This window comes from Lactuca virosa, chromosome 3 (assembly GCF_052849685.1).
Source record: "Lactuca virosa cultivar CGN04683 chromosome 3, Lactuca_virosa_CGN04683_v6, whole genome shotgun sequence".
Lineage (NCBI taxonomy): Eukaryota > Viridiplantae > Streptophyta > Magnoliopsida > Asterales > Asteraceae > Lactuca > Lactuca virosa.
The window spans coordinates 85,977,653-86,121,831 of record NC_136428.1 but is presented as its reverse complement, the minus strand read 5'-3'; the positions used below and the strand labels follow the sequence as shown (position 1 = coordinate 86,121,831).

Sequence of the window (144,179 nt, the reverse complement as noted above, 5' to 3'; positions counted from 1 at the left end):
ATCATGGGAGATGTTGGAACGATTATTTGTCATGTAATCGATAGTTGAAAATCGGGGTGTTACATGCACAGGTGTTGACCATGTTCTTCCTTGGTTTTTGAGTATATCAACATATCATTGATGAGTACAATCACGAATTTGTCCAGGTAAGGTTTACAAACATGGTTCATTAGATCTATGAAGATCGTTAGAGCGTTATTTAGACCGAAAGGCATAACTAGAAACTCATAGTGGCCGTATAGAGTCCTGAATGCTGTCTTTGGGATGTCTTCCTCTTGTAGTCGAAGTTGATGGCACCCCGACCTTAAATCAATCTTTAAATAAAATATGGATCCTTGAAGCTGGTCGGATAGGTCATCAATCCTTGGGAGTGGATACCTATTCTTGATTGTTCAACTCTCGATAATCGATGCACATCCTGAAGGTTCCGTCCTTCTTCTTAACAAATAACATCGGGGATCCCTAAGGTGAGAATCTTGGTCTTATGAAGCCCTTATCAAGAAGATATTGAAGCTATCCAGATAGTTCTTGCATTTCCTAAGGGGCTAATCGGTAAGGAAATTTTGCCACTAGCGATGCTCCTGGAACTAGTTCAATTCAGAATTCAACCTCGCGAATTGGCGGTAGTCCGGTTAAATCCTCCAAAAATACATTGGGAAAATCACATACTTGGGGTATGTCTTTGATTTCCTTTATCTCGCCCCTGTTATCTATGATGTGGGCTAAGAAAGTGTAATATTTCTTGTGAAGGTATTTATGTGCCTTCACGCAAGAGATGATTCTATGGTTCTTGCTCGACTTATCTTCGTAGATCACTAATGATTCTCCGTCAGGTAAGGATAATCATACTGCTTTGTCGTAGTATAGGATTTCAGCTTGATGCGGTGATAACCAATCCATGCCGATTAGGACATCGAAACTTCCGATGATAATAGGCATGAGGTCGACTTGGAAGCTGTGGTTGTTTAAAGTTAGACGACAATTTTATAATATTTCTTGAGTACTACCAGATTATCCATTAGCCATTTCCATTATGTAAGGCCCATCTAGGATCTTAGACTTATGGCTTAAAAGTGCTCTAAACTTATGTAAAGTGAATCTTTTTCTCAACACCAGAATCAAAAAGTACATTTGTGTATAAACCGTTAAAAGGAAACTTACCTGTTACTTCGGTCGGATCTTGGATGGCGTCCCTTACGCCAATCATAAATGCTCTACCTCGAGCATTCCATCCATCATTCCTCAGTCTTCAACAATTTCTTTTGAGGTGTCCGATTATTCCACATTCAAAACAAGCTTGACTCTCAGGCGCCGCAACAATTGGTGGATTGGTGGTGGCGGCAGGCGCAACTCCAGGCTATTTGCAGTATTTGATGGTATGCCCTTTCTTATTTAACTTGTTCATGAATAGGCAGTTGCCTGAGTGGTGATAGTGGAACAGGTTGCATCTCGTGTGTTTACCCGCGTACTGTCCTTGAGGGGTAGAGGCTGGCGCTGCAGTGATTGCATACGCCTTGGCAGTCTCTTGTTTCTTACTCGGAGTGTAATGTCCTAAAGATAGTGATAAAAATTTTCATTTGGAAGTTTATCAATTCATTCATCAATTGTTCAAAATCAAACACCAAGTTCTAATATTCAAAACATCAGAGTACAATTATTCACAATGCGGAAATCATGAGGGGAGGATGTTGTGCCATCACGTCAGGCCCTCTCCTTTCGAACCAGAAGTACGTGAAACCATAAACAAAACTGTAAGCACAAAGCTTAGTGAGTTCCCCAAAGTACAACATACCATACATAAGAAAGTGAATGTTATAGGCCAAATCGTAGTCTTACAATCATTTCATGTCATGGGCCAAATCATGGTCTTTCCTTACAATGTCGAGGGCCTAATCCCAGTTTTTCCTTGCAATGCCGAGGGCCAAATCCCGGTCTTTCATACAAGTGCCAAGGGCCAGATCCTGGTTTTTCATACACTGTCCAGGAACTAGATCCTGGTCTTTCATGCAAGCATTACAAACACAACTAGCATTCTACACAACAAAGTACTGAGTCGACATTGGTGCCTTCGACCAATGGATCTAGTAAGGAGACTCACCTTACAGACAGATGAGAAACCATAATAGCATGTCGCTCTGAGATCAACTCTACCGGTAACCTTAATGAATTCAGTGACAATAATCTCATCATACATATCAAAATACCTAAAATACCCCTAGGTCAAACCCTAGTCAAAATCCAAGTCAAAGTCAACTGAGTTACCCGAGTCGACTCAGTGAGTACGATGGGCGTACTCAATAGGTATGCAGGGCGTACAATGTGTTTGACCAAAAATGAGGGCTGACTACATATGTGCAGCATACCCTTTGGTACGCCCAACATACGCGGCTGCCATCCAACCCAACCCATTAAGTGCTTAATCCTTAAGCACCTTCGCCCAAAATCCAGATCCAGACCCAACAAGGTGATCTTAACCATAAAGTTTCCAACTTTAGGGGTTTGCATGGCTATTAAGACCTTAATAACAAAAAACCTAGCTTCTTGACCCATTAAGACAACCTAGACCATGCATGGGAAGAAACCAATGTCCAAGATCACATTTTTATGACTTCACACACCCCTAGACATCTGAAACGACAGCTCAAACGTCTTGGAGCATTCCATGCTCACAAAGGTCAAGATATGGGACAAAAGGGACCAACTTTAAGCTAAAAGTAGATATAAAGAAATGCTCATCAAGGTTGGAGATTTATACCTCCATAAGATGCACAAAGGAATGTAGATGTTGGATCCAAGGCCTTGAGTGAAACATTACAACCTCAAGGTTCTTCCTTCTTCTTCAAAAGTTCCAAAATGTCACCAAAAGGATCTTTAAGCTTCACAAATTAGGGTTTTCACCCTGGCTACGTACGCCCAACATACTCAGAGTACTCCCAGCGTAATCATGCATGGCCAATAATTACGAAAATGCCATTGGGGACCAATTTTGAAAACAAATCACAATACAAGGGCCAAAAGAGAACACCTGAAAAAAATTAAGATGTTACACGGAGCTTGCTTGCAAGTATCCTTAAATCCATTTTTGAAAGTTGCGCTGGTTTTCTCCTGACTTTGGGAGGTCAGCTCTTTGGACCAAGGTGCCTCATCTTATCTATTGGTTGGTTAGGCTGAATGCCAATCTCTTGGCACTATCATACGTCATTGGTCGAGATGCTGTGATCAACCCTTGTATAGGCTGAAATAAACCCCATATGTATCTTTTGATCTTCTTGTATTCTGGCTCTACGAAACTAGGACAAAGGTTTACGAGATCATTGAACCTATTCGTGTAGGTTGAGATGTCGACGTTGGTCATGGTCAAGTTTCACAACTCTTTCTCTAATTGTTGCATTTCCTCCCGAGGATAATATTCCTCGATAAGCATTTGTTTGAGTTGCTCCTAAGATATGGCATTTGCATTTGCGAGTCCCATTGTGTTGACGTGGTTGTTCCACCAAGACATAGTTGCATCCGCGAAGGTGAAAGCAACAAACTTCACCATGTATTCCTCAGGACAAGAGTTGATCTCGAACATTGATTAAGTCTTTTCGATCCACCTTGTGAGTCCTACAACTCCTTCATTACCAAATAAAGTCCTAGGTTTGCAGTTAATAAAGTCCTTGTAGGTACAAGTCCTCGGTGCACCTTGATTATTTACTTGCAAGCTTTCATCTCCCGCTCCAAACCCAAAGCCTGTATGGCGGTTATTTCATAACGTTAGCAATTTGCTATTCTACCAGGGCCTCAATGGCCGCTATATCCAAAGGTGGGTTGCTCTGAGCAGATTGGGCATCCTGATCTTGGGGATCTTAATTGGATCTGGTCATTCTTGGGGGTGTCATTTCTTGATTCCTAAAGTTAGTGTCGTGACGTGAGTTAGTTGATCGTATACGTATAGTTAGCATCAATGTGGGAGTGATTATGACGTGGAGTGTTACTGTTAGCATTAGTGTTAGTCAAAGAGTAGAGTGATAACACAGCAAACGCATTTCATACAACCACATTATATTATATGCATCATAATATTTTACAGAGAGACCACCAAAAGGGGTGGTTAGTGTAAGAAAAGCCTTAGAGTTTACAAAATAAGCAAGTATGCCATACTTGTGAACATTTATAAATATACTAACCCAATAAGTATCGATATGTCTATCCCGGTCATCATGCTAGGAAAAAAATTCTAACATCCACAATACACAATCAAAAGTGGCATAAGCTGCACTAGATATCTGTAAAGAAAATATATCTAACCATCAAAAAACAAGATCCTCGAATCGGCTCTATCCACCTACTACTCCAAACTCTCAATATTACTGACAACCTCCTCCAATAACTGTTGATGAAACTGCGTCTCATCTCAGGCATCCTACATTTATCTTGCAATATGAGGATCCTCATCTCTTCCACGTCCTTCTCCTCCTCTAAGTACTATAACCGCTTTGCTAACTGCAATAGGGTCACCCTCAACTGAAAAATCCCAGTGTACATGGCTCCTAAACGGTCAGAATATTGGGCAGTCCGTGACACAAAGAAGGAGATAGTCTTCTCCTTCGTCTGAGATTGGAGTTGGTGCGGTAGAGTATTCCCCTACCTCATGGTGAAAACCACTATCCTCCTCCTGTCTCCATGATTTCACCTGAGATATCCATGTGTAGTCGCTACAATGCTTCTTCGCTGGAGGTGGGGGTACTGGTCTTTTTCAATTGGGGATTGTCGTAGGCTTCCTCGGAGTATTTTTAACCCGAGTACCAGTAACACGAGATCTGTATGATCGGTGTGAGGGTGTGGGAAGTGGTGGTGAGATCTCTAGAGAGGTGGAGGTATCCTCCTCGTCCTTATTCGACTCATAGTATGAGCTGGGGTGTCCATGCTCAGCTGGAGTGTAGCCAGGCTCGGAAGGGCCCGAACCAATAGTGCCGTCAACCTAGATCTCATCACTGGTCTCCACCAGCTCCTCCTCATAATCTGTGAGCATCGCTGGAGTATGTGCAGTGTAACATCCTGAGATTTACAGGTATTTATGAATCCTCTCTTTATTATTACTTTGTCATTTGTAGTCCCTGGGGTTGGAAGATTCGAGCCATGAGAAGCCAAAGGGCTAAAAGTTGCAACTTAAGAACAGATGAGTACGGTAAGCGTACATAAGGTACGCTAAGCGTACTAGGCACGCCCTAGTATGCTGGGCGTACACTTATGTATGCTAGGCGTACTCACGACAGATGGAAACCCTAATATTTAGGGTTTGGGTGCTATATAAATGTCCTTATGAGCTCAAAACCCTCCATCATCTCAGCCTCCATAACTTTGAGCCCTTGTCCCCAAACCCTAACCCCTTTCTTGAGTGTGTGAGCTAAAAGAGTGTGTTTTGAGTAGTTGGAGAAGAAGGTGTTGCATCAAGAAGTTGGAGAAGGAGTTCAAGCTTGTAGATATGAGGTTTCTTTGTGCTCTAGAAGCTCCAGTAGGTAAAAAGCTCCAACGTTTATGCTTGTATGATATAGATCTTGCCATATTAGTCTTATGAGACCACTTCTTGTCCCAAAAGTCCCAAGTTGGTGCATCTTATGTTTTGAACGAAATAAGATGTCCTTTCAGATCCTGGAAAGGGTCCTAAGTGATAAAAATGATGTCCCAATGGCTAAAAGTGTCCCATGTATGTAGTAGAAAGGTCTTAATGGGTTAAGACCATGTATTAAGAACTTTCTGGACGTCCAAAGTCTTAAAGTTCGAGACTTTATGGTTCTAAGGCATATTTGGTCGATGGATCTAGAGTTTGGGCTTAAGTATTTAAGCCATTAAGCACTTATTAGAGTTTTGGTAAAAACTCGTGTACGCCACGCGTAATTTCTGTACGCCCAGCATACTGAGTCAACCACCCCGATGGTGGTCAACGCAAAACAGAGTACGCCCAGCGTACCAGAGGAGTACGCCCCGAGTACGCTCTCTGTTGGGCTTTCACAAGTTGGGCTTCATAATTGGGCCCCTTTTTGGGCCGGTTTGACATGGGCTTTGTTGGGCTTTCTGAATAAATGTATTTTTGGGCCTAATTTGGAAATGGACCTTAGGGTGAGGCCCAATTATAGAATTAGGCCAATTGGGAAAATTGGACAAATGATGGGCCTTGTATATGTGGACTTGGGATTATGTATTTGGTATTGGGCCTTGGCCCAAATTAGAGAAAAGGGCAATATGGACAATTACCCTCGGTGGGACCGTTGGTCAAGATTGATATCCCGATTGTTGACTTAGTAGTCATTATTTTGGATAGTTCGAGATTTTTGGTGAGACAGTGGTCGAAGATTTTCAGCTCAGTTCAGCACTACTTGTGAGGTGAGCTTTCCTCACTATACTCATAGGGTCGAAGGCACCAATGCTGGCCCTTCTTTTTGGATTTGTATCCGGGTTTATTGCATGATGATATGCTTAGTGACCTGTTAGGTCGGTATCCTGGTATATAGGATAATGCTATGTTAGTGACCGATTATGTCGGCATCCTGGTATATAGAATAATGTTATGTTAGTGATCTGTTAGATCGGTATCCTGATTATAGGATGATGTTATGTTGGTGATCTGTTAGATATGTATGGCTACCTGTACATGCTAGCTAGCGTATGATATTTATGTGCACATGATTGTTTGATTGGGGGTTGGGTTTAGGCGGTCATGCTTTGTGCTTGTGCCAACATACCTAGGGCGGACCAGATAGACTGCAGACCCGGTTAGGGCGTAATAGTTAGGCCGAAGGCCCGGCGAGCGGTCCGGATAGGCTGAAGGCCCTGAGAGGCGGTCCAGACGTGCCGATGGCTCGGAGAGCGGTCCAGATAGACTGATGGCCCTGCGAGGCAATCCAGTCAGGCTGATGGCTCATTATGCATGTTGTTCATTATGATATGGTTATGTTTGTATGGCGTTGGTATTTTGGGGGAACTCACTAAGCTTCGGGCTTACAGTTGTTGATTTTGTTTGAGGTACTTCTGATGATCGCGGGAAGGCGAAGGCATGATCATGCACCTCCTTATATTTTATGATTTGATTTTGGGATAGTATGACATGAAACTATTTTGAAAACAAACTTGTAATAATTATTGGTTTTTAGATTTTTTAAAAAGTTTAAATTTGACATGCTTTTTATGGATGTTGCAAGTTGGTATCAGAGCCTTGGTTTGAGTGAATTAGAGGAAACACTCGTGTGTATCCAGTCTCAAACTGAGGACAAGATTTAAAAAAAATGATTTTCAAATGGTTTTCAAAATACTAAAGGAGGATGCAAGTGTACGATCAACCGGAGCCAGTAAGTAGACCCCAAAATACCTTACGGATTATTTGATTTTGTGATATGTTAGAATAGCATGCTAGTACTAGGCTAGGGATCTTCAGGAATTGCATGATAGAATTTCATGATTATATGATGCCTGATAGCCTAGGGATTTCCGATATGAAATTGACATCATTACTGTAGTTGCTTAGTGTATGCATCACGACTGTACATAATTAAGATCTTATAACCTTAGAATGTTTGGTTTGGCCTTATTTCCTTTTCTTGTTTGATGAAGGGCTTAGGGTAGGATCAAGTATGTTGGAGATAGTGTCTAAGTCCATAACTATATTTGGTATGTACTTGACCCGACCCGGCATGGTCCATTTGGGTTGCACTTCACCCGAACAATTTACGGATAATCTTTTGAGAATAGTATAAGTTATGATTTATTAATATATTATAAGTTCTAATATATTAATATAAAATCATATTATTTAATTCGTGTTGATCTATAATTAATTTAGAATTAATTTAGAGATCAAAAGTATGACTAATTAAATATGGGCTCTTGTATTTATATAGTGTGGGCTAATGCTTATTTGGAATGGGCTAGGCTTGCATGGAAAGTCCATGGATACTCCATGGAGCTTTAACCCATGGATCTCATGGAAATGAAAAGACATGGGTATTAGGGTTTACATGGATGTAACCCTAATCCACCACACTATATAAAGGAGGCTTTGGTTCTTGAAATTGCACTAGTTAATGTGTGTAAACTAAGAGGGCCGATTTCAAGAAGTTTGTGACTATTCTCTCAAGTTTCCAAGTTTGTGGTGATTTGTGACTTCCATTTGAGGCATCCACATTATTGGTGCTAAGCTCTCAAACTCCAAGCAATCAACTACTACTACAAGGTAAGTAATTCTACTAGTTTTATTTGATTCAAGTACCCCATGCCATGCTAGTTAGGATAAGAACCTTGGAAAAATAATTATTTGCATGTATCTTAGTCAAACATAGATCCAAGGTTTCTAGGGTTGCATGTACACCATAGGAGTGTTAGAATGCTGAAAACCCATCAGTGGTATCAGAGCCTGGTTTGTTTATTTGATACTTGATGCAAAAAAAAAAAAAAAACTTGAAAATCGAAGTTTTGTTCAAAAGCTCGTATCAAAATTTCAAGTTTTGTATATGTACTTACGATTCTTGAAATTTTTGATATGACCATTCATAAACATATGAGTTTAGAAGATCATAGAAATTATGTGCTAATAATTGATTAGAATAATTCTTGATCTTTATGTGTTTTAATGAAGTCCATAACTAGTTCTTAAGTTATGGATAACCAAAAGTCACATTTATAAATAACCATTAAAAGAACACATAGGTTACAAAAAATGAAGAGTCTTCATTTTTAATAACCATTAACTCATAAGTTATGAGAAATGAAAAGTCTTGAAAATTTACAAAACTTGCCCTCAAGTTTTGGAACATGTAAAGTCATATTAAAAACTTTAGTTCCAACCCCTAGAATTTTAAAAGTTAAAATTCAACCCTTATACTTTATAATATTATAAGTTTAATAATATTTATATATGTATAAGATCAAGTCGTCTTACCGCTAATACGCCTCATTCACGAAGCCGGTCTATAAGGGGGTATAAGGTTGTTGCCTATAAAATGGCAACTTAATGGGTGTCCACTCTCACCCACCGCTTCCTTGATCGGTGGAGGGTCGTTAGCCGAACGGGTAGGACAAGGACTTATAAATTCTCATTAAAAGTATAATGATAATACTAAAGTAACTAAAATTTATTGAATTCCCAATCTTAGTTATTTTAGGAAAATGTGAATAAGGTGCTAATCCATGAAATTACACTTTACACTTTGTTTAAGTCGTTAGTGGAGCGTGTGTGGTTAACCGGCACACTAACTTGAACTTAACAAGGTAGGTAAAGGGTGACTTAATGTTTATCATAGTATCGATGGAGCGTGTGTGGTTAACCGGCACATCGATTGAGGGGTAATACATTAAGGGTACCAAGTAATTTGCATGGTTACTTCACACCTTGTTTTGTGATCCTCGGCATCCCAGTCACAAAACTTGAAGGGCACACTCGAGATTGAAACATGCCATTGAAGAAAGTTCAATGAATCTCAAAGAATCTAGGAGTTTCTAAACCAATTAAAACCTAATTAAATATTTCGTTTTTCATGGTGGAAATTGGTGAATCGTCATTCACCTACCTTCAAATATCTTATAGCTTAGATTACGGCATCCCTCTTCTAAGTTATAAAATATTGTGTTGGGTCCTAGCCTTAATATTACATTTGGGTGTTTTATTAAGGACTATCTCTATATCTAATCTAATCTATTCCCTCTTCTTTTCAGATGTCTTCCAATAACAATGCTTCTGGCTCAAACCCTACTAGCTCCTTCTCTCTCATGAATCTTTGTGGGAGAGTCATCTTTGATGGGTCCAACTTTACAGATTGGATCAGAAACATCAGGATGGTCAATCGGTATGAGAACAAAGAATATGTTCTCGACAAGGAGCTGAAGGTACCCGAGCCAACTGCTACTCCTGAAGAGCTTGCTGAATATGAGGTACATGAAAGAGATGCTACAAAAGTGGCATGCATCATGATGGCCACCATGACAGCCGAGCTCCAAAAGTCCTATGAGGACTATTATCCTTTTGAGATGCACCAGGACTTGATGGACCGCTACCATCAAAGTGCTCGTCAAGAGCGATATGAAATAATCTCCTCCATGATAACAACCCGAATGAAGGATGGTGAACCCATCACGGGCCACATGCAGAAAATGCAAAGGTATGTGGACCGTTTACTGAAGCTGGATGTGAACTTCCCTGAGGAGTTAGCAATAGACATCATTTTGCACTCCTTGCCATCGTGCTATGATCAATTCCGCATGACGTATCACATGAACAAGGAAGAAGTCACCCTCAGCAAACTTCAAGGACTCTTGAAGACCGCCGAAAGTGGTCTAAAGGGTAAGTCGGTTGTTACTACTCCTACTCCTACTCCAACTGCGGCCAATGTCTTGGCAATCAGGCATGGCAAAGGGAAGAAGAGAAAGAACCCTTCTAAGGGTACCAAGGGTAAGACACTTGAAGGCTCCTCTTCAAGCAAAACCAAGAAAGGTTTTGTCACTCCTTCTGCTAACCCTAATGAGGCTGAATGCTTCTATTGCCATGAAAAGTCGCACTGGAAGCGAAACTGCCCAAAGTACCAGCAAGATTTGAAGGATGGGAAAGTAAAACCCAACCATGCAGGTATATACACTATATTGTCTAATAACTCACCTCATTCTAAGTCTTGGGTCCTTGATACAGGTTGTGGTATTCACATATGTTGTGATTTGCAGGGACTAAAAAGAAGTGAGAATGTGGAGCAGGGAAAGATAAACTTGATCATGGGAAACAGGAAAGCTTCACCTGTCACCAAGATAGGAGTTTATTCCTTAGTGCTAAATAGTGGGTTTACATTAGATTTGAATAAATGTTATTATTCGCCAGAAATGGCAAGAAATGTTATTTCCTTTCATGCATTGTATAAACAAGGTTTTACCTTTTATTTTGATAATAATAATGGTAGTATTGATGCTTTCTTTAATAATGTTCTTTATTTTAAAGCATTACCTTGTGATGGCGTGTATGAAACTGTATCTGTTGTAGATAATCTAGGAAATAATGTATTGTGTATTAACTCTTCCACTAGCTTAGATAAAGCATCCTTATGGCATTGTCGTCTTGGACATGTAAGCAAGAAACGCATAGGCCAACTCCAAAAGGATGGAGTCTTGGAGTCATTTGACCTAAAGTCAGATGATAGTTGTGAATCTTGTTTGCTTGGTAAAATGACAAAGTCACCTTTTACTGGAACTTGTGCTAGGGGTGAAGGTTTGTTGGACCTCATACACACGGATGTGTGTGGACCCTTCAGAACCGCCACAAGAGATGCTAATCGGTTCTATGTGACTTTTACTAATGATTTTAGTAGATATGGATATGTCTACCTAATCAAGCATAAGTCAGAAACCTTTGAGAAATTCAAAGAGTTTAAGCAAGAAGTGGAGAATCAGTTGGGCAGGAACATTAAGATGCTTCGATCTGATCGTGGTGGTGAGTATCTTAGTACTGAGTTCCTTGACTATCTTAAGGAATGTGGGATTGTCTCACAATTGACACCTCCTAGGACACCACAGTTGAATGGTGTAGCTGAGAGGCGCAATCGGACCTTGTTGGACATGGTTCGTTCCATGATGATTCGAGCTTCGCTACCAATCTCATTTTGGGGGTATGCCTTAGAGACTGTCGCCCATATCCTTAATCTAGTCCCTACAAAGAAGGTTGCCAAAACACCTCACGAGGTGTGGACTGGAAAAGTTCCCAATCTAGACCACATCAAGATTTGGGGTTGCGAGGCTTTCGTGAGACGCGAGACTCACGATAAGCTCGAACCCCGAAGCGAAAGGTGTATTTTCATCGGCTACCCACAGAAATCCTTTGGTTACATCTTCTACAGACCCAGTGATAATGTGGTCTTTGTAGCAAGAAGACGATTCTTTCGAGAGAGAGAATTCATGAGCCAAGGAGACAGTGGGAGGCAAATTGACCTTGACGAAATTCAAGAGTCAAGTGGTGAAGGAACCTCAAACCCTAGCCCTCAACCTGAGGAGGAAACTCCTGTTGAGCTGACTGAAGAATCTATACCTCTGAGGCGTTCCACCAGAGTTAGGAATGCACCTGAGCATTATTATGGTTTTCATATTACTGCAGAAGGTGAGACACTTATCAGTGATAACACACTGGTAAATCTGGATGAGCCTAACAGCTACACGGAAGCCATGGCAGGCCCTGAGGCTGCTAAATGGAAAGAGGCTATGGATAGCGAGATACAGTCCATGTATGACAATCAAGTTTGGAACTTGGTTGACAATGTACCTGATCGTAAGATAGTTGGGTGCAAATGGATCTTCAAGAAGAAGACCGACATGGATGGTAATGTACACACTTATAAGGCACGACTGGTTGCAAAGGGTTATTCTCAAACTCCGGGAGTTGATTATGATGACACCTTTTCACCAGTGGCCAAGATTAAGTCTATTAGGGTTCTGTTAGCCATTGCTGCATTTCATGATTATGAAATATGGCAAATGGATATCAAAACCGCTTTCCTTAATGGAAAGTTGGCTGAAGATGTTTACATGGTTCAGCCAGAGGGTTTTGTCAGTACAGAGTACCCCAGTAGAGTGTATAAGCTCGAGAAATCCATTTATTGATTAAAACAGGCACCTCGCAGATGGAATCTTTGCTTTGATGAGAAAATCAAAGAATTTGGCTTTTCAAGGAGTGAAGATGAATCTTGTGTCTATATCAAGGCTAGTGGGAGTATAGTCAGCTTTTTGGTACTGTATGTGGATGACATACTACTCATAGGAAATGACATCCCAACCCTGCAGGAAGTAAAGTCCTGGCTTGGGAAGTGTTTCGCTATGAAGGACCTTAGAGAAGCTGCCTATATCCTAGGGATAAGGATTTTGAGAAACAGGAGTAAAAGACTAATTGGACTTAGTCAAAGCACCTATGTGGACAAAGTGTTGAAAAGGTTCAACATGCATAACTCCAAGAAAGGAGAGTTACCCATCCAGAGTAACGCCAGATTGAGTAAGACACAAAGCCATAGTACTCAGGCTGAGATAGCGGAAATGAGTCGAATACCTTATGCTTCAGCTGTAGGATCGATCATGTATGCTATGACGTGTACTCGACCTGATGTAGCCTTTGCTTTGAGCATGGTTAGCAGGTATCAGGGGAACCCTGGCAAGGCACACTGGACTGCGGTAAAGAATATCCTCAAGTACCTACGGAGGACTAAGGACTGGGTCCTTACCCTCGGTGGCAGTGAGGACTTGAGAGTTGTAGGGTACAGTGATGCTAGCTTTCAGACTGACAGGGATAATTTCCGCTCTCAGTCGGGCTGGGTCTTTACTCTAAACGGAGGGGCAATTACTTGGAAAAGTTCCAAGCAGGAGACAGTGGCTGATTCCACTTGTGAATCATAGTATATAGCAGCAAGTGAGGCAACAAAGGAGGCTATATGGCCAAAGAACTTCATCGGAGACCTTGGAGTTGTACCAGCTATAAAGGAGCCAATGGAGATTTTCTGTGACAGCAATAGTGCGGTTGCCTTAACCAAGGAACCAAGAGATCATGGGAGATCCAGACACATTGACAGAAAATATCACTTCATCAGACATCGAATAGAAGAAGGAATCCTCGTGGCAAAGAGGGTATCATCGGATGAGAACCCAGCAGATCCCCTCACGAAGGGACTGACTCGGGCTAAGCATCTCCAGCATGCTCGGAGCATAGGGCTGAAGGATGATATTAGTTTTAGTAGTTAGATAATCTTGAAATATGTAAAATGTAATTGACATTTGATGATAAATAAAAGCTGTTATTTATGAGTAAAGTGTTGCTATCTCTTCTCAATCGTTTACTATTATTTCTTTTTGCATGTTTTGACTTCCAGAATAATTATGTTATGGTTTATATCATATTATTCAAACTCTCCACAGTCGGTCATATTTTGGAAGTAGATATGAATTAAGACTGTCATGGGTTGGCTTGTAGAGGTCTAAGATGTTAGACAAAGTGGGGCTACAACACTCATGAGTGCTCATAAGTTCTGAGTATTGGATTCAACCCACGCTCACTTGTATCACTTCATGGAATTTATCTCGAGTGATCGTGAGACGGTAATATCATATAAGTCTTCAAACCTAGAGATATGATTTGTTGCCTATGAGTTGGTTATGCATTGATTGCACGAAAACGCATTGGTAACTCGATGTTATAAACCGTGCTTTTGTGTGTAATTCAACAAGTAGTAGAGCAAACATATGAGTCGAAGTTTATCTGTTCCTTCTAGGATTAGAAGCGATATCTGGGCCCCTCGATGATTTTGTTTTGAGCTATGTACCGGGCCCGGTCAGAACTAAATTGATGTGTTCAGTTAAGTTCTATGTCAAACAAATCAGAAATCAGGAAACAAATGCTGGACAATAAGCAAGACCATGTTCCATGTATTTGTCCGGCTGATATCTAGAACAGAGGATTATATGATCACTTATCTAAAATGGCGCTTCATAGTTCAACAGAGTTTTAAGAGCTACGATTGCTGATCGGTTCCTGAAGTCATACTTGCAACTATAGTTATTAGACTTATCCAAGTGGGAGACTGTTGGAGATAGTGTCTAAGTCCATAACTATATTTGGTATGTACTTGACCCGACCCGGCATGGTCCATTTGGGTTGCACTTCACCCGAACAATTTACGGATAATCTTTTGAGAATAGTATAAGTTATGATTTATTAATATATTATAAGTTCTAATATATTAATATAAAATCATATTATTTAATTAGTGTTGATCTATAATTAATTTAGAATTAATTTAGAGATCAAAAGTATGACTAATTAAATATGGGCTCTTGTATTTATATAGTGTGGGCTAATGCTTATTTGGAATGGGCTAGGCTTGCATGGAAAGTCCATGGATACTCCATGGAGCTTTAACCCATGGATCTCATGGAAATGAAAAGACATGGGTATTAGGGTTTACATGGATGTAACCCTAATCCACCACACTATATAAAGGAGGCTTTGGTTCTTGAAATTGCACTAGTTAATGTGTGTAAACTAAGAGGGCCGATTTCAAGAAGTTTGTGACTATTCTCTCAAGTTTCCAAGTTTGTGGTGATTTGTGACTTCCATTTGAGGCATCCACATTATTGGTGCTAGGCTCTCAAACTCCAAGCAATCAACTACTACTACAAGGTAAGTAATTCTACTAGTTTTATTTGATTCAAGTACCCCATGTCATGCTAGTTAGGATAAGAACCTTGGAAAAATAATTATTTGCATGTATCTTAGTCAAACATAGATCCAAGGTTTCTAGGGTTGCATATACACCATAGGAGTGTTAGAATGCTGAAAACCCATCAAAGTATTCAAAAGTCTATAGGGTCCAGCGTTATGTATGGCTAACATACACTAGTGCTGCAGGGTTGCTGGAAGTTTCATGGGTGAGTTGTGTGGGATTAGTCCGCCAGTTATGAGATATTTAGCCTTCCTCTAGGAGTGAGGATTGAGCGCATGCCATGCTTATGTATATTGTTAGGGCGTTGTGACGATACTTGAGACAAATATGGGTAGGTGTGGAAGGTAGTATGGGCCCGTACTACTTAAAGCACAGGACCCATACCCGTAGCAAGGAAGTCACAACCCCTAGGGTTTGGTTGGGAGTTGGTTCCCGAATTATTATATGGAATGACTGATATCTTCCTGGTATATTTCAGCATGGTGGTTACTAGACAATTTGTGACTAGATTAGGATCAGGAGATGGCGGTCAGGAGGGACCAGTAGTGCCCGATGTCATTGGTCAAATGTGGTCGGATGAGTTGGATGCCAAGATTCGAGAGATCCTGCATGATGAGGTTGCTAATATGTTCTGGGCATAGTTGCCGGAGATGTTTGGGTCTATCAAGACCGCTATGGTGGAGTACTTTGACGAGCGCTATGCAGCTCTTGCTGAGACGGCTGCCGCTGCAGCCGTTGGTGGTGGGACCATCCGGGCTTTTCAGTACCGATTGTAGCCATGAGGTGGCTGTCTGATGTGCAGGGATGTTTCTTCACATGTTCATGTCCTACTGACCAGAAGGTCAGATGTGCCCTGAACCTGCTGAGGTCCGGGGCAAAGGACTGGTGGAGGTTGATGACGAGGTCGTATACAGATGATTAGAGAGTTGCGGTTACTTGAGAGCAGTTTAGGGATATGTTCCCCGCTTGCTACATTCCATGGGTCGAGCGGGAGCGGTTAGCTCAGGAGTTCTTAGAGGTGAGACAGGATGTTGAGACGGTTTGTAACATTCTGTTTATTTAATGAATAAATAGATAAAATTTGATGAACAAATAGTCGAAATAAATTCATATTATCTAGTGTGGTGTTGGCTTTGGGAAGCCAAATGTTATAAATCAGATTATTCGGGGTTTAAAAAGTAACTTTGGGATTTATTTTGAAAAGATTTTGGAGGCTAAGGGGCTATTTGGTAAGTTCAGGAGGCTGGGTTAAAAAGGTAAAATTCGGGCTTAAAATGAAAAGAATTGGAGGAGCAGGGGTATAAAGAGTAAATTTTGGAGTTGGTTTGCAAAGATATTGATGGGGGAGGGACCAATCCTGCCATTATGGCAACATGTTTACGGGATCAGGGTATATAAACCTGTAAGCACCGATCAAACCCTAACCCTAGCAAACCCTCTACAGCCGTCACCCCCTTATACCTCCCTCTTCATTTCCGGTAGCCGCGCACCACCATTGGAGCCTCCTCGGCCGCCGATCACCAAGACCGACGACCACTGTCCCGCTTGCTGCCTGGTCAATGAAACACCACCCATGCTCTCTCCAATCGTAGCCATGGAGCTTCTCAGCCACCGAAGCCAACCACCATTGCTAGCGCCGACGAAGCTTGTCGCCGCTGCTGTTCCTGTGCTGCTACCGCCGCCACCTACGGTGTTGGGTTTATTTTACGGGCATGACGCGTGTACCGCTGTTGTACTCGGTGGTTCGAACCACCTTCTCCTCTCCTCTCCGTTCTGTTTGTGATACGACGCCACCACCGCTCGAGCGGCTTCCCTCCGCCACTTGTTCCTTCGCTGATTGGATTGACGTGGCCGTCGCCGCCACGCGGCTGTTTTACCGTAGCCGACATTCTTCGCCACTGCTCACCGCCGCTGTTAAGTGCATGTGTGTGTATTGGGTGTGTGTGTGTTCAGCCGTGTCTCACAAGATTGTGGGTGTGTAACGCCCGGGTTTCGGGGCTAAGCATTTTTAGACGATGTAATAGTCTAGGTCAACTATTGTAACTCTTTTGATGTAATAAAGATGAAATATTTGAGTATTTTGTGAATTATGTGAATTTTTATGCTTATTATTTAATTATAAAGATATAATTAATAAAGAATAAAAATAAGCGTCAAAATTAAAGTGTGAGATAAGCCTGATATATTTACATAAAGTTGTAGAGTACGTTCCCGCCTACGCGTGGATATAAAGAACGTCGAAAACGGAGTTCGTATGCATAAGATACGACAGTTTTAAAAAAATCAGACAGTAAAACACTGCTTTTCTTTAATCGCGTAAAACCGAATCGATCATTTGAGGTACTTATGCTTTGACGACGGGATTTCCGAGAGCGTTTTTGGACTCAAGATATGGTCTAGTATTTGATTTCATACTCGAAATATTTTTAACGAAAATATTTACAAAAGTTGCGAAAACGGACATCGCGTGCCGTTTAGACGCAAAACTTTAAGTGCGATTTCCCGGAGTTCCGTAACTCCAAGAATTAATCCGTTTGGGTTTCTGGAATCCTTGAATTACCCTCTTTCATAAGAAATTTTCGAAAACGCAATCCGATGTCGGGATCTCGATTCATCAATCTATGAGCGTTTTGGACAAGTTAAGTAATTAAACTACTTTGTGGGACCCACTAGGCTTATAGAACAACATGTCCAGCTCATTTCCATCTTTTTCCCATGTTTTTCTTTATTCTTTCTTTCTTCTCACCCTTCCTAGTTGTGTGCACTCTTACCCAAAGGTACCAAGTATGGAGGTGAAGCATGACCATTCTAAGCTTGTGAGTATGCATGCTTACTATAAATAAGGAGCTTCTCATCCTTAATTGACACACCAAAAAAATCTCAGTTCTTCTCTCTACCTTTCCCTCATCGTAATCAGCAAGAGAAACGAAGAAGAAAAGCAAGGCAGCCAACGTTGGCCACCTTGCTACCTCACCAGAAAAATAGCTGCTGCCACCGCGATACACCACCTCCAGCTACCCTGTTTGTTCCTAGGTACTCCCAAGTCAGTGCTTAACATTTTTCATTCTTTGTGTTTTCCATTTCAACGAACGGTTTGAGCTCCACAAATCCATTTGTGCATGTGTGTGTTTTTGCGTCCAATTTTGACGTGATCAGGGGGTGATGCCTCCTGATCAAATTTAATGCACATATCTTGGCCAAACTTTGTTTCCAAATTAATTCCCCATACCCTATTTCGAAATTCTTAACATTTTTGGTCCTAATTCATTTAAACCTTCATTTATTTATTCACAAATGGTCCTTCCTTGGAAACCTCTTACAAATCAGATCCTAAACTCTAAACTATGATGTATATGTTCCATATTGGTCCCTCATTTGGAAATTATATTTATAATTTAGTCCAACTAAGTTATTTAATTAACATAACGGACCCTATACCTTGGTTAATTACCAAACTACCCTCCAAATATTAATTATATTAATATTTCCTTAGGAAACTAAATTTTCTCGGAGATTCGTATTCACAGAAATACTACTCGACCTTCTCGCATCCATTCCAGAACACTAATCGTCTATCAAACGTTAAGGTGAGTGCATAGTTACTTTCATCTTACACATAGATATGAAGTATTTTATATAAATTACGTGCTACGTGTGCATATTATCTGTATACTTGCTATCTATGCTAGATGAATGATTTTATACATGTTTTAAATGATTTAAACTGTATATGTATTTTATAACTACAAAATGTGTTGGGTAAAACATGGGTAGATGTAATAGTTGCCGTGTGAAAAAAATAAAATAATGAGAGGCCTCGTTATAGATGTTATTGATGATCCAGTCATCTAGCGGAGTATAGATGACGACCATGGACTATTCTAGATAGTCCAGTGGAACGCTAGCAGGCTCGCAACCTGTAGGTGTTTATTTGAACTGTGTGCTCACCAGCAGTACTCCATCCCCCACATGGTTGCCTTATTTGACATGAATTGCTGAGGAACCCCCAAAGCATGTGTTGTCACCCCGATGAAAGTCCTTAGACTAGATCCCTTGTGTTAGATGTTTTAGGGATGTAAAGTGAGGATAACGGGAAGGGGTAATCAGGTTGTTTGGTTGATGAAAATAATAAATTTATTTATTGTGGGTTGAAAACCCTATGTGCTCACCAGGCTCCCAAGCATGACCCACTCAGTTTCTTGTATTACAGGTAGTGGCGCATGAGCATAGATGTTTGGATGAGAGATAAGGGATTATAGGCCTGTAAATACGAAATAATGTAGTAAGGCTTATGTTGTACTGTTTATGCTTTTGATCTGTATCGAACATGACATCCCGAGTCTTTTAATGAAATACATTTCTTTGGAAATGCTTTTGATAAATCTTTATCATATTTTGTTTTGAGACAAATTCCGCAACACTTTTATTTAAAATGTTACTCTGATTTTCAAACAAGCATAAACAAAAATCGTTTTTTTCTGGCCGTGAAAATGGGGATGTCACTGGGTATCTCGGGTTGCTACTGCCGGAGAAAGATCAAGGAGAAACCACGATGGTCGCCGGCCATGGTGGCTGCCGCCTCAAGGACCGCCATGGAGGGTGTGTATACTGCTGTAGGGTGTTATTTCTTAGTATATGTGTGTGTGTTATTTTGAGATTTCATTGTAAAGCTGTAATAGTGTAGGAATAATGAAAAAGAAAAAAAAGTCAAACCACCACCGTGATGTGGTGGTTGCCGCCTCCTCCCGCCACCGACCGCCGTGTCGGGTGGCGGTGTGCTTTGATTTCGTTTGGACCTCGTTTGGGGGATGTTTGGACAATGTTGGATCAAAGAAACCCTAATGGGCCCAAAGAAACCCTAGTGGGCCCAATGAGGCCCAAAGTGACCTAAAAGCCCAACCAATTGATTAATGGGCCAAGATTGGGTAGGAAACCTTAATTAGGGTTTGGAAAACCCTAATGGCATAAAACCCTAATTTTGAGAATTAATCGGGACACACACGAGATTATTTAATAACTTGGAATATTAAATAATAATCATTGGCAAAATTAACCTAAAAGCAATATTGGACTTAATGGATTAAGTCCTTAGTAGATTAAGTCCTTAATGGGTTAAGTAGGAACACTTAACCCTAATCATCATTTCATGTGAAAAACCCTAATTTTGGGATTATGGGCTTGGACTTATCGGGACCCACATTTGGGCTAATGGAATGGAATTAGGTATTAAGCCCAATCACATCATAAGACTTATTTAGTAAAGTGAGGGACTTAATGGATTAAGTCCTTAATGGGTTAAGTGAGAAAACTTAACCCTAAATGTCATTTAATGTGAAAACCCTATGTTTCACTTGGGCCTTGAGTTGGGCCTTCCTATAGGGTTTCGGTGGTTGGACTATAGATGGGCTATCCAAGAACAAGTTAATGGACCAAAATAATTAGATGGGCTGTAGGATAAGGCCCATGTGAGAGTCTTGGGCCCAATTTGGAAAATTGGGCCATAGATGGGCCATAATTGAGCCTTTATGACTATGTGATAATGGGCCATGGGAATTGGATTGGAATAATCGAATGGGCCTTAAGGAAAGACCATTAGAGGTCTGGGCCCAATTTGGAAAATTGGGCCATATGTTGGGTTTTGGCCCATTATTTTACTTTTGGGCTTTTGTAGTGTGAGTTGGACCTTGGGCTTGGAACCCAATTATTAATTGTGTATTGTTTGATGTTGACAGTTCGGGAATCTGTCAACCAGCAGCTGGAGTTTTATCTGCGGGACTTCAGCAATGTCAGGTGAGTTATCCTCACTATACTAAGGGGTCTAAGGCACCAAGGTCGGCCCATTGGATATGATATCCTAGTAGTTGTATTATGTTGAGTATGAGTTGGTTACGCATGCTAGTTTGATATGCTAGAGGGTAGGTCTGTAGGACTACCAGTGATACTGATTGATTACCTGTATGTGCATTTATCTGTTACATGTCGACATGTTATGTGGGATGGGTTGAGGTTGTACTGCTCTGTGCGGTAGCCAACAAATCCCCATAGTATTCCATATATGAGCTGAGGGCCCGGTAGGCATTCCAGACTCATACTGAGGACTCGGGAGCATTCCAGATACGAGTTGAGGGCCCGGTAGGCATTCCAGACTCGTACTGAGGGCTCGGTAGCATTCCAGATACGAGCTGAGGGCCCGGTAGGCATTCCAGACTCATACTGAGGGCTCGGTGGCAATCCAGATGTGAGCTGAGGGCCCGGTAGGCATTCCAGACTCACACTGTGGGCCCAGGGGTATTCCAGTCTGTAAAGCTGTGGACCCGTTACGTGCTGTTCTGTTCAGTTTGTTATGTTATGATGTTGTTGACATGGTTATGTGGACTGTATGTGTATCGGTATTTTGGGGGTAACTCACTAAGCTTTCGGGCTTATAGTTTCAGTTTATTGTTTCAGGTGCATCAGTGGATCGTGGCAAGGCAAAGGCGTGATCGTACAGCTCCTCACTTTTTGTGACTATGTTTCTGGGATACTCTGATATTAAACTAATTTGAAAACATTTTGTAATGACTAATGGGTTTTGAACTGTTTAAAAAGTTTTAAATTGGCTTGAATTTTACGGGTGTTACACGGTGACAGAGATCACCCCTATGTTCACTGAGAGGGAGATGTTTTGCTCGGAGTTTGCTTCAGAGCAGGCTCAGATGACACGTTATCTGAGCATGATCAAGACTAACATCCGTCAGTTTGTTGCCACCCAGCGTCGCGATACACTGTTGGAGTTACAGGAGGCCACTAGGCGGCGTAAGCTGAAGATCGAGTTACAGTTACGGGAGCAGAGGCAGGCCCCGACGCAGTCACATCCGGCGCCAAAGTGGTCTAAGACCGCTGATTCTAGGTCGGGAAGCCAACATGGCCTCACTTGTGGCAAGTGCGGGAAGGGTCACTTGGGGGTTTGTAGATATGGTAGTGCGTGCCGCAAATGCGGCAAGGTGGGGCACTTTGCGAGGGATTGCCGCCAGCCAACCCTGGTTCAGGATATGAGGATCTGCTACCACTGTCATCAAATTGGTCACGTGAAGACCAACTGTCCACAGCTCGCTGCCAGGCCGGCGTAGGCTCCAACACCGGCTACACTGAGGATTACTGAAGGGGGTCAGGGTAGAGTAGAGCCTCCGAAGGCTCAGGGTAGAGCAGAGCCTCCGAAGGCTTAGGGACGCGCCTTCCATCTTACAGCCGAGGAGGCCAGGACAGCACCGTACGTGGTTGTTGGTATGTTTCTACCCTTTATCTTATTTATTATATCTGTTTTATTCTTATATGTTGTACATATCATTAGGTACGTTCTTAGTGAACTACTTACCTGCTTTAGTATTATTTGATTCGAGGGCGAATCGGTCATTTGTCTCTCAGTCATTCGGTAGGGAGTTTGGTTTTCCAGTAGGAGAGATAGAGTGTCCGTTGCGAGTCTCTATCGCCAACGAACACGGGATTTCCGCTTCTTCAGTCTATCGGGGCTGCGTGTTGGAGATCTTCGGGGTATCTTTCCCGATAGACTTGATTCTGATTCCCATGGGGGATGTATGTGTGATTGTGGGTATGGATTGACTTAGTCATTTTGGTGCCATGATCGACTGCGAGGGTCAACGGGTGGTAGTTCGAACCCCAAGTGGGGGAGAACTGATTATCTACGGCGAGGGCACCAGATTGGGATCAGGGTTTTGCTCAGCTGCCAGGGCTCGACAGTACATTCAACATGGTTGTGTCGGTTATTTAGAGTATGTGGTGGATACGCGGGTCAGCGATCAAGTTTCGGTGATGGATGTTCCGGTTATCAGAAAGTTCGCTGATGTGATTCCGGAGGAGTTACCCGGAGTGCCTCCGGAGATGCAGATCGAGTTTAGGATCGACCTAGTGCCAGGTGCGGCCCCTATCGCCAAGGCGTCGTATCGATTGGCATCACCAGAGATGCAGGAGCTGTCATCACAGCTGCAGGAACTGCTGGGCAAGCAGCTCATACGTCCGAGCAGTTCTCCGTGGGGGCGCCGATTCTCTTTGTGTAAAAGAAGGATGGTTCACACCGGATATGCATTGACTACTGAGAGTTGAAAAAGTTGACGGTGAAGAACCGTTATCCACTACCACGGATCGATGACCTCTTTGATCAGCTACAGGGTTCATCTTGGCTCTTCAAGATAGATTTGAGGTCCGGGTACCATCAGGTCAGGGTACAGGAGGAGTACGTGGAGAAGACCGCGTTCCGGACTCGTTATGGACACTACGAGTTTGTGGTGATGTCGTTTGGGCTCACCAATGCACCAACTATATTTATGGACCTGATGAATCGGGTATGCAGACCGATTCTCGATCGCTCAGTCTTTGTGTTTATAGATGACATCTTGGTGTATTCCAAGACCATAGAGCAGCACAAGGAGCATCTTCGGGAGCTATTGGGAGTCTTGAGACGAGAAAGGCTTTCTGCCAAGTTCTTAAAGTGTGAGTTTTGGTTACGAGAGGTTCAGTTCCTTAGACATCTCATTAACCAGGAGGGGATTTTGGTCGATCCGGCCAAGATCAACGCCGTTATGCAGTGGGAGGTTCCGAAATCTCCCTCGGATATCAGGAGCTTCTTAGGATTGGCAGGGTACTACCGGAGATTCATACAAGATTTCTCCAAGATTGCAGTACCCCTCACTCATCTGACGAGGAAGGGGGTGGATTTCCGGTGGGGCCCTGAGCAACAGAGGGCATTTGAGACCCTCAGACAATGACTTTGTGAGGCTCCAGTCTTGACTCTCCCGGAGGGAGTTGAGGATTTTGTAGTGTTCTGTGATGCATCCATCATGAGACTGGGAGCGGTCCTCATGCAGAGAGGACAGGTGATAGCCTACGCTTCGCGACAGTTGAAGCCGTATGAGATGAGATACCCTACGCATGATTTGGAGTTGGGAGCGGTGGTATTCGCTCTCAAGATTTGGAGACATTATCTCTACGGGGTCCGTTATACCATTTACACGGACCACAAGAGTTTGAGACACATCATGGATCAGCCGAACCTAAACATGAGGCAACGCAGGTGGTTTGACGTAGTCAAGGATTATGACTAGGAGATCCTTTACCATCTGGGTAAAGCGAACGTGATTACAGATGCTCTGAGCAGCAAGTCGGCTGGATCTTCTACTCCAGTGACATGTATGAAGATATCAGTGGATTCTCCACTTGTGAGCTTGATCAGGGAAGCTCAGGCCAAGGGTGTACGACAGTAGAAGTGGAAGCTTGAGAATATTAGAGGCGAGATCACCCGATTTGTACAAGACAGTCGGGGGTTATTGACCCGTTGCGGTCGGCTCTAGGTTCCGATGTCTGGTGGGGTCAGACAGATTGTACTGGAGGAGGCTCACAAGTCTCACTTCTCTATTCACCCGGGGCCACCAAGATGTAACAGTATCTGAGCTTGAGTTACCTGTGGCCGTGCATGAAGCGAGAGATCGCTTGGTACGTTGAGAGGTGCTTGACCTGCACGATGGTCAAGGCCGAGCACCAGAGGCCGCATGGCAAGCTGCAGCCTCTAGAGATTCCCATGTGGAAATGGGAGTAGATCACGATGGACTTCATCACCAAATTGCCGAGAATGGCAAAGGGTTTTGACGCTATATGGGTCATCGTGGATCGATTCACCAAGAGTGCCCATTTTCTGGCCATTCAAGAGAGCTCATCGGCCGAGAAGCTGGCCGATATGTATATCCACGAGATCGTTGCTCGCCATGGGGTTCCGGTCTCTATCGTTTCAGACCGTGATGTTCGGTTCTGTGACAACCTGAAATTTTTTGCCTTGGAAGTCCAACCATTCAATTCAACCGTATGTCAGAATCGTTTCTGCTATCAATTAGCATTGTTTAGAGTCTGTTTAAGGATTCTAAGCTCAGTACATTCAAGCATTGGGTATAGGATTGAGTTGCTAAAGTTCTTCGCGTTGAAATCGAGCCAAACACTCCATCAAAGGGAGTGTATGGTCGTACACATGGGTGTACGGCCGTACACCCATGTTGGCCTTGAACTCTCCCCCATATGAAGGGTATCCCTTCATTTCTAGCCATTTCTTCAACTTCCAAGTCTAGAAATCGGATTTCTCTCTCAACTATCATCAAGTTCTTCATCCTAATCCTCCAAAATCGTAAGTGGTTCTTCTATCCTTCTTGATATCTTCCTTAGTGTTTTAAACACCTCTTGATTCATCCATGAAAACATCTTTTTATGTTAGATCTTCATCTTTCACCAAGAACACCAAGAACACACACTTGTTGTTGGTGGCTGTGAACCCCCTTCAAGCCTCAAAACGTAAGTATCCTTTCCTTATGCTTAGTATACATTAGGAACTCTTCTTAAACACCCTAAAAACGACCATAACTCAAAAACAAAAGGAGTGTACGGCCGTACACCTTTGTATGGTCGTACACACCTCAAAACACCCCAAAAGGCCCTCCAAAATGAGAACGTAGTTCACAGTCTTGATGAGCAATAGACCCACAAGCTTCCCCATGGTTCAAACACCCTCTTGTGCATGTTTTACCATGAGTGTACGGTCGTACACTCCATGGCCGTACACCCATGGCCATACACTCCATGTTGTGGCCTTAAACCCCCTTTTGATGAATCTCATGTGATTCTAACACTTAGTCCGAGTGTTTCCTAGTCCCTAAGGGTATTTCATTGCATGTTAGTTGCTTATAAACACTAAATTCATGCCAATATATGCCATTATATGTCATTTAGGACTTGTTGTGTCTCGGGACTTCATTCGTGGAACTTCTCATCCTTACACGAATCTGCAATTGAATCACCCACATAAGGTGAGTTCATACCCCTATAATCAATCTTTTAACTATTTTAAATGTTTTTAAGGGGGGGATACAAGTTGAACACAATGATAATTGTGTAAATGTTTTGCTATAAACATCATTTTAATAGATTGCTTATGTATTTATAAGTGATCAAAACATTTCAAACTCTTTTAAAGTTATGTTACTTTATAGTTTAGAAAACTCCGTTTTTAAAGTACAATCATAACTTAGTAGATAAATGAGCCTTTTCTTCATGTCAATAACAGTTCAAAGTAAACATACTAGTAAACTATAATAGGTATAGTTTAGGGGTTCAGTTTACACTAGAACAGAGAGAACATACTAGACACTAGAACAGAGAGAACATACTATAAAGAGAAACAGGGAGGTAGATACAATACACGATAACATAGAGAACATACTATAAAGAGAAACAGGGAGGAAGATACAATACACGATAACAGAAAGAACATACTATATACTATAACAGAAGAACAAATCATGATTAACATAATTATACTAATGATTCCCAGTAACCTAGGAAGGGAACATATCACTAACTCATTGTTCTAAACAAAAGGTGATAATAAAAGTAGTATAAAGGATATATATATATATATATATATATATATATATATATATATATATATATGGTGCATCTACAATATGCCATGATTTATATATATATATATATATATATATATATATATATATATATATATATATATATATATATATATATATATATATATGGGGTACATCTACAAAGTACCGGAGTTATATATGGGGTACATCTACAAAGTACCAGATTTATTTATAAAGCGGTACATCTACAAAGTACCGGATATTAATAAATAAAACACATAAATATATCTAAAACTCACAACAGTATCGATAAAGGCGTTATGAGTATAGGATTCATTACTCCTAGTAATTGTCTAAACAATAGAACAACGCTAGATAACATACTAGTAACATGAACAAGTACTTCAGTAAGTCAATTTAAAAGACTACTGCATACTTTCATTTTTCCATTTACTTTCATATTGTGACATTTCCACTTGAAAGTTAATGCAAACTATTTTCGAGTTAAGATAGTTATAAACTAGGGAAAACTTACATCTTTGCAAGCGACAAACAGAAGAGTCGAGTCTGGTACATTTAGTAGGAAGGGGCCTATAATGCTAACTTTATGATTCTTTAGTTTATACATCAGGAATATATATTAATCGGATCCGACAGATAGTAGGATGTGTGCTTCAGCTTCATTTCTTGTTCCTTGTTTGGTTATGGGCTTAGAGCAGATTCACCCAGCCTACTACCTATCCGATCTTAGCTATATATATATATATATATATATATATATATATATATATATATATATATATATATATATATATATATATTTCGTATACACTAAGTAATCATAAGGAGTACCAGGTATGGGCCAGGTCATAGTATACTAATTCAATACATCGTTTTCTAGTACAAAACATACTTTTCAAATAGAACATTTGGTAAACAAAACTAGAAACTTACCAGTAAAAGGTTTAATCCATTTTATTAAACCAGTATAACTTAAAGGACCTTAGGCGGTTAATTCTATAATACCTTAGTTTATACATCAAAGTTATATATAATTAATACCCAATAGGTAGTTGGATGTGTGCTTTCCACCTTACTTCTTGTTCCTTGTTTGGTTGTGGGCTTAGGGCAGATTCACACAACTAACTATATGTTCGATATTGGATTATATATAGCTAGTATAAACTAATTGATTATAGAAGGAACTATTGTGGTTACCATTTTTACTAAAAGAAATAAGGGTTTTCTAAAAGAATCTTTTCATCAAATATAAAGGAACTATTACAGTTAACTCCGTGAGTACCAAGTGAATACGTCAGGGTTATATACAACGATGATCTAACAAACAATGGGATGTGTGCCTTCCACCTCATTCCCTGTTCTTTTTTTGGTTGTGGGCTTAGGGCAGATACACACAATCGGTTGTTTGTTTCCTCTGGGTTTTATATAACTTGTATCCATTTTAGTACTCATAGAAAGGATTGTAGAGTCATTTTTACTTATCTTTCATCAAAGCATGAAATATAGGATTTTCTAGAGGAACAGGCGAACTTTTCTAAAAGAACTTACAACTTACTTACATCACTAAAATCTTATGAACTCACCAGCTTAAATGCTGATCTACTCTTTCAAAATAACTTGTATTCTCAGGAGACCAGTAGACAGGTACACGCACTGGGATTCAGAAGATGGAGCATAATAGCTTCATGTCTTGTTTTGTTATTTACTTTGTAGTCTATGTTATGTGAACCACATTATTTGTAAACACTTTCTTTCTAATGAAATGGTTGTTTATTACTTTGATTACTATGATGCATGTCTTGTGATACTAAACATGACGTCCTCCGCCCCCGAACGTTTCCGCCGTTCCGGTTTTGGGGTGTGACAGATTGGTATCAGAGCATTGTTTATAGTGAACTAAGTATATCAACTGATAAAAGATATACAACTATAAATACAATGGGGCCGAAGTGCTCTGGATAATAATATATTTTATATATATAACGATACCCTATAAAAGTATACATACATGCTTATACATATATATACATACTAGAACAAGTATCACAAGAAGAACAGAACATAAGTATTTAAAGGTTGAACACTGCGGTCAAACCTGGACAATTATGTAATCATAGCTAGGATCAATATAGCCTGATCAATTATATTCATTCGAGATGTGACCGACATGTGTTTGGGAGTGATGTGGTGTTGCAACAGTCTTAAAACTTACCTAACTCTATTCAAGGGATTTCTAGATCAGTACATAAAGTTAGAATACTATAGGAGTATTTTATGATACTATAACACGATAACAAGTTTAAAACATACCAAGTTCATTACATTAAAATACTATAAGAGTATTTTAGGCACTATATAAATAACTTATGTGATAATTGAAAAGACCCTTACGGATAGGTCTATGATTTTGGAGTGTATACTTCCAAGGTTTTATATAATTGAGATTTTATAGACTTAGAATTTGTGATCTATGCTTCACTACCTGTTCCTTGTTTTGTTGTGGTTTTGGAGTAGGATCACTTATTCGAAGGTCTATTTAATCTTAAATTATATACAACTTGTATACATTGTGCAATTATAGGAGGACTCTGTAAGGATCACCCCATAATGTTTCACTTAAACTCATAGATTCTTTAGACACTTCCATTCTCGCACGACAAACCCAGATAGATGTAACCACTTCCTCATAGCAGTCAACAGAAGAGTCAAGGGGGAACAAGAGCAGGTTCATGAGAAGTTTTCAAAGAAGGATCAGCCGAAGTAACCAAAACGTCTTATGCGTCACACTAATAAATAATAATCTTGTCTAACTTAATGAGCTAGTGGAGACACTGCTCACATTATGTGTTAGGATTATTTTCTTTCGTGCAACTGGTAACAGTTATTCAATTCATAGATATTCATTCGAGGATAGCCACTTCTGATTCATAAAGTTTATTTTACATAGACTCTTTTATGAATTGTTTCCAGAACCCTATGAAAGTCAGAACCAGATACACACAAAACTAGGATAACCTTGTCTTCCAGCTTTTGGCTTATAAACCACTGCTATAGACTTATTCCGTCTCATCTGTGTATTCTTTTAGCAAAGATGCCTCCTCGCAGATCAAACAGGCGCACTACTCCGATAACTCCAACTCAACCGTCACTACCTCCTCCACAGTTCAATCCTGCTGCTCTCCAAGCAGCGATATCAGCCGCAGTGGCAACTGCTCTAGCTCACATCGGCGAAAGTGGTACCCTCAGATCTAGTAGCGGTACCCACTTAACCAACCCCGGAGCTACTCACGGACACCCAAGGGAGTGTTCGTATAAGGACTTCATGAACTGCAAACCCAAATCCTTTAATGGAAATGGTGGAGTCATCGCTCTGATGCGATGGTTCGAGAAAACAGATTCGGTCTTCGCAATCTATTCGTGCCCAGAAGGGAGCAAAGTGAAGTTTGCTGCCTGCACCTTCTTAGACAGAGCCCTAACATGGTGGAATAGCCATGTTAAGTCACCGACCTTATCAGTGGCTAACTCAATATGTTGGGAGAACCTAAAAGAGATGATGTTGGAAGAATACTGCCCGATGGGCGAAGTTCAAAAGCTGGAACAAGAACTATGGGAGCACACTATGGTCGGCTCAGACATAGTGGCCTACACTGACAGGTTTAGCGACCTGGCAGCACTATGCCCTGGGATGGTTACCCCAGAGAGAAAGAAGATAGAAAGATATATCCGGGGTTTATCTACCCCTATTCAAGGAGATGTACTGTCTTCTAACCCAACTACATTCGATAGTGCCAAACGCCTAGCCCAGCGGCTCATTGACCATGGAGTCTGCCATGGCGTGGTAGTCCCCGTTCCCGAGCCATCAAGGGGGGAGGACTATAAACGAAAGTCGGGGAACAAGAGGAAGAAGAAGCGAACAACACAGGAAACCTAGCAGGAGCAACAAACAGGTACTATATACGCCGCCACAACACATGCTACTCCAGCACCTGCGAGTTGATATGTTGGAACTCTCCCGAAGTGTGATGGTTGTAACTACCACCACACCGGAGTATGTCGGGAAATGCAGTGCCTGAACTGCCACAGAAAGGGACATACAGTCCGTTTCTACAGGGCACCGACTCAACCGATCACCCAAGTCCCCGGAGTTGAAGAAAACCAAGCCTGCTATGGCTGTGGTGAGAATGGACACTATAGGAGGGACTGCCCGATAACAAAGAACTCAAAAGCGGATGGACGAATTCTGATGATCACCGCAGGAGAATCTACCCCGGAGTCGCCAACGAGCAGCAGTACGTCCTCGAAATAATAATTACTTTAAAAATTAATTTATACTTATATAAGATTAAAACTTGGGGAAAACACTTAAAAGTAATTATAATAACTCACTTATCGGAACAAGTCACAATATTCAAGAGAACTAAAAGATCCTTTCAGAGAAGCTATGATGGCTTAGTGTGTACATCAGGGTTGTGCATAGCTAAGATTTTGCAGACTTAGAGTGAGTGATTCCTCCTTAATTCCTGTTCATCGTTCGATTGTGGATTTGGGGCAGAGTTACTCAGTCGACTGTCTAATTCATCTTAATTATTCATAACTTGTATATTCCAGGCGATCGTAGTGGTACCGAGGAGGATCGTAGTATAAAGTATCGACACTAGTTATCAAAGCACTTTCACAGTATGTACTCGCTCATCGCGGTACGATACGTATAAGTGTTAACAACAAAGAGAAAACAGAAAGCACTAGAAAGTATAGACAGAGTACATTGTCGAGCACACTAGGGGTACACCATCGTATAACAGACGTTTCTTTCAAATCGGCCAAACTTTTGTTCAGTAAAGAGTCCATTGATATCATTCGTCATGAATTGGAGTGGTCCTCACCATACTAAGTTCATATGTTTCCATCGACTTGACCGTCAAATTCACGAAACCTTCGTCATTCGTAATGACAGTCCGACCCAGACTTCAGAATCGTCTACCTCGTATTCTAAACCCCGAAGTACTCGTGCGAAGAGTACTTTGCCCTCCGAAGCCTTGCCGCCGTATGTTCAGCAGACCTTCCCGAAATACCACTCGTTCAGCAGATCAAGTTCAAGCACAGAGGCTAAGGACAAATACAGCCCACCTATCACTTATAAGTGTATACGCGATGGTGGTATATCATTATGATTATGCAGATTTAGTATGTGTGTTTCCACCCTATCTCCTCTTCCTTGTTTGGTTGTGGAGCTGGGGCAGAGTCGCACATCCGACCGTCTTACTAATCTTAATTATATACGACTTGTATACACGAAGTAGTGATGGATGGACCACATATGAATCCTATCATGGACAGTAGGGCAAAGTTGCCCAGGTCTATGAGTGGGTATTCTGCCAATCAGAGGAGCGCAACCCCAATAGTACTGCTAAAAAAGCTAATTTCGGGACGAAATTCCATCTAACGGGGGGATGATGTGACAACCCGAAATTTTTTGCCTTGGAAGTCCAGCCATTCAATTCAACCATGTGTCAGACTCATTTCTGATATCAATTAGCATTGTTTAGAGTCTGTTTAAGGATTCTAAGCTCAGTACATTCAAGCATTGGGTATAAGATTGAGTTGCTAAAGTTCTTCGCGTTGAAAAATCGAGCCGAACACGCCATCAAAGGGAGTGTACGGCCGTACACATGGGTGTATGGCCGTACACCCATGCTGGCCATGAACTCTCCCCCATATGAAGGGTATCCCTTCATTTCTATCCATTTCTTCAACTTCCAAGTCTAGAAATCGGATTTCTCTCTCAACTATCATCAAGTTCTTCATCCTAATCCTCCAAAATCGTAAGTGATTCTTCAATCCTTCTTGATATCTTCCTTAGTGTTGTAAACACCTCTTGATTCATCCATGAAAACATCTTTTTATGTTAGATCTTCATCTTTCACCAAGAACACACACTTGTTCTTGGTGGTTGTGAACCCCCTTCAAGCCTCAAAACGTAAGTATCATTTCCTTATGCTTAGTATATGTTAGGAACTCGTGTTAAACACCCTAAAAACGACCATAACTCAAGAACAAAAGGAGTGTATGGTCGTACACACCTCAAAACACCCCAAAAGGCCCTCCAAAATGAGAACCTATTTCATAGTCTTGATGAGCAATAGACCAACAAGCTTCCTCATGGTTCAAACACCCTCTTTGTAACATCCGGATTCCCAGGTATCTTATTTTAAGTATTTATCTTGAGTTTTAGGGAGGGACTCGGCGAGTAGGCGCTCAGACTCGCCGAGTAGGATCGCGCATTTCTTGTCTGATTTAATGAAGGACTCGACGAGTCGATGCGTGGACTCGACGAGTCGATGCTGTTAAGTGAAACCCTAAATCCCCGGGCATGTGCCCTATTTAAAGGCCTTTATGGCCTCCATTTGCGGCCACTTCATCCCAGAGAAACCCTAGAGAGAGCAGTAGGAGAGTTGAGAGCAAGAAGATGTTAATACATCACTTTTGGTGTACTTTTGCTAGAAGGAAGAAGTAAACACCCATCTAGAGCGTGAAGGGGGCTTGGATTTCGGCTAATCATCTTGAGAGTTCATCTCTGGAGGTATAATCCTTTCTATTTCATGTTGATATGATAGATTTCATGATTTTAGGGTTTTTACCTCCATCTTATGTAAGATCTAGTGATTATGAGGTCCCCTTTGTGTTAATAGCATCAGATCTGGACCATGAGAGGTCCACAGAGTCACTATCCCTCAGCTTTATGCAAGCAAATGAGAGATTGGGGACTAGGTTGCCATTTTTAGAGTTATTTCTCCATTTGTGACTTGATGTGGGTTGCATGCACGTAAAGGTTGCGCCTTTACGTGACATTTGAACACTTGAAGGGTAGATCTGATAGTTAGGGAAGCAGATCTGACCTTAGAAGGTCATTTGAGTAAGATCATGGAAGCAACTCGCCGAGTCCATAAGTGGACTCGACGAGTCGAGTCGGGGTTGCCCCGCGATTCGTGACAGGTGTAACCCGTCGAGTGGAAGGATGACTCGACGAGCCAAGAGAGGCTGAAAGGATTCAGAGGACCCGCATGGACTCGCCGAGTCGCCCTTGTGCACTCGACGAGTCGGGTAAAAGTTTGACCGTTGACTTTCGTTGACCTTAGGGTTCTGGTCAAGACTAATTCAAGAGAGTTCAGGGGAGGGTAGAATGGTCTTCTACCCAATCTTTAGAGATGAGGCTATGAGAGAATATTGATCGGGAATGTTACTTGAATAATAGGAGGAGGCTAGGTCGGGACGTTGAGCACGAGAGTTTATCCGACTTTATTGAGGTGAGTCTTCTCACTATACTGTACCTGGAAGGGTACATATGTGTGACCGGAAGGTCTTGTATGCTATGATGTATGTGCTATATGCGGTTATGTGATATGTATGTGCTATGTATGTTATGTATGGTAAGGACCGGAAGGTCAGGATGATATGGACCGGAAGGTCAGGAGGTTACGGACCGGAAGGTCGATACGGGTAGGACCGGAAGGTCTACCAGGATTCGGGACGGAAGTCCCCTGAGACACATGGATCGGAAGATCCTACAGAGTTATGGCCTGGAAAGGCGTATGTGTGGTATGTGGTATTTTGGGGAACTTACTAAGCATTTATGCTTACAGTTGTTGTGTTATGTGTTTCAGGTACTAGCAAGGATCGCGGGAAGGCGCAGGCATGATCCGTACACACTTATGGAGTTTATGTTATTGAGATTCTGGGACATGTTTTGTTATGACACAGTGGATACATTATGTTTGTGATTATCGTGTGATTGAAAGTATGATTTAAAAATGAAAAATTTGTTTTGAAAATTTATGTCGTTACAAGTTGGTATCAGAGCCTTGGTTTGAGGGATTCGGGTGCATCTTCGGATGAATCTAAACTCAACCCGAGGATTTGAGAATTTTTTCATAAAATAAACAATTTTTCTAAGAGAGTAAAAGATTTTGAGAAAGGCAGAAGGAAGCAGTGTGTACGATCAGCCAGCGCCTGAACGGTGATTTCCCAAAATACCCTTACATTATGTGTTATGAGATATGTTATGATATGATATGCATGCTAGAGTTGGCTAGGTATTCATATTAGGACTAGAGTGGCCTGATTTTGTGATGCCTTAGCCTAGGAAGGATTTTGCTGCTATATGATGCTTGAGAGCGAGTAGGTAGCAGTGAGGAGCTGATGAGAGGTCTACCGAAGGGTAGCCTATGCCAGTGAGATATAGAGTACTTGTGATCTGGGATCCAAGGAGGAGGACTTAGGGTGAATACTGATGCGGTGTGGACGGTAGTATAGGGCCCGTACTACTGAAGACACTGGAGCAGTGCGCACTCTAAGTAAGAGTCCTTAGGGTACTAAGGAACAAGTAGGGTTGAATTATCGAGTGCGAGTATGCTCGAGCAAGTCTCTGATATTATTATGTTGTATTTCAGAGACATCATGGTTGGGACACGCCATAGACCTGAGCCGAGCAGCGTGAGTGACGAGGAGCTTCGTCAGATGATCCACGATGAGGTGGCAGCGGCGATTCGAGCCGAGATTCCGGAGATGTTTGGGTCTATCAAGACCACATTGATTGAGACTTTTGATGAGCGGTACGCAGCGGTGACTGAGGCTGCGGCTGCTGCAGCTACTGCAGCAGTAGCTGCTGCCAGGCCTCAGGGAGGTGACTCGTTGTTGCTTCGAGAGTTCAGCAACACGAAGCCACCAGAGTTTGACGGGACGCAGGATCCGATCGCTGCGATGAGATGGATTTCTGATATTGAGGGATGCTTCTACACGTGTTCATGTCCGGAGCATCTGAGGGTATGGTTCGCGCTGAAACAGCTTCGCTTGGGGGCGAAGGACTGGTGGAAGTTCGTAACGGCGAGCTTCACTTTTGCAGAGATTTTAGCGGTGACCTGGGAGAGGTTCACCACCATGTTCAGAGACGAGTATGTTCCCCCAGTGGAGAGAGAACGGTTGGTTCAGGAGTTCTTGACCCTCAAGCAGGGTACTGATTCTGTTACTGTGGTTACCAGGAAGTTTCATGAGAGGGCGATGTTCTGCCCTGAGCAGGTGTCTACCGAGCAGGCACGTATGAGCCGGTATTTGGGCGTTTTGAGGAGGGATATTCGGGAGTTCGTGTCGAACTCGACTTACCGGACGTTTGCAGAGCTCCAGGAAAATGCTCGGAAGAGGGAGATTGAGTTGGAGACTCAGGCCAGGGAGGAGGCCGAGTCTCAGAGGATGGATCGGCGACCGGCACAGTCTCAGCCGGCAGCCAAGCGGGCCAAGTCCGCTGATACGAGATCTGGAGGCCAGAAGGGCCACACTTGTGGGAAGTACGGCAAGGGACATGATGGGGTTTGTCCATCGGGTGCTTGCTACAAATGTGGCAAGGAGGGGCATATCGCCAAGGATTGCCCCAAGGGATTTACGATTTGCTTTCATTGCAACCAGAATGGCCATCGGAAGGCCGAGTGCCCGCAGCTACATCAGGGATCAGCACATGGATGTGCACCTGTTGCTAGGGCTACCGAGGTTCGGCCAGCGCAGGCCGAGGCACCGAAGGCTCGTGGGAGAGCTTTCCAGTTGACAGCGGAGGAGGTCCGCGCAGCGCCCGATGTTGTGGCTGGTATGTATTATGTATTTATTTATGCTGAGTTGAGAAATTGTGCTTATATTATGATATGCGTAGGTACTTTTCTTGTGAGTTATGTACCTGCCTTAGTGTTATTTGACTCGGGTGCGAGTCGATCATTTGTGTCGACAGCGTTTAGTCGGCACATCAGTAGCCGACGAGAGGCGTTGAGTCGACCTCTACGAGTTTCCATAGCTGACGAGCGAGCGGTGTATGCTACGGATGTGATTCGAGGATGTGCACTCGAGATCTTCGGTGTTGAGTTCCCGATAGATCTAGTCCCGATTGCAATGGGGGACGTATGTGTCATAGTGGGCACGGATTGGTTGAGCCGATTTGGGGCTGTCATAGACTGCGAGCGACAGTTGGTGACGATACGAGACCCTAGTGGGGGAGTACTTACGGTGTACGGCGAGGGTACCCGATGTGGGTCAGCGTTTTGTTCAGCCGCCAGAGCGAGACAGAGTTTACAGCAGGGCTGCAGCGGGTTTGTAGCCTATGTGATGGACACACGAGAGGCCGCTGGGAGGCCAAGTTCGATGGATGACGTTCCGATAGTTCGTGAGTTCCCGGATGTTTTTCCCGAGGAGTTCCCGGATGTTTTTCCATTTACTTTCATATTGTGACATTTCCACTTGAAAGTTAATGCAAACTATTTTCGAGTTAAGATAGTTATAAACTAGGGAAAACTTACATCTTTACAAGCGACAAACAGAACAGTCGAGTCTAGTACATTCAGTAGGAAGGGGTCTATAATGCTAACTTTATGATTCCTTAGTTTATACATCAGGAATATATATTAATCGGATCCGACAGATAGTAGGATGTGTGCTTCCGCTTCATTTCTTGTTCCTTGTTTGGTTGTGGGCTTAGAGCAGATTCACCCAGCCTACTACCTATATGATCTTAGCTATATATATATATATATATATATATATATATATATATATATATATATATATATATATATATTCCGTATACACTAAGTAATCATAAGGAGTACCAGGTATGGGCCAGGTCATAGTATACTGATTCAATACACCGTTTTCTAGTACAAAACATACTTTTCAAATAGAACATTTGGTAAACAAAACTAGAAAGTTACGAGTAAAAGGTTTAATCCATTTTATTAAACTAGTATAACTTAAAGGACCTTAGATGGTTAATTCTATAATACCTTAGTTTATACATCAGGGTTATATATAATTAATACCTGATAGGTAGTTGGATGTGTGCTTTCCGCCTTAGTTCCTGTTCCTTGTTTGGTTGTGGGCTTAGGGCAGATTCACACAACTAACTATCTGTTCGATATTAGATTATATATAGCTAGTATAAACTAACTGATTATAGAAGGAACTATTGTGGTTACCATTTTTACTAAAAGAAATAAGGGTTTTCTAAAAGAATCTTTTCATCAAATATAAAGGAACTATTACAGTTAACTTCGTGAGTACCAAGTGAATACGCCAGGGTTATATACAACGATGATCTAACAAACAATGGGATGTGTGCTTTCCGCCTCATTCTCTGTTCCTTGTTTGGTTGTGGGCTTAGGGCAGATACACACAATCGATTGTTTGTTTACTCTGGGTTTTATATAACTTGTATCCATTTAGTACTCATAGAAAGGATTGTAGAGTCATTTTTACTTATCTTTCATCAAAGCAGAAAAATATAGGATTTTCTAGAGGAACAGGCGAACTTTTCTAAAAGAACTTACAACTTACTTACATCACTAAAATCTTATGAACTCACTAGCTTAAATGCTGATCTACTCTTTCAAAATAACTTGTATTCTCAGGAGACCAGTAGACAGGTACGCGCACTGGGATTCAAAAGATGGAGCATAATAGCTTCATGTCTTGTTTTTGTTATTTACTTTGTAGTCTATGTTATGTGAACCACATTCTTTGTAAACACTTTCTTTCTAATGAAATGGTTGTTTATTACTTTGATTACTATGATGCATGTCTTGTGATACTAAACATGACGTCCTCCACCCCCGAACATTTCCTCCGTTCCGGTTTTGGGGTGTGACAGGTTCTCCTCCCGTTTTTGGCAGAAGTTCCACGAGGAACTGGGCACGCGGCTGCATTTCAGTACTACATACCATCCGCATACAGATGGACAGAGCCAACGGACCATTCAGACCCTTGAGGATATGTTGAGGGCCTGCGTCATTGACTTCGGTGGGAGTTAGGAATCCTACCTACCCCTTGCAGAGTTTTCCTACAACAATAGCTATCACTCCAGCATTGGTGCTCCACCTTATGAGTTTTTGTATGGACGGAGATTCCGCACCCCAGTCTTTTGGGGTGAGGTTGGTCATAGGGTGATAGGTCGGACTGAGGTAGTCCTGCAGACTACTGAGATGATTCAGCAGATAAGACAGCGGTTTCAGACCGCATGGAATCGGCAGAAGAGTTACGCCGACCGGCACCAATCTGAGTTGGAGTTTCAGGTCGGTGACATGGTACTCCTGAAGGTCTCACCCTGGAAGGGTGTGATTCGCTTCAGGAAGAGGGGGCAATTGGGTCCCCAATACATCGGGCCATTCAGCATCATTGCCAGGGTTGGCAAGGTGGCGTATAGACTAGATCTCTCAGAGGAGCTTAGTCAGATCCACAACAATTTCCATGTTTCATAGTTGCGGAACTGCATATTAGATGAGGAGGCAGTGGTGTCATTGGATGATATACAGGTCAAAGAGCGTCTGAATTACGTGGAGAGGATGTGGCCGTTTTGGAGAGGAAAGTGAAGGTTCTACGGAACAAGGAAGTACCTTCGGTAAAGGTACAATGGGAGCATCGGAGGGGATCCGAGTGGACTTGGGAGCCGGAGGCAGAGATGCGGGAGCATTATCCGGAGTTGTTCACCGCAGCAGATTTCGAGGACGAAGTCTAGGTCAATTGGGGGAGATTTGTAACATCCCAAGATTTAGAGGTATTTCCGAATCCTCTCTTTATTATTACTTTGTCATTTGTAGTCCCTGGGGTTGCAAGAGTCGAGCCATTAGAATCCTAAGGGCTAAAAGTTGCAACTTGAGAACAAGACGAGTACGTTGGGCGTACACTTGTGTACGCTAGGCGTACTCACGACAGATGGAAACCATAATATTTAGGGTTTGGGTGCTATACAAACGTCCTTATGAGCTCAAAACCCTCCACCATCTCAGCCTCCATAACTTTGAGTCGTTTTCCCTAAACCCTAACCCCTTTCTTGAGTGTGTGAGCTAAAAGAGTGTGTTTTGAGTAGTTGGAGAAGAAGGTGTTGCATCAAGAAGTTAGAGAAGTAAGTCAAACTTGTAGATCTGAGGTTTCTTTGTGCTCTAGAAGCTCCAGGAGGTAAAAAGCTCCAACCTTTATGCTTGTATGATATAGATCTTGCCATATTAGTCTTATGAGACCATTTCTTGTCCCAAAAGTCCCAAGTTGGTGCATGTTATGTTTTGAATGAAATAAGCTGTCCTTTCAGACCCTAGAAAGGGTCCTAAGTGATAAAAATGATGTCCCAATGGCTAAAAGTGTCCCATGCATGTAGTAGAAAGGTCTTAATGGGTTAATACCATGTATTAAGAACTTTCTGGACGTCCAAAGTCTTAAAGTTCGAGACTTTATGGTTCTAAGGCATATTTGGTCGATGGATCTGGAGTTTGGGCTTAAGTGTTTAAGCCATTAAGCACTTATTAGAGTTTTGGTAAAACTCGCATACGCCTCGCGTAATTTCTGTACGCCCAGCGTACTGAGTCAACCACCTCGATGGTGGTCAATGCAAAACGGAGTACGCCCAGCGTACCAGAGGAGTACGCCCCGAGTACGCTCTCTGTTGGGATTTTCACGAGTTGGGCTTCAGAATTGGGCCCCTTTTTGGGCCGGTTTGACATGGGCTTTGCTGGGCTTTCTGAATAAATGTATTTTAGGCCTAATTTGGAAATGGACCTTAGGGTGAGGCCCAATTATAGAATTAAGCCCAATTGGGAAAATTAGACCAATGATGGGCCTTGTATATGTGGACTTGGGATTATGGATTTGGTATTGGGCCTTGGCCCAAATTAGAGAAAAGGGCAATATGGACTATTACCCTAGGTAGGACCATTGGTCAAGATTGATATCCCGATTGTTGACTTAGTATTCATTATTTTGGATAGTTCGGGATTTTTGGTGAGACAGTGGTCGAAGATTTTCAGCTCAGTTCAGCACTACTTGTGAGGTGAGTTTTCCTCACTATACTAACAGGGTCGAAGGCACCAATGTCGGCCCTTCTTTTTGGATTTGTATCTGGGTTTATTGCATGATGATATGCTTAGTGACCTTTAGGTCGGTATCCTGGGATATAGGATAATTCTATGTTAGTGACCGATTATGCCAGCATCCTGGTATATAGGATAATGTTATGTTAGTGATCTGTTAGATCGGTATCCTGATTATAGGATAATGTTATGTTAGTGATCTATTAGATCTGTATGGCTACCTGTACATGCTAGCTAGCGTATGATATTTATGTGCACATGATTGTTTGATTGGGGGTTGGGTTGAGGCGGTCATGCTTTGTGCTTGTGCCAACATACCTAGGGCGGGCCAGATAGACTACAGACCTGGTTAGGGCATACTAGTTAGGCCGAAGGCCCGGCGAGCGGTCCGAATACGCTGTAGGCCCTGAGAGACGGTCCAGACGTGCCGATGGCTCAGAGAGCGGTCCAGATAGACTGATGGCCCTGCGAGGCGGTCCAGTCAGGCTGATGGCTCATTATGCATGTTGTTCGTTATGATATGGTTATGTTTGTATTTCATTGGTATTTTGTGGGAACTCACTAAGCTTCGGGCTTACAGTTGTTGATTTTGTTTCAGGTACTTATGCTGATCGCAGGAAGGTGAAAGTGTGATCGTGCACCTCCTTATATTTTATGATTTGATTCTGGTATACTCTGACATGAAACTATTTTGAAAACAAATTTGTAATAATTATTGGTTTTTAAATGTTTTAAAAAGTTTAAATGTGGCATGATTTTTATGGACGTTGCATGTAGGGTCGGTAATGCCAGGTACTGATTCATCCTCTACTGGAAGGGTAGCTGCCCTTTGCGATCCAACGCCCGTCATGACTCTCCGGAAAACCTACACAAGACATCAAACATGAAAAATGTTTTATGAGAGATGAGAAGATCAATTATATACAATATAATATCCAATTGTAAGTATGTAATAGATACTACCCATAATTCCTGAGTCTACCTACTATGTCGTAAGTCATAAATAGTGGTTTCTAAGCCAACAATCATCAAGTGTAGATATCTCTAATCCATAAATCCTCAGACGTAGAAATCCTCTAAAAGCAATCTTCGAGTGTAGAACCCTTGAAATTAAGCATCCAATCCAGAAGTCCTCAAGCATTTAGATTGCCATCCACCGTATCCGAGTTCGGTCGTGCGTCGGTCGGAACCTAATAATACTTAGTTTCGTATTCTAGGTCTAGTTGTGGTACAATTGATGTACTATACCAACTCTAAATATTTTTTTTTATCTAAAATCTTGAGTTGTGATTTTGTGGATTCATGTTGTGGGTAGTAGATATATTTATTCGAGCATATTTATATTGCTCTATATCTTTAAATCTTTGTTTGGTTGAGTGTATTTTATTAATTTTTGGGGTTTTGTACTCAATGACTATCAAATAAGGATCATCCAGGTGATAAGTACCGGAGGGTAGGACCATTTTAGCGTATAGCCGTTCTGAAATCCAGCAACCCAAGCGATATTTCAAACTGGTCACATCTCCCGTAAGTAGTCGAGAAGAAGTGTAATTAATAATAATATTTTTTTAATGTAATAGGCTTCTGGATTAAACCTAATTAGAGTGTAGCCCACTAGCCCTATATTATAGTTGTATTTCGTAAGGAATTACTAGTTCGCTATAATATGAAGTTCTGATACCAATCTGCACACCCCCGGCCAAGCGGCGGAATCACCAGGTTGTGTGATGTAGTGATGTTGGCTCGTAGGCCATATACATACATTGGATAATATACCAGAATATCATACAATGTTTTTTCTTATTCATTAAATAAAATATATTACATAGTTATTCGAGATACAGATAAGTCACAAAAGCAAAGTAGAATAACAGAACGCATAAATTTCTAGCTGCAACACCGAGGTTACTTCTTTCGTCTTCCGGGCTTATTCTCCTAAGAATATATGTGGTTTTGAAAGTTAACATAATGTTAGTGAGTTCACAGGTTTTATTATTATAAAACGTGTTGTAGTTATTTAGTTATCTTAAACATGTTTCCTCGAGTTAAGTATACTATCACTACTTGTTTTAGGTGGTTTCCTAATCGTAACCTATGAGAGTTAGTTTTAGTTTATCTTAGTTATTCTAAGCTTGCTTCTTCGAGTTAAGGGTACTATCACTACTTATTAAGTTATCCCCTAGTAGTAGTATAAGATAGTTTGTTTTAGTTTAACAAGGTTATGATGAGTTCCTATAATCGAGCTATGACTGTTGAGAGTTCCCCAAAAACCAAGACGCTTCATCGAATGTCGCAAATGTGTTTACAAAGTTATGTCAGATTCGAGTTGTGGTCAGTTTGTAGCTAGCAACTACAGGTAGGAGTGTCGATCACGTATATATCTATACATATCTTTCCCACTCACTTAAGATTTAACGATTATAGCTCGGGGGCTAGCTGAAGGTCATTCAACGTGTTGATGAATCATGTCTCATCTAACCACTTGTTGTGTGAAGCCTCCACTGTTCGGCCATGTTGTTCATCTTTGTTGTATTATACCAGATACTTATTATATATATTATTCATCTTATACATATATCTAATCAAATTAGTGTGTTTTGCATAGCCGATAATTTAGGCAGAGTAACCGCTAGGTACTAAGATTTATCCAAAGGGTGGCTATATGTTGGCTAGCATATCTGCTAGGTGTCGGCGTTTCCTAATAATTGGCCAGTGTAATAACTAGGTATGATATTTTCTATCAATTTGAGTCAGTATAACAACTAGGCATAATATTATCTTTAAAAAGTTGGGCATAATATCTACCGGGCATAATATCATCCTGATGTTATGAGCATAATTCTCTAACTAATATTATACATTTAGTATTAATTTTGAATAAGTTGTGTTTTAATATGTATTCCCCCCGAAAAGGTTTAGAAAATGGGGCCGTGAACTTACTTGTAAATATGAAACCGTTGTAGTAGGGTAGAAATCGGGAATCCGAAACTTCGAGAGACGTTCGGGTGTAGTGGCACGCAGATCGAGAAAGTTGAGAGAGTGTTTGTAGGGTGAGAAAATGGGACTACTGAATCCTTCTATTTATAGCAATTATTGTGGTGCACGTTGCGTAGTGTGTGTCGCGCAATGCGCGCCACACAATTGTTCATGAGCCACATGAGGCTGCCAAATGTCGTCCTCCCCTTGTGCCACGTCATCCCGTATCCCGACTTTGAAATTCCATAACACTCGCATACAAACTCCTTTTTCAACGACTCTTATATATTCGTGTAGGTCTCGACGTACCCTACTGAAGGTTTTAAGCATTCTAACACTCCTAAGGTGTACATGCAACCCTAGAAACCTTGGATCTATGTTTTACTATGATACATGCAAATTTGATTTCCAAGGTTCTTAACCTATCTAGCATAGCATGGGAAAATTTTAAACATAAATGCTAGAAGAATAACATACCTTTTTTTGTTTGGATTCCTTGAGAACCGTGTGAGCCTAGCACCTCAAGTGTGATGCCTCAAATGTCTCACACAACACGACAATACTTGGAATAACCTTGAGAGAAGTTCACTAACACCTCAAAATCGGCTAGCCCTCTTTACTTGTTTGTAATAGTGCCAATTTTGCTAGACAAGGGGTCTTTATATAGTTGTGACACAAGTAGGGTTACACCATGTAAACCCTAATTGTCATGGCTTTCCATATTCCATGATCCATGGGTTTGTAACCTCCATGGACTATCCATGGAGCACCTTATGGGTTTTAGCCCAATCCATACAAACCATGGATCATTAGCCCACTATACAAGAATAGATGATTTACACAATCAACCCCATATATTTAATTAGTCTCTTTTTGATCACTTAATTGATTCCAAATTAATTCTTTGATCAATACTAACTAAATAATATTATTAGTATATTAGAACTTATAATATATTAATAATCCTTAAGTGTCCTTTCTCTCATTTAGTCTATCCAAGTGTTGCAATGCCATGCAACCCAAATGGACCATGCAACCGGGTCAAGTACATACCAGAAATAGTTATGGACTTAGACACCTTATCCAACAGTCTCCCCCTTGGATAAGTCTAATAACTATAACTGCAAGTATGACTTCAGGAACCGATCATCAATCGTAGCTCTTTTAAGGTCTCGCAGAGCTGAGATGATGAGATATGTCATTTAAGATAAGTGATCATATAATCCTCTGTTCTAGATATCAGCCGGACAAATACATGGAACAATGTCTTACTTATTGTCCAGCAGTTTGTTTCCCGATTTTCGATTTGTTTGACATAGAACTTAATCGAACACATCAATTTAGTTCTGACCGGGCCCGATACATGGGTCAACACAAAATCATCGAGGGGCCCAGATATCGCTTTTAATCCAAGAAGTAACAGATAAACTTCGACTCATATGCTTGTTCTACTACTTGTTGAATTATACACAAAGGCACGTTTTATAACATCGCAATGCATTTTCATACAATCAATGTATAACCAACTCATAGGCAACAACTCATATCTCTAGGTTTGAAGACTTATATGATATTACCGTCTCACGATCACTCGAGATAAATTCCATGAAGTGATACCAGTGAGCATGGGTTAAATCCAATACTCAGAACTTATGAGCACTCATGAGTGTTGTTGCAACACTTTGCTATGTCCAACATCTTAGACATCTACAACCAACTACATGACAGTCTTGATTCATATCTACTTCCAACATATGACCGACTATGGAGAATTTGAATAATATGAAATACCATAACATAATTATTCTGGAAGTCAAAACATGCAAAATGAAACGATAGTAAACGATTAACAAAGGATAACAACACTTTACTCATAAATAAACAACAACTTTTATTCATCATCAAATGTCAATTACACTTTATACATTTCAAAGCTATCTAACTACTAAAACTAATATCATCCTTCAGCCCTATGCGCCTCGCATGCTGGAGATGCTTAACCCTGCCCAGTCCCTTCGTGAGGGGATCTGCCGGGTTCTCATCCAATGATACCCTCTTTGCCATGAGGAGTCATTCTTCTATTCGATGTCTGATGAAATGGTATTTTCTGTCGATGTGTCTGGATCTCCTGTGATCCCTTGGTTCCTTAGCTAAGGCAACCGCACTTTCACTATCACAGAAAATCTCTATAGGCTCCTTTACAGCTGGTACAACTCCAAGGTCTCCAATGAAGTTCTTTAGTCATATAGCCTCCTTTGCTGCCTCGCTTGCCGCTATATACTCTGATTCGCAAGTTGAATCAGCCACTGTCTCCTGCTTGGAACTTTTCCAAGAAATTGCTCCTCCGTCTAAGGTAAAGACCCAGCCTGACTGAGAGCGGAAATTATCCCTATCAGTCTGAAAGCTAGCATCACTATACCCTAATACTCTCAAGTCATTACTCCCACCGAGGGTAAGGACCCAATCCTTAGTCCTCCGCAGGTACTTGAGAATGTTCTTTACAGTAGTCCAGTGAGCCTTGCCAGGTTTCCCCTGATATCAGCTGACCATGCTTAATGCAAAGCCCACATCAGGACGAGTACAAGTCATAGCATACATGATCGAGCCTACAGCGGAAGCATACGGTACTCGACTCATGTCATCTATTTCAGCCTCTGTACCCGGACTCTGAGTCTTACTCAGTTTGGCGTTACTCTGGATCGGTAACTCTCCTTTCTTGGAATTCTGCATGCTGAACCTATTCAGCACCTTATCCAAGTAGGTACTCTGACTAAGTCCAATTAGTCTTTTACTCCTGTCTCTCAAAATCCTTATCCCTAGGATATAAGTAGCTTCTCCAAGGTCTTCATAGCGAAACACTTCCCAAGCCAGGACTTTACTTCCTGTAGAGTTGGGATGTCATTTCCTATGAGTAGTATGTCATCCACATACAGTATCAAAAAGCTAACTATACTCCCACTAGCCTTGACATATACACAAGATTCATCTTCACTCCTCGAAAAGCCAAACTCTTTGACTTTCTTATCGAAACAAAGATTCCATCTGCGAGGTGCTTACTTTAATCCATAGATGGATTTCTCAAGCTTACACACTCTATTAGGGTACTCTGTACTGACAAAACCCTCTGGCTGACTCATGTAAACATCCTCAACCAACTTCCCATTAAGGAAAGCGGTTTTGACATCCATTTTGCCATATTTCATAGTCATGAAATGCAGCAATGGCTAACATAACCCTAATAGACTTAATCTTCACTACTGGTGAAAAGGTCTCATCATAATCAACTCCCAGAGTTTGAGAAAAGCCTTTTGCAACCAGTCGCGCCTTATAAGTGTGTACATTACCATCCATGTCGGTCTTCTTCTTGAAGATCCATTTGCACCCGACTGTCTTACGACCTGGTACATTGACAACCAAGTTCCAAACTTGATTGTCATACATGGACTGTATCTCGTTGTCCATAGCCTCTTTCCATTTAGCAGCCTCAGGGCCTGCCATGGCTTCCGTGTAGCTGTTAGGTTCATCCAGACTTACCAGTGTGCTATCACTGATAAGTGTATCACCTTCCGCAGTAATATGGGAACCATAGTAATGCTCAGGTGCATTCCTAACTCTCGTGGAACGCCTCAGAGGTACAGACTCATCTGTCGGATCAACAGGAGTTTCCTCCTCAGGTTGATTGCTAGGGTTTGAGGTTCCTTCACCAATGGACTCTTGAATTTCTTCAAGGTCAATTTACCTCCCACTATTTCTTTGGTTTATGAACTCTCTCTCTCTCTCTCTCTCTCGCGCGAAAGACTCATCTCCTTGTTACAAAGACCACATTATCATTGGGTCTATAGAAGAGGTAACCAAAGGATTTCTATGGGTAGCCGATGAAAATACACCTCTCACTTCGAGGTTCGAGCTTATCGTGAGTCTCGCGCCTCACGAAAGCCTCGCAACCCCAAATCTTGATGTGGTCCAAATTGGGAACTTTTCCAGTCCACATCTCGTGAGGTGTTTTGACAACCTTTTTGGTAGGGACTAGATTAAGGATATGGGCAGCAGTCTCTAAGGCATACCCCCAAAATGAGATTGGTAGTGAAGCTCGACTCATCATGGAACGAACCATATCCAACAAGGTTCGATTGCGCCTCTCAGCCACACCATTAAGTTGTGGTGTCCTGGGAGGTGTCAATTGTGAGACAATCCCACATTCCTTAAGATAGTCAAGGAACTCTATACTAAGATACTCACCACATCGATCGGATCGAAGCATCTTAATGTTCCTGCCCAACTGATTCTCCACTTCCTTTTTAAACTCCTTGAATTTTTCAAAGGTTTCTGACTTATGCTTGATTAAGTAGACATATCCATATCTACTAAAATCATCAGTAAAAGTCACATAGAAGCGGTTAGCATCCCTTGTGGTGGTTCTGAAGGGTCCACACACATCTGTGTGTATAAGATCCAACAAACCTTCACCCCTAGCACATGAACCAGTGAAGGGTGACTTTGTTATTTTCCCAAGCAAACAAGATTCACAACTATCATCCGACTTTAGGTCAAATGACTCCAAGACTCCATCCTTTTGGAGTTGGCCTATGCGTTTCTTGCTTACATGTCCAAGACGACAGTGCCATAATGATGCTTTATCCAAGCTAGTGGAAGAGACAATACACAACACATTATTTCCTAGGTTATCTACAACCGACACAGTTTCATACACACCATCACAAGGTAATGCTTTAAAATAAAGAACATTATTAAAGAAAGCATTAATACCACCACATTCATTATCAAACGAAAAGGTAAAACCTTGTTTGTACAAACCATGAAAGGAAATAATATTTCTTGTCATTTCAGGCGAGTAACAACATTTATTCAAATCTAATGTTAACCCACTACTTAGCAACAAAGAATAAACTCCAATCTTGGTGACAGGTGTAACTTTCCTATTTCCCATGATCAAGTTTATCTTCCCATGCTCCACATTCTCACTTCTTCTTAGTCCCTGCAAATCACAACATATGTAAATACCACAACCTGTATCAAGGACCCAAGAATTAGAATAGGGTGAGTTATTAGACAATATAGTGTAAATACCTGCATGGTTGGGTTTCACTTTTCCATCCTTAACATCTTGCAAGTACTTTGGGCAGTTTCGCTTCCAGTGCGACTTTTCATGGCAATAGAAGCATTCAACCTCTTTAGGGTTAGCAGAAGGAGTGACGAAACCTTTCTTGGTTCCACTTGAAGAGGAACCATCAAGGGAATTTCCCTTGGTACCCTTCGAAGGGCTCTTCCTCTCTTTCCTTTGCCCTGCCCGATTGCCAATATAGGGGCCGCGGTAGGAGTAGGAGTGGTAACAACCGATTTACTCTTAAGACCAGTTTCTGCGGTCTTCAAGAGTCCGTGAAATTTGCTAAGTGTAACTTCCTCCTTGTTCATTTGGTATGTTGTTCGGAATTGATCATAACACGAAGGTAAGGAGTGAAAAATGATGTCAATTGCCAACTCCTCGGGGAAGTTCACATTCAGTTTCAGCAAACGGTCCACATACCTTTGCATTTTCTGCATGTGGCCCGTGATGGGTTCACCATCCTTCATCCGGGTTGTTATCATGGAGGAGATGATTTCATACCGCTCTTGACGAGCACTCTGATGGTAGCGGCCCATCAAGTCTTGGTGCATCTCAAAAGGGTAGTAGTCCTCATAGGACTTTTGGAGTTCGGCTGTCATTGTAGCCAACATGATACATGCCACTTTGGTAGCATCTTTCTCATATGCCTGGTATTCAGCGATCTCCTCAGGAGTAGCAGACGACTCAAGTTCCGTAAGCTCCTTGTCGAGGACATATTCCTTGTCCTCATACCGAGTGACCATCCTGATGTTCCTGATCCAATCCATAAAGTTGGATCCATCGAAGATGACTCTCCCACAAAGGTTCATGAGAGAGAAGGAGCCGGTAGGGTTTGAGCCAGAAGCAGCATTGTTGGAAGACATCTGAAAAGAAGAAAGACAAGTTTAGATTATATATAAAGATAGTCCTTAATAAGACACCCAAATGTAATATTAAGGCTAGGACCCAACACAATATTTTATAACTTAGAAGAGGGATGTCGTAATCCAAGCTATAAAATATTTGAAGGTAGGTGAATGACGATTCACCAATTTCCACCATGAAAAACGAAATAAATTATTAGGTTTTAATTGGTTTTGAAACTCCTAGATTCTTTGAGATTCATTGAACTTTTCAATGACATGTTTCAATCTCGAGTGTGCCCTTCAGGTTTTGTGACTGGGATGCCGAGGATCACAAACAAGGTGTGAAGTAACCATGCAAATTACTTGGTACCCTTAATGTTTATCACTCAATCGATGTGCCTTTTAACCATACACGCTCCACCGACCTATGATAAACCTTAAGTCACCCTTTGCCTACCTTGTTAAGTCCAGTTTAGTGTGCCGGTTAACCACACACGCTCCACCAACGACTTAAGCAAAGTGCAAAGTGTAATTTCATGGGTTAGCACCTTATTCACATTTTCCTAAAATAACTAAGATTGGGAATTTATAAAACATTTAGTTACTTTACAACATCATACTTTTAATGAGGATTTAATGTCCTTGTCCTACCCGTTCGACTAACAACCCTCCACCGATCAAGGAAGCGGTGGGTGAGAGTGGACACCCATTAAGCTGCCATTTTATAGGCAACAACCTTATACCCCCCTTATAGACCGGCTTCGTGAATGAGGCCTACTAACGGCAAAGCGACTTGTTGTTATACATATATATATATATATATATATATATATATATATATATATATATATATATATATATATATATATATTAAACTTATAATAGTATAAAGTATAAGCGTTGAATTTTAACTTTTAAAATTCTAGGGATTTGAGCAAAAGTTTTTAAAGTGACTTTACATGTTCCAAAACTTGAGGGCAAGTTTTGTAACTTTCAAAACTTTTCATCTTTCATAACTTATGAGTTAATGGTTTATTAAAATGAGAGACTTTTCATTTTATGTAACCTATGTGTTTCTTTAATGGACTTTAAAAGAGTGACTTTTGGTAATCCATAACCTGAGGACAAATTATGGATTCCATTAAAACACATAATGATCAAGAATTAAACTAACAAGCAAGTTACAAATAATTCCTATGATCTTCTAAACTCATAAATTCATGAACATGCATATCAACAATTTCAAGAATCATAAATAAACCATATAAAACTTGAAATTTTGATAATAGCCATTGAAAATGGATTAGCATAACCATTACACCATCTAAAACAAGTTTTATAAGACCAAAACAGTTTAGGGTAATGTTTCTAGTCCATTTCCAGCAGCACAACACGAAAAACTGCTCACTGGATGAAAAACTCGTCGAGTTCTCAAAGGAACTCGTCGAGTTCATGTATTAACTCATTAACTCATCGAGTTTTTGGCCAGAACTCGTCGAGTTTTCATGTCTGGGCAGTTTTTGGCTTTTAAAAAACAAGTTTGCATCAAGTATCAAGTAAACAAGCCTAGGCTCTGATACCACTAAAGGTTTTAAGCATTCTAACAGTCCTAAGGTGTACATACAGCCCTAGAAACCTTGGATCTATGTTTTACTATGATACATGAAAATTTGATTTCCAAAGTTCTTAACCTATCTAGCATAGCATGGGAAACTTTTAAACATAAATGCTAGAAGAATAACATACCTTTTGTTGTTTGAATTCCTTGAGAACCTTGTGAGCCTAGCACTCCAAGTGTGATGCCTCAAATGTCTCACACAACACCACAATACTTGGAATAACCTTGAGAGAAGTTCACTAACACCTCAAAATCGGCTAGCCCTCTTTACTTGTTTGTAATAGTGCCAATTTTTCTAGACAGGGGGTCTTTATATAGTTATGACACAAGTAGGGTTACACCATGTAAACCCTAATTGTCATGGCTTTCCATATTCCATGATCCATGGGTTTGTAACCTCCATGAACTATCCATGGAGCACCTTATGGGTTTTAGCCCAATCCATACAAACCATGGATCATTAGCCCACTATACAAGAATAGATGATTTACACAATCAACCTCATATATTTAATTAGTCTCTTTTTGATCACTTAATTAATTCCAAATTAATTCTTTGATCAATACTAACTAAATAATATTATTAATATATTAGAACTTAAAATATATTAATAATCCTTAAGTGTCCTTTCTCTCATTTAGTCTATCCAAGTGTTGCAATGTCATGCAACACAAATGGACCATGCCAACCGGGTCAAGTACATACCAGAAATAGTTATGGACTTAGACACCTTATCCAACACCTACAACTTTCCTTTTGGTTATTTTGGCTAGTTTTAACTTTCGTTTTTCGACTATATTTTTACAATCGTTATAATTTTATAAAAATCATAACTCTCTCATACGGGTTCCGTTTTAGGTGTTCTTTGTCTCAAAACTCCTATTTTGAGTAGCACTACATTTCTCATTTTCGTGTCTTTTGCTAAAGATCAACCGTTATCCATGTAGTTTTTGACGTCGTAATTTATTATGTGCGGTAGATTTTTATTTACTATGAAAATCATAACTCTTTCATACTAAGTTGGATTTTTACGAAGTTTATATTTTTGGAGTCACGGTAACACGTAAATTCTAAAAATGTAAACCAACTCTCAAGGTGAAACGATTTTCCACGCATTATATTTTGAGCCTAAAAGTTGACGTAATTAAACATGAAATGAATATATTTACTTATATATGCCAAATGGTTACATGGTTGTCCTATTACTTTTTTGTGTTTGTCGTTAAATTCTAACAGGGGTTGATGTCGTGTTTTTCGAATGTCACAAACTGGTCTTTCCCTTACCTCCTGTTGCACATGCATCTCACCACATCCTTGTTGACTAGGTTCTCCATTTCCTGATGCATCAAACCCCATTGGAGTGACTTCTACCTCATCATGCTATTGTCCTTCATTTTGACCTCCTTCATCACCACCCTCATGCACTTCATCACCATCCTCATTCACCTCATTCATGATACAATATTAGCAAATAAAAAAACGCAAATTAACATGCTAATTAATTATTAACATGTCTTCTTTTTCTTCTGACATTAATTTTAGGAGGCCTTCCAATAATAAAAGCTCTTTTGTTGTGTCCTTCAAGCTAACAAATACAACAATTTTCTTTCTTTCCAGCTTTGGATACTTTATGGTTATCATTGTTTTGTGTTTGGGTACTCTTCTTTGGTTTGTTCCTTGACTGGTTTTCTATTGCATCCCTTTTCCTTTTAGTTGCAGGTCTCCCAGGCATAATTCTATGAACATGAGGTAAAAGTGGCGTGTACAAACTTGTTGGGCACAAGTTACTTCCATTCATAGGTGCTAACCTAAACTTATATGCCTTCATGTACATGATGATACTAAACATTTTGTCCACATATGACTCTACATCCCTATTAAGATAACTAATAGCTGCAACAAAATTGACACAACCAATTCCATTAAGTTGTCATAACCTGCATGAGCACGTTTTCTTTTCAAGATCTACCTCATAAGCATCTCTAGTTCCTCTAACTTCAAACTAATTTGACCCACTAGGTAATACTTGGTAAAAATTTTGTTGTTTCTTAACCTCATTCAATAACTCTCTAATTGTTTGACAAATTTGATTGCCCTATCCTTGGCCCTTGGCTTTTATGTTGAATACCATCTCCATCATATACAACCTCACTCCTCCAACATAGTGATAATTGGCTTCTTCCTAGTATCAACTGTAACAACATTGAAGCTTTCTGACATTCTATTCTTCACATCATCGCAACATCTTTCTGGTTGGAAAAAGGCTATTGACCATGTTTTGGGGTCTTTATCATTCAGATACTTATGAGCACTTGGGTCTAGAACTCCAAGTTCTTTCATGACAACCTTAAAATCTACCTCAGTTGTTGCTTTAGAAGTCTTCCAGAATATGCTTTCATATGGTTTAATTAGACGGTCAATCCTAACATTAAAGACTAATTGTGCAATAAAAAAATAAATAAATAAAATAAAATAAAACTTGAGTGACTATATGTGTAAATTCGTCAAATTTTTTTATGCTACAATAGCAATTAACATACAAATAAAATGCATATGTATATCATGACATTTTATTGCATTAACGGAAAATTATGTTAATGTTGAATGTTATTTACTTGCAAACCATGTCACTATGACTTGTGTAAATATGATGTGTATTGGGTGATATGACATATGGGTTTTGGACGGGTATGCTTACCCTAAAAGATCAGGTACACTAATGTTAAAAGTGAAATTAAATGTTTTGGTTATTTTTCATCCCCAAAACATCACCAATCACATAGATAATCAATTTATGTGATTATACATTATTAAGATTCACTTTAAACACTAGAATTTGTGTTCTAACACTCTTAGATCTAAATTCCATTAAACATTTAGAACCAATTTTTTTCACATTTTTTTTGTCAAAAGCCATGAAACCAAATAGAGGGAAGATCCTTTAACCTTTTGTGGTTTTAACAAAGTGTTGAACAACATCTATTGATCTTATCCTCTTGACTTCACATTTTTGATTTTATTTTTTCTTTCATTGAAAATGAAATAGAGCTTAAAGTCTTAAACCCTAACAAAAATTTATTCTCCTAACAAACTTTCATTCCTTTTAATTTGGCCACTAAACCTTGTAAAATTAAAAAATGAGCCTAATTTCTAAATGACAATCAAGCCGTTTTGTAAACCTGAAGGTGATAAAACGTCATTGTAATGGGCCGGCCCAAGACAGCAACCGGTTCCATTAGAAAAACGAACGTTATACATCTAACCAGTTTCAGGGTTTCAGAGTTCAAAATACATCAGTTTTATCTATATATAATCAAATGATCTGCTCGACTATTAGAATAACAGCCTCACAGTACAGATACATCTTAAATCCTAAGCTTTTCATATCAGAGTTTTTGTTTGATTTTAGAGTTTTAACCTGCATGTAGCACCCCGGGCTTCTCTGAAAATACAAATTGGATGAAGAAGAAAGCCCCAATGCTCGTGCTAAATCAGATATACAGCCGTCAAGTGTTGCAGTTCAGCCTTTTTGTACCTTTTTCCATGGCCGTTTCTGTGTCAAATCGACGGCTACAGATCATCAAATCTAGGTCTTTCTTTATCCCTTTCATATGTTCTGCCTCACGACACCTTAAGCCTTCTTCCTTAATTTCTATTTCTATTGGAAAGAGGTCTAGTCATGGAGGCATATAGTTAACCCTAGGCGTCGGCGTTAACGTGGAGGTTTAAATTATATTACTGTTTTTTCCTCTAAAAATTTCCGCTATATTTATGCATTTATTCCGCTCTATGTTGATTTATTTTTCTCGGCGATGACTTGATAATTTATCCGCGCTTCTGAGAGAGATCAGTGAAGTAAAGGATTTAAAATGGTTGAATTTCTTAATATGAGCCGATTCTGCATAAATTTAAATAATTTTACATGATTTTTTAGGTTTGATGACTTTGATAAACTCTTGCAGTGATGATTAAATATACAGCTTTAAGCCAGTTCTGCTTCTGAGAATTCATGATAGATAGAGCTGTTTTTTACTCTGAACTCTGATTCATATTTTTTTAGTTTCCGAATGTAAAAGAACTTATTTTTATGGTATTTTGTAGATTTTAAATAAGCCGATGATGATATAATCCAAATGTCCGAGGTATAGTGGATCCAAGACCTTGTTTTACAGGGAGAACCACTTGGTGAAGCTGTATTTCAGATGATATTACCGGATTTAACTGAGGTGCTATGTATTTTTTTATGACTAATCTTAATAACATTTGATTCATTTAATTCGATATGATTTATTGAGTTTTAACTATCCTCTTTGCCTTGAGATACACAACGGTTTGGAGTCTGAAAAAACTCATAGAGTATTGTGTTGTCATCAGCTTCTTCTTTCGTAACATTAACGAGACTGGAGTTAAATAACAGCGCTAGATATTTAGAAAAAAAAATGTTTACTGCGATACTATCCACATCGTGGGTTTTGTTTTTAATCGTTACATGGGATTTTTGTGCATTTTTGTTATTTTGTTGAATCAGCAGTCTGTTTATTTTTAAATATGACTCTTGTTGATCATTAGTGGAATTTGTTTTTATAACAAAAAAATGTAGCAAAATTTGATAAGTAGAGAACGTGAATCAAAATCAGTCTGCATGACAGCGGTCTGAGAACATTTGATGTAGGATACTGGAACAGGAATACATGCTGCGATGTGAATGGATGAAAGAAATAACGTTATTGCCAATTGTTGATAAATGTTCTGCTGACAAGTTTATGTCGCCTAGTTGATAAGGTCATGTGAGATGCAAAAGTTCCAACAATTTGACATGTATATTGTGAAGTAGGTTGATGAATGATGATACAAACAGGTAGTATGTAACGAAAGAAAAAATTCCTTATCACGTAATGTGTCATCTAAAATGATTAAACTTGTGTTTGTTGAATATTTATAAAATGTCTATGTCAAAACTTAAGTTTTATTGAAATTGTTTGTTCGTATAATGTTATAAATGTTACTATTATTTTATGTTATAGGTGGACCAACCCGTAAGTTTAGTGGGGTGCATGTTGACCATTTACTGTGTTGACAGTTGACCGTACAACCTAATGAAAAAAATTCAAGTAATAACATTAAAAACATACACATCAATGAAAAAAAGAATAAAAAAATAAAGAATCAAGTAATAAAAAGCTGAATAAAATTATAATGAAAAAATTCAAGTAATTCAAGTAATAACATTAAAAACGTACACATTAATAAAAAAAAAGAATCAAGTAATAAAAAGCTGAAAAACATTATAATGAAAAAAATTCAAGTAATAACATTAAAAACGTACACATTAATATCAAGTAATTAAAAGCTGAATAACATTAAAACCTTACTGAAAAGATGGTTGATGAATGCTAACAACTTGAAGATGAAATCGGATATGAACTTTTGAATTTAAACAAACCTAATTTGAGATAGGTAATCTCCAATACAAGTTCAAACTGTAAAAATAATCAGTCAAGAAGCAAATGGAAATTGAACATAGCCTATTAAGCGTAAGAGTCTGTAGCACAACAAAGTTACGTATAATGGTTTAAATGGTCCCTCGTGACTATTTTTTGCATTTTAAGGGCATAAACTTGTAATTTCTGGTTTTAAAAGGGCACTCTTGGAAAAATGAAGGGGTCACCCGGTGACCCCATCCTACGTAGCAATTTTCTATTTCCACCTAATATCCAAATAGTTTAATTTAGTCCATGTCATTGCCACGTGTATATAGGAGTTAATGAGAGATACTATACGTTTAAACCCCTCAACTGTCCATTTCCAACACTTTCTTCTTTAACTTCCGCATCGAAATTTGTTGTTGATCTGTTCTTCGGTCCTATCCTTTTCTTCAAGTGTTCGTCACTCAAATCGGGGAACTTTGTTGTTGTTATGGCCGTTTTCATGAAGATTGATCTACATTTTGCTGGAATTTTTATCACGTACCCCTCTATTACTTACACAGATGGAGCAGAGCAAAGGTTTGATGATGTTGATTTTGCTGGAATGGACAAGAAGGAATTTGTCGAGTTCCTTGAAAGATTCGCATCTGAGATATGTATGAATGTGTACTTTTGCATGCCCGATATTGTTTTTCCTGATGGATTAAGGTTAATCACGATGGATTACATGGAACTAATCGAAGTAGGGTATGCTTCTGATTGTGTAATCGATGTATATATGGACCATCTTTGTGTTAATGTACATCAATGGATTCTTGAAGAGCAAGCAGAAGTTTGCAGTTCTTTACACCAATTATCTGGTGCGAATGAAGATCATGAAGAAGTGCACAGTCGTATGGATATGGATGATGGATTCGGCATGCAAGATTTACATGGTGGTAGGGATGATATCCTAGGTCCAAAGGAGGATTTGCAAGGTGAGCAAGATGATGACATTCACATGGAAGTGGATAGTGAACCTGATTAGTGCATTCCTATGAACAAGACAAAGGATGATGAGTTTCTCAGTAAGTTGTGCCCAAAGGAGCAAGTCACCCCCCACAGTCCACCTCGTGAAGATACATATGATCCACCACAAACCCCATTACTGACCAGGTTATTTACAATGAGAATGTTCATTGGAAAAAGCAAAAACCTATATTAGGTATGAGAATTGTGATCCTAAACAACTGAAACATATGATGTGTAACTATGCTGTAGCAAATGGTTATCAGTTATGTTACAAAAAAAATGATAGTAGAAGACTATTCGTGAAATGTTGTTCTGGGCAGTGCAAGTTTAGGATATGGGCTTCTTGGATGAGTGGGGAAAAGTCTTTCGAGATAAAGATCATGAAGAAGTGCACACCCCCGAACCAGACGGCGGAAACGTCCGAGGGCTCGCATGACTTAAATTGAAATATCATCACAATGAATATACATGAAACATAACACATTCATCACCAATCATTACATAGTACAACTGACATTGTTTACATCAAGTACATGGTTTACATCTCATGATCCCAAAATATAAAGTGTTTGATGATTAGCAACTACAAAAGAAACTTTCAACCCACTGGATGCTTCCTCGTTCTAACGGTTACCTGAGAATACAAGTTATTTTGAAAACGGTCAACATATATAATGTTGGTGAGTTCATAAGTATGTTTGATGTAAAATAGTTTATGTCGTTTGTAAAACCCAGAAAATCCGATATTTCCTGTAATAAGACTTTTCACGAAAATGTTGTGATGATCCTGTAAGTATATGCATGAATGATTTCAAAACGTGTATAAATGAGAAGTTTTGCATTATAGTTATTGAAAGTACAAGTGAATAAGACTGGTTTCCCCGGAAAACCCGATGTTCTCCGATAAAATAGTATGATTGTTTTGTATTATTGTATCGTCACAGCGAATGAATATGATTTCCCATGATTACTTAGATGGTATTGGATCTCTATGTGAGTCGTTATAACCATGCATGATAATGACTAGTTCGTCTGTCTTGGCATTCTAGTGAACGCCGGAATTTGATCTTAAGATTTTGTCACCCTAGACTGACCGAGTCTAACTGTAGCGAACAACTTAGGTGTGGGGGAGTCACCCCTGTATAGATCTATACACAAACTCTCGCTCTCCCTCCAGGAGACTTTGATTATAACTACAGACTACGACCGACACTTATTGGTGTCGCCCGTTATTACTCACTTAATCTAAATGAATTTGATTAACCTTGATTAACGACCTGATTTTGTTTACTTGAATAGAAGGTAAGCCTAACAGACGAGGAGAAGATGACTACTAGGCCCTACTAATTACGTATGTTATTTAAGGCTGTCGAGTATACGAAAGACGTGTTGGCCCATTTCGCATATGATTTATTTGGACCTTACTAGCAAGGCTAATGGGCCACCGAGGCCCAATAGCATGTAAAAGCCATTGAGGGTCCCTTAAGCATGTAATCGGGTCACAGGAGGCCCAATAACATGTATTATTTATGTTAGGCCCAAAAGTCATGTTAATGGGTCACGAATGCCCAATAAGCATGATTAGAATCTTTCAAGCCCAACAGTTAGAATGTTTACTTGTTTTGTATAACATTAGTGTTGCGAAGTTGTTTAATCAATATGTCGTAATAATCACCAAATTGTTTTATAACGATTCATAGATTTATAAAAATAGATATTTTTCTATTTAAACCCATAAGTTATTAAGTTTTGTATATTTTGACCCAATTATTTTATTATTAACATAATTGACCAAAAATATTAGTTTGACCTATTCAGCCCCCTTATTTTGGTAAAGTTGGCAATTTTTAGCCCTTTTTATGAAAAATGACATATTAGGTCCTTGAACTATTTTTCTTGTGATTTTTGGCCTAAACACTTAATTAAATAATGTTTAAAGCCCAAAATTTTATTTTGGACAGTTTTAGCCCCTTAGTTAAAAGATTTGCATTTAAATCAACACTTTTCGCAATTTTTACAATTTTTACCCAAAATCCAAAATCTTTGCATTTTTAGTCCCTTTTGATAAATAAGGCCATTTTAACCCCTGAAATAGGTTTATTTACGTTTATAGCCCCTTTTTTGAGAAAATTTTCCAATTCAGACCCCTTAAATTTGATTTTTCGCATTTTTGGGCCTAAATAGCCGAAAAGCCCAAATTTTAGCCCATTAGGCTAAAATTTACATTTTTAGTCCTTTAAAAAGCTTAATATTTATAAAAACTCTTATTTTAGCTGTTTTGACCTTTTGATCCTTGTAGAAACCGTGAATGACATCTTTTCCCCATCTTTTGTTTATTTATCAAAAATAGTCCAATAACAAATTTTATGTTGTAGTATGTTTATTATAAACTTTGTATGGTAGTTTATCTTGACATGCTAAGTGAAATATATCCTAGATCACATATTTTTCCTTCTTGAACTATAGATCTCGAAATATCTTTCATTTTTAGCACATATTTACCACATAAACACAAGAAATCACACATAACATACAAATACACATGGATCTTCACATTTTACTTGTATTCTCCCCCATAAATCATATGAAAACCGAAAATAGAGGGGTATGAACTCACCTTGGGTTTGTGGGTTTGGTTTTGAAGAGAGAGATGGAAAGATGAAGTGATTTTTGGCCCTAGCAACTTCCTTGAGTAGATCTCAAACTCAAGAAGATTTCTAAGAGTATAAACACCAAAAACTTTGTTTAAAGGAATGATCTAACAAGAGAGTGAAGTTATGAAGCTTGGATGTGTAAAGACTTACCAAAGATTGACAACACTTGATGAAGACTCTTGAATCCAAGCCAAATTTTCGAGAATTCCTTGAAGGAAGGAAGGAGATGGACTTAGAGAGAAATGGAGAGAATTTTTTTGTGTATTGTGTGTGTGTGTGGTGTGTCTTCGGCCGAAACAAGAAGAGAGGAAGGAGAAGAGGGAGTGTGAGGTGATAGGTGCATGGATGTATGTGATATTTGCATGGTTACATGGGGGATAATGTGGAGGTGGCACTCCAAGTCAACTCTCCCCTTAATCTCTTCTTTTTTTATTGTTTTTTTTTGTTTTATGCTTGGGCCGAAAAGGGCTAAGGAAGGAGAAAGGAATCACTTTGGCCCATTCTTGCCTTGGCTCGAGTTCATGAGGCCCATAAGGAAAAGTTACGGCCCATTGGGCCCTTAGGGTAGCTCACGGCACAATTTTTGTATAAAAGAATTGATTTATGGCCCATTAGGCTCATTGGATTTGTTATGGCCCAATAAGGCCCATTAAAGATAAACTAGTCTATTTTAGGCTTATAAGGCCCAAAAAGGTTAAGTCTCATGAGAGTGGGTCCAATGAGAGCCCATTTAAGAGTTCTAAACCCAAAATAGTCAAGTTGGAAGCTTATTGGTCCATTAGGCCTAATAAGAAAATTCTAGTCCATAATGAGCTTAAACCGAGATTTTTAGGGTTTTCAACTTTGTTTGATAAATCTAGGTTTGAATTTGTTTCCATAGGTTGAACTTCAAGCATAACATGAATTAGGGTTACGATTTTACAGTAGATAATGTTTACAAGAGTACAGAATTTCCTAGCTAGAATGCTAGTTGTGACATTATCCCCCCGTTAGAGGGAATTTCGTCCCGAAATTATTTTTGAAGCTAGAGTTTAAGAATGCGAGAATAAGTGAGGGTACTTCTGTTTCATCCAGTCTTCGCGTTCCCAAGTGAATTCCGGTCCACGCTTTGCGTTCCATCGAACCTTCACTATTGGAATACGACTTTGCTTAGTACGCTTCACCTTCCTGTCCATGATCTCAACGGGTTCTTCCACGAACAGGAGATTCTCGTTGATTTCGATTTCTTCCAACGGGATGACGAGAGTCTCGTCGGATAAGCACTTTTTCAAATTTGAAAAATGGAACACGGGGTATACATTGCTAAGCTCGGTAGGTAGCTGCAGTCTATAAGCCACTGGACCGATTCGGGCAAGAATCTCGAATGGTCCAATGTATCGTGGGTTTAGTTTTCCCCGTTTCCCAAAACGAATCACCCCTTTCCAGGGAGAGACTTTTAACAACACTCGATCCCCGACTCGGAATTCCAAGGGCCTTCGTCGTTTATCAGCGTAGCTCTTCTGTCAGTCTCGTGATGCTTGAAGTCGAGCTTTGATTTGAACTATCCTCTCTGTCGTTTCGCGTATGATTTCTGGTCCTGTTAATGCATTGCTTGGTGTCTGTTCTCTTGCTAGCTGAGTGTCACCTACCTCAGCCCAACACAATGGTGATCCACATTTACGTCCATATAAGGCTTCAAAAGGAGCAACTTTGATGCTTGAGTGATAGCTGTTGTTGTACGAAAACTCAATTAAAGGCAAGTGGGTATCCCACGACCTTCCAAAGTCTATCACGCATACGCGAAGCATATCTTCAAGCGTTTGAATGGTTCGCTCACTTTGACCATCGGTTTGTGGGTGGTAGGCAGTGCTCATGTCGAGTTGTGTTCCCATAGCTTTCTGAAGCGATTGCCAAAAGCGTGAAGTAAATCTATTATCTCGATTTGAGATTATAGATATTGGTATTCCATGGAGTCTCACAATTTCCTTGATGTATATTCTCGTCAATCGCTCCATCTTGTATGACTCCTTTATTGGCAGGAAATGAGCGGATTTTGTCAACCTGTCGACTATTACCCATATGGTATCCAATATATCTGTTGTCTTGGGTAATTTGGTCACAAAGTCCATAGTAATCCTTTCCCATTTCCATTCGGGTATTACCGGTTGTTGTAATAGTCCCGAGGGCTTCTGATATTCTACCTTCACTTTAGCACAAGTGAGGCACTTGCTAACGTAAGTGGCAATTTCTGCCTTCATGTTAGGCCACCAATACTGCTGCTTGATATCCAAGTACATTTTATCTGAACCCGGATGGATGGAGTATCGTGTCTTATGGGCTTCATTCATGACTAATTCTCTGAATCCCCCAAGTTTAGGGATCCAAATTCGGTTCATGAAGTAATATGCTCCGTCCTTCTTGACTTCAAAGTTCTTTTCCATTCCACGTAACGCTTCGCTTGTTCTGTTTTCTATCTTCATGGCATCGAACTGGGCTGCTTTGATTTACGAGGACAGATGGGATTGAACAGTTATCGAAAGAGTCTTCACACGACGATTTGGGTACTCCTTTCGACTCAAGGCATCAGCTACCACGTTAGCCTTGCCTGGGTGGTACTTGATTTCGCACTCATAATCGTTTAGTAGCTCAACCCATCTTCGCTGCCTCATGTTTAACTCCTTTTGATTTAAAATGTGTTGGAGACTCTTGTGGTCGGTGAAAATGGTGCACTTGGTACCATAAAGGTAGTGCCTCCAAATTTTCAAGGCGAAGACCACAGCTCCCAATTCGAGATCATGGGTGGTATAATTCACCTCATGTGTCTTTAGTTGTCGGGATGCATAAGCTATCACCTTTCCACGTTGCATGAGTACACAACCTAAACCCTGATTCGAAGCATCGCAGTAAACTACAAAGTCCTTTGTTCCCTCTGGTAGTGATAGTACTGGTGCACTACAGAGAGCTCGCTTCAGAGTTCGGAAAGCAACCTCCTGCTTTTCTGTCCATTCAAATGGCACGCCCTTTTATGTAAGCATGGTAAGTAGCTTGGATGTTTTGGAGAAGTTCTGAATGAATCTCCTGTAATAGCCTGCGAGACCTAAAAATTGACGAATTTCTGTGGGTGTCGTTGGGACCGCCCATCCTTCTATGGCTTTGACCTTAGAAGGGTCCACATGTATCCCTTCTTGACTGACAACGTGACCCAAAAAGTTCACACTACGGAGCCAGAACTCGCACTTAGAGAGTTTTGCGTATAACTTTTCGGTTCGTAGGGTTTTCAAGATTTGCCGGAGATGTCGGCCATGCTCCTCTTCGCTTCGAGAATAGACTAGGAGATCGTCGATGAAAACAATGACAAAATTGTCGAGGAATGGTCGGCAGATTCGATTCATCAGGTCCATGAATGCGGCAGGGGCATTCGTTAGACCGAAGGGCATTACAACAAATTCATAATGTCCATAGCGAGTTCGGAAAGCGGTTTTGGGGATATCCTCTTCCCGGACTTTGAGTTGGTGGTATCCGGATCGCATATCTATATTAGAGAAGTAACTTGCTCCTTGGAGCTGGTCGAATAGATCGTCGATTCGCGGAAGTGGGTAGCGATTTTTGATAGTGAGCTTATTTAGTTCTCTGTAATCGATACACATCCTAAAGGATCCGTCCTTTGTCTTAACAAAGAGGACAGGAGCTCCCCATGGTGAGAAGCTAGGTCGGATGAATCCTTTGCTCAAGAGTTCGCTAAGTTGGCTTGACAGTTCTTGCATCTCTGCAGGAGCCAACCTATAGGGTGATTTGGCAATGGGCGTAGCTCCCGGCACCAGGTCAATTCGGAACTCGACTTGTCTTTCTGGGGGTATCCCCGGAAGTTCTTCAGGAAAGATTGTTGGGTTATGAGCATTCTAACACTCCTAAGTGTACATGCAACCCTAAATACCTTGGATCTATGTTTTCTCTATTATCCATACAATTATGAACATCCAAGGTATTATCCTAATCTAGCATACAAAATAATAAATATAACAAGATAGAATACATACCTCTTTGATGTAGAATGTCTTCATGAAGCTTGAGTGCCTAGTGCCCCAAGTGTGACACCTCAAATGGTTCACACAACACCAAATACACTTGGAATAACTTGAGAGAAACTTGAACACTCCTTGAAATCGTCTAGCCCTCACACTCACACATTAGTGTACGATTTCTTGAGCCATGAGATTCTTTTATATGGTGGCTATTAGGGTTACACCATGTAACTCATAACTTTACCCATTCCTTATGCTCCATGGATTTTAACCTCCATGGAGTATCCATGGGTCACCCCATGGACTTAGTCCAACATAAGGAATCTTGGATCACAAGCCCACATATATAAGAATGAATGATTTACACAATCAACCCATATATTTAATTAGTCTCCTTTTGATCACTTAATTAATTCCAAATTAATTCTTGATCAATACTAATTAAACAACCTTATTAATATATTAGAACTTATAATATATTAACCAACCTTAAGTGTTATTTCTCTCATTATAGTCTATCCAAATGCATGATGCCATGCAACCCAAATGGACCATGCCGGGTCGGGTCAAGTCTTACCAATTATAGTAACAACTCATATCTCTAGGTTTGAAGAATATAAGATATTATCGTCTCATGATCACTCGTGATAAAATCCATGAATTGATTCAAATGAGCGCGGGTTGAATCCAATACTCAGAACTTATGAGCACTCATGAGTGTTGTAGCACCACTTTGTCCACCAACTTGGACCTCTACAAACCAACCCATGACAGTCTTGATTCATATCTACTTCCAACATATGACCGACTGTGGATGGTTTGAATAACTTAATCATTCAGGAAGAGCGACTTAGTTATTCTGGAAGTTAAAACATGCAAAGTGAAACACAAGAATAAATGAATCAAATATGGTATCAAACCCTATGAATATAAATAAACACTTTTATTTATCACCATATTGATTACTCATTATTCATTGTTTCGGTTTTATCAACTTTATACTTGAATTTAAAACAATAGTTGTCCCATGCTCCAAGCATGTACACTATGTTTTCTAAACACTAGTCATGCCATACACCAAGTATGCATACTATGTTTGTCTATGATCTTTACTTTGTAAAATAGATCAATTGAACATCACTCTAATGATCCTCTTTTCACAGTCCCAAATCCTTACTGCAAATGCAAGAATTCCAAATTCATGCCATTTACTGAAATCTGTTAGATTCTAAACTTATATGCATTGATCCTCTTAATGATTATGCACGAAGTCAGAAAGACTTGACAACAATCATTACAGAGCATTCCAAAGGAGATCAGCTCCTTGGAAACATCCTTCTTTCATTAAGTTTCCTAATCTTACACAGATTGAATAATTTCTAACTTTGAAACATTTCCATATTCCATTTTGACTATCACTTCTGAACAAGAGTTGCCTCCTTACAGATTATGTCAATATGGTCCTTCCAGAATTAACATTATACTTCCAACTGTCCTTGAGCAACCAATCTTTGGTAAACCTTAGATTGTCCTCGACAATTGCTTAATCATTTTAGTCATATCCAATTCTAGACCTTTTCCCTTCATAATGCCCCAGGCATTTGGAAACTTTTAGAAAGGATGAATATAGCACATGTAATCGATCCTATATCCGAAGCATATGGGACACGATTCATGATGTCTCACATAAAGACTAAACCAGTCTTTTGCTATAATATTTCCATTTCAATTTGCCAAGTTCTCAAAATTCAGATTATGAAAAGGGATGCCGTAATCATAATCGAATTTTAGAACGCAAATAATGGACCCATATATAGAATTTCCTTATGTTGAGTCATTCCAACATGAAATTCATATATATATCCTTGATTAAATACGATTAAAATCTCAATCTAAGCTTTTAGAATTGAAATGAAGTATAATTTCATCTCCCTTAATTATAGCAAAACAACTTTTTCAACCCCTGCAACCTCACGAATTGAAACTTTTGTTTTCTATAATTAACATTGCTAACTTGCAACCTTTGTCATAATTATCATGCTCCCACTAACATGATGATTATTAGCATAACACTTATGCTCCCACTAGCTTTGACATGTACTCAGAAATCAGCTGACTTTCTTACCAAAGTTCAGATTTCTGATACTAGATTGTTTTGATAAAACTTTATCAAAATCATACACCTCTCTTAGATAGCTCACATGTGTGTCTAAACAATTTTAGAACTATGAAAAGGGATGCCGTAATCATAGTCTCAATTGTTTAGACCTTTGCCACTTCTCACAAGTCCATGTTAGTGTGTCGGTAAACCACACATGCTCCACTAACGACTTTGAGAATGCAAATATCACAATTGCTATCTAGCTAAAATCTACTTAGTGAAAGTGTTTCCTCACCATCATTTTCATGAATCGGAGAGAAACCTTATGACACTTAGATTTAATAGTGTATGTGTTCTTATCCATGTGAATTTGTCAAAACCATAATCACAAGACAAGGTTAGTGACAAATCCAAACTCATATTGATTAAACTTGTGCAATCTTAAATTCTTGCCATTTGGCAGCTCAGGTGCCTGCCATTGCTTCCAAGTAGTTGTGCAACCAATTGAGAACTCTCAGAACTCCTATGCAAAGCCAACTTGAATAGGCACAAAAATTTCAACACGATAGGTTATAAACCTCAAGTCGTGTGCTAGTGAAGGACTTTAGGTTTTATTCTTGATTAAGTCTTGAAACTTTCAAGAGCTTTAAGACTCCCACTGTCCTCTTGACATATAAGACTCCCTTGTCAAATATTCAAGAGATAGTGCGGATTCTTTATCAAGACTAACACTTTACACAATTGGCCTAAGTTGGTCTCTGTTTTTATCCAAAACTTCACAACTTACCAATTTCAAATATACAAGAGTAGATAACCTTTTACTCTTACATTTGACTAGTGTTAACAAACCCTCTTTAAGATATGTCACTCAAGTTACAATCTTGGAGTATGACTCTAAGAATTGTTTTGGAACGAAGTATGACTCATCTTTTTTATTTAACCATTTCAACAATTCATGACTCCTCTTCTTAGTCATAAGAATGCACTAAGATGACTTTAGAGGACTAATTGTGATATGGTATCTTAATCATTAAGATGATCATAAACATGATACTAAAGTACTCTCCCATCTTTTCAGATTTGAGAAACTTTTATCTTTCTGCCATACTTTGATTCTTCTTATTCGTTCTGTCTCACATTGAAACTTCTCCAATGCTACAGACTTATACTTAAACTTATAAGTATAACCATATTTACTGAACTTAAGTAAATCATGACGAATAGTCTTCTTGATCTTTTGTGGTGCACTTGACCAGTGCACAAGAATGTGTACTCGATCCCTTAGTCATTTCCTTATTCACATAAGGAATTAGTCTTAATTTTCCAAGCTGAAAGTTCTCATTCATCATACTATACAACTTGCATGATTCCAAGTTTCGGTCCAATTGAACCTTGGGTGATGAGAATCTTTCCTTATTTGGTAATATTAGACACTACCACAACCGAAAGAATCAAATCCATTTTCCAATATTGCTATCAATGGAATCTTATAAGCAACAACTTTTCACAAATGCCATTGTAAGGATACTTAAAATAAATAAAATCAAAACCTTTTTCTTTTATTTTAAAACTTTGCGGAAAAACTTATCCTTACAATCCATATGAAAACCTTGTTGTTATCTATTCCTAAGCAATATAAATATCATAACTCTTAAGTAATAGCCCAAAATTCTGATCACCGAACCATGTGATTGAAATCCATCTTCGCGATCAGAATCAGCATGTACTTAATAGAGTTAGACAATGGACTTTACCTGAAGTAGAGCCAAACTTATTGACTTTAACATCCTTAGGTAAATTTGGCAGCTTCGTAACCAATGCCCCTTCCTTTGGCAATAGTTACCTATGGACCCTTGATAATGGGACTATCTCAGACTTCGCCTCTCTCTTTACCACTGGGTCAACCGACTTGACTATGGCCGATCCCTTTCCATTGGGAAGAGAGAGCTTTACTGGATATCCAATGTCATCATTGTCAATGTCCATAGCGTTTTAGGAAGTTGATCTTAGCAAATAGATAAGATCATTAAGGGTCTTGTCTTAGTCTGTTTCATAGGATTCCCAAAAGAACTCACTATGTGACTTAGAAAGTAGTTGAGCCACCAACTTTCTCAAGACTTTGACACCTAACTCTCCCGGCTTGTCAATATGTGACTACATCTCCAAGATGTGATCACATATAGACCTTGCCTTGCCAATAGGGCTTGAGTGACCTTAAACTTTTTAGGAACTTGTGGGTTAGGGAGAATAATTGGAGGATGTGAAAGAAGTATGATATCCATGGGACATCATCTTCATTTTGGAAAGCTTGTTTCAAGAGATTTGGGAAGATCATAAATGTCTAGACCAGACATCTTTTTGGGAGATATTCAAGATAGTTGATTTAAAGTCCTTAATATGACACCCAATTTGAAATATTAAGGCTAGGACCCAACAAACTATTTTATAACTTAGAAGAGGGATGTCGTAATCCAAGCTATAAAATATTTGAAGGTAGGTGAATGACGATTCACCAATTTCCACCATGAAAAAGGAAATAATTTATTAGGTTTTAATTGGATTTGAAAGTCCTAGATCTTTGAGATTCATTGAACTGTTCAAAGGCATGTTTCAATCTCGAGTGTGCCCTTCAGGTTTTGTGACTGGGATGCCGAGGATCACAAAACAAGGTGTGAATAACCATGCAAATATACTTGGTACCCTTAATATTTACCCCTTAATCAGTGTGCCGGTTAACCACACACGCTCCACCGATACTATGATAAATATTAAGTTACCCTTTGCCTACCTTGTTAAGTCCAGGTTAGTGTGCCGGTTAACCACACACGCTCCACTAACGACTTAAGCAAAGTGCAAAGTGTAATTTCATGGGTTAGCACCAAATTCACATTTTCCTAAGTAACTAACATTGGGTATTAATAAGAGTTTAGTTACTTAGTATTTATCATTAATACTTTTAATGAAAGGAGAATTATAGTCCTTGTCCTACCCGTTCGGCTAACGACCCTCCACCAGTCAAGGAAGCGGTGGGTGAGAGTGGACACCCATTAAACTGCCATTTTATAGGCAGTAACCTTATACCCCCCTTATAGACCGGCTTCGTGAATGAGGCCTACTAACGGTAAGACTGACTTTACTCTTATACATATATATAAATATTATTAACTTATAATATTATAAAGTATAAGGGTTGAATTTTAACTTTTAAAATTCTAAGGGCTAACTTGGAATTAAAGTATTCATAAGTGAAAACTTTTCAAATTCCAAAACTTGAGGGCAAGTTTTGAAACTATTCAAAACTAATTAATTCCATAACTTATGAGTTTAAAGTAGTTTTAATTAAAAAAAAAACTCTTCAAGTTCCATAACTTGAGGACAAGTTATGGAAGACTTTAAACTAATTAAAAAAAATTTTTATTGTAACTTATGGAACTAATTAAGGTTACACTTTTTTTTTAATTTAATGAAGAGACTCTTGAACCTCCATAACTTGAGGACAAGTTATGAAGTCATAAAACCATTTAATTAGAACTAGACTCTTCATTTTGTAACCTTTGCCAACTTTTATGAGTTTTATGATTCTTAAATGTGACTTTTCATATAACTTGAGGACAAGTTACAAAAACACACTTTGGAATCAACTCTTAGATTAAAATGGATTGAAAACAACTATTTCACACAACTTTTCTATTAATCTAAGAACCTCATAAGAACAAGATAATTCAAATCATCAATCTTCAAGAAATTAGCATGAACATACAAACTAATACAAATCTTGAAATTATGACAATTATCTTAGAAATTGGATTAGCATGAACATTACCACATCAAAACAAGTTTATAAGTCCAAAAACATCTTAGGGTAATGTTCTTAGTCCAATTCCAGCCAAAACAATCGAATATATGCATCCAACTCGATTTTTCAGCTACTTTTGCAAGTATAACAAGAAAACAAACTCGGCTCTGATACCACTGTTGGGTTATGAGCATTCTAACACTCCTAAGTGTACATGCAACCCTAAATACCTTGGATCTATGTTTTCTCTATTATACATACAATTATGAACATCCAAGGTATTATCCTAATCTAGCATACAAAATAATAAATATAACAAGATAGAATACATACCTCTTTGATGTAGAATGTCTTCATGAAGCTTGAGTGCCTAGTGCCCCAAGTGTGACACCTCAAATGGTTCACACAACACCAAATACACTTGGAATAACTTGAGAGAAACTTGAACACTCCTTGAAATCGTCTAGCCCTCACACTCACACATTAGTGTACGATTTCTTGAGCCATGGGATTCTTTTATATGGTGGCTATTAGGGTTACACCATGTAACTCATAACTTTACCCATTCCTTATGCTCCATGGATTTTAACCTCCATGGAGTATCCATGGGTCACCCCATGGACTTAGTCCAACATAAGGAATCTTGGATCACAAGCCCACATATATAAGAATGAATGATTTACACAATCAACCTATATATTTAATTAGTCTCCTTTTGATCACTTAATTAATTCCAAATTAATTCTTGATCAATACTAATTAAATAACCTTATTAATATATTAGAACTTATAATATATTAACCAACCTTAAGTGTTATTTCTCTCATTATAGTCTATCCAAATGCATGATGCCATGCAACCCAAATGGACCATGCCGAGTCGGGTCAAGTCTTACCAATTATAGTTATGGACTTAGACATTAATCCAACAAAGACATCCGGGAAGTCGCAAGCCACTGGGATGTCTCGAATATTGACCTCTTCCTTGGACTTATCCACTATGTGAGCCAGAAACACCAAGTCCTTCTTTTGTAGATACTTCTGTGCCTTAATGCACGAGATAAGACGAAGGTTCGTACTGGGTTTGTCCTCGTATATAATTAGGGTTTCGTGGTTAGGGAGATGAAGGCGAACGGCCTTCTCGCAACACATAATTTCGGCATGATGGGGGCTCAACCAGTCCATGCCGACAATCACATCAAAACTCCTAATAGTTACAGGCATCAAATTTATTTGAAAGACGTGATGATTTAAGGTTAGGGTACATCCTACATAGATTTCCCCAGTTGATTCTGTTTTCCCATTAGCCATTTCCACCGTAAAGGTTTCATTAAGCTTTTGGGGTTGTTGTTTTAGCAAGTGTTTGAATTTATTACTCACAAAGCTTCACTCTGCCCCGGTATCAAACAGGATGCATGCATATGAGTGGTTAAGGAGAAACGTACCGGTGACAACAGCGGGATCCTAAACCGCTTCTCCTTGACCCATAGTCAGCACTCTTCCTGCTGCTCCTGTCGCCTGGTTGTTTGCATCGGGACAATTTTGCCTGAAATGTCCGGTCTTCCCACACCCATAACAGGTATAACTGGCTCCATCTTTTGTGTTGTTGTTGTTGTTGTTGTTATTGCTGATGTTGTTGGGCATCTGGTTTTGTGGAAGCTGGGTCCTACAATACTTTGTTGTATGGCCCTTCCGGTTGCATCTCGTGCACATCATCTCTCTGCATTCCCCGTGGTGATGGTAGTTACATTTGTTACACTTGGGAAGATTCCCTGTGTACTGTTTCGGAGCATTCGGCGTGGATGAGGCTGGAGCATGTGGTGCTGTGGTAGCTTGGGTTGCTGCATGGACAGTCATTGTCTGTTGCTTCTTAGATGATTCAGAGTTCTGTTTTCCTCTTCTCTTGTTGTTCTTCCCTTTCTTATTCTCTTCTTCCTTCTTAACATCCACTTCCACAATCTTAACACTCTTCTTGCTGCCATGATCATATAGTTTCTTGGCCAATCTTTTGGCGCTATCAAACGTCTCAGGGTTTGCCGCAATGACATTCCCTTGGATAGGTGTAGTCAATCCCCAGATGAACCTCTCAATCTTTTTCCCTTCTGAGGTGATCATACTCGGACACAGAAGGGATAGCTCGCTAAACCTGGATATGTATGCGTCGATATTGGAGTTCTGAACTGTCAAGTTCCACAATTCTTGTTCCATCTTTTGTATCTCGCCTCTAGGGCAGTACTCTGCCAACATCATTTCCTTCAGTTCTTCCCAGGGAATCGCGTTTGCCACTGGAAGGGTCATGGCTTCGATGTGACCGTTCCACCATGAAAGAGCTTGATCAACAAAGGTACATGCTGCGAACTTGACCTTGCACCCATCTAGACACCCGCAAATTTCGAAGACGGATTCAATTTTCTCAATCCACCTCTTTAAGGCTATGACACCTCTCGTTCCATTAAAGGTTCGTGGCTTGGCGTTGGTAAAGTCTTTGTAAGAGCATGTCTTGGTAGGTTCTTGATTTATTCCGTTGTTTGAACTTCCAGCCCCCTGCCCGTTTCCTCCGCCATTGTTCCCTTTGTGGATTTGCACCATGGCTGCTGTGACTGCAGCAGATACAGCTGCTTGAAACGCAGCTGAGTCGACTTCCGGTGGTGTCGGTGGTTGGTTATTTCCGCGGTTTGGTCTCTGCGGCATCTTGCTGTTACGGAACAGAAAGATGTTGAGTATGTATTGTTTTTAAGTTGGGAATTTCGTGAATCGGTTTGCGCATCTAAGTGTTTCCATAATTTACACTAAGCAATAAGAACATAAAACACATAACAGATAACAACATCACAAATAAACACATAATATTTTCCACTAATATTATCCGCACTTTGATACATGAAAATTTGATCGAAAGAGCATACATAGAGGTACAAAGTTTGACAGCATAACGTCTCTATGAGTAGTGTAATCACTTAAACATGGAGTCGGTAGTACATAGCAAACATAAGGGAACATAGCACTAGTAGGGTAAAGCTGGTCCTAACACACTAGGAAGCGCCCAACGGTGGCAGCGAGATCATATACCGAAGTGTTGTGCCAACAACTGGGCCATCTCAGTCATCTCTCTAATGACTTCATATCTTTCCTGTTCAGCCTGCACCGCTCGTGCTTCCATGGCGAATAGTTGTTGTCGTAGTGCGGCAGCCTCAGCTTCCGGAAAATGATTCTCTCTCACGGGATCTCCTGGTGGGGCAGGGTGGTTCTGCTGTGTCTCGCCGGTAGGTGGTGTGACGGAGGCTTCGTCTGTGCCTCTTTCTTCCTCCATATTGTCATCGGTCCCATCAAACTCGTAGTCTGTGTCCGTGTACTCGTCGGGTCCAACGCCGTGTGCTCCCCCTTGTTCTTCCTCGGGGTCGTCCTCAATCATTCCGTGGGCCACTAAGACCTGATGAAACTGAATGCCCTGATGCTCCTCTTCCATGGTGACTGTGAGGGGGAACACGTAAGGAGGTATATAAATAAACTATTATTACTCGTAAGATTTGTTATTTATATATAAAAAGTTGGGTTGATGCGTTCTCCTTGTTTAACAATAGGGTATGCCTTAGGTTTACTGACCATCGCGATCATCCCAGGGCATGTGATAGTTGTATTACGAAGAAATGTAGTTGATCAGGCTACATTCATCCCTAATACGACTGTGAATAGTCCTGGCATAACCGGGATGTCAGGTTCTCCCAATCATCTTATTTGATTTGTTATTATGTTCATTTTTCTAAGTCGCACAAGTAAGAGTGTATATTAGCACATTTTATTTGTTTTGTTCAGAGTTATTTAGTCCCTTGCTGGGTTTATAGTTGCATATCAATGTGTGGTTAGATATGCCAATTCACTATAAACAGAGCTCTGATACCAACCTGTCACACCCCCGAACCAGACGGCGGAAACGTCCGAGGGCTCGCATGACTTAAATTGAAATATCATCACAATGAATATACATGAAACATAACACATTCATCACCAATCATTACATAGTACAACTGGCATTGTTTACATCAAGTACATGGTTTACATCTCATGATCCCAAAATATAAAGTGTTTGATGATTAGCAACTACAAAAGAAACTTTCAACACACTGGATGCTTCCTCGTTCTAACGGTTACCTGAGAATACAAGTTATTTTGAAAACGGTCAACATATATAATGTTGGTGAGTTCATAAGTATGTTTGATGTAAAATAGTTTATGTCGTTTGTAAAACCCAGAAAATCCGATATTTCATGTAATAAGACTTTTCACGAAAATGTTGTGATGATCCTGTAAGTATATGCATGAATGATTTCAAAACGTGTATAAATGAGAAGTTTTGCATTATAGTTATTAAAAGTACAAGTGAATAAGACTGGTTTCCCCGGAAAACCCGATGTTCTCCGATAAAATAGTATGATTGTTTTGTATTATTGTATCGTCACAGCGAATGAATATGATTTCCCATGATTACTTAGATGGTATTGGATCTCTATGTGAGTCGTTATAACCATGCATGATAATGACTAGTTCGTCTGTCTTGGCATTCTAGTGAACGCCGGAATTTGATCTTAAGATTTTGTCACCCTAGACTGGCCGAGTCTAACTGTAGCGAACAGCTTAGGTGTGGGGGAGTCACCCCCGTATAGATCTATACACAAACTCTCGCTCTCCCTCCAGGAGACTTTGATTATAACTACAGACTACGACCGACACTTATTGGTGTCGCCCGTTATTACTCACTTAATCCAAATGAATTTGATTAACCTTGATTAACGACCTGATTTTGTTTACTTGAATAGAAGGTAAGCCTAACAGACGATGAGAAGAGGACTACTAGGCCCTACTAATTACGTATGTTATTTAAGGCTGTCGAGTATACGAAAGACGTGTTGGCCCATTTCGCATATGATTTATTTGGACCTTACTAGCAAGGCTAATGGGCCACCGATGCCCAATAGCATGTAAAAGCCATTGAGGGTCCCTTAAGCATGTAATCGGGTCACAGGAGGCCCAATAACATGTATTATTTATGTTAGGCCCAAAAGTCATGTTAATGGGTCACGAATGCCCAATAAGCATGATTAGAATCTTTCAAGCCCAACAGTTAGAATGTTTACTTGTTTTGTATAACATTAGTGTTGCGAAGTTGTTTAATCAATATGTCGTAATAATCACCAAATTGTTTTATAACGATTCATAGATTTATAAAAATAGATATTTTTCTATTTAAACCCATAAGTTATAAAGTTTTGTATATTTTGACCCAATTATTTTATTATTAACATAATTGACCAAAAATATTAGTTTGACCTATTCAGCCCCCTTATTTTGGCAAAGTTGGCAATTTTTAGCCCTTTTTATGAAAAATGACATATTAGGTCCTTGAACTATTTTTCTTGCGATTTTTGGCCTAAACACTTAATTAAATAATGTTTAAAGCCCAAAATTTTATTTTGGACAGTTTTAGCCCCTTAGTTAAAAGATTTGCATTTAAATCAACACTTTTCGCAATTTTTACAATTTTTACCCAAAATCCAAAATCTTTGCATTTTTAGTCCCTTTTGATAAATAAGGCCATTTTAACCCCTGAAATAGGTTTATTTACGTTTATAGCCCCTGTTTTGAGAAAAGTTTCCAATTCAGCCCCCTTAAATTTGATTTTTCGCATTTTTGGGCCTAAATAGCCAAAAAGCCCAAATTTTAGCCTATTAGGCTAAAATTTACATTTTTAGTCCTTTAAAAAGCTTAATATTTAAAAAATCTATTATTTTAGCTGTTTTGACCTTTTGATCCTTGTAGAAACCGTGAATGACATCTTTTTCCCCATCTTTTGTTTATTTATCAAAAATAGTCCAATAACAAATTTTATGTTGTAGTATGTTTATTATAAACTTTGTATGGTAGTTTATCTTGACATGTTAAGTGAAATATATCCTAGATCACATATTTTTCCTTCTTGAACTATAGATCTCGAAATATCTTTCATTTTTAGCACATATTTACCACATAAACACAAGAAATCACACATAACATACAAATACACATGGATCTTCACATTTTACTTGTATTCTCCCCCATAAATCATATGAAAACCGAAAATAGAGGGGTATGAACTCACCTTGGGTTTGTGGGTTTGGTTTTGAAGAGAGAGATGGAAAGATGAAGTGATTTTTGGCCCTAGCAACTTCCTTGAGTAGATCTCGAACTCAAGAAGATTTCTAAGAGTATAAACACCAAAAACTTTGTTTAAAGGAATGATCTAACAAGAGAGTGAAGTTATGAAGCTTGGATGTGTAAAGACTTACCAAAGATTGACAACACTTGATGAAGACTCTTGAATCCAAGCCAAATTTTCGAGAATTCCTTGAAGGAAGGAAGGAGATGGACTTAGAGAGAAATGGAGATAATTTTTTTGTGTATTGTGTGTGTGTGGTGTGTCTTCGGCCGAAACAAGAAGAGAGGAGGGAGAAGAGGGAGTGTGAGGTGATAGGTGCATGGATGTATGTGATATTTGCATGGTTACATGGGGGATAATGTGGAGGTGGCACTCCAAGTCAACTCTCCCCTTAATCTCTTCTTTTTTTATTGTTTTTTTTTTGTTTTATGCTTGGGCCGAAAAGGGCTAAGGAAGGAGAAAGGAATCACTTTGGCCCATTCTTGCCTTGGCTCGAGTTCATGAGGCCTATAAGGAAAAGTTACGGCCCATTGGTCCCTTAGGGTAGCTCACGGCCCAATTTTTGTATAAAAGAATTGATTTATGGCCCATTAGGCTCATTGGATTTGTTATGGCCCAATAAGGCCCATTAAAGATAAACTAGTCTATTTTAGGCTTATAAGGCCCATAAAGGTTAAGTCTCATGAGAGTGGGTCCAATGAGAGCCCATTTAAGAGTTCTAAACCCAAAATAGTCAAGTTGGAAGCTTATTGGCCCATTAGGCCTAATAAGAAAATTCTAGTCCATAATGAGCTTAAACCGAGATTTTTAGGGTTTTCAACTTTATTTGATAAATCTAGGTTTGAATTTGTTTCCATAGGTTGAACTTCAAGCATAACATGAATTAGGGTTATGAGTTTACAGTAGATAATGTTTACAAGAGTACATAATTTCCTAGCTAGAAAGCTAGTTGTGAAAAGTTAGGTTCAATTGTGAATTATTCATGGATAGGTACCCATTACACAACACAATTCTTACAGAAACAAAAAGTTAGTGTCAGGCTACTTAGGGATGAGGTTAAAGAGAAATTTGGTATAGATGTGAGTATGGGACATTGTAGAAGAGAAAAGAAGTTTGCAATTGAACTGATTGAAGGAACACTAGTGGAGCACTATACAAAGTTGTGGTCATATGGTGAGGAGATTAGAAGATCAAATCCAAGATCAACAGTCAAAATTGATGTCAATTCTATGCCAGATGGTAAGAATTATTTTAGCAAGTTTTACTTGTGTTTTGATGGGCTTAAGCAAGGGTGGAGAGGGAGTTGCAGAAGGGTTATAAATTTAGATGGATGTTTCTTAAAAGGGCTTATGTACTAGAGAGCTAATATGTGCTCTAGGAAGAGATGCCAATAATCACATATTTCCAATTGCATGAGCAGTTGTCTGTGTAGAGAACAAAGAAAATTGGAAATGTTTTTGGAAAACCTTAGAGATGACCTTCATCTGGATACTGGTTTTGGTATAACATTAATGTCAGATCAGCATAAGGTAAGTTGTTTTACTTCCTAATTTTTAAAATTCTATTCTCATTTTATCTAACATGTTACCATTGTTGCACAGGGGCTGTTAGAGGATGTGAAGGAAATATTGCCTACTGTTGAACATAGGCAGTGTGCAAGGCATATTGTTGCCAACTTTAGGAAAAGATTCAGTGGTGTGCATTATGAAACCATGTTTTGGAAGGCAAGCAAGGCATCCACTGACCCTTTATTCAATGCTGCCATGAAGGAGATTAAAGTGCTTAACCCTGCAGCCTTTGCTTATCTTATGGAAACAAACCCCAAATCTTGGAGTAGAGCATTTTTTCAAGAGGGGAGGATGTGTGATGCAGTGGAGAATAGATTATCTGAGAGCTTCAACAGTGTCATAAGGGATGCAAGGAAAAAGCCGATCATCACCATGTTAGAGGAGATTAGATTGTATGTTACGGAGAGAATATACAATTTAAAGATTAAAGGTAGTTCATGGCCTGATTACAAGCCTTGCCTAGCAATTAAACTCCTACTGAATCAATTAAAAAAAGCTCAAAGGTACTTTCTAATCTTTAAACTCATAATTGTATGTAATTACTTATGTTATGTCTACAATAGGTATTGACAGGTTTTACCAAGTGGTCTAAACCAATTTGAAACAAGAAACATGGCTGAGTCCTATGTTGTTGACCTGAACAAGAAGACTTGTACTTGTAGAGTGTGGCAACTTAATGGGTATGGATGTGTGCATTCAGTTGCAACTATATCATTTCTCAATAGAGATGTTGGTGGTTATGTGGATACAATGTTCTATGGAGCAGTCTACAAGAACACCTATAAGTATCTAATTCAGGGGATGAATGGTAGCAATATGTGGCCACCTATTGACTTCATACGACCTCTTCCACCAATGAAGAGAAGAATTCCAGGTACACCAAAGGTTAACAGAAGAAGAGATGCATCAGAGAAGCTCCCAAGGCACACTATGTCTAAGGCAGGGAAAAAAATATCATGCAGTGTGTGTAAAAATGTGGGGCATAACATGGTCACATGTCCTCAAGCTGAAAGACCTCAAGTGAAAAAACCTGAAGTTGGTAGGAGGCCAAAACTAAATGTTAAAAAAAGGAAAACAGGTGTCAATGAAAATGGTGAAGGAGCAGGAGGTGTCAATGAAAATGGTGTTGATGCAGGAAGTTGTGGAACAAAATCAGTGCATGAAGGGCAAAAGGGTGAAGGAGCAGGAGGTGTCAATGAAAAAGGTGTTGATGCAGGAAATTGTGGAACAAAATCAGTGCATGAAGGGAAAAAGGGTGAAGGAGCAGAAGGCGTTGGTGCGGGAATGAGATGTAAAAGAAAGAAATCAGAGAGAATCATAAAGATGAAACTTGCTAAGAGGGTGAAGGGCAAATATGGGAAAGGAGATACCAGTGAAAACCCATTGGAGCTTAATGATTAGGATCTTATTTCATTTAAGTTGTTATCTTTTAACTTGTTTGTGTTTGGTTGGATTTAATTGTTAAGTTTGGAATTGGGTTGTAGTAGGTTATTAAGTTTGGAATTGGACAAGTTGTTATGTTTTAACTTGGTTGTGTTTTAACTGACTTTGTTTATTAGAGGAACATATGTACTTGTTTATTTGTTTCTACTACTTATGTTGTTTGAGAAATTTGGTGTGTTTAAGAAGTGGTCCAATAATTAGCTTGTTCATAATTCGTTCATACAAAACACATCAAAGTACATTACAAGTTACATAACAAGTGGTCCAATAATTTGCTTGTTCATAATTCGTTCATACAAAACACATCAAAGTACATTACAAGTTAAACATACAAACCAAAAGAAAGTACAATACAAGTTAAACCCAATTGACCTTCATCACAACTTGTACATGATTAAACAGAAAAAAAATACCCAACTACATATTAGGTAAACCTTCAACTTAAAGACCTCAGCTTGAAGCTTTTTGCACGACTTAAACAACCCAGTTATGATCACACCTTCATTGTTGCACTACATTTCATCAACCCATGCTATAAAACCTAAACGAGCATCCTGATTCCAACTATTTGCTTGAATTAATACATCTTAAAAAAAAGTAGGGTTAACATCAGAAATTGAATAAATGGTAAATTACCTTTTTAGGGAATGCATAAAAGGGCCTTCCTGGGTTATTGGTAGTACGTGATGTTCTTATTATAGCCTCAGCTCCACATCCACATTCCATGTTCTTCATTATGTATCTTCACAGTGGAGAGTATTTGAAGAAGAAAACAATGTGCTAGAATGAAACAACTTGGTATATATGAAAGGGTAGTACGTGTAAAAGACTATATTACCCCCACCGTGCAAGGCACGTGGGGTCCCTAACATCCCCACTTTTTTCTTTTTCCCATTACTATTGCACTATCAACGGATTATTCAATGAAAATTAACAAGTAAATAAGAACATAAACAATGAACAAAGAACATCATCCAAGTTTACAAAATGCCTATCATTTAGACAGGTCTTTCATTAATCATTAGATTTCACTTACAAAATGCCTATCATTTAGAGAGGTCTTTACATATTTTGCCAAAAAAAAAAAAAACAGAAACACTACATACTAATAACCTTCTTAACCACGAACCACCTTAGCTGCAAATCAACCCATCACCCAAGCTTAACAACGAAATGGAGCACAACCACCAGCAACAAGAGCATCCCCACCATCATGCCACCCACAGCAACACCAACGACTTTAAACTTCTGATCATGGTCATCCAGCTTGTGCTGGAGACTGATGTGGTCGATCCTGCAAACGATATACTCCTATCCAAGCTGCTCCTTCAACGTTTCATTTCAGTTAGGTTTTCTATAATCTTCGGACCACAATCACAAAAGATTGATTGGAGCACATTGTAGTTGATGTCTTCACCAGAATTTAAAGAGTCGGGTGAAGGTGGTGGAGCCGACATTGTTGCTTTTTAAGGGTTCTTCCAGATGATTGTTTGCCCAAATATGGTAAACAAGTTTGAGAGTTGTTTTACTTCAAACCCCACATGCGTATGTCCCCTTATAATTCGAGACTTGTGCCTGGGACTCAATCGAATCGACAGTGTAAGGTTGTTGGGGTGTTGGTGGAAATTAAAGACGGTAATTACTCTTTGCATTTGTCAGCTTCTGTGTCATCGAGTCAACTCGGTATTGACTCAATGGGTTAACTCATATGTATACATGGCAAGTGACGAGGCAGGTTAACCTTCTAAAATGGGTAAGATGACTTTCCCAATCGGTAAAACACAAGTTTATACCCTTAAAATGCAAAAAATAGTCACGAGGGACCATTTAAACCATTATACGTAACTTTGTTGGGCTACAGTAACAATAACCCTAAACGTAAAGCAATTGTGAAGTAGGTAACAAACATATATTGTGTAATGAAAGATCAAATTTTGATTACGTAATATGTCATCTAAAATGATTAAACTTGTGTTTGTTAAATGTTTATAAAGCGTCTATGTCAAAACATATGTTTAAATGAAAATTGAACATAGCCTATTAAACGTAAAGCAATTGTGAAATAGGTTGATACAAACAGGTATTATGTAATGAAAGATCAAATTTTGATTACGTAATGTGTCATCTAAAATGATTAAACTTGTGTTTGTTAAATGTTTATAAAGTTTTTATGTCAAAACATAAGTTTTATTGAAATTGTTTGTATGTATAATGTTATAAATGTTACTATTCTTTCGTGTTATAACCGGTGGCAGATCTAGCCCGTAAGTTAAGTTAAGTGGGGTGCACGTTGACCATTGACCGTGTTGACAGTTGATCGTACAAGCTAATGAAAAAAATTCAAGTAATAACATTAAAAATGTACAAATTAATGAAAAAAGAATCAAGTAATGAAAAGCTAATAACATTAAAAGCTTACTGAAAAGATGGTTGTGGTGAAGATAGTTGATGAATGCCAAAATTCAAGTAATAACATTAAAAGCATACAAATTAATGAAAAAAGAATCAAGTAATAAAAAGCTAAATAACATTAAAACCTTACTGAAAAGATGGTTGATGAATGCCAAGAACTAGAAGATGAAATCGGATATGAACTTTTGAATTTAAACAAACCTAATTCGAGATAGGCAATTATTCCCCCCCCCCCCCCTTTAAACACCACTAACCCATTTAAACCACCACCATCATGATTATGATTAAATGGGTCAATCATATATCCGAAAAGGGTGTTAAACTGCTCCATGGATATTCCATTTGTTGAATCATCTCCTAAAGATTTTGTGTACCCTCACAGGTACTTGGGATGCATCGATGGTCCTTCCGTTCCGTTGATATTCATCCTTTTAAATATCTTTCCATAACATTTTTAATTAGTTCATACAAAAACCATTATACAAAGTAGACAAATCTGATTTCAAAGTACAACATTTTGTATAAAGTTCATACCACCAAAAATCATAAAAATTATATTTCATAGTATCAAATAACATTGTGAATCAGTTTATACACATTATGATTTCCGAATTAGTTCACAACATTCTGAATCAGTTCATAGTTCATAAAGATAAAAAAAACCATTTCATTGGAACACATTCTAAAAATGGAACACAAAATCAAAAGCAATCGGTGGAATTAACTTACAAACTTTCCAGCAACGGTGGTGTCCGGCGTCAAACAGTACCAGTTAGAAGGTGGTGAGCGGCATCAAGACTTAGGTGGTGGTTGTGGTTATTACGCCAGTAGGCCAACATCGGTATTGTGATGTGCGTTTTTGCTAAATTTCCGACAACGGTGGTTGTGCTAGATTCCGACGATTTCACATTATCAAATAACATTTTGAATCAGTTCATACATATTATGATTTCCGAATTAGTTCACAACATTCTGAATCAGTTCATAGTTCATAAACATAAAAAAAAAACCAGTTCATTGGAACACATTATGAAAATGGAACACAAAATCAAAAGCAATCGGTGGAATTAACTTACAAACTTTCCAGAGATGGTGGTGTCCGACTTCAAATAGTACCGGTTAGAAGGTGGTGAGCGGCCTCACGACTTAGGCGGTGGCTAGCGTTACTGCACCGGTAGGCCGAAATCGGTATTGTGATGTGCGTTTTTGCTAAATTTTCGACGACGGTGGTTGTGCTAGATTCCGACGATTTGTTCGGTTGTTTAGTTATTTGTGTTAATGGTTTATATTCTTGGCTTCTTAAGTTCTTGTAATTGGTTTGAGAGAGAAATAAATTTTGAATGATAGGGGACCAGGTACTTTGAAGTGGAGACCAACTATTAAAAAAATATAAAAAAATTAAATATTATATATATTACCAGTAGGATTTTTCTTTAAGTTGGGGCCATTCAATTGGATCATCCACTAGTTATAACTAAGGGTTTATAATGTTTTCTTTCTAAATATTTATATATTACTGAAGTAGAAAAATATGCACCATACCTTGCCAATCAAACATTCCAGAGTAAACAAAAAAAGATGGAGTTTATGATCTGCTTTTTTCTAGAACAGTTACCCTATGAGGCCGCATGAGCCAAGAAATTTGTCACGTTATTCAACTGTTTAAGACTTATTCTAATCCATTTGAATATCCATTCTCGCGCTACCTTGGTGATCTCACAATTCACAAGTAAATGATCGACTATTTCAGTTTCTTTCTCACAAAGGGACGCATAGGATTATGGACCATAATACCCTTGACACGAAGTGTGTCCGCCACTAGGGTTCTCCTCATTGATGCCCACCAAACCCAACAACGAACTTTTAATGGGATAATGTTTGACCAACAAATCTCCTTGCCCCTGAACTGTATAATTTTGGAGTCAAAAAAACCACGCCTTTTCATAACTGAGTAACGACCATTTGTGGATAGACTGAATCGAAAATTTAGATCTTGAAACACGCTCCAAATCTGTAATACTCATGTATAGCTCTAACAGTTCATGTAATGATTCTGCATCACTAGGCTCGTGTCTCCATTTTTTTTCAAGTGAAGCCATTTTGAGATACACGATCAAGCACATAACATCTTTTGACTGCTTCCATTGAGTACAATATGGGGAACCTGATTTGGAAAGGGACTTCCCCGCACTGAGTGTCCTTCCAGAACATAATAAGTGTGATGGTACCAGGAACTATCGTGAATACCTGATTCTGTTCAATATGGAAGTCCCCCATACTTTTGATCGCTTTAGCTACATTATTCCAAGCTCCTGATGATATTCTCCTAGCAATGTAAGTGGCTGGTTTGCGCTTAAGGTTATGGATGTTGACAATCACCTTATTCCATAAACTGGTTCTATCGTTGAGGAGTTTCCACCACTATTTGGTAAAGAGGGCTAAATTTTGATCTTTGAGAGTTCTGATGCCTAGTCCACCTTCTTTTATTGGAGTTACGACTTTAGCCCAATCAACCCAATGAATCTTTGATTTATCATTACCTCCCCCCTACAGAAATTTCCATCTTATATTTTCAAGAGTGTCAATCATGCCTTGAGAGGCCTTGAAAATTGACATTTAATATGTAGGAAGGTTGTTTAACACAGACTTGACTAAAGTAAGTCGCCTCCCAAATGATAATACCTTGGATTTCCATGAGGATAATCTAGAGCGAAATTTATCAATGATCGGATCCCAATGTTTTTTGAGAGCCATGTTAGCCCCCATAGGAAGCCCTAAGTACATGAATGGGAAGGATCCAATCCGACAACGAATGACTCTAGCCATTCGTTGTAGTTCCTGGTTCGATGTCCCAATGCCAAATAATCTTGATTTGGAGAAGTTGAGTTTGAGCCCGAAGGATATCTGAAAACATTTAAGAATTTGGGATAAATTCTTAATGCTAGTAGTATCCCAAACACCCAAGAATATTGCATCATCGATATATAATATGTGTGAGATTGTGGATCCATTGTGTGTGTATGTGGGGGGGGGGGGGTTGATGTCTTTGAATAACGTGTTTTCACAAGCAGTCTGTCTTTACAACAACGTTTAGGCATTCCATTTCTAGGATAAACAGGTTAGGAGAGAGGGGGTCCCCCTGTCGAACCCCTTTCGATATGGAGAAATCATATGTGGGAGCACCGTTGACTAGTACCGAAGCGTTTGAAGAATTGAGACACCTCTGAATCCATCTTCTCCATGTTGAACCGAATCAAGTTTGTTCCAAGATAGAGTCTAAATAAATCCAATTGATGGAGTCAAAAGCCTTCTCAAAATCGTCTTTGAGAAGAAATGACTTCAGTTTATTCTTTTTTGCCCGGGAATGAATCTCAACTAAAATTAAGGGCCCATCCAGAATGTGACTCCCTTCGATATATGCTGACTGAACCTCATCGATGACAGTATCAATCACAGACTTCAGACGGATGGCGAGAATCTTAGCCACCACTTTGTACATGTTACCGATATGACTAATGGGGCGATAGTCACCTAGAACCAACGAGTCATTAACTTTAGGCACCCATGTAATGAATGAGGAGTTACATCCATCAACAAACAACCCATGATGTTGGAAGTGCTTGACAAAACTGGAGATTTCATCCTTCATAATTTCCCATTTAGCCTTCATCATTTTGAAAGTGAAGCCGTCAGGACCGGGGGCTTTATCCCCACCACAACACCAAACTGCATTCTTTATTTCATCCATGGTGATGGTAGATTCAAGGTAGGCTTGTTGGGAAGGCGAGAGTTTCTTGAACCGAGGGTTGATCAATAAGGGCTTGTTGTTCCAATTTTCTTGAAACTTCAATGAATAGAACTTGTGAATTTCCCGCTTAATCTCAATTGGATTGGTAGACCATGCTCCATTTATCAAGATCCCATGGATTCTGTTATTCCGAGACTTTTTCTTTATTGAACCATGGAAGAAACGAGTATTTTCGTCCCCATCTGCTATCCATTTTACTTTTTCCTTCTATTGGAGGTCCATCTTCTCAATCCGCTCCAACTCTATTAATTTAATTTTACAGTCTTTCATGAATCCCTTTCCATATATGTTAACATTCGAGTTTCAACGGTCCTTTCCAGCTCAGCTAGCTTGTTTTTTGTTTCATCCAGTAGCCCTCCAACCTTCTTTGAGTGTTCTGCTTTCCATTTTCGAATTTCATTACAAAATATTTTAAATATAAAAAATAAATGGGAGAGGTATTATAGTCTTTTTTTTTTAACTTTTATAAGGACTAACACCACAACCAAACTAGCTAAAAAGTATCATATCCGTTAATTTTTAAACGTTTGGACCTTAGCCACATAAAATATTATCATATTAATTTTAAACTTTTTGAATTATCAATATAGTATATTTAATTTGGTAATTTATATATGATGTTAAATTCAAAACCCAAATCAAAATATCAAGTAAAAATAAAAAATAGTCGAAGATTAATTTTTAAAATAGCTAAAAAAGATTTAAATATTTATATATAAATCTGAATCGACATTTATTTGGAACTCTACAACTTTACAAACAGTTGTTAATATTTCAAATAATCACCATGATGATTTTTTTTATCAAATAAGTAATTTTTGAATTTATTTCTCTTAAGAACAGTTTAAAATAACACAAAATCAAGAAAGTTTTTTCATATTGAATCCTTTCTATATGATTATACCCCTTGGCAACAAGCACCTTCTACCTTATCTCAATTATTTAACTTGGTAGCAAAACTCAAACACCCAAAATTCTAAGATAATTATATTTTGGTTAAAACTTGTATTATCATTTCAGAAGAGAGAAACCATTCAACATTTGAGGATTTGAGACACCTTCTTGATGATTGTTTTTCCGTTTGCAACACACGAATCAACCATTGAAGATCTTGGTTCTTTGGTTGGAACAAGAAAATCTCCAATCTTCACATTGTACCACCCACAATGCGTGTTGTACAAACTGTTCTTCGTGTTCTTCAACGATCTAGCATCATCTTCATAAGAACCATCAACATTTTTGGGGTTTGAATTCAAATTCATTGCAACATTTGATGATTGTTGCTTTGGAACCCAAATTTGTTTCATAGATTTTGGCTTCACAACAACATTTGAAGATTTTTGTGAAGAAACCCATTTGTTCTCGCTTTTGATCTTCTTCTTCTTTTTCTTCCTTTTCATCTTTTTGGATCTTGAAGATTTGAATTCAAGAACAACTTCATTTTTGACAACTTCAAATTTTCAAGTTTGAATCAAATCTTTTGGAGTTCGATACATTTGAACTTCTTGGATTGAAGGCTTTCGATAAGGCACCATTCCTTCAAACAAATCACAAGAACTCAAGCAATCATCAGTTTGAACTCCAATTAAATGAAGAACTTTCACATCTTCGTCAAAATCACATTGAATTCCCATTTCTTGCAATTCAACAAACTTAAGAACCATGAAGATCATTTGGGTCTTCAATAAGAGAAACATATTCCTTCTTGAATAATTCTATTTTATTTCCTTCCTTTTGATTTTTACACCAAGATAACATAATCATGGTGATTTCAATCAAACTTCTAATCTTCGAAAGTGGTTGAAATATCAATCTTCCATGATCATATTTCAAGGCTCCATAGGAAATCAAAGTTTCCCATGTAATCAACTCACTTTTTAACAATAACCCATAAAATTGTTTCTCGTTCACTTTGTAATTGGCATCTCCAATCATCACAACCCAAGAATCATAAGCCAAATACACCATGATCACGAGAACTTGAAAAGTTTCTAGAGAGAGAAAGTGAATATGAACAAGTATTCTAGAGAGAGAAACTCGAAGTTTGGATCAAATCAATGAATAAATTTGATTTCTAGAACAACAACACTCTCAATCACGAAGAACTCAAAACAATGAATATTCACTCAAATCATGTAGTCATCATGGATCAATTCTTGAGAGCTTCAAGAACACCCGCTCTGATACCAATTGTAGTGATCCTAATTATGATGACATGTGCGGAATTGAAAAGATCTAGTGAGTCATTCAAGAAACATGAACACAAGGAGTAAATAATCCAGTTAAGCTCCCATTAAATCAATTAATATTACAAAGTGGGTAATGTAAAAATGCTCTCACTAATTTAATCTCTCTAAAGTTCATTACATAAATGAGTGTCACTCACTTCGTATTTATAGGAAAGACAACTCATTACACAATACAAGAGGGTAAGCCTACACTCCACATCCAAGGAGAACTTTGAACCCTAACAACAAGGAAAGGCCAAGGTTTCGTGGGGAGTCTTTAGAAGGAAGGAGGCTGATGAGGGGGCAATGCCAAGTTCCATAATGGAATTTAAATAGAGGCCAAACCATAAAAATTAGGGTTTGTGGTCTGTTTGCGTACATCCAACGTACGCATGGGTACGCCCAGCGTACACATCAACATCCGCGACCCGCTTAAGGGAGTACGCCCAACGCACGCCATGTTACGTGCATCATACTCAAGGACCAAAATGTAAATTTTTCTAAAACCAATTCCAAAATTGAAGAGTACCTGAAACTCGATCGTTACATTTGGGCAGAGTAACCACTAGGTACTAAGCTTTATATAAAGGGTGGCGATATGTTGGTTAAGAGTATCTTCTAGGTGTCGACGTTTCCTGGAAACTGGCCAACATAACAACTAGGTATGATATTTTCTATCAATGTGAGTCAGTATAACAACTAGGCATAATATTATCTTCAAAAAGTTGGACAGAATATCTACCGGGCATAATATCATCCTAATGTTATGATCACAATTCTCTAACTAATATTATACAGTTAGTAATAAATATGAAATAGTTGTGTTTTAACATGTATTCCCCCGATAAGGTTTCGAAAAATAAAGTCTTGAACTCACTTGTAAATATGAAACCGTTGTAGTAGGGTAGAAACCGGGAGTCCAAAACTTTAAGAAACGTTCGTGGGTAGTGGCATGCAAATCGAGAGAGTTGAGAGAGTGTTTGAGGGGTGAGGAAATGGGACTGTCGAGTGTCGAAGACTACTATTTATAGCAATTTGTGGTGCACGTCGTGCAGTATACACCATATAATTATGTGTGAGCCACAGGAGGGTGACACTTGTCGTCCTTCCCCTCGTGCCACGTCATCCCGTATCCCGATGGATCGAGTGTAAGGTATGTGCGGTGCACCGTGTGCGTGTGTGCGCCTTGGTAAAAGTTAAACTTTAAAATTCTGTAACTCTCACATTCGAACTCTGTTTTCAACGACTCTTATATATATGTGTAGGTCTCGACGTACCCTACAACTTTCCTTTTGGTTGTTTTGGCTAGTTCTAACTTTCATTTTTCTAACACCTTGTTTCAAATCGTTTCGTAATTCAGGGCCGTGATCCAAAGACCAATTATCATAAGGCTTAGGGCCTTTGGGAAAGAGAGACTTAGACCCCTTCGAGTGTGGATAATGTAGATTAGATGATCCGGGAGTTCGGTTTGTGTTTTGGAGTCCAAGGGTATATCGGTAAAGTGGCAGTTCGGGCCTTTTATGATTTTTGGATTTTAGTTCGAAAAGTTTTATGGCACGGGGAAGTTGATAGAAGTGTAGAGCTTCTCATTACCTTTCTGTGGATATAAGTATCGTCGGAATCGGATTTAGAACGAAGAAGTTATGGCTTTCGGAAGTTTGGTGACTTTAAGACTAAGCGCCTAGTACACAGGGCATACATTGGGAGTACATTGGGCGTACTAGGCAAGAGGATTGCGGGCACCCTATGGAGTACGCTTGGCGTACTGGGAATACGCCCTACGTACTCCAGCCTCATGCAAACCCTAATTTAGGGTCTTAGACCCTATTTAATGATCTTAACTCAACTCCAATCCCTCTTATCTTCAACCTCCATCCCGTTAAACCCTAGATTCGAAACCCTAGCTTTCATTTGAGCATTTGTTAGGTTTTTGGTGTGCCTTGGAGAAGAAGGAGTTCTTGTTGGAAGCATTGTTTGGCTTGGAGCTTGTGGATCCAAGCTCTAATCATCTTCATCAACATCCAGGAGGTATAAAGTTTCTGACTTGATGACTCTATGTGTTAGATCTAGTATAGGGTATGTTTTGGGTTTATTTTGGTCCTTAGAGTCGTCCTTGTGAGTATGAGCTACTCCAAGAGCTTAAAATGTTGGATCTTAGCACTTCTGAGGTTGTGGGTGCATAAAGATGACATCTTGATGAGTTTGGGTGAGTCATGATTAAGTTGGTGTTCATATTATGGGTTTAGAAGGATGAAAATGGGTTTTGGGTCCCATTAAGGCATGCAAGGGAGTAAAGTTGGCAACTTTATGGTTTAAGACCTTATGTAGGGAGCAGATCTGTGTTTGGACGACTTGACTTAACCCAGTAAGAGCTTAATATGGGTTTTTGGGCCTCTGATGAGTACATTGGGCGTACATAGGAGTACGCTCAGCGTAATGCTTGTATCATGCATAGACTGCTTGTACGTGGTGCTTCAGAGGTAAGTATGTGGGGCGTACATTTCTGGTACGCAGAGTGTACTACCCAGGGTGTCTATTTTGGGCCTTTTGGGGGTTGGGATATGAGATGTTGGACCAATTATGGAAGGGGTAAAATGGTCTTTTACCCTTTAGGAAGATAGATTATTGTTTGGCCCTTATGACTCTTTAATTGGTTTAGGCCATTAGTAGGCCTAGTGTGGGCTTGGACCAGTATTGGGCCTCATGTCTTATGGGTTTGACCATAATAATGTAATAAGGATTGGTATTGATTATGTTCATTGTGAGGAGTCGTTGTGCAACAAGTTCGGGCATGGATTTGCTATCTTCTGATTAAGGTGGGTTTCCTCACTGTGTTTAGCGGGTCGAAAGCACCAATGTCGGCCCATGGTTTATTATGATTAGGATGCTAGAAGAGATGTCTTTATATGCCTACTGTATGAGCTTGTAGACTTGCATGCTAGTACTGATCTGTCAGTGATAGGATGACTTATTTAGGTTACAATACTTACATGAATACCAAACTTCTGTGATATTACTATTCTTATATTTCTAACACTCATCTTTTGTCTAAGTAAGAACTCTCTTGCATAATGACTCCCTATCCAAGCATAAGTGACCATTGACCCTAACTTGTAGTTCCTTGCATAGTTGTGATCTGGATTTAAAGACTTGATTAGGAAGCTTTCTTCATCACTCATCCAAGATACCCATAACCTGAATGTGCACTCACCCTTACAAAACTTAACCAACAATCGTTTTCTATCATTTTTCTCAAATCAAAACTGGTACCCATTGGCAACAACATAATTGTATAACATAGATTTTAATTGAGTTGGATGTTGGAATCTCATACCGAGTATTGGGTACTATTTTTTCCATGAAATTTCTTCATTTTGCTCCCTCTTCACCCCCATCATCATCATCGTCTCTCTTGTTATTATTTTCCTCCTTATCTTTACCATATAATTTACTCAAAAACTCATCACCCTTTGTTCTGTTCATAATGACTATATCCTCATTAAAGTCCACCTCCACATCTCTAAGGTTATCAATTTCGTCATTATTTTCCCCACCATCAATGCATGAATCATCACCGTCTTCTTCTTCTATGTCAGAACCAAACTAATCATCTATTCCTCGATCATCATGGTCCATATAGATGGAAATTATACCATCGGTTCCATACACATAAAAAATGTAACCATCATACTCTCCATCATTACCAATAACAGTTATCAGAGATAATAAGGGCTTACCTGGCTCAAATTGTATAACTTCTTTATACTTTCTTGCATGAACCGTTCGAGAAAGGCGATACACTCAGAGTATGTCACTCCAGAAAAATTGTGATAATTGAATATGAATTTCATACCATGGTTATACAAGAAATGATTTCACAGAAAAACACTCTTGTAGTTAAGCTCCAGAAGAGGACACAGTCCATCAGAGTTTGCCCTCGAGGTGGACATTGTCGGATGGTTGACTCATCACTGACTTTGATCGAAGAAAAAGAGTTTGAACCCTAGCTTTTTTTTCCCGTTCTTGGTTACTGAGAGATGAGAAAGAACGAACAAACGAGTGTAGTGGTGTGTGATTTAATGTGATGTTTTTGACTTCGTTTTCTTATATGGAGTAAATAAGGTTAATATCTAATTTAATGTAATGCCACGTTAGGATTATAACCGGTTGTTACTGTCAACACGCTGTCACATGCGTATTAAGAAAATAAATTATCACTGCTAGTTGCACTAAAAATATAGCACAGGGAAGCATGGTCGAATCCTCAGGGACACAGCCTAAAAGTCAATGCCTTTTTGCATCAGGCACAATCTAGTCAAAACAGAAATTATTAAAAGGGGGATTTGAATTAAACTAAAAACTAAAATTGCAGTGATATTAAATTAAACGAAAATGAATATAAAAAAACGATTTCAGCTCTGCTATGACTTTCCTAATCATGCAATCAACCCAGATCCGGTTATTTGAGATGCGTTCTATCTAAGTTGGTACTGAGAAAAACTAACAAGCTCTAATAATTTATCTTTTACCTTATTTAGTTAACCAAAACAAGCTCTTCAATTAACCCTAAATTTTTACTGTCTAATCAAACAAGCTCTTAATTAAGATCAGAAAAGTTGTATTATAATCTATGTAAAATTCCCAGCAATATCCAATACTTCTCACAGGCTCGGAAGCGTAAAGATATGATTTTTACAGTTTATAATAAAGTCAAATCCCAAACACGGAACCGATTTATTACTTGTTACTTTTACCAGTTGACAAGAACAATTACGGATTCTATTAACTGATTAACTGGAATGATAAAACCCTAGCTAGGTGATCAGACTAACAAGAATCAAAATCAAACATTCATTAAGAACAAAACTGAAGAATCTAGATAGAAACACACAACAAAAACCAGATCTAATGATCAATCACATGAAAAGTAATTGTCTTTGCATAACTGAAAACTAGGGTTTTAGCCAGACATGACTAAAATCTGATAAAAATAAATGAAAAGAGACATCAAACAATTAATCTTACTAATCTACTTGAAGGAGATGATCCACAGTCTTCAGATCATCAGAAATCGTTGAAATCGGAGAAGAAACGCCTCCAAAATCGTATTTTCGTCGTCTGGTACCTCTGGAATCGCCAACTTAGGTTACATGAATGCTATCAGGGTCTATTTATATGTCCAGCAGCAAAAACGGCGTGCATACGATCGCATGTAGACAACCTGCGATCGCAGGTTTTGAAGAAAACGTGTCTCGTGCCTTTTTAATGAAGTAGGATTTTATTTTGGCACTTTTTGGCCAACCTGCGATCGCATGTATACAACCTGCGATCGTAGGTTTTGAGTTTTCACTCCCGGATGAATTTTTGGCACAAAAAAACCTCGAAGACAAGTTGTGACCAAACATACGATCGCATAAAGGCCCCATGCGATCGCATAAAGGCAACCTGCGATCGCATGTTATGCCTAAGACGTCCGAAATTTCGTCTACTTTTCAGATCATTTTGAATCGCCTCAATCAGAGTTACGATTCATGAGATATTGTCAAAATACTGACAGGGGGTCAAAGCTGCCAGCAACATCCTTTAACTTTAGATTGCATATTCTATCCTCGTGTGATCAATTTGATTGAATGTTTCTTCACCAAATCATCTTCTAATCATTCCACAACATACTCCATAAGTTCCAAGCTCCATTTTAAGCTCCAAACGTGCATCCAACTGCTCCCAAAGCACTACTCCACTCAAACTATCTGAAATTGACTTAAAAACATGAGCAGTACGGGAATTCTTACGAATTACATGAGCTGAACATTATTTAAATAAATGAAATGCAAATGTACAAAATATGATACTAAATAATAATAAAAACTACCCTAAAAGATGCATAAAATGACATATAACAGTTACGTTTACTAGGTGTGTAATGGTTCAATTAGAAAGTCAATCCTAACATTAAAGACTAATTACGCAAAAAAAAAGACTAAATGTGTAAATTCGCCAAAACCTTTTTTATGCTACAGTAGCAATTAAGGTACAAATAAAGTGCATATGTATATCATGACATTTTATTGCATTAACGAAAAATTATGTTAATGTTAAATGTTATTTACTTGCAAACCATGTCACTATGACTTATGTAGATATCTCATATATAGGGAAATATGATGTATATCAGGTGATATGACATTGACATACATGTTTTTGACGGGTATGCTTACCCCAAAAGAACTATCTCAAATAGGCATAGTGTTAAAAGTGAATATCAAATGTTTTGGTCATTTTTCATCCCAAAACATCACCAATCACATAGTTAATCAATTTATGTGATTATATATTATTAAGATTCACTTTAAACACTAGAATTTGTGTTCTAACATTCTTAGATCCAAATTCCATTAAACATTTAAAACCAATCTTTCTCACATTTTTTTTTGTCAAAAGCCATGAAACCAAATAGAGAGGGAAGATCCTTTAACCTTTTGTGGTTTTAACAAAGTCTTGAACAACATATATTGATCTTATCCTCTTGACTTCACACACTCTTTTGATTTTATTTTTTCTTTCATTGAAAATAAAATGGAGCTTAAAGTATTAAACCCTAACACAAATTTATTCTCCTAACAAACTTTCATTCCTTTTACTTTGGCCACTAAACCTTGTAGCATTTAAAAGTGAGCCTAATTCCTGATTGACAATCAAGCCGTTTTGTAAACCTGAGGCGATAAAACGTCATTGTAATGGGCCGGCCCAAGACAGCAACCAGTCCCATTAAAAAACGAACGTTATACTTCCAGCCAGTTCCAGGGTTTCAGTGTTCAAAATACATCAGTTTTATCTATATATAATCAAATGATCTTCTCGACTTTTAGAATCACAGCCTCACAGAATACAGATACATCTTCTACACTTGGATTGTAAGTTTTTCATATCAGAGTTTTTGTTTGATTTTAGAGATTAATCTGCATGTAGCACCCCGGGCTTCTCTGAAAATACAAATTGGATGAAGAAGAAAGCCCCAATGCTCGTGCTAAATCAGATATACAGCCGTCAAGTGTTGCAGTTCAGCCTTTTTGTACCTTTTTCCATGGCCGTTTCTGTGTCAAATCGGCGGCTACAGATAATCAAATCAAGTTTATAGCTTTATCAATTTCATATGTTCTGCCTCACCACACCTTAAGCCTTTTTCCTTAATTTCTGTTGGAAAGAGGTCTAGTCATGGAGGCATATAGTTAACCCTAGGCGGCGTTAACGTGGAGGTTTAAATTTTGTTACTGTTTTTTCCTCTAAAAATTTCTGCTATATTTATTCATTCATTTATTGCCTTTAATGTTGATTAATCTGTTTCTCGGCAATGACTTGATGATTTATCCGCGCTTCTGAGAGTGATCAATGAAGTAAAGGATATAAAATGGTTGAATTTATTAATATGAGCCGATTCTGTATAAATCTAAATAATTTAATTTGATTTTTTGATGGTTGATTTTTTTATTCTTCAAGCTTTTTGTAATCTCTGGCAGTGATGATTAAATATACAGCTTTAAGCCAGTTCTGCTTCTGAGAATTCATGATAGATAGAGCTGTTTTCTACTCTGAGCTCTGATTCCTATTTTTATTAGTTTCCGAATGTAAAAGAACTTATTTTTATAGATTTTTTTTAGATTTTAAATAAGCTGATGATGATATAATCCAAATGTTCGAGGTTTAGTTGATCCAAGACCTTGTTTTACAGGGAGGTGCTATGTATTTTATTATGACTAATCTTAATATCATTTGATATATTTTATTCGATATGATTTATTGAGTTTTAACTATACTCTTTGCCTTGAAATACACAACGGTTTGGAGTCTGAAAAAAAACTCATAGAGTATTGTGTTGTCATCAGCTTCTTCTTTCGTAACATTAACGAGACTGGAGTTAAATAACAGCACTAGATATTTAGAAAAAAAAATGTTTACTGCGATACTATCCACATCGTGGGTTTTGTTTTTAATCGTTACATGGGATTTTTGTGCATTTTTGTTATTTTGTTGAATCAGCAGTCTGTTTATTTTTAAATATGACTCTTGTTGATCATTAGTGGAATTTGTTTTTATAACAAAAAAATGTAGCAAAATTTGATAAGTAGAGAACGTGAATCAAAATCAGTCTGCATGACAGCGGTCTGAGAACATTTGATGTAGGATACTGGAACAGGAATACATGCTGCGATGTGAATGGAGAAAGAAATAACGTTATTCATAAATGTTCTGCTGACAAGTATATGTGGCCTAGTTGTGTTACGCTACGTGGTATCGTGTATGTGTAAAGGATATAAGGTCATGTGAGATGCAAAAGTTCCAACAATTTGACATGTATATTGTGAAGTAGGATGATGAATGATGTTACAAACAGGTAATATGTAACGAAAGAAAAAATTTCCTGATTAAGTAATGTGTCATCTAAAATTAAGTAATGTGTCATCTAAAATGATTAAACTTGTGTTTGTTGAATGTTTATAATATGTCTGTCAAGATATAAGTTTTATTGAAATTTGTTGTTCGTATAATGTTATAAATGTAACTACTCTTTCGTGGCGGATTCACGTAAGTTAAGTTAAGTGGGGTGCATGTTGACCATTGACCATTGACCGTACAAGCTAATGAAAAAATTCAAGTAATAATATTAAAAACGTACAAATTAATGAAAAAAGAATCAAGTAATGAAAAGCTAAATAACATTAAAACCTTACCGAAAAGATGGTTGTGGTGAAGATGGTTGATGAATACCAGAATTCAAGTAATAACATTAAAAACATACAAATTAATGAAAAAAGAATCAAGTAATAAAAAGATGATTGATGAATGCCAAGAACTAAAAGATGAAATCGGATATGAACTTTTGAATTTAAACAAACCTAATTCGAGATAGACAATCTCCAATACAAGTTCAAACTGTAAAAATAATCAGACAAGATGCAAATGAAAATTGAACATAGCCTATTAAACTTAAAGCAATTGTGAAGTAGGTTGATACAAACAGATATTGTGTAATGAAAGATCAAATTCTGATTACGTAATATGTCATCTAAAATGATTAAACTTGTGTTTGTTAAATGTTTATAAAATGTTTATGTCAAAACATAAGTTTAAATGAAAATTGAACATAGCCTATTAAACATAAAGCAATTGTGAAATAGGTTGATACAAATAGGTATTGTGTATAATGAAAGATCAAATTCTAATTACGTAATGTGTCATCTAAAATGATTAAACTTGTGTTTGTTAAATGTTTATAAAGTGTCTATGTCAAACATAAGTTTTATTGAAATTGTTTGTTCGTATAATGTTATAAATATTACTATTATTTCGTGTTATAACCGGTGGCGGATCCAGCCCGTAAGTTAAGTGGGGTGCACGTTGACCATTGACCGTGTTGACAGTTGACATACAAGTTAATGAAAAAATTCAAGTAATACATAAAAAACGTACAAATTAATGAAAAAAGAATCAAGTAATGAAAAGTTGAATAACATTAAAACCTTACTGAAAAGATGGTTGTGGTGAAGATGGTTGATGAATGCCAAAATTCAAGTAATAACATTAAAAACATACAAATTAATGAAAAAAGAATGAAGTAATAAAAAACTGAATAACATTAAAACCTTATTGAAAAGATGGTTGATGAATGCCAAGAACTAGAAGATGAAATCGGATATGAAGTTTTGAATTTAAACAAACCTAATTTGAGATAGACAATCTCTAATACAAGTTCAAACTGTAAAAATAATCAGACAATAAGCAAATGAAAGTTGAACATAGCCTATTAAATGTAAAGCAATTATCCCCCCTAGATTCCGACGATTTGTTCAGTTGTTTAGTTATTTGTGTTAATGGTTTATATTCTTGGCTTCTTGAGTTCTTGTAATTGGTTTGAGAGAGAAAGAAATATTGGATGATAGGGGACCAGATACTTTGAAGTGGAGACCAAAAATTCTTGACTTTTTGAAAAAAAAAACCATTTTTTTACCTATAAAGTTAGTGTTTGCCAAATATTTTTTTAACTTATTAGCTTTTTGAAAAACCAATAAGCTAATAAGTCATTTTAAAAAGCACTTCCAGACATCCACTTAGACATCATCATTTATTGTCATCACAAGTATGTCTATTATAGTTGGCTTTTTTGGTCTCACTCTTCCGTCTGGTTTGTATTGCATATGATGAGCTACTCGGATTCCCCTTTAGGATATCTTGTATGATGCAAAAACCGAGTTTTTGATGCCACTTTTGACATTTGATTCAGTTCAATATTCGATTTTTTGTATTGTTTTCTAAAATGGTTACACGGTTATCTTTAATTTGTCAAAATTTTATATCTATTGAATATATTCGTTTGCTTTTGTTAGCTACCATTGTACTTGATGGTTTTAGTTCCTTTTTCGGGCTAGAATTTTAGAACTCAGTGCATCTTATTTCTTGAAACCGGGAGGCTATTTTGTTATATCAATCAAGGTCAGTTCTTGATCTTTACTCATTCATACGTTCAATCTTTATTTGGTTTATTCAATCTTTCATAAAGTTTATATCTAATTTATTTTAAAAATTCAATAGGCAAACTGCATAGATTCTACAGTTAACAGTTCCAAGTTCCAGCAGAGGCTGTATTTGCTTCTGAAATGAAGCAGCTGCAAGCAGAGCAGTTTAAACCAATGGAACAAGTCAACCCTTGAACCCTTTGAAAGAGACCATGCTTGTGGCGTGGCAAAAACCTGCTTCTTAATATGTATTGTGTTTAAAACATGTTCACATTTCTTTTAGAAGCATTCTATTGGTTTTACTAAAAATTGGTAGTTATGGGGAAAATTGGTAGTTGCTAAAAAACTAATAGCATAAGATATATTGAACGGCATAAGATTTCGATTTTCATAGTCTTTATTTTATTAACATTTGTATACCTTGTTGGAAATTTATGATTTATGATTATCTTTTGTGTTATTTTTGAATACTATTGCTTTATTACTTAAAAATACTTATTTATTCTTCATTTCAGTTATATTGTATTCAAATTTATATTGCACATATAGCACATTTATTAGATATTCAAGATATTCATAATATTATATGTATTAATTTTAACTAATTATTATAAAATTGCTACAAAACTTCTATCTTTGTAAATAAATAGTTTTTTTTTGCAAATATTTAATTAGTCACTACAATTTAGAATTATCACTGATGTTTTTTTTTCAACCGTGGTTTCCATGGGTTTAAACCTAGTTATATATATTACCGGTAGGATTTTTTTTAAGTGGGCGCCATTCAATTGGATCTGCCACTGGTTATAACGAAGGGTTTATAATGTTTTCTTTCTAAATATTTATTTATTCAACTGTTTAAGACTTATTCTAATCCATTTGAATATCCATTCTCGCGCTACCTTGGTGATCTCACAATTCACAAATAAATGATCGACTATTTTAGTTTATTTTTCACAAAGGGACGCATAGGATTATGGATCGTAATACCTCTGACACGAAGTGTGTCCGCAACTAGGATTCTCCCCATTGGTGCCCACCAAACCCAACAACGAACTTTTAATGGGATAATGTTTGACCAACAAATCTCCTTGCCCCTGAACTGTATTATTTTGGAGTCAAACAAACCACGCCTTTTCTTAACTGAGTAACTACCATTCGTGGATAGACTGAATCGAAAATTTAAATCTTGAAACACGCTCCAAATCTGCAATACTCGTGTATAACTGTAACAATTCATGTAATTATTCTGCATCACTAGGCTTGTGTCTCCATTCTCAAGTGAATCCATTTTGAGATACACGATCAAAAACATAACATCTTTTGACTGCTTCCATTGAGTACAATATGGGGAACCTGAGTTGGAAAGGGACTTCCCCGCAACGAGTGTCCTTCCAGAACATAATAGGTGTGATGGTACCAAGAACTATCATGAATACCTGATTGTGTTCAATATGGAAGTCCCCCATACTTTTGATCGCTTTAGCTACATTGTTCCAAGCTCCTGGTGATATTCTCCTAGCAATGTAAATGGTTGGTTTGCGCTTAAGGTTATGGATGTTGACAATCACCTTATTCCATAAACTGGCTCTATCGTTGAGGAGTTTCCACCACCATTTGGTAAGGAGGGCTAAATTTTGATCTTTAAGAGTTCCGACGTCTAGACCACCTTCTTTTATTGGAGTTGTGACTTTAGCCCAATCAACCCAATGAATCTTTGATTTATCATCACCTCCCCCCTACATAAATTTCCATCTTATATTTTCAAGAGTGTCAATCATGCCTTGAGGGGCCTTAAAAATTGACATTTAATATATAGGAAGGTTGTTTAACACAGACTTGACTAAAGTAAGTCGTCCCCCAAATGATAATACCTTGGATTTCCATGAGGATAATCTAGAGCGAAATTTATCAATGATCGGATCCCAATGTTTTTTGAGAGCCATGTTAGCCCCCATAGGAAGCCCTAAGTACATGAATGGGAAGGATCCAATTCGACAGCCAAGGACTCTATCCATCTGTAGCAGTTCCTGGTTCGATGTCCCAATGCCAAATAATCTTGATTTGGAGAAGTTGACTTTGAGCCCGAAGGAGATTTGAAAACATTTAAGAATTTGGGACAAATTCTTAATGCTAGTAGGATCCCAAACACCCGAGAATATTGCATCATTGATATAACATATGTGTGAGATTGTGGATCCATTGTGTGTGTGTGTGTATGGCGGGGGGCTTTATGCCTTTGAATAACGAGTTTTCACAAGCAGTCTGTCTTTACAACAACGTTTAGGCATTCCATTGATAGGATGAACAGGTTGGGGGAGAGGGGGTCCCCCTGTCAAACCCCTTTCGATATAGAGAACTCATATGTGGGAGCAACGTTGACTAGTACCGAAGCTTTTGAAGAATGGAGACACCCTCGAATCCATCTTCTCCATGTTGAATCGAATCCGGTTTGGTCTAAGATAGAGTCTAAATAAATCCAATTGATGGAGTCAAAAACCTTCTCAAAATCGAATTTGAGAAGGGATGACTTCAGTTTATTCTTTTTTGCCCGGGAATGAATCTCAATTAAAATTAAGGGCCCATCCAGAATGTGACTCCCTTCGATATATGCTGACTGAACCTCATCGACGACAGTATCAATCACAGACTTCAGACGGATGGCGAGAATCTTAGCCACCACTTTGTACATGTTATCGATATGACTAATGGGGCGATAGTCACCTAGAACCAACGAGTCATTAACTTTAGGCACCCATGCAATGAATGAGGAGTTACATCCATCGGCAAACAACCCATGATGCTGGAAGTGCTTGACAGAACTGAAGATGTCGTCCTTCATAATTTCCCATTTAGCCTTCATCATTTTGAAAGTGAAGTCGTCGGGACCGGGGGCTTTATCCCCACCACAACACCAAATTGCATTCTTTATTTCATCCATGGTGATGGTAGATTTAAGGGATATCTCCAGAAAAGTCCCAATATTTTTGGCAAATTTTTAATAAAGTCATAAATTTTATTTTTTGAATAAAAAAGTCTTGACTTTTTCACCTTTTGAATAAAAAAGCCCAAGAAACCGACTAATTTATTCACTTTAGCCCTTTTTGACCTGTTCAGTAGGTCATGGGACCAAATTGTTAATTTTTCGAAAATAATGGGACTTTTTTGCAGATTTTGTCAAAAATTTTATATAATGTATAAACATATTTTTTACATATCTATATCTATTTTTACGTATTTGTGTATTTTTTATGTTTTTATATGTATATATTTACGTATTTTTATGTATTTTAAATGTATAAACGTATTTTTTTTACTTATTTATATGTATTTTAACCATTTTACATATTTTTTATGTATTTTTATGTTATTTTTTATGTATTATGTATTTATATGTATTTTTATATATTTTTACATATTTATGTATTTTTAAAGCTTTTTATATAGATGTTTATGTATTTTAAGTGTATAAACGTATTTTTCACATATTTATATCTATTTTTAAGTATTTTACATATTTTTTATGTATTACGTATTTATGTATTTTTTAAAAGTTTTTTATATAGATGTTTTTGTATATTTATGTATTTTAAATGTATAAACGTATTGTTTTACGTATTTATATGTATTTTTAAGTATTTTACATATTTTTTGTGTGTTTTTATGTGTTTTTTTATGTATTATGTATTTATATATATTTTTGCGTATTTATATATTTTTTTAGTTTTCTTATATAGATGTTTATGTATTTTTATGTGTACTAAATGTTTAATTGTATTATTTTTACGTAAAAAATATTTTACAAAGATTTCACGTATTTATATCTATTTTTAAGTATTTTACATATTTTTTATGTATTACGTATTTATGTATTTTTTTAAAGTTTTTTATATAGATGTTTTTGTATATTTATATATTTTAAATGTATAAACATATTGTTTTACGTATTTATATGTATTTTTAAGTAATTTACATATTTTTTGTGTGTTTTTATGTGTTTTTTTATGTATTATGTATTTATATATATTTTTGCGTATTTATGTATTTTTTTTTTAGTTTTCTTATATAGATGTTTATGTATTTTTATGTGTACTAAATGTTTAATTGTATTATTTTTACGTAAAAAATATTTTTATGTGTACTAAAACGCCAAGATAGGCGAATTAGTCATTATCAAGCATGGTTGTAACGGCTCACTTAGAGACTAACTTCATCAAAGATTTTGGTATATTTATACAAATCTAGACGATACTAAAAACATACATACATCGATACTCGGTCTTGGAAATTTTATGATTACGATACTTTTATAAGCAGAAAATATCGGATTTTCTGGGAGAAAAACATTTATACATTACCTTCTACTTACATCAGAAAATATAGGGTTTTTATCTGGATTACATTGTTGTTATTTATACATTCCAAAAGCAGCAAACACACATGCATTAATACTTGATTTTGACAAATTACCTGCAAACTACTTTACAGAAAATATTGGATTTTCTGGTGTTTTACGAACCATACAAAACTTTTCAATCAAACGTGCTTATGAACTCACCAACATTATATATGTTGACCGTTTTCAAAATAACTTGTATTCTCAGGTAACCGTTAAGCAGAAGAACCTTCAACTGTGTGGATTTATTTTGTGTAATGTCACTCATCGTACTATTAATATTTTGGAATTTGTAACCTAAGATAATGTACTTGATGTGAACAATACCAGTTGTAATATGTAATGTTTGGTGATTATTGTGTTATGTTTCATGTATATTCGTTGTGATGATATTTCAATTGATAGTCACACAAGCCCTCAGACGTTTCCAGCCGTCTGGTTTGGGGGTGTGACATGTTCCCGCTGCTGTTGAGGCCGAGGATGAAAACGGACGTTGGGACGCCGGGTATGAAGAAGAACGAGCCACCAGGTATTGCCAACGTTGATTGTAGCGCTGCTGCTCCGCCACTGTCCATTTCCATTGACCGTATTCTCTCCGGACGCCGCATACCACCATGGGAAGGGCTGTGTTGTGCATGTTTCAGAAGTTATTGCAGGCGTGTGTGGGTGAAAGGTTGGCTGGAAAACGCAAGTAGACCACCTTGGCAGCCAGCCATGGTGTTTGTCGCCGGGAATGCTTGTCTGCCACCACTAACCACCGTGAAAGGTAGTTGTGGGTGTGTTGTGGTGTTTGTGCCCGTATGTTGTGATGGTTTGAGGCTACAGGAGTGTTACTTGGTCGGAGATCCGAAGAAAGACCTCATTGCCACCACCGTGAGGTGGTGGTTGCCGCTCTCTACCGCCGTCTGCCGCCACAAGGTAGTTGTATGTGTGTGTGTTAGATTAGTGTGTGTGTGTGTGTGTTAATTGAGAGTAGCATTGTAATTGTATTTAGCAAAAGATTAATGAAAAGAAACTCAAAACCACCACCGTGAGGTGGTGGCCGCCGCCGTGAGCCGCCGTTGACCACCACTACCCGAGGTGGTAGTGGGTGGTGCCCGACTAGCGAAACCCTAATGGGCCTAGTGAAACCCTAATGGGCCTAATGAACCCTAATTGATTAAAAGACCTAGCTATTGGGCCTATTGGTCTATGATTGGGTTGGAAACCCTAATTAGGGTTTAGAAAACCCTAATTTTGGGATTATTGGTTTGGACTTATCGGGACCCGCATTTTGGACCATTGGAGTGAAGTGATGACTCAAGCCCGATTTCATTGTATGTTTGGACTGAATGGATTAAGTCCTTAATGGGTTAAGTAGGAACACTTAACCCTAATCGTCATTTTATGTGAAAAACCCTAATTGGGTTTGGATGCTTGTGTTGGATAAGATGTCTAAGTCCATAACTTATTTGGTATATACTTTACCCGACCCGGCATGGTCCATTTGGGTTGCACTTCACCCAAACTAGTTATGGATAATTTTATGAGAGTTGTATACTTACGATTTATTAATATATTATAAGTTATAATATATTAATATAAAGTCATGTTACTTAATTAGTTTTAATCTTGAATTAATTATGAATTAATTTAGTGATTAAAAGGAAGACTAATTAAATCATGGGCTATTATATTTATATGGTGTGGGCTAACACTCATTTGGGAATGGGCTAAGCTTATATGGAAGTCCATGGATGATCCATTGAGCTTTTACCCATGGATCCTTGGAAGAGGAAAAGACATGGGTTATTAGGTTTTCACCCTAACCATGTACACTATATAAACAAGCTTATGTTGCATGAAAAACACCCAAAAATGTGTGTGTAAGTGTGGTGGCCAAAATCAAGAGTTAATATACTCTCTCATACATTTTCCAAGTTTGTGGTGATTTGTGATTTCCATTTGAGGCATTCACATTATTGGTGCTTGGCTCTCAAACTCCAAGGAATCAACAATCAACAAAAGGTATGTAATTCATCTAGTTCTTTTATGGTTAAAAGTACCCCATGCCATGCTAGATAGGTTATAAACCTTGGAAAATAATATTTTGCATGTATCTTAGACAAACATAGATCCAAGGTTTAATAGGGTTGCATGTACACTTAGGAAGTGTTAGAATGCTCAAAACCCAACAGTGGTATCAGAGCCTAGGCTTGTTTGTTTGATACTTGATGCAAAATAGTGAAAAAAATCGAATTTTTTGCTGTCTGCCTGATGAACTCGCCGAGTCCATGGGGGGACTCACCGAGTTCATGAGTAAACTCATCCTACTCGGCGAGTAGGTTCGTGCACTCGGCGAGTAGGAGCCTCAGAATGCAGATTTTCGACTTTTGCTGCTGGAAATGGACTAGAAACATTACCCTAAACTGTTTTGGTGTTTTAAAACTTGTTTTAGTTGGTGTAATGGTTGTTCTAATCCATTTACAATAGCTTATATCAAAATTTCATGCTTTGTATGTGTTCATATAATTCTTGAAACTTTGATGATCATGTTCATGTTCTTATGAATTTAGAAGATGATAGGAATTATTTGCTGAATTGTTTAGGATTAATTCTTGATCATTTATGTGTTTTAATGGAGTCCATAATTTGTCCTCAAGTTATGGATATCCAAAGGTCACTTCTTTTAAACACACACTTAAAACACATAAGTTACATGGAAATGAAGAGTCTTCATTTTTATGAACCTTTAATTCATAAGTTATGAAATGAAAGGTTTTGAATAGTTTCAAAACTTGTCCTCAAGTTTTGGAATTTGTAAAGTTACACACACTTTAATATACTTTAATTCCAAACCCTTAGAGTTTTAAAAGTTAAAATTCAACCCTTATACTATTTATAACATTAATGGTTAATTATTATATATATGTATAAGATCAAAGTCGTCTTACCACTAGTACGCCTCATTCACGAAGCCAGTCTATAAGGTGGGTATAAGGTTGTTGCCTATAAAATGGCAACTTAATGGGTGTCCACTCTCACTCACCGCTTGCTTGACTAGTGGATGGTCGTTAGCCGAACGGGTAGGACAAGGACTTATAAATTCTCATTAAAAGTATGATGAATATTATAAAGTAACTAAACCTTTTATAAATTCCCAATCTTAGTTACTTTAGGAAAATGTGAATATGGTGCTAACCCATGAAATTCACACTTTGTACCTTACCAAGTCGTTGGTGGAGCGTGTGTGGTTAACCGGCACACTAACTTGGACTAGTAAGGATCACGAAGGGTGACTTAATGTTTATCATAGATCGGTGGAGCGTGTATGGTTAACCGGCACATTGATTAGGTGATAATATTAAGGGTACCAAGTGAATTTGCATGGTTATTCACACCTTGTTTTGTGATCCTCGGCATCCCAGTCACAAAACTTGAAGGGCACAATCGAGATTGAAACATGCCATTGAAAAGTTCAATGAATCTCAAAAGAATCTAGGAATTTCAAAAACCAATTAAACCTAATAATTCATTTCGTTTTCATGGTGGAAATTGGTGAATCGTCATTCACCTACCTTCAAATATATTATAGCTTAGATTACGGCATCCCTCTTCTAAGTTATAATATATTGTGTTGGATCCTAGCCTTAATATTACATTTGGGTGTATTATTAAGGATTCGATATATCTAATCTAAACTTGTTTTCTTCTTTTCAGATGTCTTCCAACAACAAAGCTTCGGGCTCTAACCCTACTGGCTCCTTTTCCCTCATGAACCTTTGTGGGAGGGTCATCTTTGATGGTTCCAACTTCATGGATTGGATCCGGAACATCAGGATGGTTACTCGTTACGAGGACAAGGAATATGTCCTCGATAAGGAGCTAAAGGAGCTTGATGAGTCCACTGCTACTTCTGAGGAGGTCGCTGAGTATCAGGCACATGAAAGAGATGCCACCAAGGTGGCATGCATCATGATGGCCACCATGAAAGCTGAACTCCAAAAGTCCTATGAGGACTATTACCCTTTTGAGATGCATCAGGATCTGATGGAAAGGTACCATCAGAGTGCTCGTCAAGAGCGGTATGAAATAATCTCCTCCATGATCACTACCCGTATGAAGGATAGCGAACCAATCACGAGCCATATGCAGAAAATGCAAAGGTATGTGGACCGTCTAATGAAACTGAATGTGAACTTCCCTGAGGAGTTGGCAATTGATATCATTTTGCACTCCTTGCCATCGTGTTATGATCAATTTCGTATGACATACCACATGAACAAGGAGGAAGTCACACTCAGTAAGCTTCAAGGACTTCTGAAGACTGCCGAAAGTGGTCTTAAGAGTAAGTCGGTTGCTACTCCTACTCCTACTACTACCCCTGTTTTGGCTATCGGACAAGGCAAAGGGAAGAAGAGGAAGCACCCTTCGAAGGGTACCAAGGGAAAGTCCCTTGAAGGATCCTCATCTGGAACCAAAGGTGGTTCTATCACTCCTTCTGCCATCCCTAAGAATGTTGAATGCTTCTACTGTCAAAATAAGGGGCACTGGAAGCGAAACTGCCCAAAGTACTTGCAGGATGTCAAGGATGGGAAAGTGAAACCATCCCATGCAGGGCCTAAGAGGAAGTGAGGATGTGGAGCACGGAAAGATAAACTTGATCATGGGGAACAAGAAGGTTGCACCTGTTACCAAGATTGGAGTTTATACTTTGTTGCTAGATAGTGGGTTAAAGTTAGATTTGAATAAATGTGTGTACTCGTCTGAAATGGCGAGGAATATTATTTCCTTTCATGCTTTGTACAAACAAGGTTTTACCTTTTCTTTTGATAATGAAGTTGGTAGTATTAATGCTTTCTTTAATAATGTTCTTTATTTTAAAGCATTACCTTGTGATGGTGTGTATGAAGCTGTATCGGTTGTAGATAATTTAGGAAATAATGTATTATGTATTGATTCTTCTACTAGCTTGGATAAAGCATCTTTGTGGCATTGTCGTCTTGGACATGTAAGCAAGAAACGCATAGGCCAGCTCCAAAAGGATGGAGTCTTGGAGTCGTTCGACCTCAAGTCGGATGATAGTTGTGAGTCTTGTCTACTTGGAAAAATGACAAAATCACCCTTCACTGGTACTTGTTCAAGGGGTGAGGGTTTGTTGGACCTTATACATACTGATGTATGTGGACCATTCAAAACCGCCACAAGGGATGCTAATCGCTATTATGTGACTTTTATTGATGATTTTAGTAGATATGGTTATGTCTACTTAATCAAACATAAGTCAGAAACTTTTGAAAGGTTTAAAGAGTTTAAACAGGAAGTAGAAAATCAATTGGGCAGGAACATTAAGATGCTTCAATCCGATCGAGGTGGTGAGTATCTTAGTACTGAGTTCCTCGACTATCTTAAGGAGTGTGGGATTGTCTCACAATTGACACATCCCAGGACACCACAGCTGAATGGTGTAGCTGAGAGGCGCAATCGAACTTTGTTGGACATGGTTCGCTCTATGATGAGTCGAGCTTCGCTACCAATCTCTTTTTGGGGGTATGCCTTAGAGACTGCCGCCCACATCCTTAATCTAGTCCCTACAAAGAAGGTTGCCAAAATACCTCATGAAATGTGGACTGGGAAAGTTCCCAATCTAGACCATATCAAGATTTGGGGTTGCGAGGCTTTCGTGAGGCGCGAAACTCATGACAAGCTCGAACCTCGAAGTGAAAGGTGTATTTTCATCGGCTACCCACAAAAATCCTTTGGTTACCTCTTCTACAGACCCAGTGAGAATGTGGTCTTTGTGGCTAGGAGAGGGGTCTTTCGAGAGAGAGAATTTATAAACCAAGGAGACAGTAGGAGGCAAATTGACCTTGAAGAAATTCAAGACTCAATTGGTGAAGGAACCTCAGACACTAGCAATCAACTTGAGGAGGAAATTCTTGTTGATCCAGCTGACGAGTCTATACTTCCGAGGCGTTCCACAAGGGTTAGGAACACACCTGAGTTTTATTATGGATTTCATATTACTACGGAAGGTGATACATTTATCAGTGACAGTACACTGGTAAATCTGGATGAACCTAACAGTGTTAAGGACGCCATGGCAGGCCCAGAGTCTGCTAAATGGAAGGAGGCTATGGACAGCGAGATACAGTCCATGTATGACAATCAAGTTTGGAACTTGGTTGACAATGTACCAGGCCGTAAGACAGTTGGGTGCAAATGGATCTTCAATAAGAAGACCGACATGGATGGGAAGGTGCACACTTATAAGGCTCGATTGGTTGCGAAGGGGTTTACTCAGACTCAGGGTATTGATTATGATGAAACCTTTTCACCAGTAGCAAAGATTAAGTCTATTAGGGTTATGCTAGCCATTGCTGCATTTCATGATTATGAAATATGGCAAATGGATGTCAAAACCGCTTTCCTTAACGGAAAGTTGGCTGAGGATGTTTACATGAATCAGCCAGAAGGTTTTGTCAGTGCATAGTACCCCAATAGAGTGTGCAAGCTTGAGAAATCCATTTATGGATTGAAACAAGCATCTCGAAGTTGGAATCTTTGTTTTGATGAGAAGGTCAAAGAGTTTGGTTTCTCAAGAAGTGAAGATGAGTCCTGCGTGTATGTCAGAGCTAGTGGGAGTATAGTTAGCTTTTTGGTACTGTATGTGGATGACATACTACTCATAGGAAATGACATCCCAACCTTGCAGGAGGTTAAGTCCTGGCTTGGGAAGTGCTTTGCTATGAAGGACCTTGAAGAAGCTACCTATATCCTAGGGATAAGGATATTAAGAGAAAGGAGTAAAAGACTAATTGGACTTAGTCAGAGTATCTACTTGGATAAGGTGTTGAAAAGGTTCAACATGCAGAATTCCAATAAAGGAGAATTACCGATCCAAAGCAATGCCAAACTGAGCAAGGCTCAGAGCCCGAGTACAGAAGATGAGATAGCTGAGATGAGTCGATTACCTTATGCTTCCGCTGTTGGTTCGATCATGTATGCTATGACTTGTACCCGTCCTGATGTGGCCTTCGCTTTGAGCATGGTCAGTAGATATCAGGGGAACCCTGGCAAGGCTCATTGGACTGCGGTAAAGAATATTCTCAAGTACCTGCAGAGGACTAAGGATTGGATCCTTACCCTTGGTGGGAGTGATGACTTGAGAGTAGTAGGGTATAGTGATGCTAGCTTTCAGACTGATAGGGATAACTTCCGCTCTCAGTCGGGCTGGGTCTTTACCTTAAATGGAGGGGCAATCACTTGGAAGAAATCCAAACAGGAGACTGTAGCTGATTCGACTTGTGAGTCAGAGTACATAGCAGCGAGTGAAGCGGCAAAGGAGGCGATATGGCTGAGGAACTTCATCGGAGACCTTGGAGTTGTACCAGCTATTAAGGAGCCTATGAAGATTTTCTGTGACAGCAATAGTGCGGTTGCCTTAGCCAAGGAACCAAGAGATCATGGCAGATCCCGACACATTGACAGAAAATATCACTTCATAAGACACAAGATAGAAGAGGGACTCCTTGTGGCAAAGAGGGTATCGTCAGATGAGAACCCTGCGGATCCCCTTACGAAGGGACTGACGAGGGTGAAGCATTTGCAGCATGCGAGGCGCATCGGGCTGAGGGACGATATTAGTTTTACAGATTAGATAGCCTTTTCTGAAACTTGTAAAATGTAATCGACGTTTGATGATGAATAAAATTTGTGATTTATTTATGAGTAAAGTGTTGCTATCATTGTCAATTATTTACTATTGTTTCAGTTTTGCATGTTTTGACTTCCAGAATAATTAATTTATTCAAACTCTCCACAGTCGGTCATATGTCGGAAGTAGGTATGAATCAAGACTGTCATGAATTGGGATTGTAGATGACTAAAGGTGTTTAGCCATAGCAATGGTTGCTACAACATTCATGAGTACTCATAAGTTATGAGTATTGGAATAAACCCACGCTCACTTGTATCACTTCATGGAATTTATCTCGAGTGATCGTGAGACGGTAATATCATATAAGTCTTCAAACCTAGAGATATGAGTTGTTACCTATGAGTTGGTTGTGCATTGATTGCACGTAAACGCATCAGTAACTTGATGTTATAAAACGTGCCTTTGTGTGCAATTCAATAAGTAGTAGAACAAGCATATGAGTCAAAGTTTATCTGTTCCTTCTAGAAATAGAAGCGATATCTGGGCCCCTCGATGATTTTGTGTTGACCCATGTACCGGGCCCGGTCAGAACTAAATTGATGTGTTCAGTTAAGTTCTTTGTCAAACAAATCGGAAATCGAGAAACAACTGCTAGACAATAAGTAAGACATTGTTCCATGTATTTGTCCGGCTGATATCATGAGAGCAGAGGATTATATGATCACTTATCTAAAATGGCGCTTCATAGTTCACAAGAGTTTTCGAGAGCTACGATTGCCGGTTGGTTCCTGAAGTAATATAGGCAAATACAGTTATTAGACTTATCCAAGTGGGAGTCTGTTGGATAAGATGTCTAAGTCCATAACTTATTTGGTACATACTTGAACCGACTCAGCATGGTCCATTTGGGTTGCACTTCACCCAAACTAGTTATGGATAATTTTATGAGAGTTGTATACTTACGATTTATTAATATATTATAAGTTATAATATATTAATATAAAGTCATGTTACTTAATTAGTTTTAATCTTGAATTAATTATGAATTAATTTAGTGATTAAAAGGGAGACTAATTAAATCATGGGCTATTATATTTATATGGTGTGGGGTAACACTCATTTGGGAATGGGCTAAGCTTATATGGAAGTCCATGGATAATCCATGGAGCTTTTACCCATGGATCCTTGGAAGAGGAAAAGACATGGGTTATTAGGTTTTCACCCTAACCATGTACACTATATAAACAAGCTTATGTTGCATGAAAAACACCCAAAAATGTGTGTGTAAGTGTGGTGGCCAAAATCAAGAGTTAATATACTCTCTCATACATTTTCCAAGTTTGTGGTGATTTGTGATTTCCATTTGAGGCATTCACATTATTGGTGCTTGGCTCTCAAACTCCAAGGAATCAACAATCAACAAAAGGTATGTAATTCATCTAGTTCTTTTATGGTTAAAAGTACCCCATGCCATGCTAGATAGGTTATAAACCTTGGAAAATAATATTTTGCATGTATCTTAGACAAACATAGATCCAAGGTTTAATAGGGTTGCATGTACACTTAGGAAGTGTTAGCATGCTCAAAACCCAACAGCTTGTTGGGCCATTTACTGGACTAAGCTACTGTGGGCCTTTGTGGGCCAATTGGGAACATATTTATGGACTATGGGAAATTATTGGGCTTCAGGATAGTACCCATTAGAGAGGCTTGGGCCCAATTTAGAAAATTAGGCCATAAGTGGGCCTTGAGAATTATTAGCTATTGGGCCATCAGAATGCCAATTGTTTGGACTAGAATAATTGGTTGGGCCTTAAGATAAGCCCATATAGAGGTTTGGGCCCAATTTGGAAAATTGGGCCATATGTTGGGCTTTGGCCCATTACTTGTCTATTGGACCTTTGGAGTGTGAGTTGGACCTTGGGCTTGGAACCCAATTATTAATTGGGTATTGTTTGGTGTTGGTAGTTTGGGAATCTGTCATCCAGCAGCTAGAGTTTTATTCGTGGGACTTCAACAGCACCAAGTGAGTCTCCTCACCATACCAATGGGTCTAAGGCACCAAGGCCGGCCCATTTTATGATATGTGATATGCTAGCTGATTATGTGTTATGTTAGTATGACATTGCAAGGAAGACCTCGGGGGGTTCCCGAGGCAATAGACTAAGACCATGTGGGGGTTCCCATGGCAATTAGTTATATGTGTTATATGGTATGCTAGCTATTATGTGATATGTGGTATGCTAGATATTTCTGTGTTGCTTGTATGGAAGACCTCGGGGGGTTCCCGGGGCAGTTGGATATAAGACCATGTGGAGGTTCCCATGGCATTCCTAGGTAAGACCATGTGGAGGTTCCCATGGCAGTGAGCTAAGACCATGTGGGGGTTCCCATGGCTTTCCTGGTTAAGACCATGTGGGGGTTCCCATGGTAGTGGGCTAAGACCACGTGGGGGTTCCAGTGGCACCCGGTGTAAGACCTTGGAGGGTTTCCATGGCTTCCCTATATGTTTATATGCATGGCTTGCGTAGTTGATATGATTTATGTGAGTATGTGAATAAGACCTTGGAGGGTTTCCATGGCATCTTCATATGTGTATATGCATGCTTATGCGATTGTTATGGTTTATGTAGCTGTTATAGTTGATATGGATTATGTGGTTATGTTGATTGTGTGGGTTATGCTCTGAGGAACTCACTAAGCTTCGTGCTTACGGTTTACAGTTCTAGTTTCAGGTATCATTGATTTGGAAAGGAAGGGCTCGGATTGATCGCAGTGCACACACCTATGATTTCCACAATGAATGATTTTGGGATGAACTCTGATAAATGTTTTACTTAATGATGATTTGAAATGTTTGAAATAAATGGTATCAATGTTTTTGCTATATTAAAAATGAAATTTTTACTCTTGATTTTTGGATCATTACAATCTACCAATCAAAGGCCGTCTATCCCTACCAATCCTGAAAAGGTAAAAGATACTGTCAGGGATCTGTCCCCCCCCCCCCCCCCGACCATAGGTATAAATAGGTCCTTTCTCCTCCAATAGAAGGGATCGAAAAATAAACCCTAAAACACTTACCTAACATTTTTTCACCTTCTCTCTAAGAGACGGACTGACTTGATCGTCGGAGCTTCGTTTCAGGACTGCCTCCCGGACGAAGACTGATGATCTTGTTTTCTTTGATGTGATTCTCAGGCCCTTCATTCCATCCTTCAAAGAGACGAAGTTTAGCTGGAGACATATCACAACAGTTCTAAATGATGTAACAGAGCATATACATATATTTAGAGTATATATGGGGTATACGTTTAGAAATATATATTAGAGCATGCATGGATACCTAGAGTATGGATGGTTAGATAAGAAAGGTATTTGCTAAATACCTAAGAGATGGAAGAATGAGTTAGAATATGATTACATGCATTATAATCATACAGAGGATCATGTATGTATGTGTATAATACCTAAGAGATATGAGAAGAAGAATTAGATAAGTACTTAATGAGTTAAGTACTAAATGAGTAATAGAAGATCTCTTGATGAAATAAAGAGACAGATCGTCCATGGGATAAGTATGATGTGATGAGTGACATATAAGAGATAGAGATGAGTAGAAAGATGATTCCTTCGGGAATGAGATATAGGTTCCTTTAGGAACATGAGTATGATTCCTTCGGGAATGAGATAATGATTCCTTTGGGAATATAGAGAAACAATTCCTACATGAATGAGATTGTTGTTGGTTAGAGAAGATAGAGGAAAGGTTTCATGAGTGAAACAAGGTAAGAGAGTTCTTTAAGAACTTAGTGATAATCTGTGAGGGATTAGGAGTAAAAAAATCCATGAGTGATTCAAGAGAAGAAGAATGATTAACGATTCATAAAGGATCATAAGATGAGGGAGTAAGTCTGGATAAGTGTACCTGGTAATGTTAGTGGGACGTTGTTTCCCTTAGAAAATAGATAAGAGTAAAGTATGAAATGGGACCGTTGGGTCTAGATGAGAATAGAATATCGAGGCATTAGAGTTGAGAATAGAGAGATGAAGAGTAAGAATAGTATGAGATAGATATACTAAGAGTAAGGGACGTGTGAAGAGTAGAGTAAGAATATGAGAAGAGCATGCATATAGTATGAAAAGAACAAACAAAGTATGAGAAGAGATAAGAGTAAAGTAAAATAAAAGAGATGTAGAAATAAGAGTATAAGAGAGATAAAGAAAGTAGAGATAGAGTATGTATAGAGCACGATATGAGCATGTGAAGAGGTTAAGAAAAGAGTATGAGAAGAAGAGTAGATGACATGTAACGTCTCAAAAATACTAAGTAAAATTTTTTCTTTAAATAAACCCAAAACGACCATTCATTCATTCCAAAAACCCAATCAAAGTATAAAATGTACCAAATAGTTATCAGAGTACAAAACAAGTCATAGAATGCAGAACATTGTTGGATGTTATGCAATCATGTCGGGCCCTTCCCTTTCAAACCGAAATTACCTTAAAACATTAAACCACAAAACTGTAAGAACAAAGCTTAGTGAGTTTCGGCAAAATACCACATACCATACTAATCGGTGGGCTCAACCCTGGGGTATATTCCAACCCAACATACAGTAATGGACCAGCCCTAGGGTATATTTCAACCCAATCATACCATAATGGGCCCAAACTTGGGGTATATTTCAATCCAAACATACATTAATGGGCTCAACCCTAGGGTATATTTCAACCCAAACATACATGCAAGAGTCACTAAGACAACTAGCATTCTACATCACACAATCCAGTAGGCCGACATTGGTGCCTTCGACCTACAAGTATAGTGAGAATACACACCTCAACAATAACACATAGATCTCCCACACGATTTGTTGGTGCTAGAACTCCCTCCCACTAAACATATCCAAAACAAAACCTTAATTAATGATTAAGGTGGTAATCGATAGTCAATAGACCTAATTTTGTTTTCTCTTTCTAGGGTAAAAGACCACTTTACCCTTCCAAGACTAGACCTCACTCATCTTGACGAAAAGTCCAAATTTAACCAATTGCATCTGTAACGCCCGTGTTTCTAGGCTAGGCATTAATATTGACATAATGGTCTAGGTTAACCTTTGTAACTCATTTAGAAGAAATGAAAAGGAATTATGTGAATTATGTGTTTTATGCTTAATTATTAGGGTTTAATTAATTAAGAATAAAAAATGAGCGTCAAAATTTAATATTAGATAAAGCCGATATCTATTAAGAAACTTTTAGTGGGCGTGACAACGATTACGGATATATAAAGAATACCGAAATCCGAGTTATAACGAAGAGGTTATGATCTGTCGAAGTTTCACGATAAACCGGCACGGTGCCGAATGTCGTAAAAAGTGAGTTTTTGATAAACTACTTTTTAGCCTTAGTGATCTAAACGAAACTCGTAGTGTTCGTTAAACCGAGAGTAGGTATAAAAATAACGCCCAAATCTGACTTCGTATGAGGAAGTTATGATTTTTCGAAGTTTCAGCTTAGCAGTAGACAGCTAAAAACTCGAATTTTAGATCGAGTGATTTTTAGCCGACACGACCTAAACGAGAATCGAAGGTCTCGTCATTAGTAGCACAACGGTAAAAAGTATGATGAAAACGGACGTCGGATGAAGAAGTTATGAATTTTTAACGGATTTCCTGTCCCGGTCTGTTAAAAATAATAATATAAAAATCAAAGTCAAAATTAGCCGATGAAGTCTAAACGAAAGTTGTAGAGCGTAATTTTACCTACGCTGTCACACCCCAAAACCGAGAACGGCGGAAACGTTCTGGGGTGGAGGACGTCATGTACAGTATCATAACAATGCATAATAGTAAAGACAAGCAACAACATCCATTGCATTAATATAATAATTGTAATACAAGCGTGTTCTGTATAGTTTGTAAGACACCAAAAGTATAATCAAAATAAAAGAGGAGTCTTGTATGTGCTCCATCTTCTCAAAAGCTTCATCTGTACCTGTCTACTGATGACCTGAGAATACAAGTTATTTTGAAAGCGAGTATCAGCATAAAGCTAGTGAGTTCATAAGTATTTAGTGTCATTGCTTGTATAAAAATGTTAGTAACAATGTAGTGTAGTAATTGATTTCAAATGTTTTTGGAAATAGTATACTCCCTAGAAAACCCTATGTTTTCCAGTAAAAAGGTAGTCTTCTACCAAGACCCGATTGTTTGTATAATTGTTCTTTTGTAAATGTAAGGGTTTTTCCCCAGTGAAAACTATTATTATAAAAATATAGTTTACTTAACGAGTATGTGGCAAAGTCACAAAGTAATGAAATACAGACTCCAGGTGGTACTGAATGAACAATACGCCTCGAAAAGTCCAAAGTAGAAAATATGTAGACTCCAGGCGATACGCCTCGAAAAGTCGAAAGTAGAAAATATGTAGACTCCAGGCGATACGCCTCGAAAAGTCCCAAGTAGAAAATATGTAGACTCCAGGCGATACGCCTCGCAAAGTCCATTTTTGCCTTAAATCCTTATTTAGTTAATTTAAGGTTTGAATGCGAACTCGTATGTAACCATGCTGATCGACGGCTGAATAACTGATGACCCTCCAGGTCACATGTAGTATGGTGAAATTTTGTCACCCCTGGGCCTTAACGGCTCGGACTGTAGCTAGCAGTCGGGATGTGGGAGTGTCTGTCCCGTATAGATCTATACACATAATGCCCGCTCTCCCTCCAGGAGACGCTGGTTACACGGTGATAGCACAATGAAGTGTCGTATCGAGAAGTAGTATGTCACATTCTGTTTTAGTATTTAATGTCTGAGTAGTGTATAGTATGTTCTCTTGTATAGTGTATAGTATGCTCTCCTGTATAGTGTATAGTATGTTCTCTTGTATAGTGTATAGTATGTTCTCTTGTATAGTGTATAGCATATATTAACTCACAAATGTACTGACTCTTGTATAGATCGTTGTAATAGTAGTAGTGAGTAGTAATCCCTTAACTATACCTATAATAGTTAAATAGTAAGGTTGTTTGGATGCCTTTGTTACACAAAGGTACTGAACTGAAGTGAAAGCTTTTATATCCAACACATATATATATGATATATAACTAAGAATTCAACGATATTCGGACAAATAACAAGATACCCTAAGTCCACAACCAAACAAGGAACAGGAAGTAAGGTGAGCTATCAGTCCTAAGTCCTTCAAGTCTTACTTATATAAATATACTGGTGTAGATATGGATTGGGAAATACTGCAAATATAAAAGGGTTTGAAAACAGTTTTAGCATTTCAAGAGTTTAATAAAAAGGTTTGAAAGCTTGAAAACTCATAACTTTGATAACAATTTGAAAGTAGTAATAAATCTTTCTGTTTGTTCTAGTTATTAATCACATGTGATTAAAGCAATAACTAGAAGTGTTTAACTTGTATTCCCCCCCATAAAAGCATTTAAAATCATTTAAAAGGTTAATTCAGGGGTATGAACTCACCTGCAGTGAGTGGATTGGATGGAAGTGTCGGGTAGGATGCTAGGTGTCAAGTGAGGACTTGAACACACACACGGATCCTATGTAACATGTAGTGATACATAAATGTATCTGATTAGTCATTTAATAACTAATTAATCAAGTAAAGACACTCTAATACATGGAAACACTTAGTTTCAAGTGTTGGGAGTGCTAAAGGGTTGTATCTAAGGAGAGTATGGCCTCACATTGGAGTTTACTCCTCATTTGGTAACCCTACATGTGTTTACGGTTTTTGGTCAATTCCCCCAAGAGTTTACGGCCGTAAACTCCTGGTAATTGGTGCATTTGTGTGTTTTAAGGTCTTATACCTCACAAGGAAGTGTTCTAGGTTTGAATCAAAGGCTTAGGAAGTGGTTAGGGCTCGAAATGGCTCACCTTTGGAGTTTACGGTCCTTGGACCACTCCTTGGGAGTTTACGGTCATAAACCCATGAGTTTACGGCCGTAAACTCATGGTCACTTCTTCCATTTCGTGTTTTGGGGTTTCTAGTTCATGCATGCAAGGTTCTAGTCTTTTATCCAAGCCATAGAAGGTGTTAGGGGCACCTAAACACCACTTGGTGGTGTTTACGGTTCAAGGATATCCCTTGACCGTAAACCCAAGTGTTCTTGGGTGTTCTTGATGTTTTTCCATGGATTAACAAGTATACTAAGCAAGTAACTAGTTAGGAAGAGTGTACTTACTTATAGGAAGCTTGTAAGAGTGTTTAAGGGCCAAAAACACTAGTGTGTGTTCTTGGTGTTCTTGGTGTTTTGAAGAACACTTGAAGATCTAAGTAAAAATCAAGAATCCATGGATGAAATGATGTATAAACACTAGATAAAGTGTTGTATGAATGAATCAAGGAAGGAAATACTTACATTTTTGAAGGATTTGAAGAGATGTGATATGATACTTGAGAGAGAAAAAGTGGTGTTCTTGAGGTTGGAAGTGTAAAGTGAGAGAGTGGGGAGTAAACTCATGCTATATGCATGAGCTCAAGGTGAAGAGGAGTTTACGGCCCAAACTCCTCATGTTTGGCCGTAAACACCTTGTTGTGGTGTTAATTGTTTACTCGTTATACATTACTCCTAGAAAACACTCCCTTTTATTTGTTCGTTTCACGATATTTTATTAAAAACACCCAAACGGACTTAAATCTGGCCAAAAATGTATTGAAATGAATTTGACTATTATTTGTAGTGCTTGAGTGTAGAGTTTATACAAATGAAAATTTCGGGTTGTCACATCATCCCCCCGTTAGAGGGAATTTCGTCCCGAAATTAGAGTTCAAGCCAACTAAGTTATTACAATAACTAAGTAAAAAGATGAGGATATTTAAGTTTCATTTGATCCTCGCATTCCCATGTGAATTCCGGTCTTCGCTTAGCGTTCCAGCGAACCTTCACGATTGGGATGCGGCTTTGTTTCGTTCGTTTGACCTCTCGGTCCTTGATTTCTACAGGTTCTTCCACGAAGTTGAGGCTCTCGTTGATCTCGATCTCGTCGAGTGGGATTACAAGATTCTCGTCGGCTAGGCACTTTTTCAAGTTCGAGACGTGGAAGGTAGGATGTACATTACTGAGTTCGCGGGGTAGATTGAGTTTGTAAGCTACGGGGTCAATTCTAGCGAGAATCTCGAAAGGCCCTATGTATCTTGGATTTAGCTTTCCACGCTTTCCGAAGCGTATCAAGCCCTTCCAGGGTGAGACTTTCAAAAGGACTCGGTCTCCCACCTGGAACTCCAAAGGTTTCCTTCGTTTGTCTGCGTAGCTTTTCTGTCGGTCTCCAGAGGCTTTCAATCGTTCACGAATCTAAACGATCTTCTCTGTCGTTTCCCGAATGATCTCCGGACCCGTGAGAGTGCTGTCAGGAATTTGCCCTTTAGCTAACTGGGTGTCACCCACCTCAGCCCAGCACAGAGGGGATCTGCACTTCCGGCCATAGAGGGCTTCAAATGGAGCAGCCTTGATGCTTGTGTGATAACTGTTGTTGTAAGAGAATTCGACGAGAGGTAAGTGGGTATCCCACGCCTTCCCAAAGTCGATCACACAGGATCGCAGCATATCCTCCAAGGTTTGGATAGTCCTCTCACTTTGTCCGTCGGTCTGTGGATGGTAGGCTGTACTCATGTCCAACCTCGTTCCTAAGGAGCTTTGTAGTGACTGCCAGAACCTCAAAGTGAATCTACTATCTCTGTCGGAGATAATGGATATAGGAACACCATGCAGTCGTACGATCTCCCTAATGTATGCTCTCGTGAGCTTCTCCATTTTGTCGGTTTCTTTGATGGGTAAGAAGTGTGAGGACTTGGTCAATCTGTCGACGATGACCCAAATGGTATCAAGTCCACCCGTTGTCTTGGGTAGCTTGGTTATGAAGTCCATAGTGATCCGCTCCCACTTCCATTCAGGTATCTCCGGTTGCTGAAGTAAACTGGATGGTTTCTGGTATTCGACCTTGACCTTAGCGCAAGTAAGGCATTTACTCACGAAGGTAGCAATCTCTGCTTTCATGTTAGGCCACCAGTATGACTTTTTGAGATCTAGATACATCTTATGTGAACCTGGGTGGACGGAATATCGAGTGTTGTGTGCTTCCTTCATGACTAGGTCTCTGAAGCCACCGTGCTTCGGTGTCCAGATCCGGTCCATGAGATATAAGGCTCTGTCGCCCTTGGCTTCCAAGTTCTTATCCATTCCTCGCAAGGATTCTCCCACCACATTTTCAGGTTTCAAAGCTTCGAGCTGAGCCTCCTTAATTTGTGCGGATAGATGCGAATGGATAGTCATGGTCAATGACTTAACTCGTCGACCATAATATTCTTTCCGACTTAGGGCATCTGCTACCACGTTGGCTTTACCTGGATGATAACGAATTCCGCATTCGTAGTCATTGAGTAGCTCGACCCACCGTCGTTGTCTCATATTGAGCTCCTTCTGGTTGAATATGTGTTGGAGGCTTTTGTGGTCTTTAAAGATAGTGCTCTTTGTACCATACAGGTAGTGTCTCCAGATCTTTAGGGCAAACACAACTGCTCCTAATTCGAGATCGTGGGTGGTGTAGTTGACCTCGTGTGTCTTCAGCTGTCTTGAGGCGTAGGCGATGACCTTACCTCGTTGCATCAGAACACAGCCGATTCCTTGGTTTGACGCATCGCAATAGACCACGAAGTCTTTTGTTCCTTCGGGGAGGGACATTATCGGTGCGGTGCACAAGGCTCGTTTCAGCGTTTGGAACGCTTTCTCCTGCTTCTCTTCCCAGTCAAAGGCCACGCCCTTCTGGGTCAATGTAGTGAGGGGTTTCGCAATTCGAGAGAAGTTTTGAATGAACCTGCGGTAGTAGCCAGCGAGGCCTAGAAATTGACGAATTTCTGTAGGCGTCTTCGGTGCTGACCAGTTCTCAATGGATTTAATTTTGTAAGGGTCCACGTGGATTCCCTCCTCGCTAACCACGTGTCCTAAGAATTCGACTCTTCGGATCCAAAATTCGCATTCAGAGAACTTCGCATATAGCTTCTCCGATCGTAAGGTTCCTAGTACTTGTCGTAAATGATCGCTATGCTCCTCCTTACTTCGAGAGTAAATAAGTATATCATCGATGAAGACGATGACGAACTGATCCAAGTAAGGACGGCATACCCTATTCATCAAGTCCATGAATACTGCAGGCGCATTGGTCAGTCCAAATGGCATCACTACGAACTCGTAGTGTCCGTAACGAGTTCGGAAGGCTGTCTTCGGAACATCCTCCTCAAGCACTCGCAACTGGTGATACCCGGACCTCAGATCAATCGTGGAAAAGTAGCTCGCCCCTTGCAGTTGATCGAATAAATCGTCTATGCGAGGAAGAGGGTAACGATTTTTGACTGTAAGCTTGTTGAGTTCCCTGTAATCGATGCACATGCGTAACGATCCGTCCTTCTTCTTTACGAACAAGACTGGTGCTCCCCAGGGTGAGAAGCTTGGTCTTATAAAGCCCTTGTTGAGCAGTTCGTTAAGTTGACCGGACAGTTCCTGCATCTCAGCAGGTGCTAGACGATAGGGCGATTTGGCTACGGGGGTAGCTCCTGGAATTAAGTCGATTCTGAATTCGACTTGACGTTGCGGAGGTAAACCCGGTAGTTCTTCAGGGAATATGTCAGGGGAGGTCGCGTACTACGGGGAGGTCTTTTAGGTCTTTTGTTTTCTGGCTCGTATCTACAACATGCGCCAGGAATGCACGATATTCCTTACGCAAGTACTTCTGGGCTTGAATACTCGAGATGATACGAAGACTCGTACTGGGTTTGTCTCCCAAGATCAATAAGGTTTCGTTATTCGGTAGATTCAGGCGGACTTCTTTTTCGAAGCACAGAATGTTGGCACGATAAAGACTCAGCCAGTCCATGCCTATGATGACGTCGAAACTCTGGATAACTACTGGTATGAGGTCGATAGGGAACGAATGATTATCTAGCGTGAGGGAACAACCTAAGTAAATCTCGTGAGAACTCTCCGTCTTGCCGTTAGCCATTTCTACGACGAAGATTTCTTTTAGTGTTTGCGGTGATTGTTTAAGTAGGTGTTTGAATTTTTGGTTTACGAAGCTTCTTTCAGCCCCACTATCAAATAGGATACAAGCACAAGAGTTATCAAGAAGGAACGTACCCGTGACTACCGTGGGGTCTGCCACGGCCTCATTGTGGCCAATAGCAAGTAGTCTTCCTGCTCATCCCGCGTTCCCAGCTTTCGGACAGTTTCTTTTGAAATGCCCTATCTTGCCGCACCCGTAGCAGGCCTGGCTTACTCCTGCACTAGGGACCTGGGTGATAGGTTTGGGAGGTGCTCTGCAAAACCGGGCGGTATGGCCCTTCCGGTCGCAGTTAGTGCAGTGCATCTCACGGTAGGGGTCGTTATGATGGAAAGAGCACTTGGTGCACTTGGGTAAGTTCCCTGCATATGTTTTGGCTAGTACAGGGGCAGCAGGAGTAATGGCAGCATGGACAGCCACCGTCTGTTGGTTCTTGGGAGAGGGTTGATTTGGTTGGGGCTGGGGTAGTGGTTGTAGTTGTTGATGGAGTAGAGGGAACTTCATGATCAATCAGCCTTTGGGCCGATTCCTTGGCACTTTCAAAGGTCGCATGGTGTGATGCTAGAACATTCCCTCGATATGGGGGTACCAGACCCCAGATATATCTTTCAATTTTCTTGCTTTCGGTGGGAACCATGTTAGGACATAGAGCCACCAAGTCGCAGAACCTGGCTGTCTAAGCCACTATGTCTGAACCCTGCATTTTGAGGTTCCAGAGTTCCTCCTCGAGTTTCTGGATTTCGCCCCTCGGGCAGTACTCCCTTGTTAGAAGGTCCTTCAGTGTGTCCCAGCCCATGGCGTTGGCTGTTACCAGTGAGATTGATTTGACATGGCCATTCCACCACGTCAGGGCCCTTTGAGTGAAGGTGCAAGCAGCAAATTTTATCTTGCTTCCTTCAGGGCACGAGTACATCTCGAAGATTGCTTCTGTTCTTTCGATCAATTGGGACAGTGCAAGAATCCCTCCGGTTCCATTGAAGTATGTAGGTTTGCAGCTGATGAAGTCTTTATAGGTGCACTCCCGTGCACGCGGTTGGGTTTCACCATGGCTAGAGATAGTGCCCATTCCACCTCCACTGGCGCCACCAGAATTTACTTGAGCCATGACCGCATTTACAGTTGCGGTCACGACTTCTTGGAACATAACCGCATCGAACTGCGGAGGAGGTGGTGGTGGTGGAGTTTGAGTTGCAGGTCTGTCCCTGGTCGGACGGGGACGAGGCGGCATCTTTTACTGAAAATTGATAGAGATGATGATAATAGTAAGAATCGATTGTGAGTATGATGAGTGTGTTCCATGGACCAAATTGCCATAGTCCAAATATCAGATAGAGTCATAACAATAGAGTAGGGAAATGCAAAAGCACAGACTTTCCCATAGATTGGACAACTGCCAATATTACTGGTATTAATGATGTAAAATGAATTCAGGAAAAGTGACCTAACAGTAGGTCTTACATCAAACCATAAAGGAAAATGTTGGCAGTTTAGTAGTCTAGTTAGAGTACTTTTGTCATACCCCAAAACCGGAACAGCGGAATCGTTCAGGGATGGAGGACGTCATGTTTAGTATCACGAGATATGTATATGGTAAGCAAGTAATGAACAACCATTTCATTTTGAAAGAAAGTGTTTACAATGTGTGTGTTCACAAAACATAGAATTCATAAGCAAATAACAAAACAAGACTTGAAGCTACTATGCTCCATCTTCTGAATTCCCAGCACGAGCACCTGTCTAATAGTCTCCTAAGAGTACAAGTTATTTGAAAGAGTTGATCAGCAATGAAGCTGGTGAGTTCATAAGAGTTTAGTGATGTAAGTAAGTTGTAAAATGTTGTAAGTTGTAAGCTCTGTTTTGAAAAGTTCGCCCCTCTAGAAAATCCTATATTTCCTACTTTGATGGAAGTTTAAGCAAAATGACACTACAACCCTTTCTATGGGTACTAAGCGGATACGAGTTATATAAGACTCAGAGTAAACAAATAATCGATTGTGTGCATCTGCCCTAAGCTCACAACCAAACGAGGAACAGAAATTAAGGCGGATAGCACACATCCCATTGGTTGTTAGATCATCGTCGTATATAACCCTAGTGTAAACACTTGTTACTCATGGAGTTAATTGTAATGGTTCCTTTATATCTAATGAAAAGTTCTTTAAGAAAACCCATATTTCTTATAATAAAATGGTGACCACAGTGACTACTTTTATAATAGCTTAGTTTATACTGATATATATAATCTAATATCGGATAGAAAGTTAACTGGGTGAATCTGCCCTAAGCCCACAACCAAACGAGGAACAGGAAGTAAGGCAGAAAGCACACATCCAACTACCTATTGGGTATTAGTTTTATATATAAACATGATGTATAAACTAAGGTATTATAGAGTTACTCACCTAAGGTCTTTTAAATTGTACTGGTTTAATAAAATGGATTAAACCCTCTACTGGGAAGTTTCTAGTTTTGTATACCAAAAGTACTGATTTTGGAAAGTATGTTTTGTACTAGAAAACTGTGCTTTGACTCTGTGTCCTATAACCTGACCCATACCTGGCATCCTTATGATGACTTAATGTATACTAAGCATACATATATATAGAATCGAATAGAAAATAGATTGGGCGATTTCGTTCCAAGCCCACAACCAAACAAGGAATAGGAAGTGAAGTGAAGAGCACACATCCTATTACCTGTTGGACTCTATTGGTATATATATATCCTGTGATGTATACATTAAGGAATCATAAGACTAGCATTATGGTCCTTTCTTTCTAAGGTAGCCTTCGACCAAGGCATCTTCTGTTATGTGCTAGACTCGACTGTTTCGTTTGTCGTTCGTAACAAGTATATTTTCCCTAGTTTATAACTATATTGACTAGAAAATAGTTCGAGTTGGACTTTCAAGTGGTACTGTCACTTCATGAAAGAAAAGGGAATTGTAAGTACACAGTTGTCATTTATAATGACATGCGGATGTACTAATAACCTAAAAACATATTTGTTTTATTATGGTTATAATGTGAAGGATATCCCTTGACCGTAAACCCAAGTGTACTAACCTAGAAGGTGTTAGGGGCACCTAAACACCACTTGGTGGTGTTTACGGTTCAAGGATATCCCTTGACCGTAAACCCAAGTGTTCTTGGGTGTTCTTGATGTTTTTCCATGGATTAACAAGTATACTAAGCAAGTAACTAGTTAGGAAGAGTGTACTTACTTATAGGAAGCTTGTAAGAGTGTTTAAGGGCCAAAAACACTAGTATGTGTTCTTGGTGTTCTTGGTGTTTTGAAGAACACTTGAAGATCTAAGTAAAAATCAAGAATCCATGGATGAAATGATGTATAAACACTAGATAAAGTGTTGTATGAACGAATCAAGGAAGGAAATACTTACATTTTTGAAGGATTTGAAGAGATGTGATATGATACTTGAGAGAGAAAAAGTGGTGTTCTTGAGGTTGGAAGTGTAAAGTGAGAGAGTGGGGAGTAAACTCATGTTATATGCATGAGCTCAAGGTGAAGAGGAGTTTACGGCCCAAACTCCTCATGTTTGGCCGTAAACACCTTGTTGTGGTGTTAATTGTTTACTCGTTATACATTACTCCTAGAAAACACTCCCTTTTATTTGTTCGTTTCACAATATTTTATTAAAAACACCCAAACGGACTTAAATCCGGCCAAAAATGTATTGAAATGAATTTGACTATTATTTGTAGTGCTTGACTGTAGAGTTTATACAAATGAAAATTTCGGGTTGTCACTTACGCGTGCATATAAAGAACGTCAAAAATGGAGCTCGTATGCGAAAGTTATGGATTTTATAAGATTTGGCGCGAAAATCGAGAAAAATCCCCAAAACCGAGGAATTTCGCACACGTGGACTTCGGCCACGTGTCCTCGCTTCGCATCCCACGCGTGTCCGGGAATGGCTGAGTCATCCGAGCAGCTGGCAGACGCGTGTTTGAACCCGGAGAGCTGCCCGAAGCCGCCTCGCCTACGTCCGACGCGTGTACAGTGACTCACCGCATCCGAACCTTCGCATGAGCCACGAGGCCCCTCCTCGGATCCGAACTTCGGTCCAATCAGAAGCTGCCACCGGACCCCTCGCATGCGCAGCCCACGTGACTCCTTCTCGCATTTGCTGCCGCATGGCTTCTCTCCTGAACGTCCGATCAGCAGCTCGCAGCCTATAAATAGGAGGGTGAGAACTCTCCCGGCTAGAATTTAGAAATTGGCAATTTTGGCCCCTTTTTCACTATTTTGGCTATTTTCACATCCCCGATGCCCCGAGATCATTTCCAAGGCCCGGAACACGTCCCGGAGTGCCCGAGAAGCCCGAGAAATTTATTTTTTCGATTTCGAAGCCCGACCCTCGCAGAGCCCGGTTTCTCAATAAAACTCCCGGTTTTATTAGAAACGATCGTTTTAGGAAACGAATTGCTGCCCGATTTTCATTAAATTAGGTGAGTGTATAGTCACTTTCACCTTACACATAGATATGAAGTATTTACCTTAAAATACATGCTATGTGTAAATATATTAATTGTTTATTTGAGGTGACTGTTGAATTGATGTTTTATACAAGTTTTAAACTGTATATATATTTTTATCTACAAATATGTTGGGTAAAACATGGGTAGATAAATTAGATGATGTGTGATGAAATAAAAGTGATGAGAGGTATCGATGTTTAAGATGATCTAGTCATCTAGCAGAGTATAGACAACGGCCACAGACTATTTTAGATAGTCCAGTGGAACGTTAGTAGACTTGTAATCGGTACGTATGTTTGAACTATATGTTCATAAAGTGTTCTTGAACTATATGTTCATTAGGTGTTTTTGAACTATGTGTTCATCTGTTAGTTCTACTTTTTGACACTATTACGTGTCGGGGTACGGGAGCGTACGGGAGTGCTTTATCAGTATTTTCCCTATACTTTTATTTGGAAGAGCTTTGGAGTCTTTATTCTTTTATGAAGTGATCGGACGAGCTTCATGAGTTAGTGATATAGATCATGAGTTAAATAGTGGGTGTGTGATGAAAAGTGAGTTGGATAGATGAGATGATCAGTGATATAGATCATGAGTTGAGAGTGAGTGGTGAAATATGGGAAAAGATTTTACCCAAACGTTGGCGTGAGTGGTGCAATATGAGAAAAGCCCTTACCCAACGTTGACCCCCGTCATTCAGCAGAGTAGGGATGACAACCATGGATTGTTCTAGACGGTCTGTGGAACACTAGCAGGCTCGCAACCTGTAGGTGTTAATGGACTAGAGTGTTCATTCGTTGTACTCTATTCCCCTCATGAGTGCCTTTAGGGCATGTATGGCTGGGGAAACCCCTTAGTATGTTCATTAGCTGTATGGAAAACCCACTGACATGTATTGTGGGGGGGACTCCCGTGGGAAATACTGTCAATGAATAAGAGCTATGGACTTAGCACATGGCGACGATGTGACTTCATGTCTTAGTTAACATAAATTGCAGAAGGAAGCAATGTTGTCACTTTATAGGTCGTTTTATGTTAGGATGTATTGTTTGACATAAATTGCAGAGGAAAGCAATATTGTCGCCTGGTACATCGAACGTCTGCTTGGGTGTACAAAACGTTATGGTGAAGACTCGTAGAGAATTGAGTAGATGGAGGAAATGAAAAGCTTATGATAGTGAATGATACCTATCAGAAGATATCGTAAGAGTGGTATCTTGTCTTTAGAATATGTTTGATAAAATAATGAAACGTTTAAAGGAGTATGGTATGTCTGAAGTACACCTTCGATTGGCAGGATGATGGAACGATTGGTGTAATTCTTGAAGTTGTCCCATCGTTTGGAATTTCCATCACCAACCGAGTCGAAGTAGAATTGATGATTGAAGATACGCATGAAAGAAGTCCTAGTAGAGTCTAGGAAAATTTTATGATTAATTGGACACATTCGTATGTGTTAAATTGTTTTGTGATTTTAGGACTTGGGGACTGCGAGACAATACTTGGGACGAGTATGAGTAGGTGTGAATAGTATTAGAGATCTATACTACTGGAAGCACAGGACTCACACTTGGATCAAGGAAAGTCACAAGGTTACCAAGGAACTCGTAATTGATTCCGCCTTATTCTAGTCTATCGTTACCATCATTTCGGTAATGACTAAGAAGATGATTGTTATTCCGACCCTAGTGGTCATATCAAATTGAGTCCGACTACGATGAGTTTGTTACGTGGTTCAGAGAACCAAGTTCGATGTAGTAGTTGACATAAGTCAAATTGAAGTAAAGGATGATCAAAGCGATCAATAGAAGTATCGCGTTCGTTGTTAAAGAAGTTGGGTTAGGTTGTATTCTGACCCAAAGGGATGAAGTGATAGCGTATGCATTGAGGCAATTGAAGGAGCATGAAAAGAACTACCCCACTCATGATCGGGAGTTGGCAGTGGTAGTATTCGCCTTAAAGATAGGGAGGCACTATCTTTATGGTACTAAATGCAAACTTTTCACTGATTATAAGAGTCTTCAATATCTCTTTAATCAGAAGGAATTGAACATGAGGCAACGGCGCTGGCTAGAATTACTCAAGGACTACGACTGTGAGATACTTTACCACCCTGGTAAAGCAAATGTTGTTGCTGATGCTCTCAGTCGGAAGGTAAGTCTTGAAAAGAAAAGGCCAAGAGCGTTGAGAATTAAAGTTGTCTTGACAATTGTGGAAAGTATAAAGAAAGCTCAAGAGGAAGCTTTAGAGAAAAATAACCGAAAGAAAGAGCGTTTGGGATAAAACGTTGGTATTTGATACAAACGGTCAAGGACTGAAGGTATTCAAAGATAGGATTTGGGTATCTAAGACGAGAGGAGTAAGAGGTCTTCTGATGGAAGAAGCTCACAAAACCATGTACTCGATTCATCCTGGCAGTGCGAAAATGTATAGGGATCTAAAACCCTATTACTGGTGGCCGATGGTGAAGCTCGATGTTGCTAAGTATGTGGCTGAGTGTGTAACTTGTGCTAGGGTTAAGGCACAACATCATAAACCATATGGGAGTTTAGATCCTTTACCTGTACCCATGGGTAAATGGGAAGGTATCACTATGGATTTTGTGACTAAACTGCCCAGAACAAGGAACGGTCACGACAAGATTTGGGTGGTCGTTGATCGCTTCACTAAGAGTGCGCATTTCATAGTAGCCAACGAGAAATGGTCTATGGATAAACTTGTGAGTTCTTATGTGAAGGAAAGTGTGAGGCTTCACGGTGTTTCGTTAACGATTGTATCCGATCGTGACAGTGTTTTACCTCAAGGTTTTGGAGGAGTCTATAAGAGGAATTGGGTACCAAGTGTGTTTGAATACAACTTACCATCCACAAACCGATGGTCAGAGCGAACAAACAATTCAAACATTGGAGGATATGCTGAGAGCATGTACCCTGGAATTCCAAGGTAACTGGGGTAAACACTTACCTCTAGTAGAATTTTCCTATAATGACAATTTCCACTCGAACATCTAGATGGCACCTTATCACGCTTTGTATGGGGAAAAGTGTCAAATGCCGTCATGTTGGCTGGAAGCTGAGGAAAAGCAGTTTGTGGGACCTGAAATAGTCCATCAGACTACTGAAAAGTTGAAAGTGATTAGGGAAAGGAGGTTAGTTGCTCAAAAGAGCTATGCTGACAAGAAAAGACAACCGATATCATTCGAAGTTGGAGATTCAGTTTTACTTAAAGTCTCGCCGTGGAAGGGACTTATAAGATTTGGTAGAAGGGGAAAGTTGAGTCCAAGATTTATTGGACCATTTAAAGTTCTTCGGAGGATCGGGAATCAAGCTTACAAGCTAGAATTACCGGAAGAACTGGAGGGTATTCATAATACCTTTTATGTGTGTTATTTGAGAAAATTTACGGGAGATCTGCCCGACATAATTCCCATTTCTAAATTAAGGTTGGATGAAAACAAGAGGTTGATTAAAGAACCTGAGGCAATCGTTGACCGTAAGACTAGGAAGTTGTGACGTAAAATGGTCGAATTAGTGCTTATGTGTTAGAAACATACGAATGGGCCAAATCTCACATGGGAAACGGAGAGTGACATGATGAGTCGCTACCCGTATTTGTTTGCTGATGTGTGATTCCGGAGATGGAATCATTCTAAGGGGGAGAGAGTTGTAACGCCCGTGTTTCTAGGCTAGGCATTAATATTGCCATAATGGTCTAGGTTAACCTTTGTAACTCATTTAGAAGAAATGAAAAGGAATTATGTGAATATTATGTGAATTATGTGTTTTATGCTTAATTATTAGGGTTTAATTAATTAAGAATAAAAAATAAGCGTCAAAATTTAATAATAGATAAAGCCGATATCTATTAAGAAACTTGTAGTGGGCGTTACAAGGATTACGGATATATAAAGAATACCGAAATCCGAGTTATAACGAAGAAGTTATGACCTGTCGAAGTTTCACGATAAACCGGCACAGTGCCGAATGTCGTAAAAAGTGAGTTTTTGATAAACTACTTTTTAGCCTTAGTGATCTAAACGAAACTCGTAGTGTTCGTTAAACCGAGAGTAGGTATAAAAAGAACGCCCAAATCTGACTTCGTATGAGGAAGTTATGATTTTTCGAAGTTTCAGCTTAGTAGTAGACAGCTAAAAACTCGAATTTTAGATCGAGTGATTTTTAGCCGACACGACCTAAACGAGAATCGAAGGTCTCGTCGTTAGTAGCACAACGGTAAAAAGTCTGACGAAAACGGACGTCGGATGAAGAAGTTATGAATTTTTAACGGATTTCCTGTCTCGGTCTGTTAAAAATAATAATATAAAAATCAAAGTCAAAATTAGCCGACGAAGTCTAAAGGAAAGTTGTAGAGCGTAATTTTATCTACGCGTGCATATAAAGAACGTCAAAAACGGAGCTCGTATGCGAAAGTTATGGATTTTATAAGATTTGGCGCGAAAATCGAGAAAAATCCCCAAAACTGAGGAATTTCGCACACGTGGACTTCGGCCACGTGTCCTCGCTTCGCATCCCACGCGTGTCCAGGAATGGCTGAGTCATCCGAGCAGCTGGCAGACGCGTGTTCGAACCGGGAGAGCTGTTCGAAGCCGCCTCGCCTACGTCCGACGCGTGTACAGTGACTCACCGCATCCGAACCTTCGCATGAGCCACGAGCCCCCTCCTCGGATCCGGAATTCGGTCCAATCAAAAGCTGCCACCGGACCCCTCTCATGCGCAGCCCACGTGACTCCTTCTCGCATCTGCTGCCGCGTGGCTTCTCTCCTGACCTTCCGATCAGCAGCTTGCAGCCTATAAATAGGAGGGTGCGAACCCTCCCGGCTAGAATTTAGAAATTGGCAATTTTGGCCCCTTTTTCACTATTTTGGCTATTTTCACATCCCCCGATGCCCCGAGATCATTTCCAACGCCCGGAACACGACCCGGAATGCCCGAGAAGCCCGGGAAATTTATTTTTTCGGTTTCGAAGCCCGACCCTCGCAGAGCTCGGTTTCTCAATAAAACTCCCGGTTTTATTAGAAACGATCGTTTTAGGAAACGAATTGCTTCCCGATTTTCATTAAATCAGGTGAGTGTATAGTCACTTTCACCTTACACATAGATATGAAGTATTTACCTTAAAATACGTGCTATGTGTAAATATATTAATTGTTTATTTGAAGTGACTGTTGAGTTGATGTTTTATACAAGTTTTAAACTGTATATATATTTTTATCTACAAATAAGTTGGGTTGCTTTGGCTAAGGAACCAAGAGATCACGGGAACCAAGAGATCACGGGAGATCTAGGCACATTGACAGAAAATACCATTTCATCAGACATCGAATAGAAGAAGGACTCCTCGTGGCTAAGAGGGTATCATCAGATGAGAACCCGGCAGATCCCCTCACGAAGGGACTGAGCAGGGTTAAGCATTTACAGCATGCGAGGCGCATTGGGCTGAAGGATGATATTAGTTTCAATAATTAGATTCCTGAAACTTGTAAAATGTAATTGACATTTGATGATAAATAAAAGTTGTTATTTATTTATGAGTAAAGTGTTACTATCTTGTGTTGATTGGTTACTATGTTTCAATTTTGCATGTTTTTACTTCCAGAATAATTATGTTATTATTCAAACCATCCACAGTCAGTCAAACTTTGGAAGTAAGTATTGATTTAAGACTGTCATGAATTTGGCTTGTATGATTTGTCTGAAAGTGCTTTGGACAATGCAATGGTTGCTACAACATTCATGAGTACTCATAAGGGCTGAGTATTGGATCCAACCCACGCTCACTTGCATCACTTCATGGAATTTATCTCGAGTGATCGTGAGACGGTAATATCATATTAATCTTCAAACCTAGAGATATGAGTTGTTGACTATGAGTTGGTTATTCATTGATTGCACGAAAACGCATTGGTAACTCGATGTCATAAAACGTGCCTTTGTGAATAATTCAACAAGTAGTTAGTACAAGCATATCAGTCGAAGTTTATCTGTTCCTTCTAGAAATAGAAGCGATATATGGGCCCCTCGATGATTTGGTTTTGACCTATGTACCGGGCCCGGTCAGAACCTAATTGATGTGTTCAATTTAGTTCTATGTCGAAACAAATCAGAAATCGAGAAACAAATGCTGGACAATAAGTAAGACCATGTTCCATGTGTTTGTCCGGCTGATATCATGAGAATAGAGGATTATATGATCACTTATCTTAAATGGCGTATCATCATCATCTCAGTTCCGAGAGACTTTGAAAGAGCTACGATTGCTAGTCGGATTTTGAAGTCATATCTGCAAATATAGTTATTAGACTTATCCAAGTGGGAGACTGTTGGATATAGTGTCTAAGTCCATAACTTTATTTGGTATGTACTTGACCCGACCCGGCATGGTCCATTTGGGTTGCATGGCATTGCAATACTTGGATAGACTAGATGAGAGAATAAGGCACTTATGATTATTAATATATTATAAGTTCTAATATATTAATAATAGTATTATTTAATTAGTATTGATCAAGTATTAATCTGGTATTAATTTGGTGATCAAAGTGAGACTAATTAAATATATAGGGTTGATTATGACAATCATCAATTCTTTTATGGTGGATTAATGATCCATGGTTTATGGGTTTGGTTATAACCATATGGAGCTCCATGGATAGTCCATGGGAGTTACAAACCCATGGGTCATGAGAAATCAAGAGTCATGACAATTAAGGGCATTCATGTGTAAACCCTAATTGTGACAACACTATAAAAGGAACCCTATGGCTAGCAAAATCGTGACCTAGTGTTACTAGAGAGGGCATAACCGATTTTGAGTGCTAGAAGTATTCTCTCAAGTTATTCCAAGTCTTGTGGTGTTGTCTGAAGCATTTGAGGCACAGCATTTGGGGTGCTAGGCTCACAAAGTCTTGAAGGAATCCAAGCAACAACAAGGTATGTATTTCTACTAGTTTTATGTTCTATGTAATCCCCATGCCATGCTAGTTAGGAAATAACCTTGAAAAGAAATTTGCATGTATATAGAGAAAACATAGATTCAAGGTTATTAGGGTTGCATGTACACTTAGGAAGTGTTAGAATGCTCAAAAACCCATCAGTGGTATCAGAGCCTAGGATTGTTTTCTGTATACTTGTTGCAAAACTGCTTAAAAATCGAAAATTCTGCACTCTGACGACTGGACTCGCCGAGTCCATGGGGAGGACTCGCCGAGTCCATGAACAAATTCATCCTACTCGACGAGTAGAATAATGCACTCGGCGAGTAGGTGCGTGCTGGGCAGTTTTTTCGAGTTTTGTTGCTGGAAATGGATTAAGATCATTATCCCAATCTGTTTTGGACTTGTAAAATCTGTTTTTCAAAATGATAATGATTATGTTAACCCATTTTACATGACTTTTATCAATTTTCAAGTATTATATATGTTTATATGATTTTCTTGAAATTGCTTGACATAAATTTGAGTTCATATGAGTTTAGAAGATCATAGGAATTATGTGTAACCTCCATGTGTGTTTAATTCATGATCTTAATGGCTATGATGGTGTCCATAACTTGTCCTCAAGTTATGGATAACCAAAAGTCACTTCTTTTAATTGTGATTAAAGAACTAAAGAGGTTTCATAAAATGAAGAGTTTTCATTTTTATGAATCATTAAAACTCATAAGTTACAAATTGAAGAGACTTGGAATAGTTTCAAATCTTGCCCTCAAGTTTTGGAATTTGAAAAGTCTTACACTTTAATACTTTAATTCCAAATTAAACCTTAGATTTTTAAAAAGTTTAAAAATCAACACTTATACTATTATTATAATTTTATTATATAGATATGTATAAGAATATGTCATTCTTACCGTTAGTAGGCCTCATTCACGAAGCCGGTCTATAAGGGGGGTATAAGGTTGTTGCCTATAAAATGGTGACTTAATGGGTGTCCACTCTCACCCACCGCTTCCTTGATCGGTGGAGGGTCGTTAGCCGAACGGGTAGGATACGACTTTAAATACTCGTCAAAGTATAATGAATTATAAAGTAACTATACATTATAAATACCCAATCTTAGTTACTTTAGGAAAATGTGAAATTGGTGCTAGCCCATAAAATTACACTTTGTACCTTACCAAGTCGTTAGTGGAGCGTGTGTGGTTAATCGACACACTAACATGGACTAGTAAGAGTGGCAAAGGGTAACTTGACCTTATTATAGATCGGTGGAGCGTGTGTGGTTAACCGACACATCGATTAGGTAATATTGTTGAGGGTACCAAGTCAATTTGTATGGTTATTCACACCTTGTTTGTGATCCTCGGCATCCCAGTCACAAACTTGAGAGGGCACAATCGAGATTCAAACATGCCATTGAAAAGTTCAATGTATCTCAAAAGATCTAGGAGTTTCAAAACCAATAAAACCTAATAATAAAATATTTCGTTCTTATGGTGGAAATTGGTAAATCGTCATTTACCTACCTTCAAATATTTTATAGTATGGATTACGGCATCCCTCTTCCAACTATAAATAGTTTGTTGGATCCTAGCCTTAATATTTCATTTGGGTGAATTATTAAGGATTCCTAATCTAATGAAACTTGTCTTTCTTTCCTTTCAGATGTCTTCCAACAATGCTTCTGGCTCAAACCCAACAGGCTCCTTTTCCCTTATGAACTTGTGTGGTAAGGTCATCTTTGATGGATCCAATTTCAATGAGTGGATCAGAAACATCAGAATGATTACCCGCTATGAGGACAAAGAATATGTCCTCGATAGGGAGCTTAAGGTTGTGAGTGAAGCCACTGCTACTCCTGAAGAGTTTGCGGAGTTTGTTGCACATGAAAAGGATGCTACTAAAGTAGCATGCATCATGATGGCCACCATGACTCCTGAACTTCAAAAATCCTATGAAGATTTCTACCCCTATGAGATGCACCTGGATCTAATGGAAAGGTACCATCAGAGCGCGCGTCAGGAGAGGTATGAAATCATCTCCTCCATGATAACCGCAAGGATGAAGGATGGTGAACCCATCACCGGTCACTTGCAGAAGATGCAAAGGTTCGTTGACCGGTTGCTGAAGCTAAATGTTGACTTTCCTGAGGAAATGGCGATTGACATCATTCTCCATTCCTTACCTCCAAGTTATGATCAGTTTCGTATGACTTATCATATGAACAAGGAGGAAGTCACACTTAGCAAACTTCAAGGACTCTTAAGGACAACTGAAAATGGCCTTAAGGGTAAAGCGGTTACTACTTCTACTCCTTCAACAGCCCCTGTTCTGGCTATTAGGCAGGGAAAGGGTAAGAAGAGGAAAAACCCTTCGAAGGGTACCAAGGGTAAGACTCTTGATGGTTCCTCTTCAATTGGGACAAAGAAAGGTCCCATTACTCCTTCTTCAAACCCAAAGGAAGCACAGTGCTTCTATTGCCAGGATAAGGGACACTTCAAGCGAAGCTGCCCTAAATATCTGCAAGATGTAAAGGATGGGAAGGTTAAACCCACCCATGCAGGTATTTACACAATATTGTCTAATAACTCATCTAATGCTAATTCTTGGGTGCTTGATACAGGTTGTGGTATTCACATCTGTACTGATTTGCAGGCACTAAGAAGAAGTGAGCAAGTGGAGCACGGGAAGATAAACTTAGTCATGGGCAACAGGAAAGCATCACCTGTTACCAAGATAGGAGTTTATTCTTTATTGCTTAATAATGGGTTAATGTTAGATTTGAATAAGTGTTGTTACTCGCCCGAAATGGCGAGAAATATTATTTCTTTTCATGGCTTGTACAAACAAGGTTTTTCATTTTCATTTGATAATAAAAATGGTGCTATTAATGTTTATTACAATGATGTATTTTACTTTAAAGCATTACCTTGTGATGGTGTATATGAAGCCGTGAATGTTGTAGACAATCTAGGAAATAATGTGTTGTATATTGATTCTTCAGATAGCTTGGATAAAGCATCCTTGTGGCATTGTCGTCTTGGACATGTTAACAAGAAGCGCATAGGCCAACTCCAAAACGCTGGAGTCTTGGAATCATTTGACCTCAAGTCAGATGATAGTTGCGAGTCTTGTTTACTTGGAAAAATGACAAAGTCACCCTTCACAGGTACTTGTGATAGGGGTGAAGGTTTGTTGGACCTTGTACACACGGATGTGTGTGGTCCCTTCAGAGTTGCTACAAGGGATGCTAATCGCTATTATGTGACTTTTACTGATGATTACAGTAGATATGGATGTATTTACTTAATCAAGCATAAGTCAGAAACCTTTGAAAAGTTCAAAGAGTTTAAGCAGGAAGTGGAGAATCAATTGGGCAGGAACATCAAGATGCTCCGATCCGATCGGGGAGGAGAGTATCTTAGCATTGAGTTCCTTGACTATCTTAAGGAATGTGGGATTGTCTCACAATTGACACCTCCCAGAACACCACAGTTGAATGGTGTAGCTGAGAGGCGCAATCGAACCTTGCTGGATATGGTTCGTTCCATGACGAGTCGAGCTTCGTTACCAATCTCTTCCTGGGGGTATGCCTTAGAGACTGCCGCCCATATCCTTAATCTAGTCCCTACTAAAAAGGTTGCCAAAACACCTCACGAGATGTGGACTGGGAAAGTTCCCAATTTGGACCACATCAAGATTTGGGGTTGTGAAGCTTTCATGAGGCGTGAGACTCATGATAAGCTTGAACCTCGAAGTGAGAGGTGTATTTTCATCGGCTACCCACAGAGATCCTTTGGTTACCTCTTCTACAGACCCAGAGATAATGTGGTCTTTGTAGCAAGAAGAGGAGTCTTTCGTGAGAGAGAATTCATAAGCCAAGGGGACAGTGGGAGGCAAATTGACCTTGAAGAGCTTCAAGAGTCAAGTGGTGAAGGAACCTCAAATGCTATCGACCAACCTGAGGAGGAAACTCCTGTTGATCCGATAAATGAGTCTGTACCTCCAAGACGTTCCACTAGGGTGAGGAACACACCTGATTTTTATTATGGTTATCACATCACCACTGAAGGTGATACATTTATTAGTGATAGTACACTAATAGATTTGGATGAACCTAATAATTACAGGGAAGCCATGGCAGGCCCTGAGTCTGCTAAATGGAAGGAGGCTATGGACAGCGAGATTCAGTCCATGTATGACAATCAAGTTTGGAACTTGGTTGACAGTGTACCAGGTCGTAAGACAGTTGGGTGCAAATGGATCTTCAAGAAGAAGACCGACATGGATGGGAAGGTACATACTTACAAAGCGCGACTGGTTGCGAAGGGCTTTACTCAAACTCCGGGAGTTGACTATGATGAGACCTTCTCACCAGTAGCTAAGATTAAGTCTATTAGAGTATTGTTAGCCATTGCTGCATTTCATGATTATGAAATATGGCAAATGGATGTCAAAACCGCTTTCCTTAATGGAAAGTTGGCTGAGGATGTTTACATGGCTCAACCAGAGGGTTTTGTCGATACAAGATACCCTAATAGAGTGTGTAAGCTTGATAAATCCATTTATGGATTGAAACAAGCATCTCGCAGATGGAATCTTTGCTTTGATGAGAAAGTCAAAGAGTTTGGCTTTTCTAGGAGTGAGGATGAGTCTTGTGTGTATGTCAGGGCTAGTGGGAGCATAGTTAGCTTCTTGGTGTTGTATGTGGATGACATACTTCTCATAGGAAACGACGTCCCAACCTTGCAGGAGGTTAAGTCCTGGCTTGGGAAGTGTTTCGCTATGAAGGACCTTGGGGAAGCTGCCTATATCCTAGGGATAAAGATATTGAGAGATAGGAGTAAGAGACTAATTGGACTTAGTCAAAGTACTTACTTGGATAAGGTGCTGAAGAGGTTCAGCATGCAAGAATCCAAGAAAGGGGAATTACCCGTCCAGAGTAATGCCAAGCTGAGTAAGACTCAGAGTCCGAGTACAGAGGCTGAGATAGCTGAGATGAGTCATATACCATATGCTTCCGTTGTGGGCTCGATCATGTATGCTATGACTTGTACTCGCCCTGATGTGGCCTTTGCTTTGAGCATGGTCAGTAGATATCAAGGGAACCCTGGCAAGTCACACTGGACAGCGGTAAAGAACATTCTCAAGTATCTGCGGAGGACTAAAGATTGGGTCCTTACCTTCGGAGGCAGTGATGACTTGAGAGTGGAAGGATATAGCGATGCTAGCTTCCAGACTGATAGGGATAATTTCCGCTCTCAGTCAGGCTGGGTCTTTATCCTAAATGGAGGGGCAATTACTTGGAAAAGTTCCAAGCAGGAGACAGTAGCTGATTCTACTTGTGAATCAGAGTACATAGCAGCAAGTGAAGCAGCTAAGGAGGCGATATGGCTAAAGAACTTCATCGGAGACCTTGGAGTTGTACCAGCTATAAAGGAGCCAATGCAAATTTTTTGTGACAGCGAAAGTGCGGTTGCTTTGGCTAAGGAACCAAGAGATCACGGGAGATCTAGGCACATTGACAGAAAATACCATTTCATCAGACATCGAATAGAAGAAGGACTCCTCGTGGCTAAGAGGGTATCATCAGATGAGAACCCGGCAGATCCCCTCACGAAGGGACTGAGCAGGGTTAAGCATTTACAGCATGCGAGGCGCATTGGGCTGAAGGATGATATTAGTTTCAATAATTAGATTCCTGAAACTTGTAAAATGTAATTGACATTTGATGATAAATAAAAGTTGTTATTTATTTATGAGTAAAGTGTTACTATCTTGTGTTGATTGGTTACTATGTTTCAATTTTGCATGTTTTTACTTCCAGAATAATTATGTTATTATTCAAACCATCCACAGTCAGTCAAACTTTGGAAGTAAGTATTGATTTAAGACTGTCATGAATTTGGCTTGTATGATTTGTCTGAAAGTGCTTTGGACAATGCAATGGTTGCTACAACATTCATGAGTACTCATAAGGGCTGAGTATTGGATCCAACCCACGCTCACTTGCATCACTTCATGGAATTTATCTCGAGTGATCGTGAGACGGTAATATCATATTAATCTTCAAACCTAGAGATATGAGTTGTTGACTATGAGTTGGTTATTCATTGATTGCACGAAACCGCATTGGTAACTCGATGTCATAAAACGTGCCTTTGTGAATAATTCAACAAGTAGTTAGTACAAGCATATCAGTCGAAGTTTATCTGTTCCTTCTAGAAATAGAAGCGATATATGGGCCCCTCGATGATTTGGTTTTGACCTATGTACCGGGCCCGGTCAGAACCTAATTGATGTGTTCAATTTAGTTCTATGTCGAAACAAATCAGAAATCGAGAAACAAATGCTGGACAATAAGTAAGACCATGTTCCATGTGTTTGTCCGGCTGATATCATGAGAATAGAGGATTATATGATCACTTATCTTAAATGGCGTATCATCATCATCTCAGTTCCGAGAGACTTTGAAAGAGCTACGATTGCTAGTCGGATTTTGAAGTCATATCTGCAAATATAGTTATTAGACTTATCCAAGTGGGAGACTGTTGGATATAGTGTCTAAGTCCATAACTTTATTTGGTATGTACTTGACCCGACCCGGCATGGTCCATTTGGGTTGCATGGCATTGCAATACTTGGATAGACTAGATGAGAGAATAAGGCACTTATGATTATTAATATATTATAAGTTCTAATATATTAATAATAGTATTATTTAATTAGTATTGATCAAGTATTAATCTGGTATTAATTTGGTGATCAAAGTGAGACTAATTAAATATATAGGGTTGATTATGACAATCATCAATTCTTTTATGGTGGATTAATGATCCATGGTTTATGGGTTTGGTTATAACCATATGGAGCTCCATGGATAGTCCATGGGAGTTACAAACCCATGGGTCATGAGAAATCAAGAGTCATGACAATTAAGGGCATTCATGTGTAAACCCTAATTGTGACAACACTATAAAAGGAACCCTATGGCTAGCAAAATCGTGACCTAGTGTTACTAGAGAGGGCATAACCGATTTTGAGTGCTAGAAGTATTCTCTCAAGTTATTCCAAGTCTTGTGGTGTTGTGTGAAGTATTTGAGGCACAGCATTTGGGGTGCTAGGCTCACAAAGTCTTGAAGGAATCCAAGCAACAACAAGGTATGTATTTCTACTAGTTTTATGTTCTATGTAATCCCCATGCCATGCTAGTTAGGAAATAACCTTGAAAAGAAATTTGCATGTATATAGAGAAAACATAGATTCAAGGTTATTAGGGTTGCATGTACACTTAGGAAGTGTTAGAATGCTCAAAAACCCATCAATATTGTCACCTTATTGGTTGTTTTATGTTAGGATGTATTGTTTGACATAAATTGCAGAGGAAAGCAATATTGTCACCTTATTGGTTGTTTTATGTTAGGATGTCTTGATTGACATAAATTGCAGAGGAAAGCAATATTGTCACCTTATTGGTTGTTTTATGTTAGGATGTCCTGTTTGACATAACTTGCTGAGGGAAGGCAATGTTGTCACCCCTAGTGATAATCCTTAGGCTAGGTCCCTTGTGATAGTTGTTTTAGGGACGTAAAGTGAGGATAATGGGAATGGGTAATTAGGGTTATTTTGGTTGATGAAATTAATAAATTTATTGATTGAGAACTTAATAAGTTTATTATTTATTGTGGGTTGAAAATCCTATATGCTCACCAGGCTCCCAAGCCTGACCCACTCAGTTTAATTGTATCACGGGTATCGATACGAAGTTGCTTTACACTGAGAGATTAAAAGAGAAGTAGATCACTAGTGTAAATGAATGTAAGTTTTGTTTATGCTTATGTTTTTGTATTGACAATGACATCCCAATGGTTTAAGTGAATAAAATACATTTCTTCGGAAATGATTTGATAACATATTTATCATGTTTTTCTGGGAACAAATTCCGCAACACTTTTAATCAAATGATTACTCTGAAATTATTTTAAAAGCATAAATTAAATCGGTCTTTTCTGGCCGTGAAATTGGGGATGTCACAGCATCCTCTGGTGCTACACCTTAGATACACCATGCTCTACGGGTTGTGTAGAGCCTCAGCTGGAAGGATCGGGGAATTATCAAGCTACATTGGGAGCAGCCTAATTTATGCCCTACATACAATGTTGTTAAGTCACTTCTATTTTTAGCACTTAATCCATAAATACCAACTATATTGCTCATATTTGGTCCTAATAAACGTCCTAAGTGATAAATTTGCTGACTTTATGCCTTTTCATGGCTAAATGGAGCTCAAAATCAAACCATATTCCCATAACCTCCTTTAATGACCAAAAACTCTTGCATGGGTGGAAGATAGCAACCAAGACCCCATTTTTATTACATATCATCCTCAGAAACATCAAGAAATGGCAATCCTAAGGTTTGGAGTAGCTCATACTCACAAGAACCAAAATCATGGGACAATAAGCATGAAAACCAAGAACCAACAAGATCTAATGTAACACTTGATTCAAGGCACTTTTCATTTTGACCCTTGGTGTGTAAATGTTTTGTAGATTTGGTCCCTAGGGGCAGTTTTGCCAACTTTGGAAAAGTTGGAGTACGTTGGGCGTACTCCTTATATGCTGGGTGTACGCATGCAGGGGAAAAACCCTAAATTTTAGGGTTTGGACCCTATTTAAACAACATTATGACCCCTTATTCTCTCATTTCTCGGCTATAGTTACCCTTAGTGTGCCATTTCGAAACCCTATCCCTTTTGGAGAAGATTTGACCCCTCTTGTGTGTGTTTTAGTGTGTGTTGGTGAGACTTGAAGAAGAAGAACTTGGAAGAAGGAGCCTTGATCAAAGGAGAGCTTGTATATCAAGATTTCTCACATCATTTCCAACTTCATTGAGGTATAAAGCTTGGAACTTGCTCCTTGTTTACTTAGATCTAGTCTTTATGATGTTTTGGTCCCTTTTTGGTCATATTATGAAATATAGTGGATTCCTTCCACTCTAGAAGTTAGGAGTTGCTTCTCTTGATGTTTATGAGGTCCTAAGTCCATAAAGTTAGCATCTTGATGGTTGTGGATCAATCATGCACGTGCTTAGGTCATTATGGTGAAAGTAGAATGCTAAAAGTGAGGTTTGGGTCCTTTTAAGCCATGAAAAGGCTCCAAGTTCATGACTTTATGGATTAAGACGTCCATTTAGACTTGGATCTGAAATTCGGATGTTGGAATGCAAGTATTAAGCACTTAAGGAAAAAGTGCTTAATAGGCGCGTACGTTGGGCATACTCAAGGGTATGTTGCGCGTACGTGCTCGTGTCCACGATATGCATGTAACCTAGTACGTTGGGTGTAAGTCTGGTACGCGTAGCGTACCAGGCCTGGATTGGGATTTTGCGACTTTGGGCCATTTTCGGACCAGAATAGTCTGGGCCTTATAAGCCATCGGCCCTTTTGACTTTAAGCCATTACAGGGGCTTTGGGCCTTCCTGTGTTTGGGACCATAATGGGTTTTAGGAATCTTTTAGAGCTTTGGGCCATATTGGGCTTTTTGGTGCTATTGGATTAGGCCTTGGTTTTGGGCCAAGTTAGGAAGGGGTAAAATCGTCTTTTACCCTGAGTATTGGACAATTGGACTAGGATCCCAGTTATGGGTTGTAGCCAAATTATTGATTGGATATTATTTGATGGTGTTAGCGTGGGGATTTTTCCGGATCAACAGTCTGAGTACTATGTGAGAGATTCAGCAGCTTGAGGTGAGTGTCCTCACTGTGTTTGACGGGTCGAAGGCACCAATGTCGGCCCATGGTTTGTTATGATTAGGATGCTAGTTGTCTGCGTGACTCTTGCATGTGTTATGTGTTTATATGTATACCGGGTGGGGCCTGATGACTATATTGTATTCTATTTATCTTTTTGATTGTTGCATGTGTTTATGTTTTTGCATGTATACCGGGTGGGGCCCGATGCCAGGCGGGGCCTAATAAATGTGATGTAGCGGGGCCCATCTTATATTACTGACAGATCTGTTCCGAGCGGGGCTCGATGCCGGGCGAGGCCCATTATAGGTTTGATATGTATGGTATGTGGTGTTTTGGGGAACTCACTAAGCTCCGTGCTTATAATTTTTGTTTATGTTTTAGGTACTTGCGGATCCAAGGGGAAGAGCTCGGGGTGATCGCATCGCACACACCATATCGTTCTGCTTTTTATTCGACTCTGATGTATTTGGATGTTTTGATCATACTCTGATTTTATCATGGTTTTATGAACATATTTTGAATGGTGGTTTTATTATAATTAAAAAGAAATTTTTGGTCTTAATTTTTGGGATGTTACATCTACTCAATGAATCATCGAGGTGAAGG

The 144,179-nt window shown here is 39.1% G+C and overlaps 1 protein-coding gene, 1 long non-coding RNA gene and 10 other non-coding genes across 12 annotated transcripts; all 12 read left to right on the top strand.

The window, feature by feature from the left end:
• The first annotated feature begins 54,402 nt into the window (after positions 1-54,402).
• Positions 54,403-56,069, top strand: LOC145166120 (uncharacterized). The gene is made up of 2 exons (XR_013740389.1): positions 54,403-54,684; positions 55,196-56,069. It is a non-coding gene; the product is annotated as an uncharacterized LOC145166120 (long non-coding RNA).
• LOC145168144 (small nucleolar RNA snoR134) lies at positions 54,513-54,672 on the top strand. Its single transcript, XR_013741731.1, has one exon. It is a non-coding gene; the product is annotated as a small nucleolar RNA snoR134 (small nucleolar RNA).
• On the top strand, positions 54,902-54,989 carry LOC145168137 (small nucleolar RNA U36a). The gene has a single exon (XR_013741724.1). It is a non-coding gene; the product is annotated as a small nucleolar RNA U36a (small nucleolar RNA).
• On the top strand, positions 55,049-55,139 carry LOC145168111 (small nucleolar RNA Z223). Its single transcript, XR_013741698.1, has one exon. It is a non-coding gene; the product is annotated as a small nucleolar RNA Z223 (small nucleolar RNA).
• On the top strand, positions 55,207-55,322 carry LOC145168118 (small nucleolar RNA Z278). The gene has a single exon (XR_013741705.1). It is a non-coding gene; the product is annotated as a small nucleolar RNA Z278 (small nucleolar RNA).
• On the top strand, positions 55,413-55,521 carry LOC145168129 (small nucleolar RNA snoR97). Its single transcript, XR_013741716.1, has one exon. It is a non-coding gene; the product is annotated as a small nucleolar RNA snoR97 (small nucleolar RNA).
• Positions 56,070-77,357: 21,288 nt separating the features above from the next.
• LOC145163760 (uncharacterized) lies at positions 77,358-79,241 on the top strand. The gene is made up of 4 exons (XM_079082540.1): positions 77,358-77,623; positions 77,693-77,801; positions 77,874-78,371; positions 78,414-79,241. The coding sequence occupies exons 1-4, from the start codon at positions 77,358-77,360 to the stop codon at positions 79,239-79,241; spliced, it is 1,701 nt and encodes a 566-aa protein (XP_078938666.1).
• Positions 79,242-94,690: 15,449 nt separating this feature from the next.
• LOC145168145 (small nucleolar RNA snoR134) lies at positions 94,691-94,850 on the top strand. The gene has a single exon (XR_013741732.1). It is a non-coding gene; the product is annotated as a small nucleolar RNA snoR134 (small nucleolar RNA).
• A 227-nt stretch (positions 94,851-95,077) lies between these two features.
• On the top strand, positions 95,078-95,165 carry LOC145168138 (small nucleolar RNA U36a). Its single transcript, XR_013741725.1, has one exon. It is a non-coding gene; the product is annotated as a small nucleolar RNA U36a (small nucleolar RNA).
• Positions 95,166-95,240: 75 nt separating this feature from the next.
• LOC145168108 (small nucleolar RNA Z223) lies at positions 95,241-95,331 on the top strand. Its single transcript, XR_013741695.1, has one exon. It is a non-coding gene; the product is annotated as a small nucleolar RNA Z223 (small nucleolar RNA).
• Positions 95,332-95,556: 225 nt separating this feature from the next.
• Positions 95,557-95,667, top strand: LOC145168128 (small nucleolar RNA snoR97). The gene has a single exon (XR_013741715.1). It is a non-coding gene; the product is annotated as a small nucleolar RNA snoR97 (small nucleolar RNA).
• A 2,251-nt stretch (positions 95,668-97,918) lies between these two features.
• LOC145168121 (small nucleolar RNA snoR60) lies at positions 97,919-97,990 on the top strand. Its single transcript, XR_013741708.1, has one exon. It is a non-coding gene; the product is annotated as a small nucleolar RNA snoR60 (small nucleolar RNA).
• The last annotated feature ends 46,189 nt before the right edge of the window (positions 97,991-144,179 follow it).

Coding starts and splice junctions, on each gene's coding strand:
- LOC145163760 (XM_079082540.1), top strand. CDS start 77,358: ATGGGACATTGTAGAAGAGAAAAGAAGTTTGCAATTGAACTGATTGAA. Junction 77,624..77,692: donor TGTTTCTTAAAAGGGCTTAT/GTACTAGAGAGC, acceptor TTGCATGAGCAG/TTGTCTGTGTAGAGAACAAA. Junction 78,372..78,413: donor TAATCTTTAAACTCATAATT/GTATGTAATTAC, acceptor AGGTATTGACAG/GTTTTACCAAGTGGTCTAAA.